A 144,179-nucleotide genomic window follows, 5' to 3' on the forward strand; every position below is an offset into this window, starting at 1 on the left:
GGGTTTTTTTAAAAAAATTCCTATCAATCCAAGGCAGCATTGTGGTGAGTCTGGCGACCAGCTGGCTCTCTGACAGTCTGGAAAGCCCTAGGCTATAAAGCAGCCGGACTTAATCTAGAGTGCAAGCGACACAGATCTTGTTCCGATGCTGACTATTGCATATAATTGTGCCTCACGTGTTACCTCACGAGTGAGCACCAAAGAAGACAACTTCGCAGATGCGTTGCATCTTCAAACAACTGACCAGTGGAGCTCTTTTGGGTGGTCCAAGGGTTGTTGACTCCCCACTGAGGGGGAAGGACTTCTGGAGCCATTCCAAGACCTGCCATGACCAACTGGCTGTGGATAAAGTTGTTTGGCTTTGGAGACACTTTGATTCCACCGCTGTTTTGCTTCTGACCCAAGTGTCTGATGCCTCAGTCTGTGATGTATTTTGGGATCACTTTCAGCCTCTGCAGACTAATGAGGTGGGTGAGATGCTCACGGCCCTGTGTTCAACCATGTCTCCTTTTGACCCCAGCCCTTCTTCCTTTATTAAATCTAGCAGAGGGGGCTTGAATGGTTGGGTTTGGAGTCTGGCTAATGCTTCGCTGCATAAGTGGGTGGTCCCTACGCCCTTTCAAGGTATGAGGTGGTAGTACAGCCACTTCTAAAGAAGCCATCTTTGAACCCATGGGTTTGGACTAACTGCTGACCCAGAAAGGTGGAGTCGTAGTGGAGCAATCTTCAGGCATTCTTGGATAATATAGATTATCTGGACTCATTTCAACCTGGGTTCATGCCTGGTCATGGAACCACATTGGCCTTAGCCACCCTGGTGAATGACTAGTGGTGCATCTCCCATGACATATCTTGAGTTCTGCTAGCATAGTGGGGCTTCCACGGTATCCTAAGGCCCCTCATCTGGCATAACTTGAGTACTGAAGTCCTCTGTATTTGAGCCCAATGCATGGCTGGTGCTTAATGAATGTGTTCAGCTCTGTGGGAAGCTGAATCAAGACAGCATTAGTGTTTCACCTGCACAAAGCAGAATGGAATAGTAGTATTCCTTTTTGTGGGCTTGGGAGCCCAAGTTTCTTCTGTAAGATCAGATTTTCTGTGGTAGTAGCAACTGATACTGCATTTATTATCATCAGTATGTAAGCCTATGTAAGCACTGTATTCATGAGTGGTTCATAGTCAGTGTTGGAAGTGGGAAGGAAAAATCACGTGTAGGTACTCTTTAGCTTAGTCTTTTAGACTCACCAGCTTATTTTATTCTTACTGTTTAGTCCCAACCTTCTAATGTTTTGCCATGTCCCAGTTTCAAGAAATGTATGTGAACATTTACCTTGTATAATGTATTCCAAAATCTGCTTTGAGAGCCACATGACAAGAAGCTAGAACAATAAATATAGAATGCTATTTTTTTTTTCTCCAGTGGTTGTGAAAAATCCTGTTTTCCATCACATCATATGCAGGAAAGATAAGTAGAAATGTGTGCATTGCTCATCATATTATTATTTTCCTGCATATGCAAAGTGACAGCCGTAAAATGTCTGCAGCAAGCTGTTGACTGTAGTCTATCATGGGTTCAGCTGAGGCAAGCTGTGTTACTTGGTGGGATCTATTTATCGTGAAGCCTGATTTACATTTGATGCTGGGAAAATGTAATTAGGCAGTAGCTCCATGTAGAAATGAGGTGAAATTGGTTCTGTTCATGTTTTAATGAAAACCTCCCTAATTTGCACTTCCCAAACCAAATGGCAGCTTTTGTTTGAATGTCACACTTTTATGAATTTGCAATATAGCTCTCCAACCAAAACAAATGTGTAGAAAAAAGCATAGGTGAAAATGTGCAAAAAGGAGTGTATATTAGTGATAATAGTGTACAACACACAAAATTTTGGGTGGAACTATTTGCAATAAATAAAATCACAAACTGATAACAAAATGGGGCAAACTGAGCAATAAGATACAAAAAATGAGTAAAACAGAATCTGAAATTAAGAGATTCACGAGTCTCTAATTCCATGCAGTCATCATCTCATTTAAATTGAGTCATGTGGCACCAGCATACCAGAGTTCCATGACCCATGTGGGAACTCTTCTGTTACACTAATGCTGAACACGTGGCACGGTTTAAATGAGACACAACCTGCATGGAATGTGACATGTTCATGTCTCTTTCCGCATGTCCAGAATCATTTAAAAATCTTTTCTGTATGTCTGTTTGATATAGGGCACTGAAACAACACACTATAGAAACAATTAACCACTGGTGATGTCTGCCCATCTTGAGTCAAAAAATGTCCAAATGAACCTGGTAATGGCATGAAATATCAGAAACCTTGGAGCCACACTACTCCCTCCCAATATATCAGCCTGAAAAGCAAGATGAGCGCCGTACCCTATAGTCGCTTTTGATTGGACTTAACTGTCCAGGGGTCCTTTACCTTTACCTTATACTCACATAAACAGTAGTGCAATCTGAACAGAACAATAATTTGACATAAATGATACACAGTCACTGTGTATCCTAAATAATGGAGACTTTATTCATGAGATCCACTGCATTTGATTTGGACTGTATTAGTTTTGTTCACCAGCACTGCCTGTTTTCCAGCTGGAGATTATTTCAGGCAGGAATTAAACTCATGGTAAAAGCCTGCTAAGAAGCTGATAGGATGCTAACCATTAAGTTTTCTGTTAGTCTGGTTGCCTTTTTATGCTTTAGCAAGTTTCTTGAAATATCTGTGCTTCCTAACCCTTCTGAGACAGATTAGTTGACATACATCATTTTCTTTTGTGGCTTCTGTACATTACAAAATTGCTGGTTTTCTACAGATTCCACCCCCACCCCCATAAAAGGCAATAAGGACTCATGTGTATTTTCCCATTTTCAAGTGGAATAAATGCTCGTTATTATTTCCAGTCCTGTCTTTCAGGTCCAGCCTCTAAGCTCCTCAAAGCAACCCTGAGTGAAGGAGGCTAAGAAGCATTGATCCAAGTCAGCCATTACAATCACGGCTCAATATACTGTGGTTTATGAAGCTGAGATTGTGGCATCTGCATCAGGTCTGTGACTTGCCTGAGGCCATTCAGTGAGCTTTACAGCAAGATGGAAGAATTAGACTCTCAGCTTCCCACAGCCAAGCCCCACTCTCTAGTCACTAAACCACCTCTAGGTTGTGGCTTCTGTTGTCTTGTTTTTACAAACAAGAGAGATAGTAAACTACTAAATCTGTCCCTGTCCCTGTTCAGATTAGGGATGGGAAGAATCTATTTCTGATCCACACGACGTCTGCTTGTGTTCACCCATCAGTAGATTTTATCCTGCTTTCGCATTATTCTGTAATAACGAAATATGCACAAAATGCCCATTTAAATACATGTCGGTACATATTTTCTTTCAAAATACACATTATTGTTTGAACTTTTGGTTTGTGCAAAAGCAACTGGATAATTAAGTTATGATCTGCACATTAGTCCAGGAGATGCACGTCAGAGTTTGTAACATCCCTGCTTCAGCCTGCTGTTGAGGCTGACAGGAGTGAATACTCCACACAAAAGAATTTCCTGCGTATAGAAAACCTGGCAGGGAAAGGGAAAGGCTTGGAGAGAACCCATTTGGCTGCCCCTGCTTTATCTGCTGAAGGTCTAGGCAGCTATGTAGTTAAAGGTGGCTGTAGAAAAACCACTATTTTAATTCAAAATTGAATAGTATACCTTTATTAAATTTAACGGATTGTCAAAATGATTCTATATCTTTGATGTGCTGTTATGGGTTTCCAAATTACACCACATTGTTGCAGGTGTCCTGGGACCTTGAAATAATTGTAAACAGTCAAGGGCCAGGATAGTCAGGGGACATTTGCTATTTATGTACGTGACATATTCAGTTTTATATCTGTATGAGGCATTTGGCATATGAGCGTTCCACACAGAACTATTTTTAAAAATGGAATGAAGAACCCCAAAGAGAATAGCCACAACTGTAACTGACAAAAGCACACTCCTAAAACTGAAATACTTCCCCATAGTAGTTTGTTTCTGAAGCTGTTATTTACAAATAGGTTTCAGCACAACCTAAGCTGAAGGGTGATCTTACTTAGGAGTCCCTAAGTTCCTCCTAAGTACCTCCTGATCTCAGTTCCAATCCCTCTATCTCAAATCCTAAGATGCAAGGGGGAGACAACAGATGGTCTCTCGGACAATTTGTTCCAATGTTATTTAAGGACTCTCATTTATTGAGTGCCGGATAGCCGGTGCAATTTGCAGTGAATGAGACAGGAGTCTTGCCATGCATTTGAGCAATAGGATAGTTCCACTTGTGAAAGCAGACTGAGTGCTTGTGAAGCCAAACAAGTACAGTAGCAAAAATGTAGACCAACATTTTATTAACTTTTTAAGCTGTTTAATTTGTTATTAAGTTTGTTGACACATAAAAGTAAATGCACTTTTATTTAATTTTTTAAAAATTGATAAATCAAAAGGGGCTGCAGCTTATTGTTAGAGGATCTGCTTTGCATGCAGAAGGTCCCAAGTTCAATCCCAGGATTCTCTAGGTAGGGCTGGGGAATGACTCCTGCCTGATATGCTGGGAAGTTGCTTCCAGTCACTGTAGACAATCTAGAGGTAGATGGACCAATGAGCTGACTCTGCATAAGGCAGCTTCCTATGTCCCCAAATATCTTAAAGAACTTGAGGCAAAATAGACAAACATTCAATGTTGTCTTCAATATCAACATTTTGAAGAACAAGAAATCCAAGAGACTATCCTGATTTCACAGTTGTTGAATTATGAGGCAGACTGTCCTTCACTGCAGGTTTTAAAGCAGAGGTTGGATGACTATCTGCCATTGCTTTAGCTGAGATTCAACCCTCAGGGTCCCTTCCAACTCTACAGTTCTATGATTCTAGGCCTCCAGAGAAAGGTAGGAACATATAGTGAAGGGAGTGACTGATGGGGGATTTGAGCAGTTGGAAAATCAGCTTTTTTAAAAAAACCCTGACTGGCAACTGATGCCTCTTGCTCCTTTGGCCGATGGATGAAATCAGAGAGGCCCTTCTTCTTGCTACTGCAGGGCAACCAGCAGTTGGGAGTATTTTTTATAAGTCCTCCTTTGGCCCACTGATAGGGCTAGTATGGTCTCCATCTTGCTGTGATGCTGTTGCTAGAATGCAGGGGGAGTGGCCTCCCAGTGCCCTTGTCCTTAGCTAATGGCAGAAGGTGCTGTCCTCAGGTTCTTATTAATAAATGTATAGAAGAGAAATTTTCAGCAGGTGGAGCATTTCCTGTCAAAGTACTGCAGCAGTAACTATAGCTTCTAAACTATTAAAAGCCCTGGAGCCAATACTATAATCCCACCAAAAGGAAATAAAAAAGGTAGTGTATAAATGGAGCAGTTCAGGCTATTTTTTCATAAACAGTTACCCATCATCATGGAGATCACAGTATACAAATGTATCATTTTCCTGACACAATCTTGCTAGTGTGGCAAAATTCCAAACTCCACTCTCACCACTTAAAGGCATCTGTTAGTACTGAAAAGGAACAAGTATTGATTTAAATGTCTATGGCTGAAAAATTGAATTCTGCTCTATGTTTGACTTCTCACTTGTTCTCATCAGTGGGAGCTGAGGTTTATCTCTACTGCACCACTCACAGAGATTACCTGCCTCGCAAACTGCTATTAATTGATTATCATATTTGAGTGAGCACATGAGTTGTCCTTTAAAGAAGGCATAAGGCATGAGAAACCATATGGAAAATTGGACTTAACCAGTAGGCTGCAGCAAATTACAGGGATACTGGTTTCAAAGGAATGGAAGGGTCAAAACAAAAAATTATTCCTAAAATTAAATGCCAGTTATGTTTAGGATTAAATAATTATTTGCTGGGTCTTCTTTTCTAAACAATTTGGGAAACACCCTTCTTTTAACAAGATGAAAATTGAGGATATGACATAAAAGAAAGCCATAGATGCAAAGCCATAGCAAGGACAGCAAAGACATGTTAAACCTTAGGGGGTTATGTCAGATTCAGCATCTCCATTAACAACTTTTGAGGAAAGGAGAGTTCTGTTGGTGGAACCTCACTGAGGTGCAGACATGACAGAAGCAAGGAATCCTGTCTCTGTTCCAAAGTTCTTAACTGATGCAGTAATCCAAGAAAGAATCTGAAGTAGCAAAGCAGACTAAAGTTGTTTGGTTGCACAAGACTGCAGGCCTGCAGCACAGCTGAACAAGTCTCTGCACAGCTTCCATAATTTGATGAGATGCTGCATACACAACACTAATGTAGGCTCTTGAAACCACGACACAAGCTTTTGAGCTGCAGGGTGTCTATGATTAGATCTTAATCACATCTCCTTGAATGGCAGAATTAGGAACGTTTCACACATTTGTTTGAAATATGGCATAGCAACTCTTTCTCTTCCATCATGCAGAGGTGCTCAGGTGTGAAGAACATCGCACACATGCATTATAAATGGTCATTTAGTAAATACACTCTCCCAGAATGTGTAAACAAGACCCATCCTGTGTGTATGTGGCTTTAAAGAGAAGCTCACAGCTGCTATTCCTAACATACCAATAATGAAGCTTCAAAAACTTGTTTTCCCCTTCTGAAACAGCTGCTATTTGCACACTTGTTTCCAGGCACTGTTACAACAACACAAACTGAACCTCTTTCCATAATTTGGACTGCTTTGCCTCTCCAGGGCTGATGCACTTTAAAAAGTTGTATTACATACTGGCTAATATTTAAGAGGTCAAGCCTTTCCCTCCTGCCAGAAGAAATGGAATGAGGGGAGAGGTGTGAAGGTCCTATTACACCTCACCCAGGGAATTTTTAAAAAGGTGTTTTTTTTCCAGAGGACTTTTTGCAAATGTTTCCATCTTAAAAACTGACATATTTTGAAGGACACTGGAAAAACCCTCTATTAAGTATGTTTTATTTTAAGATGTACAGCATTAGTGCACTGGCAAATACAACACTTCAATTCAAAATGAATTTCTGTATTATGGGTGCAGTAATCTTCGTTAGAGGAACATGCAGGGTCTCCGTCGCTTGTGAATTGCTGGCTGCGTCTCCTAGTCACCTTTGGTTTAGTCTGTAGATACTAGTAGCAATCATCCTGTTTCTGCTGCCCTTCTGACCTGTTCCCTCCTTTGTGGTCAACCTTTTCACCTTGACCCTTGAAGGACACAGACACACTGCTGCAGAATGGGAAACAAGCAGCTTCTTGCTTTGTTTCGCTGGGGATAAAAAAAGGTCAAAAGGCAGTGGGGCAGAAAATGCAAATAGGGGTGTGAGCTTTAACCAAGACCCACAGAAGGAAGTGGACTGTGTGGGTATATTGTAATCTTACTTGGTACATCTTAAATTTAATAAATATGCCAAAGGGGACAGTTTTATTCAACCCTAGCTTTGGAACAATACATTTTATGTTGCTAAAGCAGTAACATACATTTGGGAAAACAAAAAAAAAAATCCTTCCAGTAGCACCTTAAAGACCAACTAAGTTAGTTCTTGGCATGAGCTTTCGTGTGCATGCACACTTCTTACATTTGGGGTTAATAAGTATTGCACATATGTTTGTGGAATGCTCTCCCCAGGGAGACTCATCTGGTGCCTGTGTTACATATTTTTAGGTGCCAGGCAAAAACATCCCTCTTTTCCCAGACCTTTCGCTGATCCTATATCTGGCTATATCTGGCTGGGTTTTATATATATATAACACACACAGACACAATTTCTCAATTTTTGTGTTTTGTGTGCACGAAAAAGCTGTGCTGGGAGAAGGGGAAATGGGCTTTATTCCACACAGCTTTAAAATTTTCTGGAAATGTTGCATCTCCAGAGGAGCGGTGGGAAAGAGAGAAGGCAAAAGTTAGTAACTGCCTGCTTACCCAAGAGTAAGCTCTACTGGTTGAACAGGGTTTAATTGCAAGTAAAGATGAATAAGATTGGGCTGCTTAAGTTTCTTGCGGACTCCCCGCTCTCCGTCCCGCCACTAGGGACCCAAAAGCCAACAACGATGACCTTTCCCGGAAGAAAAACACAAGAAGCAGACCAACGCAACCTCACAAGCCCCGAAAACTGCCAGGTGGGATTCTTGCCCTCCTCGCGCCCCTCTGAGCTCCCACCTCAAAACAAACCAAGGAAAAAGTCCTGATCGCAACTCGTCATTGGCTGCCCGCTCGTCCCGCCTCCGCTGCCGTAGACCCAATCGCGTCCGCCGCACCACACCCCGCCCTTGACCCCCTCGCTTTGGGCAAATCCTGGTGTCACTCGCCCGGTCCCCCAGAGGTCGCGTCGCTTGGCTTCCAGCTTGTCCCGCCCAACAGAATGCAATTCGCTTTAACCACCGCCGCCACCCGCCCCGCCGCCTCTCCGATTGGCTGCTGCCCTCCTGTCAGTTACCCTCGGGCCGGCGTCCTCCAACGGCTGTTCCAACCGCCTTCCTGCTCCTGCTCCTCCACCTCCTCCCCTCCCCTCGCCGCTGGCCCCGCCCCCTCCTCCGAGTCGGAACTCGGCTGCCCTTAACAGCGCGCTCGCTCGCAGCAAGTTGCGCGCCGCTTCTCGAGTGGAAGGTTGGCCGCCTCCGCGCCCCTCCCTCCCCCGCTGTTACGTTGCGCGCGGCTACTGAGGAGAAGGAGGAAGAGGAGAAGCGGCGGCGCTGGCGTGACAAGATGTTGGCGGAAGAGGCGCCGGGGGCTCCCGACGGTGGCTGAAGAGGAGGCTGCGCGGCCCTGGCCTCCTTCCCTCCCCTTCCCGCTCCGCCGCCGTCCTTCCCTCAGGAGTCGCCGAGGAACCCCGGCTCATGACAGCCAGCGCCTGGCGGGGCGGCCCAGGCGACAGCGAGCCTGGCTGAGGCGGCGGGTGGCGGGAGAACAGCGCCTCCTTCCTCCTCACGAGACCGCGCGCCGCCAAAGTTTGCCGCTCGCGGGCGGGCGGCGAAGAGACGTCGCTGGCGAAGGGAGGAAGAATAAAAGTTTTCCTGCTCTGTTTTTCTCCTTCGGCTGATTTGGAGGACGCAGCGGGGGCGGGTCTTTGCTGCGTGTCGGTCCCCCCCCCTTTGGTTTAACCCTCATTTGGTCTCTTCCTCGGAAAAGTATCCATTATTTGGAAACCCTTCGGGGTATCGGATTAAGTGTATCCCCTCCTTTCTCAAGGGCGTCGGATTAAGAGCCTTCTTTCTTTGAGGTGTTGGATAAACAGCCTCTCCCCCTCCCCCTTTGGAAGGTGTTTGGATTCTTCCCCCTTTCTTGGGTTTTTTTTTTTTTTGGACTTGGAAGAACCGCCCCCCCCCCCGCGGCCCCTATTCCTTGGTGCACTGGATTAAGTGTCTTCCTCCTTCCTTGGCTGGTGGTGTCTCCTCGCCCGCCGCCGCCGCTTGCTCTGCCTTCCTCCCTCCCCCCGCCCCTCCGGCGTGATTATATGCTTCAAGGGAGAGGCGATCCCCCCTCGTGCCTCCTCCTTTCCCAGCCATGTCGGCGACGGCGATCTCCGCCGCGGAGAAAGTGGACGGCTTCACGCGGAGGTCGGTGCGCAAGGCTCAGAAGCAGAAGCGGTCGCAGGGGTCTTCGCAGTTCCGCACCCAAAGCAGCCCCGTGGAGCTCTTCCCGCTGCCCCAGCTCAAAGGTAGTGTATCAATTATACCGCATGTATCTCCTAGGGAGGAATCGAGCGAGCTGCAGCTCACTTAGCCCCGGGCTACAGGTGCTGCCTTCTGCGGGAAGAGACTTCCTCCCGCCTCTCGCCGCCGCCTACGTGCTGTTTGCTTCCTTGTGCCAACCCTCTAAATTTCGCGGCAGCCCGTTTCACTGTCCTCTGTTACTCCATGTTAAGGCGCAACTCTTGTTCCGAAACTTCCTCTCCGCAGCCTTGTTAAAACCCTGCCTTTTATCCCTTTCCCCTGCGAAATATAGTGCCACAGGTTCGCATTTCAACAGCTTTCAGGGGATTAGGTGCTTTCCTGTTTTGAAGACCTAACACTTTTAAGGGCCTTGTTCCCTGAGCCGCTAGAATTTCATGCTTTCCTGCCCTGCCTTAAGGAGTTGGCCATGCAAAATGTTGGCTTGATGCATTTGTGGGTAGTACCAGGGACAAAAGAGGACCCCCAGGCCAACTCCGGCTGGGAGCACCAAGGTTTATGGCATAATCTGCAGAACTTGCTCAGAAACAAGGCCTTCATAAATTTTAACCTGTCCTCCCCTTCCTCATTCTTCTCTGGGTTTTGTGTAATCTCCTCCAGGGGCTGTTAGTGCTGTTTAAATTAGTGTACAAAGTATCCTTCCCTTTAAAACTGTGGTACTGTGTTACTTTCACCCCATGGAATTAAAGAGTGCTCACATGATTAGTTAGGCTCCCAGAAGCTCATAGTGTTTAGCAAGTGTTCATTTCTGTGAATTTCTTTATCCTCTTTTCTGGACTTGTCAGGCCTATGACAATCCAAACTCCATTTTTACCAACTCTGGTGCTAATTTGAAGTACTGGAATTCTTACGTGCAACTCAACACTTTTTTTTGGCTGTCTAAAAAAGTTTTTCACATTTTTTTAAAAAGTGGGGAAAGGATAAAAAATGATAGTTTGAGCTGAAAGGGGTTAGGACTGACATAAGTGGTCCAGAATAAGACATTAAAATACAATAAAAACAGGAGCAATGAACTCAGGATAAACTAAAGGCATGTTGATAGTGATGGTAAGTAAAAGCCCCCAAAAGGTATTCCAACAATATCAAGTCCTAACATTGGGCCCAAAGTATGTGAGGTATTGTCTACTTCCATATCAACTTATCTGAGTATAGTAATCAGCCAGGGAGGTTCTGCTCATGGTGACATTGCCAAAAAAAGGTTTGAGGGCAATGGTGCACCGTAGGGCCTTTTCAGTGGTAGCCCATGCATTGTGGAGTCCTCTCACTAAGGTGTATCTTACACTGATACTGTAACTTTTTTGTCATGTCAAGGTGTACTTCTTTGCCCAGACTTTTGGTGGGGTGAGGTTTTGTTTTGTCAAATTCCTCTAATTTTGAGTAGTGCTGTTTTATTGCACAGATAGCCCCCATTTATGCAGAGTTACGTTCTGCGACACTGCACATATCAGTGAAATCTCATTTAATTGAAACCCTTTGAAAAAGCCTACAAATACCCTGTTCTGTCCCCCATGCCCTTTTAGAGACATTTTAGTGATGTTTCCGGGTTGCTTCTGCGTTCGGGGTGTATAAAAGGTCGCACACATATTCAATTCACATAAATGGGGGCTGCCTGTATTTTTTGTGGATTTAAGTATTGTATTTTTTAATTGTATGTAACCCAACTGGGGACTTTTGAGTGAAGGGTGGGTAAGAAAATGGGTGTGGAGAGAGATAGTGAGGGAAGGAAAGAGAGAAGCAAGTACCATAGCAAGAATATAGTGCCATGTAGTCCATTAAAGTTGTCTATTATGTGGCAAATACTTGGAAACATTATGTCATGATACCCCAAATAAGTGCAAGAAAGTAAAGTAGCATACATTGGAACCTCAAGTTGTGGACGTAATTTGTCCCGGAGGCACGTCCGCAACTCGAAGCGTTCGCATCCAGAAGCGCTGCTTGTGCGCATTCGCACGGCATGATTTAGCGCTTCTGCACATGTGTGAGCAGCGAAACCCGGAAGTAACTGTTCCAGTACTTCCGGGTTGCCACAGGACGCAACTTGAAAAGACGTAACCTGAAGCGGGCACAACGTGAGGTATGACTGTACTCAGTCTTCTTTATATTACTAATGGTAACTACCCTTATTTCTTTTCCACATACCCAGCACATAGATACATTTTCCTGAGTTTTCTGTGAATTGTGGGGAAGATGGGACAGTCTGTCTTCACCTTAGGTCTTGGCAACCTTTATTTCACTGTTTTCTGCAGGTCAGAGAGAAGAGGGTGTCTCCTTCATTTCCCATTAGACTTCTACCAAAGTAGCAAGGTGTCACTCACAGCTTTTCCAAAAGGCCATTGGTACGGAGATAAACCACCTTTCCTTTCTCCTTGGTTCTCTGCATGTGCCCTAAACCTCAGTAAAACAGAGAAGAGAGTAGTTGATGGTGACTTCAAGTAGTAGTTGGCAATTAAGCCTAACAAAAATTTGTAGACTACTGAGCATGCTCTACATATTGAGGAATATTTCCAGGTCTTGTGACATTGTTGTCTTCCCTTTTGTCATTCTGAAGTATGTGCTCTTTTAGGTGGTGACACTAGTTTGTGGTCTTTAAAATGCATGACAGTTAGCTGTTATTGGTTATCTTGTACAAGCTATTTGCTAAGGAGTGCCTTGCATAATCAGTTTTCATTCTCTGGAAATTGAAGGGTTGAGGGAGAATCATAGATGGATTATCTTAAATATGCTTTTTCTATACTAAGCGTTTATAAGGAATAGATTGTAAAGTAAACTGAAGGACCATGTTCAGATATGTATGGGAAAGCCACAAGCACAACAGAACTTATCCCTTATTTTGCTGATCTGTAACTTATGTGCTACATTGCAACAAGTTCTTTAACAGGACTGTGCAACATATGACCCACTTAGCTAAATCTAATCCAACAGCTTTGTATTGTGCCCAGCAGGTGCTTTGTAACTTCCCCTGCTTTTGCAGTTCTGAGCAAATGGCAAAACTACTCGCTGTTGGACTTCATCCAGGTGGTGGACAAGGGATACTAGTTATAGTCATGTGATCAGATTTGCACTATGATGTGTGGGCACTATGGACTGGTAAAATTAAGTGGGGGGACTGCTTCATGCATTTATATTACAGGGCTTACTGAATTGGGACTATTATGATTCCATTTACAGCACTTGTTAGGTTTACCCTTATAATTTAGACTTAAAATGTTACTGTTATTTCTGGTCCTTGTTTGCTACCTATAGAATATCAAATTAAGAAAGCATGTTGCTGATTGAACATAGAAGCACATGTGCACCATGCTGCAATGTGCTGACGTTATGATATGATGATGTCACGTGATGGCGTGATGATGTCACGTGATGGCGTGGTGCATGCACTCCAGCACCGCGGCGTCGACTGGACCAGGACATTGCAGTAGAGGTGCAGGTCCTGGTCCAGTCGCTGGTCCAGAGGTAAGGTGACAGTCATGGTGCCTGGCATGTGGTGCACAGAGGCAGCCATGGAAGTTATGCATGGTGGCCGTGTTGTGCGGAGGCGGCCATAGAGACAGTGGGCGGCAGGGGGTAGAGACTGGGCACCCACAGGAAAAACTGTGGGAGTCTTGGCACTCAGGGCTCCAGGAAGATGGTGCCTATGTTAGATTAAATACAATTAGGGAATTGATTTCATAAAGTACTGCACCCAGTGGTAAATCTGTAGTTAGTGGAAACATTCACATTTTCAACTCTGGAAAAGAAAAAGAACAATTTGTTTAAAACACTGAAATCAAATCTGTTTATTTTAGATTGTTTCCAAATGAGGTTGACTCCTGGTGGAAACGTATGCCCTTTATAGTGAAAGGATTGGAAGTATGCCAAAGAATTTCAAGATTTAAGAGAGGTTTTTGAGGCTCAGGTTTTTTCCAATTTAAAAACTGAGTGTCCAAATATGGATTCAAGAATTTGTGTGACAGAGGTGTTCCGTACCTCTTCTACTCTCTAGGGAGCGAATTCTGATATAATTGCAAAGCAGTTACTTTAACCATAGTTTTACAGTGGGCAAACTTTTCAAACACTCTTATCAAATGCTGTAGTTCGATAAATCCATCTGGGCTAGATTATACTTAAAATGTAACATGAGTACAGTATTATACTAAATTTCAGTGTAACCTAGTTAACCAGATAGGCGTTTAATGATTTCTTAAAATGAGACACTCAGAGAGGATCCAGTGTAGTGCTATGGAAAGCATTGCATCAACCCAAGCATATCAGCTTGCCAGATGGAACGATCCCCCCCCCCCGTGTATTGTTCTGGGGGTTCTGCTGACCACTCCAAGCCACCTTGGGGCAGAATGGAAGGAGGGAGGAGGGGAAAAAGCCCCATTGTGCTAGCAGAAGTCATTACATGGCCTTTCACTAGCAAGACTTACTCTTTGAATCTCTGCTTGTGACCTCATTTGCATAACTTGGTAAGCCAAACTGTGGCTTGTAGGGACTGCGTAAATATGCAGGCTCCCAGAGAGGAGCGCTTAGTTTCTGGTCTTTTTTCATTTCCGCACTGTGGTGAGCTAAATCAAGGTTTAGCATAGCATGTCATTTGAACCTGGGCTCCTGGCTTAGACTTGGCAGATGGCTAGGAGGCTCACTGGAGCCCCAAACCTGGCAATACAAAAGTGCCATGGGTTCATGGTTCCCTCAATTGCCTGCTTTGAATGGGGCCATACTTATCCTGAAGGACCAGGTTTGTAGTCTGGGGGTGCTGCTGGATAATCTCTGCTAGAGGCCCTCAGTAGCTAGGAGTGTGTTTTGCCAGCTTGTGCTGGTAAGATGGCTATAGACATTTCTGGACCTGGGTAGCCTGGTCAATGTGGTAACCTCCAGGTTAAACTACTGCAGTGTGCTGTGTGTGGGGACTGCTCCTGGAGTTGAGCAGAAGTGCAACTAGTGTAAAACACAGCAGCTTGACTGTTCCCTGGGCAGACTTTTGCCATCACATTACACTGCTGGTTATCTACTGGGCGAAGTGCCAAATGCTTGTACTGGTGAACAGAGTGCTATACATCTTGGTACTGGAATACCTATATAAAGCTCACTCCTTTACATATGCAACCAACCAGGGTGGTGTTCTGCAGGGAGAGTTTCTTATCAGGAGGTCCATTTGTATGATTTAGGAATTGGGCATTTGGGATGTGCTCTCCCCATGGCCTTTTCAGCATCTGTTCAAGACTTTCCTTTTTAAATGAGTCTTTTAAGCACATACTTTTATCCTAATTTTGAGTACAAAAATAGTTTTTAATGTGAAATTGTTTTGCATGTGTTTAAATATTAAATGATTTAGATATATTTCATGAGAAATAAAAAAAATGGAAGTTTGTTGATTTCAGCTGAGCTTCCCTATAAGTATGCTTAGGATTTCAACCAAAGGTAGTCTGGTTATGTAACATTCTACGCCTTCTGTCATATGTTCCATTCAGCATCTGCAGATCTATTCCACAAAATGTTTATAAGGATCAGGGTCACCTTAATTGTCGCTTTATACCTTTTACAGTTTTATAGTAAGTCCTTTTAACCACAATATTGAGTGTTTTAGATACATGGGAAATGCTTGGCATTTTAGACAAGGGTTTGAAATTGAACACAGTGTGTATTTTGCTGATTTAGTTGCTGCAGTGGAGCTATCAATCTATATGTTGCTTTTATTTTGATAGACTGTGTCCCTTTATTTGTATCCTGTTGCTTTGTTTCAGCAATGATTGGTTATTATGTTAATTGTTTTTCATGTTAGCCTCTTGATTTCTTAAGAAAAGGAAGGAACATATACATTCTTAAATTTTAGAAATGTGGATCAACAACTATTGTGTTTTTAATATGTAGGCTTTTAAGGTATTTTCAGTTTTATTAACACAGCTTTCACATAGCATTGCAAAGTTTCCATGTCTTCTAAACAAAGATACTATTCATAGCTTAAGTTCTTCAAGATGTGACCTCCTTAGAATGTCTAATTTTAAAAAAATACACTTTCATGAACAGTAATTGCTAAATATAGTGTCCATTGACAGTCTTCACATGCAGAACCTTTCTATTTTAATCTTCAGCTTCTTTGTGCCAGCATAGTATTGAATTTCTTTTTCCATGTTTATTGCATGCAAGTTGAGTCAGATTCTAGTTGTGCAGGTGTTAAATTGAATAAACTTATTTATTTGAATATGAGGGAAATATTAAATATTGCTGAAGGTTAATTGATTTTATCTGATTTGAAGTCTATTCATTTATAATATTTTAAACCTGCCTTTCATAGATAAAAACCTACTGGGGGGATCCAGTCCAACCTACTGACTGGCAGCAATAATATTTTTAAAGGTTTTTGTTTGCAAATCTGTAGTCCATTTATCAGCAGATCTTTGAAGCCTAGTTCACACAGTATTCCATGTTATAGAGGCTTCCTGCTGGCTAAAGCAATAATTGGTTCTGACATTTTCTATACATGCTATGAGTGTTCCTGTTCCATCCCTCTCCAGATGTTAATTATAAGTGGAGATCTTATCCTCTGGGCTTACATGTCATCATCTTTGGAAGTTCAGTCTTGTGCAGTATAGAAGGAATCTAAACAAAATACCTAATGATATTGGTTGCAATTCATATATTCAGCAGGGGGAAATGCTGCATGTGTGGTATTAGAATAATGTGACCTCTTCCCTTGCACAACAGAGTACAAGAGAACTTAACAGTGTTCAGCAGAATGTCAGTTTATTATTTCTAATAATTTCTAATATTTGTTACTATAATTTTCATAGCTATCACCTTGTTTATATATTTATATTTTATTTATATGCTGGGTGTTGTACAAAAGTAAAAAAAACCCAGATCTTTGCCTGCCAATTCACAATGGGGAAAAAGGCAGAGGGAGATACAAGAGGAGGGATGTTAAAAGAAGAGGGGAAACTTGAACAAGTTGGAAGTGATCTTGTTTGTTTCTGAAGCAGTGCACTGCCTAGGGATCCCTCTTCTAAGTTGCAGGTGGAGTGATGTGTTGAAAGCCCAACCTAATGAGTGCATGGGCTTAAACTCAGGGCAATACACAGCACTGTTTCCCACTCCCTTCATTGTTGGTTAATACTGTCTCTCATGAAGCAGTTCACTGTGGGGTGAGATTTTATTTTTCTTGGAACAGCTAATGTGAAGTTACTGCAAGAATAGCCAAAATGGTGTCCTCCAGATGCTTTTGGGAGTCTACAGCATCCCTGACTGTTGGCTAGGCTATGCTTGCTATCCCTGTGTTAGTGTATATAGTCACAAGCCTTAGAACCAGTTTTTCTTTCCTTTTTTGGATTTGTAGTAACTTAGTGTTCAAAAGCTATTTAGAATGTTCCCTCACTTAGAAATTAGCTAGCATCTCTTGCCTACCCCTATCCATCCTATGCTAGTTAAAATATGGACTAGGACTCAGGTACGTTTATAAAGATAAAGTGCTTTATATGTGTTATAACACTGATGGTGCGGTAGAGTCCTATCTTTCACCAATGGGATGTCCCTGTGTGAAGTTTAGAATGTGTTTAACTGAACTGCTTCTGTGATGTTTCTAGATCCAGCCTACAAAGTAATTGTCATGTTTGAATTGTCAGTATGCTTATATAAATATAGTAGGATTGTTCCAGAAGTGGGTTATTCTTCTCTTCTTGAAAGACCCTAACTATGCACTTAAAACTTACATAAGAACCTTTTTTAGCCTTGTGAAACTGGCTGGTATGGCTGTCTAATTAGTGCCACATTATTCTTTCAGTAAATATGTCATATTAAACAAATACATAAAGTATGAATTGTAGCCCAACTTATAATAATCTTTCTAGGAATATGGTGAGTTTAGAAATAATGTGTTGCATCCTTGGAACTGACTTCTAGTAGGACAGCGAGACTTTCTGTGCCTCTCTGCTGTCCTGTGTGCTCCTCAAATCTGTTCTGGAGGGTTGAATAACTCTGAGCAGATTTTGAGGATGGTGTGGGTCTGCAGGGGAAAGAGAGGAAGGGGAATCCTTAATGTACAAGTGGAAGTCTTCTCACATGAGTTTGGATTTCATGCACTGCCTGATATATTATCATTGATACTTTTATTCCCCACAGTTCCTGTTCCTCTTGGAAAGAGCACAGTGCAGCTTTCAAGAATGAAATATTAAGCAGTAAAACAGTGAAATATAATATACAAAAAACAACAACAGTATAATGCCCATTAAAAAGTTGCACATGTGTGGGCAATTCCACTATGAATTGAAGGCATGCAGAAACAAAAAAGTTCCCAATTGCTAACTGAAAACAGAGCGAGAGGGGGGAAACCAAATGTCTACAGGGAGGGCGTTTCATTAACAGGGTGCTCTGCTTTATGTAGTTGCCCTATGGACTGTAGTCACCAAAGGGTCTCCCAGGCAAGGCCTGCCTTGCAGAAATCAAGACTGTTGGCAGGTACTGGGAACCAGTAATGTAGGCTGAAATAAATTTATGGCTATATTTTGAAGTGTTTGCAATGTGTGGAAAGATGCTTGAGGAGAGTAGACAAGCCTGTTGGTGATAAATCTTGCAGCCAAGATAGTTACAAAATGTCACACTGCAGCCAGGGTGTCCTTAGACCTTGGATAGAGGCAAACTATGTACCATCAGTTGTGAGTGATAGCGTTTCTTGCACATTGTTGGTCTTAAAATATTTGCTAGGATGCAGGATGCAAAACAATCTGATCAGGAAGGCAGTTCTTATGAATATGCATAGACGGTATGGTAGAAGTGAGAAGGGCTTATATAAAAAACTCAGCAGCCCTCTTGTTTCTAAATGGTAAAAAGCTACTTTGCAAAATAGACAGGAACACTGCACAATGCCTGTGAAGGTGCTGCTGATGCCTTGTGCCAAAACCCAAAGGTTAGGTTGTCCCAACTCACAACTCGTAAATAAAAAAGAAGTAAAGGGATGGATACTAAAGATCAGTGAATCATGTTTGTCAATGTGCCTCACATTATGCTGCCATTTTTGCTATGGTTGCTCCCGTGTTTCCACAACAACAGCTAAAGCTACAGAAAGTTTATGTATAACAAACCTATTTCAGTTTTTAAAGCAGTTAACTTACGTAGAAGTTTAATGCTTGATTTAGACTTTTTCAGGTCTTTAGAATATTTGAATTTTATTTCTGTAGGCATGGATGAGAGCAACAGGCAAGAAGAAGAATTATTCCAGTGTGCCATTCCAGTGGTACCTTGGTTCCCAAACTGAATCTGTTCTGGAAGTCTGTTCCAAAACCAAAGTGCTTCCCAAAACCAAGGCACGCTTTCCCATAGAAAGTAATGCAAAATGGATTAATCTGTTCCAGACTTTTAAAAACAACCCCTAAAACAGCAATTTAAAATGAATTTTACTATCTTATAGTAAAGCCCTATACGGCCTAGGACCCTCGTACCTACGGGACCGCCTCTCCTGGTATGCCCCACAGAGAAACCTACGGTCTGCAAATAATAACATCCTCAAGGTCCCAGGCCTCAGAGAGGTTAGGCTGGCCTCAACTAGAGCCAGGGCCTTCTCGGCTGCGGCTCCAATCTGGTGGAACGCTCTGTCACAAGAGACTAGGGCCCTGCAGGACCTGACATCTTTCCGCAGGGCCTGCAAGACAGAGTTGTTCCACCAGGCCTTTGGTCAGGGCGCAGCCTGACTCCCTCCTCTGGCAACCTGCACAGAATTTTGCTTAATCGGTTTCCATCAATTTGATTTTAATTAATTTTTATAATGAAATATTTTTAGAATGTGTGATTATTTGACTGTTTGATTATTTGATTGTTGTTAGCCGCCCTGAGCCTGGCTTCGGCTGGGGAGGGCGGGATATAAATAAAAATTATTATTATTATTATTATTAATATTATTATTATTATTTAATGAGACCATTGATCCATAAAATGAAAGCAATAATCAATGTACTGTACTATAAAATAAGTAAGACAGCATTGTAGATGATAAAAATTAAAAACATTTTTTTCTTACGTGCATTGATGATAGTCATTGTTTGGATGGGGGGCTTTTATCCATTTCTGTAGTCAATCAATCAATCAGTAGCTGAACTGGGTTCCACACAGTCTCAAAAACAAGTCACAAAAATGAAGTCACAAGCCACAGTCACAGTCAAAAAACCGAAAAAGCCACAGAAACAAAATTGCAAAAAATTAGCAAAAACAAAAGCTCCAAATGTCACCTCTGTGTTGCATGGGTGCTTGGGACTCAACAGCTGACAGACTCAACAGGGAGCCTCTGATTAGCAGTAGGGGACTCAATTCACAAACAGAACACACTCAACAGGAAGCAGAACAGGTCCCGCTTCCAAGGCAAAGTTCACAAACCGGAATACCTACTTCTGGGTTTGCAACCTTTTGTTTCCAAGTTGTTCATAAACTAAGCTGTTCTAAAAGCAAGGTATCACTGTACAACAGTGTCTAAAAATGGAGAACGTCATTTAGTATTTTTCTTTCAAATAGTAAAGAGTTGACTAAAGCTCTTAAGCCTTAAAACCGTCATAACATAGGCTATGAGACTGGGACAAGTTATGTTGAGGTACAAACACTCCTGCAAGAATAGCAACAGAATGCATGATTGCTACTGCTACCTATTATTTCTTCTCCCTATCCAGCTGCTAGCTTTGCTTCTTCCAGCTTCATTGCTCAGCAGCTTAATTGCGCATGAGAAAGCACATGGCATTCATGCCAGACTGCAGTTCTCACATCTTTACCACCTTCCCAATCCCCATCCTCCAGTGCCCTGCAGATTATGCTAGCTTTCAAGTTAACATCTGTCATGTTCTCTTAGGCCTTGCACATGTCTGGAAGCTCTGAGGGAAACCAATTATATCAGTAGCATATTCACAATAAGTTGAATTGCTAAGTTGACATATGTGGATAACAGGCCATAGATTTGGTTTACCTAATGTAGCCTATATTCAGGAAATTCGGTAGGCAAAACTCAGCAGGATTTACCTTGAGCTTGTTACTGACAACATCAATGGAACAAATTGTCAGGTTGTCAAAGTGGGTATGAAATTGTAAAGCAAGCACTTCTCATTGCAGCGTGTGTTGAATAGGATAATTGTTTAGATATACAGTGGTACCTTGGGTTGCAGACGCTTCAGGTTACGCGTTTTCAGGTTGCGCACAGCGCCAAACCCAAAAGTACCGGAATGGGTTATGTCCGGGTTTCGGCGCTCACGTGTGCGCAGAGCACTAAATCACAGCCCTCGTGTGCGCAGGCAAGGCACTGTGGGTTGCAAATGTGCCTCCTGCATGGATTGCGTTCACAACCTGAGGTTCCACTGTATATCAGGTAAGGACTTTTAAACTTGCCCAACTATTCATAGACTCATTAGGTATTCAGTTTGCCTTGGCACCAGGAAACTATGGTTTTGTGTGCTATCTTTTGTACAATTGTAACTTTCAAAACTTTGGAAACTGAAATATTCAAATCTTTGTTGATCATTTTTAGTTACTTGCTTTATACCCTGCATTTTTCTGAAGAATGGTAGGGACAGCCAAGGAAAATCTTAATAATATCCTAATACACTTTTTTGAAGTAGGCTTGTGAATAGTCACTTACCTTACATTTCACACACACTATATGTATTTATGGCCTATTTGTGACTACTGAAAATAAGCTGGAGCCCTGAGAAGTAAACTTTCAGAGAGGTGAAAGGCATAAAACGGTGGTCAGCCAAATTCATTGGCAATGAATCCATAATGGTGTGAAATGGCATAACTTGGCAAAATGCCCACATCAGTGAGAATGTTCAACTTTCCTGCATCGTTTCTGCACTACTGTTGTGCTGGGTAATTAGACTGAGAACATGGCATTTTATGCAGAATAATTATTTCTGGAGGAAATCCATCCTCATGTAATTCATCTGATTTGGAAAATGTATATATTGAGAAGGTTATTCCAATTTCATTGTCCTTCCCACTTGCAGACCATTCAAATGCTTGTCCAGTGTTTCTGCTATAATTGAATTCCAGTTAGCATCACAGGTCAATTACATGCTAAGGTTAGCCTGCAGTCCTTGATACTGCACAGTCCAAATAAGAAAATAAATATAGGTACTGTATCTAAAAGTATGACTTGTGGTATAACCTCCTTCATTATAAAAGATTTCTTGCCCCAAATGCCGCCAACTATGTAGAAAAGAATTCCTACCACATTTCCAAGAGTTAGTATAATTTTTATAAGCCTTCAATTATCTAAGGGGTGTCTGATACTAATGAGTGCAATACACCAATCCCTACCTGGTTAGTAGAGGGGGGGAAATCAAAGGCAGACAAAGAACCAAATCAAAAGCCTTCCTGGCCTTGAATCAGCAGGATAAAAGGGGTGTGGCATTTTAGTTCCACCTGCTCTGCTTTCCATCAGTAGCTTTTCCCCTTCCTTCCCACTGGTTTCCATGGCTACAAAAAAAGAGGCATCCATGATTAGGCTTCCTACTCTGTGGGCAGAGATGGAGAGCTACAATCCTATGATCCCCTAGAATATTTTCACAGGGGCCATAAGGTTACACCCTAAATGAATTAATGACATAAACATACCAGATCCAGGTGTTCTGATTTTCTAGAGCATTTCAGTCAGAGGTTTGGCCTCTCTGATGTGGTCCAGAGGAAAGCAGAGCAGTATGTTTGGCACCAGCTTGGTTGCAGGAGTTGCCAGAAAGAGGCGTACAAAGTGCCATCCAGGTGTCTTCAGGAGTTTACTCTGGATTTGTGTACGGTTTACCCCTTAGCCTTTTGTTCTCCCAACGATATCCTGCGAGGCAGCAGGGGTTTAGGATCAGCGTTTCCCTTCTCCTAGATGGGCTACTTTCCCAGGTTGGCAAGCCCCATCTGCCCCTCACTTCCCTCTACAGCAAGTGCAGAAACCGCTTTCTTGACTGTTGGACCCATTCTTGGTCTCATTTGCTCAATCTGCTGGATCCTGTCTTTGCATGCAGGGGAAGACCCTAAGTCACTGAGGTTTTGAGACCCATCAGCTACCTCACCTGCTTTGGCCAGCCAGTCAAAGCAGTTTCCACAGGGTGTGGCCACTGCCACTGTTGACAGCTTCAAGGAGCCACAGGTGAGGGGTATGGCCGCTGTCACTTTTGGCAGCTTTGAGGAGTGACAGGTGAGAGCTAAGTGCAATAGACAGAGATGTGTATTGTTCCTTTAACAGAAATGTAGGAAATGATAGCCAGTGCAGCTGAATGTGTTTAGTCAAGTTGTGTATTCCTGGTAGCCCTGCTCTAGGAATCTACACTTAGCTTTTTTGTCTGAATTTACATTTTAAAATGTTCTTATGGAAGATTTGGATATCTTTAGATCTGTCTAACTGCATACCTATACAACCAGACTGTTGCAGGGATGGCAGGAGCAGACAAGACACAAAATCAATCAAAGCAGATTTTCAAATAGACATTTAGGTAAACTCAGGGCAGCACAAGATCGGTAGGGATAACTTAATGTGTTATTTAATTAAAAGTTCTTTAGAGGTGAATCAACTCCATTTCAGTGGCTTAAGAAATATGTTCTGTGCAGTTACAATCTCAAGAAATTGAATGCTCAGAAGATACATATTGAATCTGCAGAAGAGTTCAGTTATAAGAGACACACATTAATATATTAGCAGGGAGAAATCGTGCATATTTGAGCACAGAAAAGAAAAAAAGGCTTTGCTTTTAGCTAGTGATTTTTTTAAAAAAAATCTGTGCAGACTAGAGTTCAGAGATTCCTACATTTAAGTCTGTCCTAAGAACTCACATTTATTAGTATGACTTCTAAAGTAGAAAAGCTAAGTATACACTCCTAGTGCAACATTACCAGGCATATATAACAGTGTTTTCACCTGTGTTTGCGAGCATTTCCTGCTTTTCTTTTAAAGTAACAGTGCACCATACTAATGATAGTTCCCTTCACAATTTTCATCAGTAAAAGCATACATCCTCTTATGTATGCTATCACAATGTTTATCATAGTGCTTTGGTAGAAAGATGTAATAGCTTCCTATTCTTGCATGAAGTTGAAGTTGGATGAAGCCTGTGAATCTTCTTGTACCTCAGTGCTTCTCCATTTTTTCTGGCTATCCTTGGAGGATACTTTACATAGGATTTGGAAGTATGCTAATAGCTCTCCTCTGAGTGTTTTATATGTTTTTCTTGTGTTGTGCTAGTGGAAGAAAATGAGTTCCTCACATTGTACTCCTGCAGGCAATATCTGCAGTATGTCAAGGAAAATTAACTGCTTCACAAATTCTCTATCTTTTTATGTGTTGCTGGAGAGGGTTTTAGGATAGGTTGGGAGAAATATATGAACTTGCCTGGATTCTAGAGAAATTGACTTGAGAATAAAATAGAATGAAGGTTTGCTGGGGGGGCTGAAGAAAAAGGCATTGTGGTTTGAGTTCTGGACGCTGATAAATAGGGGTTGTTTTTATGTGCCTTCTTGGTAGTGGCACCCACCCTGTGGAATGCCCTTCCATCAGATGTCAGGGAGATGAGTAATTACCGTATATCACCTAAAGGTCTTCTAAAGAAGACATCTGACGGCAGCACTATATAGGGAAGTATTTTTATGTTTAATGTATTATTATGTTTTTACATATGTTGGAAGCCACCCAACGTTGTTGTTGTTGTTTGTTTGTTTGTTGTTGTTGTTAAACGTTTTTCTCTGAGCCAGTATTGACTCCTTGCTGACCACTGTTAACAACTTGGGAGCCTTATTTGGAAATGTGCTTTCCATTTCTGAAACCTTCCCCTCGTTTTGAGAGAATGGGGCAGTGTTTTCATAGGAGTGTGTAAAAGTAGTTGTTGAGTTTTTACTTGCAGCATAATGTTGGTGGGGCATGTGCTTGCATATATTGTTAAAGTTAAGCTTTTGATCACTTTGGATGTGTTGAGAACAAAATGGTGCCCTGGCTGCTGTATGAAGGCCATGCCATGTCAAGTGATCTAGGGATTTTACTTTACCATTTTATATTGCTTCCATTTTCAGTGTCCTAAAAGTAGTGTAAGATAAGGTCCCAGATCTCTGTTTTACATTTGTTATCTCATCCCATTTTTGAGGGTTTGAAATTTTAAAAAGTGTCAATGTTGGCCTTTCCAGACTACACAATAACCTTAAAAGCTCAGCCCAGAATTGGGATATTTCAAAACTAAAAATACCATTGTCTTCAGACCTTTATGGGGTTTAATATGATATGGCACATGATGGACTTTAAATTTTAAAGAAAAATTACTGCATCGTCTTTAGAACCCTTATTAAAAAAACAACACTGAAAGCTAAACAGATTGCTGCTATGTACCACATTTTTCACCCTATAGGACGCACTTTTTCCCCTCCAAAAATGAAGGGGAAATGTGTGTGCGTCCTATGGGAAGAATGCAGGCTTCAGGAAGCTATCCGCAAGCCTGGGGAGCCCGCGGGAGTTCCCGCAGGGCTCCCTAGGCTTGCGGATAGCAGCCTGTTCTGGGGGCTTGGGGGGGGAATAATTTTTTTCTTTATTTCCTCCCCCCCAAAAAACAACAACAACTAGGTGTGCCCTATGGGCCGGTGCGCCCTATAGGGCGAAAAATACAGTAAGCTAGAAGAAGAAATAAGCACAGTAGGCAATCAGATTTGGTTTGGTTACTATTTTAATGACTGAGACATTTCTCTTATTGACCTAGTTCACACAAAGCGTTAAAGCAAACCATGATTTAATGAGACTTAATGAATGTGCAGGTTTCTAGAGACAAGTTGGCACCCGCTTTTTTCTTTCTGGTCCTTTTTTACTCCTTAGGCCCAGACTTGCTGCCTGAGGTGACCACCTCACCTTACCTCATTGGAAGACTGGGCTTGAGCCAAACCTTAGCTTAGTTCAGATGACTGAAGAGAAGTAGCTGCCAGCTCCTCTCTGGGACTTGACATTTTTGCACTGTCTCACTAAGCCAATGTTTGACTTACTATGTCATGGGAATCATCTTGCTATCTCAATGCTCAGTTTGACAAATGTTAAATTTGTACTTGAATATTTGCATTGGTTTTTTGGTTTTTAATTTTATTGTAATGTTTATTTCTTTTCATTTTAGTGTTTCTGGTTCCACCCTAGGACCCTCCGATAAAGGGTGGACTATAAATCAGTTCATTAAATAAAGCAAAATGACTACATGAAACTCAGGATTTGATATTGCTTTGTCCTCTGCATCCTCTTCCTTGAGGGAAACATCTAACCTTGCAGATCTGTACTGGTAGAAAAACATTGGAAATATGAATTTAGACAGGGCTCCAGGCAGCCACTGCTGACTTTTATTACATGTCATAAGTTTTCATATATGCCTACTCAGGTTCTACTACTTTTCTAGTACGTATTATAAAAAGAACGGAAGCTTGATGAATAGAAGCCAAGGAGGGACCACACAAATGCACTGATTGGCACCCACCCTCGCTGTGCCATTGTGACTGTTCACGTTACGGCACAAATTAGAAGGAGGAGTGTAAAAAAAAGGCTTGAAATGAACTGTATACCAATTTATTTAGAATATAGAGGTCTTTGTACGTTGTGCTCCTTGAAAAGCTGCTTGTTAGTATAGTCGTACCTTGGAAGTAAAACGGAATCTGTTCTGGAAGTCCGTTTGACTTACAAAGCTCCTGCAGCCAACTGGAAGCTGTGGAAGCCCTGTCAGACATTTGGCTTCCAAAAATAGTTTGCAAACCGGAACAGTCACTTCCAGGTTTGCGGCGTTTAGGAGTCAAAACGTTCGAGCTACACCTGTATTGGTGAACTCACTGAAAATTTATATTATGTTGCTTAGGAGGGAGGAGTAGACTATAGCCAGAGATGGGAATTGGGGCCCTCCTCATAGGAATTTTTTACCCCATGGAGTGCTTTACTTGACTTGGTTCTCCTCAGCATGGTGATAAGTGTTTTAACCAGTGTTAGAATCTGAGATATGAAAGCTGGGAGCTAAATGACACCTTAAACCTAGGTTATGAGCACAACAACGGAATGTCTAGGTGCACTTATTTTATAACCAGAGTACAAAGCTGAAAATGAATGAACTGCAGCTAAAATATTATGTTCATTTTTCACATGTTCTAGTTCTTTCCTCACCCACCTTTCTAATATTCTTAAGAGGGTCTCTTCTCCAGTCTTCAGAGAGTAGCTGGAAGTGGGGAGGCAGAAAAAGGTCCTCCTTTCCTTCCACTCTGCAGTTTTATTATGAAATCTTAGTCACAGTACTGCTCCCAGAGCTCAGAAACTGCTCACACTAAAGAAATTTCCCATCGCAAAATGCACTGAGAACAATGGGAGTTTTGAACGCTGGTTCTTTATGGTGGTCCAAATTTTAACAATAAAGACTGTTGGCAGTTATTGCTCACTGTGCTACAACTTGTGATGAGCTCATGACACATTTGTACAAGTTCCCCTCTCATAATTTCCTTAAAGTGTGGTAATACAGATATGTAAACATGTTATGAGTGTTTTGGAAGATAACTGCAAAATGATTGCCTCTGTGATATTTTTTAGCAACAGTATTATACTGTATTATACTGTAAAAATGTAAATTGATAAACTGAAAGGGTACTTTCTCTGCTTAGGACAGTTTGAAGTTTTAATGGCATGTTACTAGTAAAATTAGTTGAGGACGCATAGCAGCATGTCATGCACTATGACATTTTTGATACTTTGCATCTGATACTCAGATTCAGTTTAATCTTATTTGTAGGTTAAACTGAGAGGGTGCGACTGTCCCAAATTGCCCAGTTAATTTTATGGGTAGGTGGGAATTTTGACTGGGTTTCTCCAGCCTAATTTCAATACTTTAGCCCAGTGGTTCTCAAAGGGTTTGGTGAACCACACTAATGTGACAGGAGAGGATAACAAATGTGGCCAGAAGATTCAAGGACAATCAAAGAAATATTTAAACATTTCAGCACAACATAACATAGTATAGTATAGTATAGTATAGTATAGTATAGTATAGTATAGTATCACACTAATATTTATGTTTGCAGAATATGTAGCTGCATTGTTTTATACTTTCTGAATGTCCCATGATCATAGTTGTGTTCTGTGTTATAAATAAAGCATTGCTAGGAGTTCTTTCATTTTGTTTTCCAATGTATTTCTTATCAATAAAAAATCAGTGTGGCATGAGAAAATTGTTGTTCTGCAAGTGGGGCCCAGAGAAAATAGTTTGAGAACCACTTCTCTAGCCAGTAGAATGCTGGTTCTGCATTCCTCCTCAAGAAAGAACCCTCGCTCACTAAATGCACAACGAATTTGCACTGGCTGACTTTGTAGCAAACCTAAGAGCCTTTCCTAGAGCCTGTGAATACTATTTCTCTCAGGATCATAGAAAGAGGACCATATCAGAATTAGAAAAATTTAAACATATTAATATGTTACAGCTCAGCTAGTGCAGCTGAGCACATATATTCTGCATTACCGATGGAAGAAAAAAGGGACTCCATACATAAGGTAACAATTATATGTCTGCTAATAGAACATTGGATTTGATATTTCCTGCTTGGTGTTAGTTTGTTGCTGTTGAGATGGAAGTTATATTGATTTCTATAATTTTACAGGAGTTTAAATTCTAATTCTGCAGCCTTTTTCCTTTATAGATGCCACCTCAAATGAACAGCAAGACCTCTTCTGTCAGAAGCTACAGCAGTGTTGTGTATTGTTTGATTTCATGGACTCTGTCTCTGACTTGAGAAGCAAAGAAATTAAAAGAGCAACACTGAATGAATTGGTTGAATATGTTTCAACACATCGTGGTGTGTTAGTTGAATCAGCATATTCTGATATAGTGAAAATGGTAAGTAAAACACCTGAAGTATACTCTTCTTGGACACATTTAAAAAGTGACACCCAATATTTTTTGCTAAATATAGTCTGTGTTCTGTATTAATTTTTCTATAGCAGAACAAATTTTTTGCTGACACTACCTGTTAACTTGCTGTTAAATTGTAACGGATTAAAATTGGTTACATTTAGTTGCATGACAACCATAGGTGACAAGGACGCAGGAATGGGTTCATTGTTTGTCCCTCTTTTACTGCAGAATGACGGATTAAAGCTCAAAGGTTATAGCTGGAGAGAACAATGGCTGCATTTGGATGTCACACTAAACTATGGTTAAGTGAGATACGGGTACCACACCCAGGAGGAGTAGTTTGGGAGCTTTTGCTTTACCACAGCTTCCTGTGTTAGCTAGACCTAGAACTGTGGTTAATTTTAATTGTCGCTACTTTCAGATAAGACAGCTTCAAAAACTACAGATTGAGTTCTCTTGTTTGAAGCTAACCGTATTTTACATTACTACAGTTTGTTTATGCAGTCTGTACAAAAACTTCTATTCAGCAAGCACAGAAGCAGAAACTTCTACTGCTTCTGGCCACACAGGAGTGGGAGAGGTAAAGGTGTGTGTGAGCCAGACTAGGGCTGTTCATGTCTTCCTAAGCCGTAAGAGGCCAAGAGAAAGTTGCTAAACCTCTTCCTATGTTTCCAGTTGCAGCTAAGCAGGAAAAGTTCACAGCTTGGTCAATAGATTGCTTTTGCTCCAGCTACTTTTATACCTCAATTTTCTCCCAGCAATTTCATACTCAGTCTCTTCCTATACATAGAATTGTGTCTCAGAAGAAATTGTAGCTTTCAACAGTCATTTCTCTCCCTCCAACAACAGCAATTTAGTTTGCAGCTCCTTCTCCTGACATCACATTGACTCTGCACTTGTTAGTGCAAAACAGACAGTGCAAAGGAACAAATGCTGGCGTAAAAAATGTCTGCTTGATTTTTGAATGTGCACTTGTTCCTTATTCATCATGAGGAGGAGCAAAACTGCAAGAAAGAACGGGTGAGGAAGGGAGGGAAAGAAGTGAAGAGAATTAGTTGGGTTGAAAGTGACAAAGGAGTAGAAAAAGGAAAACGGAAGCAGAAGAAGGAAAGGAGAATGGGAAGGAGGAAAACTAAGATGATGGAGAAGGTTCAGAAGCAAGATTAGAGAAAGAGCAGAGGGTGAAGAATCAAGAAAACAGCATAGGGTAGGGAAGAAATAATAGCAAGAATTAGAGTGCTAGGGTGGTTTCATATGTATAATATAAATGCATGGCTGCCCACTGAGCTCCCCAATATTGGCTTCTAACGATTTGCAAAAATGTTTGTCCCTTTTTCTACTTACTATGAGATTTTCTGTGGACTTTATAGCATGTTGGTCACACCTATAAAGTTACTTAGGCTGTGCACACATTAACAGCTTAAACCCCCTCCCAACTGCATTTTAGATTGTATTTCCACAAGTGTTCATCAGTATAGTTGGATGTGTTTCCAAGTCACCTGCTTTCTCTCCACACCAATGGCTGGAGAGGGAGCCTGGATGTCTTCTTGTGTCTTGCATTTTCATATTGGATCAAAGCTGCTTTGGGGGCAAATGCAACAAAATGCATAATTTCCCAAGAAATGACAGGACAGATGAGGAATGTGGCTAAGGTTGTGTGTACACAACTTCACAAACCAGCAGTCGGAGAGCACTGAAGGCAGAGTAAAAAGAAGTATGTACACCACAACCTTAGCCTCAGCATAGTTGAAGGGATAGAAGTGGCACACAAAAGTGCGCATATTGGTTAACTATCTTAAATTTAATATTATCGAGCAATGATCAGCTTTCATTTCTTTTTAGGGATGACTATTTAGAGTCCAACATTTTATATTAAACATGTCAATTAGGATCTGACACTTCACAGCCTTTTCTGTTAATGTTTGTAAATGTATTATTGAAATCTTGCTTGTGGTTATTGAAGTTAATGGTAAATATGCAGTTGATTTTATTGACTGTGGATTGCACCAATTGTTTATATAAATTTACAAGTTTAATCTTTGTCTTCAGTTTCCAGATGGGTAGCACAGTTAGTCTGTTGCAGGAAAAAAAGAAAGTGCTTTGGCATCTTGAACAGTAGCAAATTCACCATGGCATAAACTTTCATGGATCAGAGTCCACATCATCAGTTGCTCTATCTTTAGTAACTTTGGCATTATCATCTACAAATTCATATTTGACTGTGTTCCTGGAAAACAAATGTTCAAGCATAACAGTTGATGACAGCCATAAAATACAGTGGTAGAAAAGTGGGCAAACTGCAATGTTGCTCACTAGGAGTGTGGATGATGCTGACCAGGAATCCTGGAAAAAGCTTTGTTTACCAAGTAAAAACATAATTAAGATGATCAAAGAGAGATGTCTTGTTCCTAAACAGGAATCCAGATTTCAAAAATCTTGTAAAAATAAATGAAATCAATTTTGGTAGAAGGTTTTTCAGGATATCTTGTAAGAACATAGGATTAGCCTGCTGGATCAGCCAAGTGGCCAACCAGATAGATTCCTGTGGGAAATATGCAGAAAATGAGCACAAGCACTTTCCCCTTCCATGGTTTCCAGCAACTGTCATTCAGAAGCATTTCTGCCTCCAACATTGGAGGTAGAGCGTACCCTTAAATAGCTTGTGGACAAATGCTGGCTCCCTCAGCCTGAAAGCGAGATGAGTGCTGCACCTCATACTTGCCTTTGACTGGACTTAACTATCCAGGGGTCCTTTTTTTTAAATGGCTAGCCTTCTCAAATATAATAGCCATGTATGTTTCCTTTTCTCATGAGAATACATCAATGTAATACCAATCTGAAATGTAAAGTTGTGGACCAAAACTTTTTGTTTCATGTTCTTACTTTTTTAGAAAACGTTTTGGTAACATTTGAGTATATGCAATTTCATAGTGCATATACTAAGATTAGAATTTCATTAATTCTAGAAATGACTGAAAACCAAATTAGTTTCCCATGTGTTCAACCCTGGTCTTTGAATTAGATACCCTTGCTAGGTTAAATAAACTTAAACACCCTTGTGACACCTTGAAGGTTTAAAGCTTGTTCTATAATAAATCTTTTAGTCTTTAAGGTGCCCCAGCTGTTGTTTTTGCTTCAGCAAACTTAAAGCTTTTCCTACAGTAAATCTGTTAGTCTTTAAGGTGCCTTAAGCTATTGTGTGTGTTGCAGCAGACCGACAAAGCTACCCCTCTGGACAGGTATTCAGATTATAGCAGGACTGGTCCCAGCTCCTTGGTGGGTGGGTGGGTGTGTTTGTGTGTGTGTGTGTGTGTGTGTTCACAGCATACACAGTTAAAGATCTATAATGCAGTGCAATGTTAGATTATTAATATGTATTCAGTGAAGACCTGCAAAATATGTAAAAGACCTATTACATTTTTAGAACAAAGCAGCTCCTTCACAAATTAAAAAAACAGAACTAATCCCCTTTTGTAATTGGCGTAACAGTGGCTAGATAACTTGAGAGTTTAAAAAGTACAGTTCTTCCATCTAGTAATTGTACTTTAAAACAAAGTATTAAACTGCAGAACACTTCTAGTTATTGTTTTGTGCTTGTGGCACATTGTACTAGTCTTGATTACGGTTGATTGCTAGAATCATCTGTGGGGTCCAGGAACTACCACCTTGGGTTGGAATTTCACCACTGACTACACTTAATTGTAAATAACTATTGCAATCAATATATGGAGTTGCAGCCACAAAGCAGTTTATGATGCACAGCATTGTTCCATGCATCTTTCGTCTCACAACTCATCCATTTACACTGGGCACACCAGGGTTAGCTGTGGGGGATCAGCTTTATTCTACTTCCACGTAATTTCATTAAGTGGGAATAAAACTGCTGCTGCTGATGCTCAGTGCTTTTTGTCCATACATACATGAAAGACACAACTCATCCATAATTCATTGAATAATGCGCGAGGAATATCTTTTGGAAATACCTAACTATTTTTGTAAAGGAAATTAGAAGTCACTTTTCACAACTTTTTACAGTGGCCTGTAAACATTATGGTGGGCAGCTACCATGGTCTGATATTTGGAATGTCCGACAGCCTCATGGGTTCTCTTTGTTATTCTAGCCCCTTGGATGTTTCCCCTCCACTTAGCCATGGTTTACCATGACACCTGAACTTGTATCACCATAGCAACTGCTAAGCCGCAGTTTAACTGTGCACTTTTTCAAAATTAAGAGAGCTCAAAACAAGGATTTCCATCTTAAAATCTGGCTTGATTGCAAATTATGGTTAGTAGCATTTGTGACTACTCCAGTTCAGATATATATATTTATTAATAACACTCCTAGACCTCTCTTCATTACAAAATAATCATAGAGCAGTTTCTCAAATATTATAAACAAGATGGACAACAATTAAACAACTATATGACATCAGATGTAGTGTAGGAGTGTGTTATTTGGGGGAAACATCCTTGAAGGCCAAATTTGGAGCCTGGCCTAGCCCATGGGATGGATATTTTCCAGCCCGGACCCTGTTCTCTCTCACTGGCCTATCACAAGGTGCAAACCCTCAACTCAAATTCCTAAGCAAATACAGTATTTCTGTGGATGATGATGACTCCCCCACCACCAGCATTGACCTTCCGGCCTATGCTGATGCCAGGGGAGAGGACACCACTGAGTCAGGTCAGGCCTGCTCAGTTCGCCCACCAAGTCTTCAGTAATAATAATAATAATAATAATAATAATAATAATAATAATAAAAAATAAATTTTATTTATACCCCGCCCTCCCCAGCCGAAGCCGGGCTCAGGGCGGCTAACAACACTAAAACAGTACAACATTATAAAACATTATAAAAATGACTTAAAATCAAAATTGATGGCAACCATAAACTAAAGTTTTGTAAAGATTGCCAAAGGAGGGAGTCAGGCTGCGCCCTGACCAAAGGCCAGGTGGAACAGCTCTGTCTTGCAGGCCCTGCGGAAAGATGTCAAGTCCTGGAGGGCCCTTGTCTCTTGTGACAGAGCGTTCCACCAGGTTGGAGCCACAGCCGAAAAAGCCCTGGCTCTAGTTGAGGCCAGCCTAACCTCTCTGTGGCTTGGGACCTTCAAGGTGTTTTTATTTGAAGATCGTAAGTTCCTCTGTGGGGCATACCAGGAGAGGCAGTCCCGTTGGTACGAGGGCCCTAGGCCGTATAGGGCTTTGAAGGTTAAAACCAGCACCTTAAACCTGATCCTGTACTCCACCGGGAGCCAGTGCAGCTGGTATAGCACCGGATGAATGTGATCTCTAAGCGAAGACCGCGTAAGGAGTCTCGCTGCGGCATTCTGCACCCGCAGGAGTTTCTGGGTCAGTCTCAAGGGCAGCCCCACGTAGAGCGAGTTACAATAATCCAGTCTGGAGGTGACCGTCGCATGGATCACAGTGGCTAGGTCAGGGCGAGAGAGGTAAGGAGCCAACTGCTTAGCTTGGCGGAGATGAAAAAATGCCGCCTTTGTTATAGCTGCAATCTGCGCCTCCATGGAGAGGGAGGTATCGAAGATTACACCCAAACTCTTAACGGACGGTGCTGGCACTAATTGCACCCCCGCAAGAGATGGGAGTTGCCCCCTCAGTCCCATGTCGTCCCGTCCCAGCCAGAGGACCTCTGTCTTCGAAGGATTTAACTTCAACCGGCTCCCACGTAACCATCCAGCCACAGCCTCCAAGCATCTGATCAGTGTGTCTGGGGCTGAGTCCGGGTGGCCGTCCATCAACAGATAGAGTTGGGTGTCATCAGCATACTGATGGCAGCCCAGCCCAAAACTCCGGACAAGCTGGGCGAGGGGGCGCATAAAGATGTTAAAAAGCATCGGGGAGAGTATTGCACCCTGGGGCACACCACACACCAAGGAGTGGCGGGATGACAATTCCCCCCCAAGCGCCACCCTCTGTCCCCGACCAGAGAGAAACGAGCGCAGCCATTGAAGGACTGTGCCCTGTGCCCAGTAATACACACCATGTCAATTGCTTCATGAGACTGGTCTTATGCACTGATCTGTCATTCAGCAGCAGTACCAGGTAGGACAAGTTGCCATGGCATTATATGTATTTCTGGCTAAGTGATAGCTCAGAAAAGATCATGGCTGCCAAATGTCTTTGACCTCTTTTCCTTACCTGACAAATACTTAGAATAAGCAAAATGAGAAAAAACGGGGGGGGGGGGAGGAGAGTTTAAGGAAAATGCAAAGATGTAGATTAGGTATGCAATAAATACAATCATAGTGGTCATTAAAGGTGGACAGAGGTATAAGTGGCATGCGAATCTCTGAGGTGCTCACTCTGGTTAGTCCATGGTCTTGCATTTAATCTAGCATGATGTCTGAACTGTGCTCCTGTCCCTACCAGTGCTTTCCTTGGATGTTCCAGAGATAAAGCCAGTAATGGCCAAGTGAGACTCCTACAATGGTAGGAGCATATCCAGCAGTAAGCCAACAATAAATTTCTAGGGTAGGTGAAACCGATACTTGCATTCCTAATGCCCCCAGACAAATAACATGTAAGATTTTCTTTCTGAACAGATATTTTCCTGAAATTGTAGTTCTACATTTGACCTCTCATTCCTTATCTTCAAAGATGCTTTTCACAACAATTTCCGTGAGAGGTCTGGGAATTTATTATTGTAAATTGTAAAGCAGAGGCACGTTGTGCCTTCACAGCATCCGTGAATGTATTCCATTAAAACAATAGTTCATCATATTGTCCTTTGTTTCTCATCTGTAAATTAATCAGCTTCTTTTTAGCACCATCTGTCAAATTCACCTTGAAAGTGCTCAACCCTTATTATACATGTGAATAACATTTACATTTATTTAATATAACATGCAGCTAAACTTTATACACTTGAAACCTCTGTGAAATTTGAAAGTTGCCCACTTCAGCCATAGATTTATTAAGGTTTTGGAACAGAAACTAGAAGGTTTTTGCTCCTGGCATTGCAGTATAAGAAGAAAATGTGAAACTGGCAGCATGAGAATTCTTTATCAAATCTTGAGCAGATAAGGAAAATGAATGTGTGTAAATACCATGCCCTAAGTCAAGAGAATAATCTGATTGTCTGGTTCTGTGCCCACTGTTGAACAGAACTTGATTTGAAGTGCTGGATTCAAATCAGTAATCCATGCCAACATAACCTACCACTTTTCTTGATCACTATTTGTCTTTTCCCCTGTAGACAATATGCTAAATATCAGCCCCACAGTCTGTGAAGAGAAGCATCTCAAATAGTCTCCTTTCTAACTAATGTTTAAAGAGCATGCAGGCAGCATTTGTTTCAGGTTTCAAAACCAGGAAAAGCAGAAGTATGATCACTGGACAGAAGTGGTCACTGGGGCTTCACAGACACATGGAAGTAGCAAAATGCCATCTTTAATATCTTCTGTTCCCTGCCCTTCACTCCAGTGGCTCCTTCTTTTGTTGGCTGTTCATTATTACAAATTTCTTGACACATGCTTATTTCAAGTGTCAATTTTTGATGCTATAGTCACTCTATGTTTATCCACCACTTCCCAACTTCCAGAGGATACTTCAGTGTATAGTGGATGGGACTGTTGCTAGAGGAGCTTCAACACCCTTTTCATTACTAGCCTCCTGCCCTGGGCTTGTCCTTTATCCTGCTCTTTCCATCCCTACTTATGTTCCACCAATCTCTTGTTATAAGTTTTCCACTGGGACATTTTTGCTCCGACCTTGATTCCAGTGTCTGCTTCTTGTTCCTTTATTAATACAATGTGCAGAAAAGGGGGGCTGCATTATTTGAAAGATTTTTACAAACATGAATGACCACTTACCATCAAAGAGATGCAAATTCAGTTGGAAACTATGGAAATACCATGACTATTAAGTTACTAATTAAGGTCCTTTTTAACAAATTCCCAGGTTAAAAATGAAGCCACAAGACAATGATATATGAGAAAATAATCGTTGAAGAAAATATAATGACAAAAGGATTAATACATTTTTTCCTATAAATCTGTTATAGAGATTCAGTTTTGCCCTCAGCGAAATTTGAGAAGGTGCTGGTTATTGAATTGGAAGTTAAAAACTGAAGAAACATGGAACAGTGTGGGGAGTAAAACCGCCATCTATATTGGCAACAAGAAAAAGAACCCTTAAAATTGTACATGACTGGTACTAATCTAAAGCCAAACAGATCTCCCATGCATTGGAGAGGATGTCCTATTATAGGGACATATCAGTGCATGTGTTGGGAATGTCCAAAAACGGAAAGGTTTTGGAAAAATGTATTTACCATAAGTATTTTAATTTCAAGGCAAACAGTTTCCATGACTTCAGGACTAGCTCTACTTAATTTGCATAGTCTTGATATATTACAAATTAGAAATAAAGAATTCATAACACATCTATTAACCACTGTAGGAGCAACCATTGCCAGGATATGGAAATCATTACAATTATTGACTATGGATCAATGATATAATGTAATTTGGTAAACAGCATTATTGGAAAAACTGACACAAAAAGTATAAATAGCAAGAGGCCAGAAGAAACACAACAATGTTTATGCATTTTGTAATTTTGTTGATTATATGAATAATGGGGCCTATGGCAGAACAGAACCCATAGTTTACAGTTTGGTATGTATAAAGTATATATTTTAACTTCCCTTTTCTCCCTTACTTCCTACAAATTTCTATAAATTAATTTTTTTGGATTCAAAATCCTTTTTACTAATGGTCAACAATCCAAACATATACACTATTATACATCATTTCATATCTGTAACAATTTATATCATAACACAACTTGTTAATGTAGGCAGAAATGTTTATCTGAGCATATGCTGTTTTAAATTAATTCTCATTTTATGTAACTGTTGCATGTCATATGTCTAAATGCAATAAACAAATAATTATAAATACTTTAAAATAAATATTTGTGTCCTTCTTTGGGCACAATTAAATTAGTTTAAAATGTATCTATATTCTTCCAGATTGGTTCTAATATCTTCAGGACACTTCCACCAAGTGAAAATCCAGATTTTGATCCAGAAGAAGATGAACCTACGTTAGAAGCTTCATGGCCCCATATACAGGTATACTGTTCCTTTGTATAACTATTTGTATTCCCAATTCATGCTGTTTCTGTACAGTGGAACCTCGGTTTTTTAACGACTCGACTGCCAAACATTTTGGAAGCTGAACACCAAAACCTGGAAGTGAATGCTTCTGTTTTCAAACATGCCTTGGAAGTTCAACGGCTTCTGTGGCGCTTTTTTCCATTTTCACCATTCACTTTGCCGATAGCCCTTTGATTTTCGGTTTTTGAATGTTTCAGAAGTCGAGTGGACTTCTTTTGAAAACCAAGGTTCCACTGTATTAACATTTCATGCAGTAGTATGCTAGTAGTATGCTAGGGTAGCAGTTTTGGAAATGTAATATATACCTTTTATTCCTAAGTAACTATATAATATTGATTTCCCGTCTACCTTTCACCTCCAAACTCCTAGAACTTGAGGTTTACTCCTACTGCTTTGACTTTTCTCAGTCGCTTTCTGAACCCACAACTTCCATTCTTTAAGTTCATAGAATCATAGAATTGTAGATTTGGAAGGGAGCTCAACTGAACCTGACCCTCACAGAATTATTGATTACCTTACTGTCAAATCTATATTTGTCTCTACTCTACTCTGTTCTCATTTATCTTGATTTCTTTGCTGCCCTGGATGCACCTAACTGTCATCTCATGTTTGATTCTTCTGTGCTTTGGCTTGGATACTCCCTATATCCCTGCTGGCAGCATATGGCCCAAAACTTCTGGGCACATGTGTGCTCAGAAGCACTCCTGGTATCTTAAGAATGGTTAACAGGGATCAGGAAAACATTCCTCTGCACCAAGCCTGAGAGAGGCTACACTTGGCTGCTGAAATATCACAGTAGATCAGGAAAAGAGGTGCTGTCTCTTTAAGAGCCAACACATTTACTTTTATTTGGAACAACTTCTGCTGGCCCTTTACATAGTGGATAAGCTTTTTGCTACTTTTAAATTTGTGAATTTATTGCATTTAAAGGTATATTTTCTAAATGTGTCTGTTTTACTCTTTCCTAGCTGGTGTACGAATTTTTACTAAGGTTTTTAGAAAGTCCTGATTTCCAACCTAGCATCGCAAAACGTCACATTGACCAGAAATTTGTACAACAGGTAAATAGTCATCTGAAATATTTGTAATTTTGCTAATTTTGTATGAAGATAATTGGTTGAATCTAAAGAACCGATTCCACAAATGGAAAGGCTTCTTTAGTTTGCAGGAGAGCTTCAATCCAGTCGATGCTTCTGCTGGCAGAAATGCAAGTTGTCTTGAAGGGACCCCCAGTTATCTGGAGTAGATTTTCAGGAAGCAGAGGGAGAAAGACTTAAAGCAGGAGCAGCTGATTCTGCTTATAGGAACTCTGGATTTGAATCAATGTTGCATGTATCATTGTGTAGAGCAAGAAACAAAACTGTGGTGGAGAAAACTACTTAACATTGCCACTGAACACTTCAGCTAATTTAGCAACATGGGGCTCATTTCATGCTTAAATTGACCTAAACCTGAGTCATACTGAAATAATGTGCTTTAATTTTTTAAACTATGCTTGACTTATTTTAGCAGGATTTGCTTATGTAACCTATCTGAGTTGTGCTCATTCATGTCAGAGGCTTAGGTGGGCTTAAAGGTAAAGGGGCTCCTGACCATTAGGTCCAGTCGTGGCCGACTCTGGGGTTGCAGTGCTCATCTCGCTTTACTGGCTGAGGGAGCCAGCGTACAGCTTCCGGGTCATGTGGCCAGCATGACTAAGCCACTTCTAGCAAACCAGAGCAGCACACAGAAATGCCATTTACCTTCCCGCTGGAGCAGTACCTATTTATCTACTGGCAGGAGCAGGGACCGAGCAACGGGAGCTCACCCCATCACGGGGATTCGAACCGCTGACCTTCTGATCGGCAAGCCCTAGGCTCAGTGGTTTAGACCATAGCGCCACCCATGTCTCCTAGGTGGTCTTAGATAGGTATAATTACAACCAGTTTTAAGGAAATGTTTTATGAACTTATTACATGGCAGTAATATTGTTCCTGTTCTCTAAAATAGGGAAATACTTTTATTAGGACCAACCAAAATTTGACACAACATTGTGGTTTGGTTGGTCCCAGTTAAAGGTATTTCCTTGCTGTAGATTTTGTGTGTTCCCCTACCTGCCCGAAGGATTCATGTAGCATTTATGCTTTTGCTCTTTCTTATGTAATGCTGTTTATAAAGAATGAATTCACTGAGAGCTTCCCTGACCTGCATTTATGTGTGAAGTAATTTTTGACAACATGTCACTGAATCAATCCAGTGCTTAATTTTGGTATAGTTTAGAGGGCGGTGGGAGGAATTCGGGTCAAACTTGTTTTTCTTTCAGTTAGGATTTAGTTACTGGGTATTGAAGTAATAAGCAATGCTTTATTAATAGCTGTTGGAGCTTTTTGATAGTGAAGATCCACGAGAACGAGACTTCCTAAAAACAGTGCTTCACCGAATTTATGGCAAATTCCTTGGATTAAGAGCTTTCATCAGAAAACAAATCAACAATATTTTTCTCAGGTACAATATATGCAGTATTTGTTTGTTTGTTTATTAAACATACAAATTAATCTTGCAAATGTATTTTAATAAAAATAAAATTACTTGGCCACAGTTTTTTACTAGGGTGCTTATTCACATGTATGGGGATTAAAAAAACAACAACAAAAAAACCCCACAAAAATTCCACCCTTCTCATACACTTGAAAGCAATGGATTTTAAAAGAGCTGCTGATGGGTTAAAGGACTAGGGAAATATGGACTGTCTCCCCCTTGAGGTAACTTTCCATAACTTGAGAACATGCTTCCTATCTTCTCCATAAATCCCAAACTGACATGTTGTGCAACCTGGCTGCTATCCTATGCCTACTTAATTCCAGTTAAACTGATTGAATTCATTGACGGATGTGAATTATTCACCCACTTCTGAATAAGATATGAATAAAGTGCATCCAAAAATTGGGTTTTTGTCCATTTTCCTCCTACAGATAGGTAGCTTCAGGTGCTTTGAAAGACGGTGTTGTATTCAATGTAGCTCTAAGTAGTGCTTTGTGTGAGCAAAACAACTTCTGCTGTGCAACAGAAACTCCCACCCCCTTCTCCCTGCACACCTCATAATCTATCCTGGAAGTTTCCCCAACCCTCTGGAGGAAATTTGGGTGTGGCATGGGGGGAGGGGTTGAAGGTCCTGCTGCACAAGGAGAAGTTGTTCTGCTCACATATCCCCCCCCCCCAGTTGAAAACTGCTGTAAGAAAGAGCTCACCCTTTGCATGCCAGAGGAGGTGTGAACTGCAGATAATAAAGCTGACTCTGGCAACAAGAAAGTTTCAGGCATAAAGTATTATATACAAATAGCAGATTCAGCAACCATTGTTTGCAGATTGGAGGCTTCAAGCATGAAACCATAAGTTTGGACTGTTTAAACATCTGGGCATTGGAAGTTTATTTAGCACTTGGAAAAGTGTAAATGTCCAAGGAATTTCTTTTCCTTTTGAAGCGACAAACTTCAAAGATAAGTATACTTTCCCTTGATCAGCCGTAGCTCCTGGGGAACATTTATATTTGCCATAGGTGTCCAGTGAAGTGGTAATTCACATATAAAACAGGCAGGGCTTTAAGTTCTGTCACACTTAAGTTCTGGCCAGGAGAAAGGAGAATGATAAAGTAATGCTAGAAAAATCACCAGTTGATCAAATAACTTCTATCCATACAGGTTTATGAAGAAAAGTGTTTATATGTTTTTAAAAAGCTGAAACCAGTAGTATTTCAATGTGTAGAAAGTCTGCTACACCACTATGAGCACTTTAACTGTGCTTGCTGCTTGAAATTGCACATTATTGTTCCAGCCTTGCTGTGCTTTCTTCTATGATTTAGTACTAGACTCCCAGAGCTGGTGCAAGTGGGGCTCCCCCTTCTCCTTTTCCTCTGGCAGCAGCACAAATACCTTCTGCTACTTCAGTGTATCAGCTCTGGAGACATGTCTGTAATTTATATGCAACATGCAAGGGGTTTTTGAGGGAGTAGTATGAGAGAGTGGAGTGTCTGCCCATGTCTGTGGCATTGAATTTTCAGGGATGTAATGACATATCCATTCCTCTAGCGCAGACAAACATTTAACTTGTCTCCTTTTCTTTGTGGTTTTAAAAATCAATTTGATGGTTTTCCTCTTTCTAAAATTATAGAAATTAATCAGGGCTGGTTGCTGATATGGCAAGCTTTATGCATGAATGGATGTTTAGTGATGGTGACTTGAAACCGAATATGGCTTAGTTGCACCCCAACCTACATCTCTACCTCTAGTGCTAGAGCATTGTTGTACAATATTGCAAATGGATTCCCTTATGTCTAGACTAAAATGAAGCTGAGCTTAGCAATTTAATATTTTCATTTATTTATTAGATTTAGATTGGAAATTTAGGCAAAAAAGGAAAAGAAAAAAAAACTTTTGAAGTGTGTGTTTGTGTGTGTGTTTATTTTCTGTGTTCCATTTTGCTCATATATTGACTGACTGTAAATATATCCTGACAGGTTTATATATGAAACAGAACATTTTAATGGTGTTGCTGAGCTACTTGAGATACTAGGAAGGTAGGTTTACTCTTTCACCAGTTAGCCAATTAAGTGGTGGTATTATCATTATCATCATTATCATAATTGTTACAGTTTATTACTCACTCTTCACCCAAGGTCCCAGGGCAATTGGCAGAGCCATTTGAGCAACATTCAAAAGATTTGGTGGATTTTGTTCTTGATTTTGCTCCCTGAGTGTGGGAGCAGCAATTCCATGTGTGTTAAACACAGAAAGAGGTGGTTGGAAAATGTAACCATAAGTGGGGCTTGCTGGTGATAAATGTAGAACCAAATCCCTGGCCTCTGCCAGCCACTTTCCTCTTTGTAGCTTTTCTCGTTGAATGAAATGCCCCTCAGCCAAGCTCTCATAACAGAAGTGATCTTGGTTGGATATAAAAGGCTTGATGAAGGGACTATGGGGTAATAAATAGTGGACACAGAAAGGGTTTAGCACCCATCATCCATACTACTGCTAAACTTGGCCCTTCTCTTTGTGTTTGGAGTAAATCAGGACTGCCATAACCACTTCTAGTATGGCCCAGAATGGTGGCTATAAGTAGTAGTAGTAGTAGTAATAATAATGATGATGATGATGATGTTTCTCTTTTGTGTTAGCTTTTATGCCGCAGGTTGCATTTAGCTAATGTACTAACACATTGTTCCAACCCCGCCTCAGGAGCATCCCATAACTGCAGCACTGCCCTGGTACATTGTGAATCCTTTCCCTAGCTTCCTGTTAAATGATTTACACCATAAACTAAAATTGTAGAAACACCATGTGATGCTACAACTATGGGATGACTGCCAGGAACCAAGGTTGGCTGAATATGATGCCTGTGACAGCCTGTCTGTCTCTTCCTTTCTCCAAAGCATTAGTTTTATAGCTTAATTCTTAGCTGTGTGACTTTCACCAAAACCATTTCTGCCAGTTCAACTATCGTCCCGTCTAAACATTGTTAAAGCAGAGAACACTTTTTCAGAAGAATTCAGTAAGAGGATTCCTCATGGTGACTGGCAACTGGAACATTGCCTAATTTGGGAAGTAAGGTGCTTGAGTTGAAGCCCCTCTTCAAAGTATTAAAAAGGGGGCACTCTGAGGCTCACCCCAGTTGCTATGAATTGACTGTTTGGAGAGCTCTTATCTAAACTAACCCCCTCCCACAGATCTGTTTCAATGTTTGTACATGCAATATTCACATGCCATGGAATAGGCTTCTGTACCCTTGTCATGGAATCATCATGCAGTTTGCATGTTTTTCCCTGTACTGAAGGGTGTCCCATATGGAGAACAAAACGTCAGAAGTTCGTAGAAGCTGCACTGAGTTGATACAAACTTAGCTACATTGATTCTGCTTTGGATTGATTTTGCTTTTTGTAACATCAAAAGCACTTGCTGCTCCTGGTTGAAAGGATGGGCATCTGATTGCTGAAGAGGAAGGAGCAAGCCTGATAAACAGTTCCTGAGTTTTGCTTCCCTGTAGTCAATGTCTTCAGCAACAGGATTAATGCAATAAATCTTTACAAAGAAATTTTGGATTTAGTGCATTGATGGATTGATCTTATGCTACGTTTTTAATATTAACTGTACATCTTTACCTTTAAAACAGTACAGTAACAATCTTTCCTGTCTAATTTCTTTCCCCCTTCAGTATTATCAATGGTTTTGCATTGCCACTGAAGGCAGAACATAAGCAGTTCCTTATGAAGGTTCTCATCCCTATGCATACTGCAAAGGCTTTAGCTTTATTTCATGCACAGGTATGTCTGTCTGTAAACTGGATTTTAATCTTGATTGGAATACTCTTGGCTATGCAGATATGACCACATGCTCTGATTTTTATTTGTTATTTTTGAAAAAGTTAGCTTACTTTAGTTTAAGGTTTTGGAAATATTTCAGATTCAAGGCAACCCTCGTCACAAGCCTGGCAAATCTGAAACTATACTTGACAATCTGATAAAATTGATAATCTTTACTTGGACTTATGTGCAACTACTCACCTTATGTGTCTATTTTATAGTTGCCTTTTATTTTTTGTCTGTTACAATTGTTTTCTCTGTTTTATATACATATTTTTCTCATGTACTTGGTTGATTCTAGGAATGTACAGGATTTTTTACAGTTGACCTATAACAGTTTAGAAAAGTAAAGCATGCACCCAGGAGACATGGCTTTAAGTTGTTGTTGTTGTTGTTAAATTTATACACCACCCTTCATCCATAGGTCTCAGGGCAGTTCACAACATAAAAATACAAGATAAAAACACAAAATACATAATAAAAACAAAGATGAAATGAAAAAATAACACCCATTAAAATAGTAGTAATAATAATAAAAAATGCCACCCATCCAACTGGGTTGCCACAGCTGGATAAATGGGTCTTTACCACAAGTGTCCTCTTGTTAGGGTTTTATTCTTGTTTTAATTGGATTTGTACCTGTGCTTTTAATTTTCATATCTGTAAATTGCCTTCAGACAGTGGTTTAGAAGGCAATTAATGAATTCATTACTACAGTAGTGCCCCGCAAGACGAATGCCTCGCAAGACGAAAAACCCGCAAGACGAAAGGGTTTTTCGGTTTTTGCGACGCTTCGCTAGACGATTTTCCCTATGGGCTTGCATCGCCCATAGGGAAAATCTCGGGGACCTCTTTTAAATGCTGGCGGTGGGGAGCAAAGCCTTTTCACCCCCTCCGGACTTCAGAAGAGGTCCAGGAAGGCCGGCGGGGGCGAAAGGCTTTGCTCCCCACCGCCAGCATTTTAAAAGCGGTCCGGGATAGCAGGGAAGCGCTTCCCGCTATCCCAGATGGCTTTTGAAGGCAGGCGGGGGGGGGGGAGCAAAGACTTTTGCCCCCCGCCAGCCTTCAGAAGAGGTCCAGGACCTCTTCTGAAGGCGGGCGGGGGGCAAAAGTCTTTGCTCCCCCCTGCCTGCCTAACCGGGAGAGCGGAAAAGGCAGCGCTGCCTTCCCGCTCTCCCGGAAAGGCAGGCAGGGGGGAGCAAAGACTTTTGTCCCCCGCCCACCTTTGGAAGAGGTCCAGGACCTCTTCCGAAGGCGGGCGGGGGGCAAAAGTCTTTGTCCCCCTGCCTGCCTTTCTGGGGGCTTTTAAATCGCCCCGGGACAGCATTTTAAGATCGCCCCGGGACAGCGGAAAAGTCTCCGCTGTCCCGGGAAGGCAGGCCGGGGGGGGGAAGCAAAGACTTTCGCCCCTGCCAGCCTTCAGAAGAGGTCGGGGGACAGACTGTCCCCAGACCTGGTCTGAAGGCGGTTCGGTTTCCATAGGAACGCATTAATTGATTTTTAATGCATTCCTATGGGAAACCGTGCTTCGCAAGACGAAAAACTCGCAATACGAAAAGACTTGCGGAACGAATTAATTTCGTCTTGTGAGGCACCACTGTATTATTATTACTACTACTACTACTTACAGTGTCAGCAGTGATGCTCATATTCTTCCTCTTAGTATGTAGTTTCTTTCTCCATCCCCCTTCCCATACTTGGGTTGCATGTTCCTGGCTGTCTTTCCTTGACTAGGAGGAAAGTGGACAACCAACTTTCACTAAACCAGGAGATCCTCTACTTGAAGCTGTCCTGGACCAGTTGTTCCTCCTCCCCTCACAGCAGAGAAGAATGGAGTGCTCGAGATCTGAATTTGAGTCCAGATCTTTCAGATCATAAAGTTTAACCAGAGTTTTATATTAGTCTCATTTTCTGTAGATCTAGTAATTATCTTGTATGGGCCACATGCTTAATTGCCTTTTAAAACAGTGAAAACCTGTGCAATATTATCTTTTTCAACAAAACATTTAAACCTTTTATCTGTGTTTTAGCTGGCCTATTGTGTTGTTCAGTTCCTGGAAAAAGATATGACGTTAACAGAACCGGTAAGTGATGTATGTCCAGTTTGAAAATTTTTGGTGCATTTGGTTTAAAAAATAATAATATTGGTTCCACTATGTTTGTGCAACTCCTGAAGATTTGTAGGAAATAAAAACATGCCCGCCTCATTGTCCACATGTGCCAGAGGATTTAGAAGCAAGGAAGGGTCAGTGTGAATACAAATAATGATTTGGCTACTAAACTATGCCAAATTTTGCAAGCATGATGGCTTGTTAATAGGAATTGCCTAAGTCATAGATCTAGACTTTGCTTGAATTCTGAACAAATCAAAATAATTGAATTAGCAAGACTTTTGAAATTACTACATAGACTTTTTGCCTCTGGGAATTTTACATTAAGCAGTGTTTATGGTGGACCAGACTTGTTTAACAAAGCTGATATTGATAAACATTTGACCTACATGAAAAAGTGGAGTTTAGTACAGACATTTCAAGCATTACATGTATTTCTTGTACCACAAATTTGTATACAGACAACAAAATGGAACCTGACTAAAGGTATTGTTAAATCAATTTAAGATTGAAAATTAAGGAATGGTGTACTCCTTTGGTGTTTGTTGAAAGATCAGTGTTTGTCCAAATAATTGGGAAGTGGGAAAGACTCCTATATGCCACTACTGGTATTGTGGTTCTGACACTGAGTGAGCTAGATGGACTAATGGTTTATCTGACTCCTTGTAGTTTCTTGTGTAACATGTAAATGGTTTTTAAAGTTACCATGTACATTTTTGTACAGATAGAAAAATAAATTCAGCCTTTTAAAAGCCATGAGTTGAATTCCAAGAGAATAATAGAAGATACTATAACACTAATAAATGTATGAATTATCCTTCGAAAACACAGAGCTAAAACAGTTTGAGATATGACTGGAACAGAACTGCACTCGAAGTCAAGATGCATTTATCTAAAATTATATAATTATAGTAATCAAAATTAAGGTAGTCTTTCTGTGCATTGTGAGTGGCTAAATGTATAAATCAATCTTAACAGGTGTGTAATGACTCCTATTAAATTATTTCTACAACCTAGGTTATCAGAGGATTGCTCAAATTTTGGCCAAAAACATGCAGCCAGAAAGAGGTCAGTTCTTATTAATTTCCATATATTGAATTGCTAACAGGCCAGAATGTCTGAACACTGTTTATTCTAGCTGTAATATTGCTAATAAGTAGGATTCTACTCATATTTTAAAAATAATTGTCTTAGCACTGAAGTCCATCCCTTTGTGGTCGGTGTCTGTATATGGAGGTATCCCTCTAGTGCTCAAGAGTTCGGTTACCAAATCCCTCTAGAATAACTTGCTGTTTGTCACAGTTCTGTTGTGTAGCCACTTGTGATGTGACTAGAATCAAGCCCACATGCTTTTCTTTATAACAGGTCATGTTTTTAGGTGAAATTGAAGAAATCCTGGATGTTATAGAACCAACACAGTTCAAAAAAATACAAGAACCTCTCTTTAAACAGATAGCCAAGTGTGTGTCAAGTTCACATTTTCAGGTATAACATGGCATTTTCAATTTTTTTAACAGATTCTATGCAACCTCATAGTCCTGATAATTCCTGTATGTATATTTCAGGTTGCTGAAAGGGCTTTGTACTTCTGGAACAATGAATACATTCTGGGTCTGATTGAGGAGAACATTGATAAAATTCTGCCAATTATGTTTGGTAGTTTATACAAGATCTCCAAAGAACACTGGAATCCGTATGTATTTTTTAGCATTCAGTCTTTCAAAAGTTCCTTCAGATACTCATACATTAACTGCTGTGGTTGTGGCATAGCTTAATTGGTAGAGCATGAGACTCTTAACCCATCGGTCATGGATGCTTTCATTTAGATTCCTGCATTTCAGGGGCTTGGAGTGGATGACCTTTAGGGTCCCTTCTCACTCTACAGTTCTGTGATTCTGTGATTTCAGGGTTGTGGGAATGAGCCCCACATTGGGTGAAAGATTGCTGCATTGCAGGGGTTGGGCCCATCTAGTTCAGCATCATGTTCACACAAAGGGTAGTCAAGTCCCTATGGGAAGCACACAAGCAGGACATGAGCACAACAGCACTTTGCTGCTCCTGCTTCATAGCAGCTGGTGTTCATACTGCCCCTGATACTGTACGTAGAACAAAGGCTACTAGTTATGATAGTTTATGTTCCAGGAATTTGTTTAATCTGCTTTTAAAGCTGTCCAAGGTGGTAACCATCACTACATCTCGCAGTACCTGTCAGCCTGCAACTTGGGTTCATGTAACTTGTTTCTTCAAATGGTTTTAGATAAACTTAAGTTCTAACTGAGTCCTTGTAAATGGAAGCCATTACGAAAGTGCTTTTTTTCTTGCAATTGTGGCATTTATAACACTATTTGAACATAGGAATTTGTTGAAAATAGCGTTCCCTATTTTGATGTTACATTGTGATGCATACTAAACACTTCCAATATTTTAACTATGTAATATTACAGTGGTAAGAATAAATTCAGCTGGATTAGCTGGAACTGCTTCCCAGCATTTTGTAACTTGAAAGGCAAACATCCCCAGTGCACAAGTTGAGTCATGAAGCTGCCTTGTATTTTATACAGAAGGGAAACAAAAGTCAGACATTCAAGACAAATGTTGGAACACAACATTTCTCTCTTAATTTAACATTCTACTTTTCCTTATCTTCTAGGACCATTGTGGCATTAGTATATAATGTGCTGAAAACACTGATGGAGATGAATGGGAAACTGTTTGATGAACTCACCAGTACTTATAAAGCAGAAAGACAAAGGTATCTACTTCTTTCACCCACCTCCATTTTGACTATACAAAATGTGCCTGAAAACATCCTCTAGGTAAAGGTAAAGGGACCCCTGACCATTAGGTCCAGTCGTGACTGACTCTGGGGTTGCGGCACTCATCTCGCTTTATTGGCCGAGGGAGCCGGTGTACAGCTTCCAGGTCATGTGGCCAGCATGACTAAGCTGCTTCTGGCGAACTAGAGCAGCACACAGAAACGCCATTTACCTTCCCGCCGGAGCGGTACCTATTTATCTACTTGCACTTTGACGTGCTTTCGAACTGCTAGGTTGGCAGGAGCAGGGACTGAGCAACTGGAACTCACCCTGTTGTGGGAATTCGAACCGCCAACCTTCTGATCGGCAAGTCCTAGGCTCTGTGGTTTAAATGCTAATTTGACATTATGGTAAATTTGTAGCTAAATAAATCTCTCCCCACTAGCCTCATCAAGCAAACCCTGATGCTGATCAGGAAGGCAGCTCTGTGGCTTTGTCCTACCGTGCCAGCAGCACCCGGTAGAGACCTTGTAAAAGTGTCCTGGCACTGTCAGAAGTGCAACTAACAATGACATGACCCAGGGGCTTTTCAGTAGCAGCACCTAAGCTGTGGAATTCTTTCTACTCGGTAGATCTGTGTGACCCCTTCCACTACAGTCAATACTCTTTAAAAACCTTTTTTGTTTTGCTGGGTCTTCGGTTCCTTTTTTATCCTTTGTTTTTCCTGTCGAGACATTTCCTATATGTGGCGTTTTGCTGCTTCTGTCTTGATCAGTATATTGTTTTATTATTTGCTTTGTGATTTTGAGTTTACACTGAAAAGCTACCTTGAAGGATGTTTTGGGCAGAAATGTGGTCTAAAATATTCCTTATAAATCTATTCAAGGAACGGATAAATTTTCCATCCAAGTTGCTGGGGCACTGAGTATTCCTGGCATAACATTGCCACTCATTCTCTCCTCCCCCTTCCCAGTCCTCTCAACATTAAAGGAAAGGACATTGCTCTAGGGCATTCTCTTCTTTCAGTGAGGACAGCTTTTCTGCTGCCAGCTCCTCTATTAAACTCCTTTATCTGCAGTGGATTGGAAAGTCACCCCAGAACCCTCTGGGCATCTCTCACTACTTGTCCAGCGACCTGGGAAGAAGTGCCTCACATGATGCTGTTGGGCCAATCCAGGAGCTGTGTATGAGCTCCACTTCAGAACCAGTAGGTGCTGTGGGTCAGATGCGGCTTGTAAGCTGCCAGTTAGCCACCAACAGGCAGTGGACACCAGCTCACGCTATGATAAACAGGACTTCTGATACGCTTGCTTTATCAAACTCGTTGAGTGCACAGCGACCAAAGACTCACTTTGCTTTACTTTTCTGCAGAGAGAAGAAGAAAGAGCTGGAACGCGAAGAACTGTGGCAAAAGCTGGAAGAACTAAGGCTAAAGAACGCTGTGTCTGACCAGCCGAGCAACACGTCCTCCGTGACAAATGCACAAAATGATCAAGTGCCAAATGAGAGAGACAGCCTCTCTTTGTGAGGCATGTTTTATACACATTTTTTAAAAAACTATGTAAAAATGCAAAAGAAAAACCTCATCAGTATATTTGAAATGGCCATTTTCCCCCTCTGGCAAAATGTAAATGAAATTTTTTGAACTTAAATACAATAATTGAATGTGACATTATTTACCACAGCATATTGTAAATTTGTCTCTAATCATTGCTATATTGTCACTTCTGACATTTCATAGAAAGGAATTTTATCATCCATGATGTGTGTGATTTAATTATGGGAGTGGTGAAAATTATGACTTGAATTATTCTCTTTTTTTATTGTGTTGCACATAGGCATAGAAGTCAGCTATTTACATTTCCCTCCAGTGTGCTTTCACATTACTCCAGACTTTGGCTGAGATTCTGGAAGATACTTCTAGGTTTTCTGTATGTTCTCAGATTAATGCTGTAGTTGTATTCCTACTTATATGGGAGCTAGCCCCATTGAACTTAATAGGGCTTGCTTCTGAGTAAATGTGTCTAGGATTGAATAGCAATCTGTATCTGAATGAGATATTCATCATCTGTCCATTACAGATTTCAGAGCTATTCCTACATAAAGAGGTTCAGAGAGCAAAGCTCTATGGGGATGGAGTGTAAATGAAGCACAAGTTAAAATATGATACAGCACATGTGAGCTTTATGATTGGATAAAGAGAAACTGTCATTGGCTTCCACTCAACAGTTGCTTTGCTGTGCTTGGCTCTCATGTCTCTCTTTAGTGAGAATTCAGTCATTATTTGTCTGGTCCTGTAACTGGGGGTGGAGCCAATCAACGGAGCTCCTAACTTAGCTCAGGACTCCTTGTAGAGAGCCTAGCAGTTTTTGCTTTCAGCTTGGCTCTGCAAGATGGTCCAGTCTCTTATTAAAGGTGCAATTCCTATTCGGGTATAGAAACACCTGTGTGACAAAACAGTTCCTTGTTTTGCTTTAAGAAAAATACAGTGTGCTTATTTAAGATGGGAAGCTGACTCTAGAAGTCTTGTCTGTTTTTTACTTGATCAGGTGGTGTGTTGTTCTTTCTTTTTTTTGCAGAACTTTCTATCAGAGTACCATTCCAGTCTCTTAAATTGCAATTGTGCGGAAAATGGTTTTGTATTGAAAGATTGAGGGATTGAGCAGCATCAATAAAGTCTTTATGTTTGTAATTAGTGCTGTATATTACCATCTTTGTAGTTTTACCATGCCAGACAGAAGGATGCTTGTGGTGGTGTTTTTTTTGGGGGGAGGGAGGGCTCTCAAGAAAGGTATTCAGATTTATGTAAAATATAATGAAAGGACTGAACAAAACATGGGCTGTGAAACTGAAAAGGAGAGAAGTTGGCAAAAGAAATGTATGTACATAAGTCTCTGGTGTAGTTCTAAATGAGCCTTTGTACAGAGAACACAAGGTGGGATTCAACTGAGTCCCATCAGCGGTAGCCTTGTGCAAGGACCTTCTGCTTGTGCATTTTCCCCTCCCCCATGTGCCACCCCCTCCCCGAACTGTGGACCCCCAGAACTGTGTGGAGAGGGGAGGATCAGTCCATATGGCAAACTGAAATTGTTGTGGTGACAAAATGAGGCTACTCCTACATTATATGATCCTTAGTTTCACTTTCACTTCATTGGCTAATCTCTTTCTCAGTTTGGCATGGGATACATACACATGGAAAGCTGTGTTCTGTGATTCCCCCCCCCCCCAAGCCACTGACATGCAATTAAACCGATTTGCTGTAACATGCTCCCTCTTGACTGCCCCCTTCAGGTCTGTCCCTGCCTTCACCCAAAGCTGATTTGGATTCTCTCTTCTTATTCCATCTGCTTTTGAGCTCAGGATTTGTCCTTTGTTGCATCACAGTTTGATTTCTGTGGACTTCAAATAGCAAAACAATAAAATACAAGATATAAGAAATGAAAGGGAGGTGGAGGAACTGCTAAATCCAAAGACCTGCTGGGCTGCCACTGGTAGGTCAGGTGGTAGTATATTGGAGCAGGGGATTCTTTCCTGACTCTTCTCCCCACCACTAAAATAGTAAAACCCAGAAGTGGCTCCTTGTGTACAGTGTTTGTAAATATGCACAGATTTTCTATTAGGAATTTCTTAGGATGGTGGGCAACTGAGATAGTCAACAATGCTTCTCTAGGCATTTTCACTAACTGGCTAGGTTCTACTCATGTAGAACCAATGAAGGCAAGATGTTAGCCTAATACTGACTAGCTTTTCAGTGTGCAGTTTTGCTTCTGCAGCCGCATAACTCTCATTACTATCACATAGCATTGTGCCCTGTTCTCATGTAGGCAAGACAAGGAGTCTGAAAGTTGGAGGGCCCTGCCTGTCTAATGGACCAACAAGAATAGTTTGAACAGGTCAGTGTAGGAGACAGATGTAATTTTACTGAAAAATCTTCAGAACACGAATACATTTTAGTCCAATAGGAAAGCTTGATAAAATTCCAGTGCTTCTGTTTTGCGGAGAGAGCCCCTTTCAATGTTAACTTCAGTGAAAGCCAATCTAGTCTATCCTCCTGAAGCAACTGCAAGTTGAAATGTGGATTAGAGACAGGCACTGTGGAGTTCATACTCCTTCAGGAGGGAATGCCAGCAGCTAGAACTGCTATTAATACCATATAGTCAGCCACTGTTGACCATACTAATTTCCATCATTTGGGTGTGAGTCAGTTAAGACATTAACACTGATCCAATACACAACTAGTGCCCAGAATTTTACTAGTAATATACTTTCATCCTTTGAGGTGTGCCTCTCTGCTAGAGCAATGCTTGGGAGATTTCTCTGCCTTAAGATTCAATCACATAATCGTTCCTCTAGCACAGTACCACCCACTGACTGACAGCATATCTTAAACCAGAAGTCCAGTAGGCCCTTAAAGCCGGAGTCTTTTCCCCTGAGATATTAACTAAAGACCCAAGAGACAAAAACTGTGCCTTGGGCGTGCAACATGACTTACTAATCTTAACTCTGAGGCAGACGTCCCATTTCAACATAGGCAGAAATGTGTTTAAAAGAGGCCAGTTCTGTTCCCCCTGCAAACTAAGGGCCCTGTCAGTCTAACCTTCTTGTGAGTTCTGTTAAAATAGGGTTAAATATAGTTTTTGGAATCTTCCTAGAAGTTCAGAGCTTAGTCAAAGGAGCTCAGGTTTCTAGAAAAGAGCATGGATTTAGAAGGAGCTTCTTATACAGTTTTCTAAAACTTCCAAGTGTCCAGTGTATTGTACTCCAGTTAAGCAAGTTGTCCTTCCGCCATTGCAGCTTTTCTGTCCAAGGTACCTGAAGGCTAGTTTAGTCTCAGGCCACCCGTGTTCCCCAGTGTAACAGAAAACTCAGTAGCGCTCAGCCCTCAGCTTATGTGGTTCAAGGCTTGAGTTCTTCTCTGAAGGTGCCTCTTCCGGATTTTTATCATCCACTTCACACTGAGTTTGGCAAAATCGGCTGCTTTGAACAAAGCCAAGAAAATGCCGCATAGAATTGCAATCATGTTCCAAGCATTTGCAGTGACAATCTATTGAAAGAGAAAGTTGAGAAAGAGGTAAATTTACAATGCAGGTTTTCTTCCTCATAGCTATATATTTTTGACCTTCATTGCAGGTTTTTTAACTAATATTTTGATTTGTAGTTACTGTAAGTGAAGGCTCTTCATAGCTTCAGCCTCCCCCACCGCATCCCAGCCACCCGAGGGAGAAAAGTTGCACTCACTCAACACCATTTTCCTCCATGCACAATCCTCCATGTCCAGGGGCTGGGAATAAATTGCCCTCTTGGGAATGTAACAGCCCCGCTGATCAGATCAGATCAAAGACCTATCTGATCCAGCATCCAGTTGCCACTGTGTTTCATAGCCCTCTCTTGTTCTTGTTCCCCAGTAACTGGCATTCAGAGCCACACTGCCTCTTAATACTGGAGGCAAAACAGAAAGAGCTGTTTCTCTGAAGAACATTTTCCAAAAGCACCAAGGCTTCAAGTAGTCTTTCCAAGCCTGCTGTCGGATGTCCCTTCACCGTCAATGATTGAGGCAGGAACCTACATACAGGTCTAGTTTGCACATCAAGCTAAGCCAATGCCAAGTGTGGGCGCTTCTGGAGATGAAACAGAGCCTACTTTCTTCCTCCCGTGTGTTGATGGAACACACAAAGGGGGTCATGGAGTTGTGTGGGCTAATCCAACTCCCAATGCCAATGGTGGTCATTCTTATGCCATGTGCAGAAGATCTGTATGCTTACCACTGCTGTATGCAATTAGATATCTGCTCATTCACATTTGGGAGGGGCTGCTAATTGGTCTAGGGACCCCTGCTTGTGTGGAGAGCTACACACATACTCGGGCACATCTGTATTTATTTAATTTATACCCCGTGCAAGGAGTTCAAGGTGGCACGTTTCAGTGGTCCTTCCATATTAAAAACAGCAAATACATAACATTTAGCGTCAAGGAAAAGTTATCCTAACCTAGTTTTGGAATGTGCAGGTAGCAGTGAGTAGTGAGCATTCACATTTTGCCTCAAAATGCAATCCTCTTCCATAATGGATCCTCATACTTTTTAAGCTGAGAGTCACCAAGCTAAGATAGAGCACGATGCTCTTAATCTCAGGGTCATGAGTTTGAGCCCCCCATTGGGAAAAAGATCCCTGCAGGGCAGGGGGTTGGACTGGATGACCCTTGTGGTCCCTTCCAACTCTATAATTCTATGAACAACCCTAAGAGGTAGATTAGGCTGAGAAGCAGTGACTGGCCCGAGGTCACGCAGTGAGCTTCCTGGCTGAGTGGGGATTCAAACCCAGGTCTCCCAGAACCTAGTCTGACACTTTAACCATTACACCATGCTAGCTCTCCCACAGAGCCCCTTCCCATGCCTGTCAAGTTTTGGACAGCAGAGGAGAGAGATGGCTATGGCACACATTGTCATGGGAACGGGACTAGTCCATACAGCATCCCAATTCCCACCTTCCTGGTCACACATTCTTTAAACAACCCCAATTAAAGCCATCTACTAAATTCCCAATCGTTGTGGACATTTCTGTTTGGCTTTTTAAGAGAAACAAGCCAGAAGCCTTGCATCTAGTTTACTCACATCTTGAACTTCCTGAATAAAAGGGTCTTTCCATTCGAATACAACAAAGAAGAGTTGGTCGCCGCTTGCTTTTGCTCTTCGTTCAATGTAGTTTACCACGCTGATCTGGCAACAGGGCAAGGGGGGAAAGAGTCTTGCTGTTAGTGTGTCATATAATCTGCTCCAGAATGCATATTCCCAGTTTAAAGGGTTAAAAGTCCAAAAGCCAAACATCAAGAAGACAAAGGATATCGAACTGATGGGCCATTTTGAGGCTAGACTTGAGTGAACAAAATCACACTCTGAAGTTGCCACTGAAGAACACTGCTGGGTCAGGAAAATGGACCATCTAGCCCAGCATCCTTTTCTCACAATGGCCAACCAGATGATGAGGGTGATGGTGATTTATTAAGTTTGAATACCACCCTTCATCCGCAGAGGTCCATGGGAAGCTTGCAAGCAGAACTTGACAGAAGAGGCAGAACGTAGCCATTATGACTGATAGCCATCGATAGCTTTATCTTCTAGCATCCTCTGCCTCTTGTCATGTTCAGTGGTACCTCGGGTTACAGATGCTTCAGGTTACAGACTCTGCTAACCCAGAAATAGTGCCTCGGGTTAAGAACGTTGCTTCAGGATGAGAACTGAAATTGTGTGGCGGTGTTGCAGCAGCAGTGGGAGGCCCCATCAGCTAAAGTGGTACCTCAGGTTAAGAACGGACCTCCAGAACAAATTAAGTTCTTAACCTGAGGTACCACTGAACTTTTAAAGAAATTTAAGAACTTTTTAAGAAATTTAAGATTTTATCACGTTCTTCCAAGGGACAAGTAGCTTTTTCCAAACATGCTACAGAGTCAAGACAGAAGCATGTGGGGAATTCTAAAAAACAGATTCATTCAGCTCACAAAGGAAACCATTGCCTAACATTCATGGCTGCCTCTTGTAACTATTTACTTATGGGATTTTGTTACCCTACCTTTTCTACTCCAATACAGGAGCTTAAGGTGACCCAAGTCTTATAAAAACGATACCTGCACCACCCACCATCCCCCGCCTGGGGGAAATGCGTTCAAACCACCGAGTAAAAGAATACAGCAGCAGAGCACAAAAGATGGGGGGGGGGGGTGAAATCAAATGGAACAAAACACAAGGTCTTGCGCTGGTGCTGTAAGATCATTTATGAAAGGGAGAGGTGAATCTCTTAAGGGCAGAGTGAAGTCCACAACCTGGAGACCAAGGGCAGCCGTCCTCCCCACCCAATGAGATATCATGCACACAGTTCGCTGAGAAACAAAAGCCAAACACCGATCATTGAAGACTCTCAAGACTCCCTCCCCCTGTCATGTGCTGCTCCCTGGCTACACCCAGGATGCCTTCGACTGTGGTTTGCAAGAGAGACTCAAGAACTGCTGCATCCGTTTTTCACAGACGCATTATTTAATGTGAAGACACTGGTGGAAATGCACTGAGCGCAAAGGAGCTGAGGGGTGGCGGGTGGTGAAGGAGAGAGAGGAGTTATGCCCAGTCGCTTTGCCCTGGCTAAACTGGAAGGGTGGGCAGATGCTTAAGAAGAGAGACTAACCTTCCCTAAAGGCTGAGAATCTCTTTCTGATCTTTGTGAAACATCATAGCCTTCAGCAAGCAGAGGGAGCAAAGAGGGAACAGTTGCAGGTTGAATTTAAAGAGAAAGAGAGTCAATATATTTAAACAAGAGTTCTTGTTTAACAACATTTGCTCTTAGTATCTGACAGGTGTGCTTCTTGTGTTCAGTACCTGCTTGCTTCCAATCTGTTCTATTTATATTCAACCCATCTGCAATGCAGAGCTCGTGGCTACAGCACTCAGCCTGGCTTTTTGTCTCTCCTTCCATTGCCATTCCCTGTCTCCCTGCTTTGGGTTAACATCCTTCCTGAGGAAAAGTTTTAGGTGAAGCTTGCTTGCTATTTTCTGATCACTTGGTCAGTCCTCATCCTTGCCTGGCTGTGGATTTTGGATTTCTTACAAAAGCACCAGGAATCTCCGGAGCTCACGATAATCCAAAAGGAAAATCTGCTCTCTCAAGTGCTGCCCATGAACTTCTTGACACTCTGGGAAGTGGGAAGTGCACGAGAAGGACAGAGAACGTGCAGGATGAAGAGTCACTAAAGCACAAATGCTGAGCTGCATCCTCTGTCACTCTGATTAGTCTCTGGCACCGTGTCCCTTATGGGAACAGAAGGAGAACAAGGTGGCACTACATCTTGCAGAAAGCGTTTGCGGAATTGAGAGCCTGCATGGTGTGAACACCCCACCCCCAGAAATAAAAGCTGTGTTTTGCTGCCTCCTTACCTCCTGCCTGAATTCAACCGTCTCCCGGCCATCTTCTTCTTTTGTTTTCACCAGAGACATTTTGACCCAGGTTCGGAAACCACTGGAAAACTTCCAGCTGGAGTAGGAACTCTCACAGGCCTTCATAAAGTCTGGCTTGTTTGGACTGCGGTAGAAGGAGGTAGTGTTAGTTTGGGAAACAAAAAGAAGCTGACAAGTTCTGTTGTAAGGACTTGTTACCTTGGTGGTGAGGAAATTTAGCAAGCGGTAGTGTTGGCTTTATAGGCCTTGGTTATCGGTTTTGCTACAAGACCCCCTAATTAACTATACAGTGGTACCTCGGGTTACATACGCTTCAGGTTACATATGCTTCAGGTTACAGACTCCACTAATCCAGAAATAGTGCTTCAGGTTAAGAACTTTGCTTCAGGATGAGAACAGAAATCGTGCTCCGGCAGCGCGGCAGCAGCAGGAGGCCCCATTAGCTAAAGTGGTGCTTCAGGTTAAGAACAGTTTCAGGTTAAGTACGGACCTCCGGAATGAATTAAGTACTTAACCCGAGGTACCACTGTACTTAACATTTATTAAGCCCTTTTGTGCGTTGGGGTGCATATTATCTAGGTAAAAAAGGTGAAGGACCCCTGGATGGTTAAGTCCAGTCAAAGGTGACTATGGGGTTGCAGAGCTCATCTTGCTTTTAGGCCGGTGTTTGTCCACAGACAGCTTTCCGGGTCATGTGGTCAGCATGGCTAAACTGCTTCTGGCACAATGGAACACCGTAATGGAAACCAGAGTGCACGGAAACGGTATTTACCTTCCCGCTTGTGCTGGTATGCTTTTGAACTGCTAGGTTGACAAGAGCTGGGATAGAGCAACGGGAGCTCAGCCCTTCATGAGGATTTGAACCACTGACCTTCTGATCGGCAAGCCCAAGAGGCTCAGTGGTTTAGACCACAGCGCCACCTGCATCCCCAACAGCCCTCCTAAGGTAGGGCAGTGCTATTATCCCAATACTGCAGATGTGGGAATGAGAAACTGAGTCTGCCTAAGGCGGTGAGTTCACGCAGAAGGCAGATCTGGATACGTCATGACTTGTAGCTTAGTCTTTTAGCTAACACGCTCTTTGAGTCTTGAATTCACTTAAGTGGAATTCTACAGTGACCATGTTCTTGTCAGATAAAAGTGAAAAGGCACATTTTGAAGGCTTGTCTCTAGCAGCTGTGAGATGTGATTTCACAATGAGAATGCCTTGAAACACGTGCAGAGTGGCCTAAAGCACCTGAAATTTGGAAGCGCATAGGTACAAAACATGAAAAAGATGGAGATGTTGGGCTCTCCTTCAGTGGAGGTACTATAGCAGAGGCTGGACAACCATCTGTCAGGGATGCTGCACTGAACAGAGGGTTGTCCCAGATGACCTTCAGCATCCCTCCCCTCTACCAATGAGGCGTGAGTTCCCTCTAGATTCCAGGCCCTGTATGGAAAGTCAACTACAACAGCCTCTGGAAATACATTTGCAGACAAATGTAATGGGCACACCAACAGCAGAGAGTTGAACAGCATTCAACTCTTCCATGACATCTGAAATCAATTTTCCATTCTGTGTTCTTCCAAGGCATTTAGCCTAACTCGCATGAAGAGCCATTCTGACAGATACATATATATATTTTCCACAGCTTGGTAATAATCCACTGCATAGTCACCGACAGCATGAGGCTCATATTTCATAAATAGCAACGGCAGCAAAGTCCTTGCTGCCTTTGCTGCCACACGAATCTCCTTGGGCTGGATGCTGTAGGGAAGGGGTTGGCAACCTAAGGCCCATGGGCCAGAAGCAGCCCACGGAGGCTGTTTAACCGACCCACAAGCCGCCCCCAAACTGAGCCACCCGCTCGGCGAGTCCCCGCGCGCTGCGCTAAACCGGCTCAGCGCGGTGCGGGGACTCTCTTCTGTGGCTCCAGAAATTGCTTCTGCGCATGCCCAGACACTGGAAATCGCGTCTGCGCATGCCCAGATACCGAAAAACGCTTCTGTGCAGGTGCAAATTTTGGCATCTGTGCATGCACAGAAGCGATTTCCGGCACCACAGCATGCACAGACACGATTTCTGGTGTTGTTCTGCACTAGTCCAGCCCACGGAGGATCTCTGCGGGAGTGATCCGGGCCCATGTCCGGTAAGCCTTGATGACTCCTGCTGTAGGGAGCCCTAACTATAAGCTGTAGTAACCTCCTCCTTAACAGCACCTTGTGCACAGACCCAGCATCAGCCCCTGCAAAGGTGCCCAGGAAGGAACACAATGGCAGATCCTCTTGTCTGGGCACGGAGGTTTGGAGGGACACACTAATCTCTTCTCCCAAGGCCTGTAGGAACCTGGAGTCAGCAGTTTTTTAACAGGATGTTTTTTTAAAAGGAAGGAAACTTGATGCACCCCGGGGAATTGCACTGGCAAAGGCGAGTTGCAATACAGCAGAGACCATTACCAGAAGACTATAAATTCAACGGGATTTCTTATGCAGCTTATGTGAGCATGAAATCATGCCGGCTGTTTCAGAAGAATTTAACATAATAATATTTAATTTAACACAGTTTTATACGAGAGGCAGTGTGGTGTGGTGGTTAGAGGACTGGACTAGGACCTGGGGGACCACTGAATCTCACTGGATGACCTTGAGCTAGTCACCTTTCTCTCGGCATAAAACCTACCTCACAGGGTTGTTGTGAGGATAAAGTGGGCAGGAGAAAGGACGCACGGCCACTTCGTGCTCCTTGGAGAAGAGAGACGGAATATAAATGAAATACAGTGGTACCTCGGGTTAAGAACTTAATTTGTTCTTAACCTGAAACTGTTCTTAACCTGAAGCACCACTTTAGCTAATGGGGCTTCCTGCTGCTGCTGCGCAGCCAGAACCCGATTTCTGTTCTTATCCTGAAGCAAAGTTCTTAACCCGAGGTACTATTTCTGGGTTAGCGGAGTCTGAAACCTGAAGTGTATTTAACCCGAGGTACCACTGTACCGAAATCATTAAACTATTTCTGCTTTAAGTTGGCATAAGCAGCAGGCTAATGATGCAAGGGAGGGAACACATACTTGCAAAGCCCATAAGTTGTTGTGAATCCAAGAGAATTCAGCATCCTGAGGAATCTCCACCTTCATTTAAGAATAAAGCACGTTTCTAGTCCTTATGGCTTGAGAGTGTTGGCAGTCAATATTCAGCTGCCTCCCAAGGCAGAAGAATGACCAAAAAATTAGAGCCAGAAGGGAAATGGCTAGCTGAATCTAGCACTAAAGGTCCAACAAAAATTGTGTGTATTCTTTGGAGACTTAATGCATTGTTAATATAGATGAATGCCTGTTCTGGGCCAAAATAATTCATTTTTCCTTTCTTTTCAATCCTGCCTCTACCCCCGCTCCCCTCTGAATGTCTTCAGCCTTCTCCCTCACTCTGTCAGGAGACTCACTCAAGATGGAGGTGTATGGCCCTCATGTGGATTTTAATTTTTTCCCTTGAGGACAGGCTTTCAAACCCTTGCAGACAACAGAAGAAGGTTTGTGCTATAGGGTGTGTGAGGGGTGGGGGTTGGCACTAAGCAGAATTAAAGAATCGCAGCCAGGAAATGGCTTTTATTAATATCACTGCTAGATGGTTCCTTTCCTCTCCCACTTAAGTTTCCATGGAAGTTATTGACTCAAGGAGGCTTCCGATGGAAATATAAATGCTTCCCCTCGACTGTCTTGCAGAGCTTCGTTTGCTCCATTACCAGGCTCCTAATTATTCAATCTTACCCACTACAGTTTCTGAAGCCTTCACATTCTCCGGCTAATTGTGGGTTACCAAGGCAGCCGAATACGCTGTGTGGGGAACCCAAAAGAGGAAGTGCAGGATTCTCAAGTATGATTCACGCTCAGCTTAATTTACATGGAACATTTCTAAGCAGGCAATTACACAGAGTGCAGGGCCTCAAAGAGAGACTCTCAAAGTCTAGTTTAAGGCCTGTCTATACGGATCGCGTGCTACTCCGTTGCCTAGAGGCATGAATTTATCTTTGCATGCAACCCAGCAGAGAGGACAAATCCTGCTTGACTTCAGCCAGGCATGGCCAAACTTGGCCCTCCAGCTGTTCTGGGACTACAACTCCCATCATCCCTAGCTAACAGGACCAGTGGCCAGGGATGATGGGAATTGTAGTCCCAAAACAGCTGGAGGGCCAAGTTTGGCCATGCCTGTTTTAAGCGCTGTACAGACATGAGGAGGGGTCAGCAGGGATAAGCATACTTGCTCCATCCCATTCATTGCCTTCCATCTGCATGGACAGCAGTCTTCAGAAGCAGAGAGCCTCTGGTATTCATGAGGCAAGTGGAAGAAACTGATTGCTCACCTGTGGACCACTTAAGTCTTAATTACTGGACTCCATCCTCTTCCTACTTGGTGGCCTCAAGACTTACCTGTGCACTGTATACCCACCAGAGTTGTTCCTTTTGTTTCCTTCCCTCTCCCTTTTACTCAATAAATCCTAGCTCTTGTTTTTAATCTATTCTGTAAAGTTGCCCATTGGTTTCTTCCCTTCTTTCATTCAGGAAATGTAGGGGCTTGGTGGTCTTTAGGTACCACAGGGGACCCCCCTGAAATTCATCCCATGACTGTGTGAAGCCAGCTCCCATAGTTCCTTCCAAAGCAAGCAGTGGATGGGATGAGTCACTGAGAGGGAATATGGGCTCACACATGTTGCTCTCTGCTTTTCTCCACTCACGTGAGGCAGGTGAGGCTGAGAGGCAGAAATTGGCCTAATGTCACCCGGTGAACTTCACAGGCAAACAGGGATCTGAACCTGGGATGCCTTAGTCCAACACTTGAACCACGCTGCTCTTTACTGAACAGAAATTATGAGGAGAGCAGCTGTACCTCTCGAGGAAATCCTGGAATGAAGAAAAGAGAAGGTAGTCTATTGCGCTGAAATCCTGGTCCGTTTCATTGAGGTAGAACTGCATGAACACCAGTTCCTGCTGCTTCACATCACGAGGTCCTTCGACAATCACTGCAAATTTCTACGAGCAGAAAGATCAGTCAGAGGAGACACGTGGGAAGTGGAGTTAGACGAACAAAGGGGAACCTTTGCATCCTGTGTCAATATGAGTATCTCTGGATTGATCAGGATATTTTCTGGTGTTGGGACAGGGGTCAGGGATGATGGGAGTTGGAGTCCCATTTTCTGGAAGGCACCAAGTAAGCCACTCCATCATCCAACCTCACTTTTCTATGTCAGCTACAGGAGTAAAAAACAAACAAACTTCAAAACAAAACCTAAATGAAACATCAACACCTCCACCATGCCTCTTGACTAGATGACAACAGAACTAAGAGCCAGTGTGGTGTAGTGGTTAAGAGCGGTAGTCTTGTAATCTGGGGAACCGGGTTCGCGTCTCTGCTCCTCCACATGCAGCTGCTGGGTGACCTTGGGCCAGTCACACTTCTCTGAAGTCTCTCAGCCCCACTCACCTCACAGAGTGTTTGTTGTGGGGGAGGAAGGGAAAGGAGAATGTTAGCCGCTTTGAGACTCCTTAAAGGGAGTGAAAGGCGGGATATCAAATCCAAACTCTTCTTCTTCTCTTCTTCTTCTAACCCTAAGAAAGTGAAGGATCCCTGCAGCGGATCACTTCCAATACATGTGCTATCGTTTTCTGTTAAATATCATGCATAAAGAAGTCGCTCCCAAGACCTGCCCCAACATCAGGAAGGGCTCCTCTATAATTAAAAGGCACTTGATTAGGTCTTCAAGCAGAGACTGGACACAGCCATCTGCTGGGGAAGCCATAGCTCTGGACTGCCTGCATCAAGGAGGAGTTTGGAACAGGTGGCCTACAAAGCTCCCTCCAACTCTGCGAACTACAACTCCCATCAGCCCCAGCCAGCAAGACCAATGGCCAGGGATGATGGGAGTTAGGGCCCAGTGATATCTGGAGGACCACAGATGGTCCCCATCCCTTCTCTAGCAGCAGCTATGATGACAGCTGTCTCAAACAGAATCATAGAGTTGAGTCTATGACTAGGGTCATCTAGTCCAACCAACTGCAATGCAGGAATCTCAGCTAAAGCATAAACTGGAGCCAGCCAGTTTCCCCGCTCTGTTACGCAGTGGCATTCCAAGATAAGTGACATTGTCTGATGGTGTGGGATTGCAACCACTCAAGGGTTTCCCAGGGGACGCAGGTGGCGCTGTGGGTTAAAGCCTCAGCGCCTAGGACTTGCCGATTGAAAGGTCGGCGGTTTGAATCCCCGCCGCGGGGTGCGCTCCCGCTGCTCGGTCCCAGCGCCTGCCAACCTAGCAGTTCGAAAGCACCTCCAGGTGCAAGTAGATAAATAGGGACCGCTTACCAGCGGGAAGGTAAACGGCGTTTCCGTGTGCGGCTCTGGCTCGCCAGAGCAGCGATGTCACGCTGGCCACGTGACCCGGAAGTGTCTCCGGACAGCGCTGGCCCCTGGCCTCTTAAGTGAGATGGGCGCACAACCCCAGAGTCTGGCAAGACTGGCCCGTACGGGCAGGGGTACCTTTACCTTTACCTAAGGGTTTCCCAACTGCCTTGAGTCCTTCCTCTGAGTGATTACCTTTGTTCCATTAGCAAAAGGATCTGTGTAGTTGATTCTCTGAGTAGTGCATTCAATTTCTCCTGGCTGGCCAGGGTTTACCAGAGGTGGGATGTAATTGTGCAAGTGATGCTTGCAGGTCAGCAGCTCAGCTTTGCCTGGGTAGAGGGCAATACCTGTTTGGAAGAGCAACGTTACATTTCTAATGAACGGGAACCATCACAGACACAGCATTCCTTAGACATCACACAGAATGTGGTGTGAGAATGAGTCAGGATGGGTACAATGTTGGGCCAGACTGACCACAAAAGCCACAACTTTTGGAAGCAGCCTTATAGCGCATTGGCAGAAAGTCCAAAGTTTGCATGCAGACAAAATTCAATCCCTAGCTTCTTCAGACAAAGGATCATAGGGGCGAGAAAAATCTCTCCCCAGCATCCAGAGTCCCTCGACAGTGGAAAGACAATTAAATCTAGGCTGAGATTCTTCCCTTCCTTCTACACTTTTGCAGCACCGTGCATCCCCTGTCCTCAGCACCCTCAACAGCATTCGTGCGACAGAATGCCCCATGGCAACAACACTGTGTCATGACTTGGTGTCGTTCCCAAAGGCCTCCTGGGGGCAGGGAAAGATGGCTGATTGCACCATCCACTAAGACTGAAGTCTGCATAGCCGCAACTTGTGTTCCATTACTTGGTCATGTTAGAGATTGTTGGGGGGAAAGCGGACTGGCTTTTACAGAGGGAGAAAAAGACCCAAAACATCCGGAGTTAACTTGTGGGCATCAATAGCTTCCACAAGCAACCCCCCTGATTTTGTTGGCTGCTGAGAAAAGGATGCCACAGCACCACCTTCTAGACCCGGCAGGTGAGAAAGGAAATGCCATAAAACAGTTTCTTCCACACACATTCCTATTCCATGCAGGCAACTCAGAGAGACATTGTGGCCAAGGGGATCAAAAGCCACTGAAATCAGTATGCTAGTTCCCCCAGTCTTTCTCCTGATACACATCATCCACCAGGGCAATCAAGGCAGCACTGATATGAATTTAGATAATTTAGTTCAACCCCAAACTCCTGAAGTTGGTAAGTCACTGGTTGCTTGATGGCCTTAGCTAAAGGCCAAAACAGGTCTCAAACTGCCTGGCACAGGAAGCTCAGTGGACGGTCTCTCATGTGACAGTCTTGAAATAGCTTCTCTTAAAACATATGGACCCACTCCTCCCCTCAGTGATTTGTGAACCATTAGCACTAATCAACTTAAGAGCCTCCCTCCGCAAACCTTCACCCTGATCCAGCAGGATTCTTCTTAGATGCTTAGGAGAACGAAGAATTACAAGAAACATTTGCCAGCCAAATTCATGGAGGGAAAGTCTGTCCATGGCTACCCAAAGCCGCAGCTCCCACGCCCAGTTCTTCCTCTTCTCTGCAATGCTTATTGCAATCTACCATGCGTCTGGTCCTCACTGCACACTCCCATCCTCACAAGAAGCAGCCAATAATGGCGAGGACAGCACACAGTGCCATGATGTCAGGCCACGGGGAAAGCTATGCTGGAAATGAACTGCTGACTCAAACTATGGACAGCCACTGCTGGCAAGAGTAGACCTTAGTGAGCTAGATGGACCAAGATCATAACTCAGTGAAAAAGCAGCTTCTAATCTCCTACTAAGTATTAACAGGACAAGAAGTGGGGAACCCTGCATGGGGCTGCTGTTTCTAAGGTAGTCCTGAATCTTGTGCAACACTTAAGAGCTCTGAATAAAAGGGGATGTTTTCACAGAATAGGTAAAACCCCGCTTATTGTTGTGGCTTCAACAAGTGGCACCTGCAACCTCCAGCGTCTGCAGAGCCACAAAATGAGGGTTCCTTGTGTTCCTCAGAAGCAGCTTCTGCTGGCTTAACTGCATAAGGCTTAAGCATCTACAAAGTCAGCCTAGGTCCCACAACCCAACAATGCGCAAGCCCGAGAGCCGGTAAGCAAAAGGGCAGCCAGCTGCAGATTTGTGGAAGCCTGAAATGCAACTTCAAACTCTGCCCGATTACCCCAGAAAACTCAGTTTCCAATCTTACCAGGTGCATCGTAAGAGGGCACCTCCTTGTAAGAGACCGACATCACGGGGTGCTTGAGTTTATCCCTGAAGTCGGCAATGGTTTGGTAGACCAGGAAGACAGCTACAGCCATGAGCAGCAGGTATATGAAGAGGAGAATGACTGAGAAGACGTTTTTCAGGCAGGACTTGCTGAAACGCACCGAAGGGCTGTTGCTGTCTAGGACTGGAGAAAACATTAATCTGAGACTTTTAACTCACACTGGAACATATGGTGTCAGAATTTAAATATGCCCCATGTTAAGGAGGAAAGAACCAAAGACTGATTTCTCCCCATGTAAGGAGAGGAGGCTGCAAAGGGACCTGCTGGTGGCAAGTGATGGTTGGTCAATGGAGGCAATGATGGCTGCTTGACGAAGGCAAGTGTTGGCTGCCTCATGGAGGTGCTTCACTTTTTCATAATACAGTCGTACTGTGGAAGTCGACCGAAATCCGTTCCGGAAGTCCGTTCGACTTCCAAAATGTTTGGAAACCAAGGCACAACTTCCAATTGGCTGCAGGAAGCTCCTGCAGCCAATCGGAAGCCGCAGAAAACGTTCAGGTTCCAAAAGAACGTTCGCAAACCGGAACACTTACTTCCAGGTTTGCGGTATTCGGGAGCCAAAACATTCAACTTGCAAGGCGTTCGACTTCCGAGGTACAACTGTACCAGGCATTGCTGCTCTCAGCACATGTTCTATCACAGAGAACTCCCTTCAAGAGAGGCTTTGCTGCACCTGTTACAGGAAATGTCCCTATCCCGTGACATGCATCACTGCAATATCTCTTGTCAGCAGAAAACAATATGGGCTGGGACCCCAAGATTCTCATGCAAGCACATGTAATATCCAGCTACACAGGATCAGTAGATCTCACTTGGAAGGATAGTTGAGCTGGCATCATCCAGATCCTCTTTCTCTACTTGTTCCTCTGCGGGTTCCAAGTTTGCATCTGCGTGCTCCACATCTTCACTCAGCTACAAATATAAAATACGGAAACAATCAGATCTGTGTAGTGGGTACAGCCCTGAGCTTCTACAGCGGCTCAAATTCCATGCCAAGTTCTACCCTGAAGATGTATCTGAGGAGCTGATCCAGAACATCGCAAAGAAGCTGTTCTTCCTGCAGGTGAAATTCAACCACAAGCCGCACACTCAGTGGGCTACACTTGCTCATGCTACAGTCTCCATGCTGCATCTGCTCTGCACAATGTTAATCACACAACCCTGCCTACCTGTGAAATTTGGCCCACCAGGGGTCAGGGGAATCATTATCGGTACTGCCAGCCAGAAAGAGGTTTGCCAACCCGGCTCTAAATTGCCTCTCCATGAATGCTCATGGCTGCTAATGGACTGGGAAGAATGATTGAGCACTCCCTCCAATAGCAACCTCAGGCGGTGAATGAGAACAGAAATTGAGCCAAAATGGAGCCACTGAGAAACCGAAAGGGAGCTCTCAGCAATGCTAGGGGAGCCCCCTGAATTTTCAGAGGTACAAATTAAAACGAAACAGTGGAGGCAAAAGACCAACAGCCCAATGAGTACTGAGCATGTTCAGTAGTCATAGAATATTAAGTACAGGGGGTGGGGGAACACTTCTGGCAAACCATAGTGTCCGAGTATAGGTTTGTGCATGCGCCTGTAAAAGAGTGGAAGGAACATAGGAAACTGCCTTACACTGAGTCAGACCATTAGTGCATATAGCTCAGTACTGTCTGCATTGACTGGAAGCTGCTCTCTCAAATGACTGCCTAGAACCCTGAACAAGAGCACTCCTGTTGAAGAGGACAAACCAGAACATTTCTTGCAGATCCAACTTCTAATGCTGGATCTAGAGGCTGCTATATAAAGCTGAGAAACGGTGATGTTGTTTTTTTTTAAAAAAAGAACAAGCCAATTTCTGGTGTTCACTGTTGTGGAAGAAAATGAGAAAATGGAGTAGGAAGTTTCTGATAAAACTTTAAAACGGCATTGGTTACTGCTCCAGTTTGGGCTGCAAAGTCTTCAATGGAGCGTCTACATCTCTCCCAGACTCTCCATTCTAATGCACCTTCTATCTTGCATTCACGACCAAAAAGACTGGATTTATCCCTCTGTATGTAAATCCCGAAATTGCTGGTGGAGGGATTTCCCAGGCATGTAAGGAGGAATCTGACTGCTTCCAGCACGTGTGTGAATGCAGCACAAGCACCTTTCCTCCCATCACCACCAAAAGGAACAGCAACCTAATCCTCAGGCCGCTGCTACGTTATCCTTTGGCTCAGCGGACCAGAACAACAGGCAACTGAACACCTTTCAAAGCAGCGAAACAGACCAGATGCTTTCTTAAGCCATCACTCAAAGCGCAAGGCCCAAACTGCCAGGACATTTTTGTCAATGTCACAGGCTTGTCACATCTGATAGACGTGATCCCTGCAGGCCGTGCAGCATCTAATCCCATAACTGAAAGGAAAATAACTGAAGGCAAAGCACAAAGGATTCTGCTTCCTTTTGTTCCTTCCCTCTATCTACAATTTTCTTTTTGTCTCCTGGCGTTCTGAAGCAACCTTGCAGATCGCAGCTGGCGCGTTCCACTTCTTCCCTTTCCCAAACAAAATTGGTTGTTGTTTTTATTTATTTATTTATTTAAGTCATTGTTTTTGCAAATGAAAACATAGAAGAGGAGGAGGAGGAGTTTGGACTTGATATCCTGCCTTTCACTCCCCTTAAGCAGTCTCAAAGTGGCTAACAATCTCCTTTCCCTTCCTCCTGCACAACAAACACTCTGGGAGCTAAGTGAGGCTGAGAGACTTCAAATAAGTGTGACTAGCCCAAGGTCACCCAGCAGCTGCATGTGGAGGAGCAGGGAAGCGAACCCGGTTCACCAGATTATGAGTCCACCGCTCTTAACCACTACACCACGCTGGCTCTCAGTTCAGTTCAGTTGACTACCACAGCCCCAGAAATATAACTGGGCACCAACCAAACCTTCAACCTGAGAAAGGGTCGCTCGTCCAGTCAGAGGTGGGGTCAAGGCTTTTCAGAAGCCGCTGAAGCCTCTGTCAAGATCTGCCTCTATCAAAGGGGGAAACCCACAGAGTGGGTCAACTCCCATCATCCCCAGCCAGCATGGCCAATGGTCGGGGACAGCAGGAGTTGTAGGCCAGCAGCATCTTGGGGACACCACAGAATAATAGAATTGTAGAGTTGGAAGGGAACCTGAGCATCATCTAGTCCAACACACACACACACACACACACATTGCAGGAATATGCAGCTGCCTGCAACCTTGATGTTATCAGCAACACGCTCTAACCAACTGAGCTACCCAGGCACCATGCTGGCTACATCTACTGTATTCTTTAAACAGATAAGGCTATTACTGCAAGACTTCAACACCCCTGCAAGCGGATAAACAGCACTCAAAACTAAAGCAAGCAACAGTGAAGTTATCAGCTTTTCTTGGGAAAACCCCAAAGGTTTGCAGAAGTACAAACGAAAAGGTTGGGGAATAAAGGAGCGAAGCCAAAAGTAGCCGCATGAGAACTGAGCCTGCTCAGTGGCCGCAGAATGCTAACTGGTGGGGACTGAATAGAAAACAGAAGAGGAGGAATGGAATGCTTAGCTGACTAGAGCCCTAATTAGAAGCTCTCCATGCTGCAACACTTTGTTGCAGGTCCCATTAGTAAAGACATAGCACTGCTTTCCACACCCTTGAGAAGACAAAGCATGCAACAGGCTTCTCGGCTGTTACGTGTGTACATGAGTGCATGGCTGCAGTCCACAATGAATACAGATCACCCTGGCACAGAAGGCTTGGCACACTGTTAGGAGCAGGTGAGCTGAAGCGATCAGGTGGCTTTCAGGTGTGTCCTATTTCGGTATTTACTCAGATGTCAGACAAGGCGGCGACAGCGGGGAAGCTATGATCTACAAGCCACTTAAGCTGTTTACTCACATTGGCTTCAATGGGGCTATGTCTAAAATCCCGGGGAATTCACACATGCAAGTACATTGGAACTGGAGAACTCTGGGTCTTTCCGCATGGCCCTTGGGACTCTCCTCAGCCTGAACCCCTTCTCCTCAAGACATACCAGCTCAAGAGTCCTGCTCCACACCCTCCTGGAGCGCTTTGGCGCAGCTGAAATGCAACCTACTGTACAAAGATAAGTCATATCTGTTGTTCCGCTTTTGCCCACCACTAGCATGTCTGTTAGGGGTCTGTTTTGTCTGTTAAGGGTGTGGAGCTACAATATTGAGAATTCGCTGGGAAGCACTGATTGTTAACCCCCCAACCCCTGAGAATAATAGCTCTGAGTGGGGAATAGGTGTCTCACCCTTAACAAATTAAAATTCCCAGAAGAGGCCAAAGACCGGACAGAATGTTTAGGGAAGCAGGGAAATCTTTTATACATTAGTTAGTTCTTCAACACATATTAACCTCCTTCAGGGAACTTTTGCTCTTTTTTTATTTCATTTCTTTCGAAGTCCATTTAAAGAACAAAATGGCAACCGCACTAACACTTGAGGTCACTTAACCCAGAAGGTTTAAAATCACAAAAGCAGCTGAACATGTGATTGTAAGGACGTTTCAAAATATTTTGAAAAAATGAATAAAACCCGTAGTTTCCAAAACAGAGGAGCATCTTGAGAATATATTAGAATGGCAGGGAGCCTCGGGCCTGGGAGCCAAAAGTGCCCCCTAAACCTCTCTACTTGGCCCTCGGGAGTCTCATCAGAATCCCAGGCCACAAACACTGGCTGGCTGGCATCCTGCAGAGAAGCATTCCCATGTTATAACATTTTGTTGCAGTGCCCGTGTAGAAAGGATATTATTGTTATTCATCTGTACTACCTAATTCAAGGGCAGAAACCAGTGGCCCTTGATATGTCATGGGACTACATCTGCGATCATACCTGACCATTGGCTATACTGGCTGTGGCTGATGACTGCCTAACACCATCTTGGAGGACCGCAGGTCGCTTGGCACTGAGCAAATACAAGAATTATTTTTCATCTGCATTAGTGAATGCAAAAACCAGAGTCTTGTATCACCTTAAAAGGCAACACATTTTATTTCTGGCATCACTTAGTCCATGGGTAGGCAAACTACGGCCCAGGGGCCGGATCCGGCCCAATCGCCTTCTAGATCCGGCCCACGGACAGTCCAGGAATCAGCGTGTTTTTACATGAGTTGAACGAGTCCTTTTATTTAAAATGCATCTCTGGGTTATTTGTGGGGCCTGCCTGGAGTTTTTACACGAGTAGAATGTGTCCTTTTATTTAAAATGAATCTCTGGGTTATTTGTGGGGCATAGAAATTCATTCATTATTATTTTTCAAAATATAGTCCGGCCCCCCACAAGGTCTGAGGGACAGTGGAGCGGCCCCCTGCTGAAAAAGTTTGCTGACCCCTGACTTAGCCCATATAAACTTCTGTCACAGTAAATGCTTCTAGGTGGGTGTTTATTGTGCCCCCCCAATCCACACATCAAAATGCCAGCCCACATTCCTAGCCCCCCCCTTTCACCTGGATTTCTGGGAAGAATCTGTTAAATTATGACTCGTGTATAACATCAAACTCCTGTCTCAAAGCATCAATCTTTACTTGATTTCACTATGACAACCCCTGTGGAATCTGGGAATTTGGGAGAGAACCTGAGAATGGTACTATTATTGTTAAAAGTATTATTATTATGGGCTGCATCACAGCTCTCCTGCTAATGCCCCCCCAAGTAAGGCATGCTATAATTGCATTTGAATGAGCTGAGCTCTCTCAACATCTGCAGTTTTGAAGGGGAAGCAAAGGCAACTGCCATGAGACCAGAGTTACAGTTGCACCAGCTGGTACATTGATATGCAAAGCAGGCGAAACCTTCAAGGCCTGGCAGCAGAACAGCGGGGGAGTTTCACTGCATGGCTAAGACCAGTTTAATAGCACCATACCAGAGCACATTCAAACAGATAACCAATTTTCTGGATTTGCTATAAATGCTTTTTTAAAAGTGAGATCTGGGAGGGTTTGTTTACACCAACAGCCATCCCCTCCCTTTCCTGCCAGATTAACTGCATGAACACAAGAGATCTGAGTTCAGAAGAAAAGAAAAATGATTAAATGATTCAAGGGCAGAACTTGTGAGAGAGTCTGCAGGATATCCTTTTATGAGAGAGAGAGAGAAAGAGAGAGAGAGAGAGAGAGAGAGAGAGAGAGAGAGAAGTTTGATCAGGGGAATAAAAACAGGCCATTGTTGACACTACAAAATGGACTTAACTTGGTGGCATTAAACAGAATTCTGAGAATCAGAATTAACGGAGGGAGGTTATACATTTAAATATAAGAATAAAGGCTGGAGTTGATGTAGAGACCCTGCTACGTTGCAAACTGGGAAGAGAATTAAGGCAAGAGTCCTGTCAACACTACTAAAAATAATAATAAATTATTATTAAGCCCCACTGAACTCAGCAGGCATTACATTTGAGCATATAATAAGATCACTTACAACAACAATTAAGAGCTCATTATTACCAACTGCCTTCTAGGATAGCACTCAGCTCATCAGGACGATTATTATAATATTATTACCGTCATTATGAATCAATTGCCAGTGACAGGAGAATCAGCTAGAGTCCTGCAGTTTTAAGCAGAGCTCCCACTTCTGATTCTTGCCATCTGGACTAGAAAAAGTGCTGTCGGTGGGGGGGGGGGAGCGGGGATGAGGAAATACTGTGCACAGCAAAGAAAAAACTTGTGCCTGGGTTTTGTGCAGAATCACGTGTTTGTTTCCTACTCAGAACAGGAGGCTAGTCTCACTGAGCTCAATGTAAGTGCACGATTGTGCATGCTTTACTCAGAAGCAAGTCTCACTAGTTCAATTAGTCTTACTCCTGACTTCGGGGAACCAACAGAAATTTTCATCTATAAACTGCTGCTTGCACAGAGCAATCCCATGCACAGAGAAGTAAACCCTTCTTTCCTCAATGGGATACGTTATACTGAATGCATGCACAGAGGATGGCAGCCTGTAGTAGATTTGCAGCCCTATTGCAAGCGGAGTGGCAAGCTCTAGTGGTAAAGCGCCCGCCTTACACGCAGAAGGGCTCAGGTTCAAATCCCGGCATCTCCGGGTGCAGAGCTGAGTGCTACTCCTGCCCAGAGCTGCTGCCAATCAGGGTAGGCTATACTGAGCTAGATAGGGCAACGGTCTGACTCGGTATGAAGCAGTTGCCTCTGTACGGAGCAGTAAGCATGCATCGGATCCGGGTGTTAAGTCTGCCCATACTCGGGCTGCAAGTTTTCCTGTTTGTTTGCCACAGCAGCAGAAACTGCAAAGGCTCTTTCCGGAGCGCGCAACGCTCAGGTCGGCCAAGAAACGAAAGCGGCGCGTCGATCGCGCTTCGCGAAGACGAATTCGGAGCAAGATCGCCGCCACACTGCTCCGACCCCCGACCCCAATACCTCTTGGTAGGACGACGAAGTCTCTAGTCTACTCATGGCACCAGCGAAGAGAAAAGGCAGCGGAGAGACTCGATCAACAGGCAGCTGCAAAAGAAGCCGGGATCTGGCGAGGCAGCTGCGGAAGCGACAAGTGGATCAAAGAGCATCGGGCGTAACGGGACACACATTCTCCGGCCGGGAGGCGCACGGCGCAAGCGCGCGAGACCCCACCGTTTCCTCCAGAAACTTACTTGCGCGCTCCCCGTACCTTGGGTCTGCACGGTTTGTTGCTTACACCGAGGGGGGGGGCTGTAGAGAAAGGGATGCTGGGAAATGTAGTTTGTGACCTGGAAGCATTGGGCTGGACTGGGGCTTTTGGGGAAGCGCCAGGTTCGAAATGTGCCGAGCAAGGTGGCGATCTTCCGAGATGCTCGTTGCACGGGGAACTGACTGCGACTTGCATCGTAGTCGACGCTACACCGTGCAATCCTCGTGAGCCCCCCCTCCCCCCCAAAACCCGTTTCCCTCGGTAGGAGGGCAGATGTGTGTGCGCCTTGTAGTTTATTGTGGAGCTGTGGGTTAAACCACAGAGCCTAGGACTTGCCGATCAGAAGGTCGGCGGTTCGAATCCCCACAACGGGGTGAGTTCCCGTTGCTCAGTCCCTCCTCCTGCCCACCTAGCAGTTCGAAAGCACGTCAAAGTGCAAGTAGATCAATAGGTACCACTCTGGTGGGAAGGTAAAACGGCGCTGCTCTGGTTTGCCAGAAGCAGTTTAGTCATGCTTCCTCGGCCAATAAAGCGAGATGAGTGCTGCAACCCCAGAGTTGGCCACGACTGGACCTAATGGTCAGGGGTCCCTTTACCTTTACCTTTAAGCTGAGTCATCTCTGCGTTAAGACATTATTTTTTGTATTAAATTAATTTTTATTTATTTAAAAATGTTGTTGATTTACAAAAGTGTGCAATGTCTCTCTCTCATGCCCCCCCCCATGTAACATTTTTACAAATCAATTTCATTTGTTGAGACATTAGGAAGAAAAGGGGGAAAGCGGTGGGGGGGGAGATGAGTGTGGGGGTCGGGTGGCGATGTTTCTATTTTACTTACTATATGTAGGGTTTGGTGTCAGCGTTGCTTGTGCAGGTTCTTTGCTGTTCGCTTGTGTTCCTTTGGTGGTGAGAGGTTGGGGCTAGCCTAGGGGGTGGTTATTCATTGTAGTTTGCTATGGTGGTCTTTGTTTTCATGTGTGAGTGGGGTGGGTGAGTGTTTTGGATCAGGTCAGCCATATTGATTTGTATGCTGTTGGTAGATTACAGTATTGTCATTGTCTTGTTGGGCTGTGTATGTGATAAAGGGGAGCCATACCGGGCTGAAGGCATCTTCTTCTATATGTCCCCGTGTCAGTTTCAGTTTATTGGTTAATTTTTCTAGTAGGGCTGTTTCCTGCGTTAAGACATTTAAAACGGCATAATACCACTTAGTATCACATAACAGCTGTAGCTTCCCCCAAGGTATTCTGGAAACTCTAGTTTGTAAGGGTGCTGAAAGAGGCTAGGTTCGTAGAATTGTAGAGTTGGGTGTTGGACCACGGGGGTCAACTAGTTCAACTGCCTGCAATGCATGAATCTTATTGCTCAGTGTGGGACTTGAACCCAGGACACTGAAATTAAGAGCCGTGCTCCACTGACTGAACTAAGAAACTCCTTTGTTCTTGCAAAATTACAGTTCTCCGTAGTTTAGCCATCAATCTCTTTTCTCAGGGAGCTCTGGGAATTGTAGCTCTCTGAGGGGTATCGGGGGTTGCCTAACAACTCTTGGCATCCATACAAGCTACAGTTCCCAGGATTATGGGGCCTTTGCCTGCATAGGAACGCAGTGTCTGTTGATGGGTTGGATAAACAACTACAGTACAAAACATGCAAATGTTTAAATAGTTTCCCTTGATTAATTGGGCAGATTATTTTTTAAAATGAATGCATTTAAGCACATGTTCTTATAAATATTGTGCGCTCACACAGGAGGTAACGTGCCTTTCCAGGGTGGTAACATGTTTGCAGCATTGAAAAGCAAAGTTACACGCATGTCTTCTGTGGTGCAAGGTTTCATTTTAAAACGTAGGGGTGATGTTAAAGGCTCGTGAACGCCATGCATCTAAAGCGTATTTCTGTTTCAGGGCGCTGGGAACTGTAGCTTTGTAAGGAATATAAACTACAGTTCCCAGGAGTCTTCGCGTGCGTGCTTCGGATGTATGGGGCGCAGGCAGTCTAGTCGCAGCGTGGAAAGGAAGGCGTGGAGAAAAGCAAGCGGGAGAAGTTTGCTTTCGAGAAACCCGATCCCTGCGGCTCCTTTCCCCCGCCCCTCGAAGTCTTGGCCGCCATCGGGCGCAGGAGGAGCGCCATGGCCGGCGGCTTCGCGGCGGCGCTGGTCCTGCTCGCCTCGGCCCTCCTGGGCTTCCGCGAGGGGCGGACCGAGCAGGAGCTGCGCTTCAAGCCCGCGCCCCGCCAGAGACCCGTGCGCCTCTTCACCGAGTCCGAGCTGGCGAGATACGGCGGGCAGCAGGTACGGCGGGCGGAGGGAGGCCGGGAGGCCGCTTTCCCGGGAGAAGGCGGCGGGCCGGGGCCCAGCTGAGGCTGCGAGGAGCGGCTGCTGGCCGCGGATTTAGGGCGCAAGGGCGGGTTTGCTGGCTTTGAGCGATCCGGCGCGGGAAGCCAGCCGAGACCGGGTTTGCCTTGGGATATTTGGTTTGCAGACGCTGCTAGCAACCAAAATGTGCGCGCAAGAGTACGGACGGAAGAGTTTTGCACCTCTTGGTAGGATCCGGATTAGAACTCTAAACAGCGACGGGTGTCGTTTTGGTTCCCGTTGCTATGAATGGAAGGGCGTCGAGTGCGAACTCATTGAATGAACGCGGTGGGTTTTCTGAGTAAACAAGCCCCCACAGAAGCAGGCTGTTCAGGCGCACACTTACCATAGCTGCCAACTTTTCCCTTTTCTTGCGAGGAATCCTATTCGGAATAAGGGAATTTCCCTTTTTTAAAAAGGGAAACGTTGACAGCTATGACACTTATAGTGCTTGGGTTAAAGTCTCAGCAGGATATGTTTCCTCCTTCTCCCAAGCAAGCATGCTGTAAGGAATTCACATTTCTTCCTTTCTTCTCTCTCACAGTGTGTGAGCTGCAAGTTCATAGCCATCCCCATGCAGCCCACCTGCAGTTTTCTAAAGGAGACAAGCCTGACTCCTCCCAGGTTTAGCAACTGGAAGCAAAGCTGCCAGCCTTCCCCAAGACTTGTGCTCTGTAGATGCTTTATCCTAAAGCTCCCATACTCCTTTAGTGATTTTAACTGGTTTTGTCAGACAAGGCTCTCTTAACTTGATTCACGCCATTTTTGGATTGTCTGGGGAAAAGAAGCTTACAAAATTATATTGGATGATTTTAAAAAATATATATCTTAAAAATGTCTTCTCAGGAGGATCAGCCTATTTACATAGCTGTGAAGGGCGTGGTGTTTGATGTCACCTCTGGAAAAGGTGAGTTAACTTTCTAACAAGAGGGTCCCCCCCTCCCTTCCCATCTCTGGCTCAGGTTCGGAGGCAGAAATCTCAGCACTGCAGCCTCAGCATTCTTAAGAAAGCTCCATATTTCCTAACCTGGTGTCCGCCAGATGTTCAGGACCACAGCTCCCATCAGCCCCAGCTAGCATTGTGCTGGGATATTCTTGAAAGGGAGAGGAGAACAAAAGATAATATATAGTAATATATAATCACAATTGGGAAATATATAATCACAGTTGGAAAGATGGAGGGCACAAGGAGAAGGGGACGACAGAGGACGAGATGGTTGGACAGTGTTCTTGAAGCTACGAAGATGAGTCTGACCAAACTGCGGGAAACAGTGGAAGACAGAAGTGCCTGGCGTGCTCTGGTCCATGGGGTCACGAAGAGTCGGACACGACTAAACGACTAAAGAACAACAAATCACAATTGACATATCTTCCAGTACCTTCCCTCTCCTGCCTCCAAACTTATTTCCACTCCATCAAAAAGTGCTCAAAGGATTATTCACAACTCTGAATTCCTTCTTACCTGACCAGACCTAGTAAGGTTCCCAGCTTTGCTGTCTGTGGCTAAACTTGCCTCCAGAAGGAAGGCGTGTTTCCCTTCCCGCCCCCCCCCCCTGCCCCAAAGCCTCAAGGTCCTGTAAACTGCTTTGAGCGTTGTTGTTTTTGGTGAAAAAGCGGCATACAAATGAAATGACTATCTTCTCAGCAGCCATCTGCACAGCTCTTCCCCTTTCACCTCAGTTCTTTCAATAGCTGTCAACTTTTCCCTTTTTTGCGAGGAATCCTATTTGGAATAAGGGAGTTTCCCTTTAAAAAAGGAAAACTTTGACAGCTATGGTTCTTTCATGGTGCCGGCTATTTCTTCTCACACATTAACCAGGCAACGAGCTGTAGCAATGGACTTTATTTATATATATAAAAAAATTTACAACCTGCTGCTAGTCAGAGAAGGGCCAAGCCAGGTGGCTGCAGTTGCCGCTGATTTCATTTACCCACAATGCCTCTCAGGTCTGATTTAAGGTTGCTGTGTTTGGGGGGAAATGAGGAGGAATCGGGGGAAATAAAGGTGCTTCTTAAAGTGCTGGGCCTTAAAAATAAATAAAATGTAAGCCAACACACACAAACACAAAGGATTCTGGAGCAGCCTTGTTGGCACCTGCTGGGGTTTGTAGGCTCTGACATTTGCCCAACCATGCTGGATGCCGACGCTGGGCCTGGTTACCTCAGCCAAAAAGGCAGTGGATCGCCCTCTCTCAGTGGATCACCATTTAAATCCACTTAGCTGCCTCCTAGGTGATTAGTTAGTTGCCACCTGCCATCTTCTGTGCACTGAGCACAGAATTTATTTCATTATTTAAAATACTGGATGCCCTCAGATCATTTGCAGGTCTTCCATTAGTGCTGTGTTAGTAATATAATTTACTTGTCACTTTCATGGCCAGGGAGGCTGATAAGTGCATTAAGTGGACGACTTCTCATCTTGTACAATGGAAGCTAAAGTTCTTCTGTGTTGGAATCTAATTTTTTTTTAGGTTCTGGCACTGTACAAGGAGGATAAAACAGACAAACCTCCAGATGTTGTCCAGAGACCAGATATTTGATGCGCTCAGCTCCTGAGCCATCAGATGTTTGTGGGATTTTTCTACCCTCATGGTTTTCTAACTTGTTCCTTGTTCTAAAAGGAAATAGGCTTTTTTTCTGAAATACCACGGACATAATTAAATATTAGAAGTACCATGAGAGGTTCTTTTTTTAAAAAAAGGTAATGAATTTTAGCTTAATTTCACTGAGACTTTATTTTTTCCTCCTTGGACAGAGTTTTATGCGAAAGGAGCACCGTACAATGCGCTAGCTGGCAAAGATTCCACACGAGGGATTGCAAAGATGTCGCTTGATCCGGTGGATCTCACGCATGATACAGTAAGAAAAAGAGAGATGTGTTCTTTGTGGCATGAGCTGAAGCCACAATTCTGCACATCACTTTACTTGCATCTGGGCCTAAATTGTTCTTGGCAGCTAGCTGTTGCCTCAGGCACATGCAGGATCAAGACATCTGGTGGGTGGAAGCGATCTCTGCATATCTCCCTCTCCCTTTTGAATAGTCATATACGGCACAGTGAATATATTTGCTCTCTCTTCCTTCCCTCCCCTTGCACAGACCTTAACTCATTTTCATCTTTCATTTAGGTGGGCCTTACGGAAGAGGAGCTGCAGTCTCTGGAGGAAACCTTCCAAAACGTCTACAAAGCCAAATATCCCATTGTCGGCTATACTGCCCAAAGAATTCTCAATGAAGATGGCAGCCCTAATCCAAACTTCAAACCTGAAGATCAGCCACACTTCACCATTAAGGATGAGTTTTGACCCAGTGGCGTTGCGGTTCTAAGAAGCCGGGGGAACTCTCCTGCATTACAACAGAAAATAGACAAAAGCAGGATGTATGGCTGATAGCAGGATGAACCCTCGGAAAAATGAATGGCATAGCATGCCTGTGACAGGATGTCTTTTTTGACATCTTTATGTTGGAGGGGGATTTCCAGCCGGTGGCAGAGGACAGAGTGACTCCAGGAGACATAGGTGTAAAAACCCAAACTAAAACGAAGACTTTATTACTAAGCAAATAAACACAAACTCTGGTGGATGTTATTCCTGCAGGCAAGCAACAAAACTCAGCTTTTTTCCTTTATAGCAACGGTCACCTGCAGCCAATTAATCCCAGAAACTTCTTAAAGGTATACACACATGTTTCTGTGCCGAATGTCCTCTAACACTTTAAGGGTCAAACTAGGTACCAGATGCTTACTATTCTATCTTGGCTCTGCAGCTGATGAGCCAGTAACATCATGGTAAATGTGGAATTTATTTTAGTCCAATTCTCTCCTCCCCAGTGAAATTTTCCATGCCTTTCTATCTACCTGTCACTTGGCTAACTAAATACGAGTCTTTATGAGAAGGGCGGTGCTTGCAACAAAAGGCTGCAGCGTGGAGCGTTCCTGGTTCAGGGTGCCAGCCAGCCATGCCAGCTTGAAGGATATTCCATTCCATTCCATCCACCCACTGTTCTGTTCTTTCTCACACACACACACCCCGGCAACAGTACTGTAAACTGGCATTCTGCACCCACTGAGCATGCTCCATCTCAGTGGGCTGTGTTTGTGGTTCTTTTCTTTCTACAAACTTTGCAGTAAACCAAGGCTGCTCATGGCCTCCCTCTCTCATTTTATATTCATTTTATTTATGAATAAAACTAAACTGCATAATAGCCAAAGCTTTTTGGGTGGGCTCCAGATTTTCTTGGGTTGTGGACAGGACACAGAACATGCCTGCAGATATGAACCTTGCACTGCGTACTTTTTATGGTTGTTTCATAACTTCAATATTTCCAGTTTCTTTATCCTGAGATTAACTGCATCTGTGTTTTGTCATCTTAGATATAAATTGGGTCCCCTGTAAAAAAAAAATTAACTGTCTCACTGCGGCTTGGTCATATTTATTTACTTCAGTCCTCTGGAGAGAAGGTTGCGCTGTGGTTTTTTTGTTCCCCTCCCCTCCTAGTTAACCTAATTTACATCATCTCCAGTTTCTACCAGGGAAAGACATGCCCTTATCCATCTGTCAGAGTCCTATTAGGAAATCTCTGGGGCTTTAATTTGCATAGCTCCTGGAGAACATGCATGTTTATGCTAGACAAATTGATGCTAACCACAGAGCTGCAGTAGCCTAAGGAGATTGTGTCGTGTTATGTTGATTTACCTGAGAGGCTGAATTAGTAAGATGACACTGAGCAGCCACTCGGGATTCTTCAAAGATAATTTGTTCTGTTGCACTAAGCTCCCCACTGTTTGATTTCAAAGAGCAGACGATTACACATCCCTCTCATGGGTGGTTGTGTGTCATACACACTAATAAATAAATGAAAATAAACCAGAAATAGTTGCCTTACATGCAGACGGTTCAGAGTTCAGTCCCGAATTTCTTTTGGTTAGGGCTGGAAGAGATCCCTGCCTGTCTCTTCCAATCACTGCAGACATTACTGAGCTAGTTGAAGCCAATGGTCTGACTCACTATAAGGCAACTTCCTGCATTAAAACTGGGTTTTGATTCAGGAAGTCCCTGCCCTCAGGTACCACTTTGGCCATGGGAAGCTGTTTTATACCAGGCCAGACTGCTTGGTAGAAACTCAAATATATAAGCGAATTGCCAAATGGAAACTTAATTCTAGGTTGTGGTGGTCACAACGGAATGTCTAGGCACTTTTTTTTTCCTTTTTGCAATGAAACCTATTCATTTCATTTCTATGTTGCTTTATATTTTAAAGGAAAAAATCTCAAAGTGGTTTACAACACATTAAAATATCAGATAAAGCAAGCCAGAATAAAATTAATTCAAGCTTCAAGGAAAAAAATTCAGATCCTTCTCTAAGTGACATTTTGCTTTCTCCAGTTGTCAACCTGGCGTCCAGAAATCTCCATGTGGTTGCAATTGGACCTGCGCCAGTCACATTAATTAGTAGTGGGAGAGAACGTAACCTCAATTGTGGTCAGCATCCGTCAGCAGAAGAAATTTTCTTCCAGGGTTCTGTCGTCATATTGTGGAAGCGAAACTCAGCAGAAGCCCTTTCAGTTTGCGGTTTGCAGAAACGGGAGATAGTCCAGAAAACTCTGCACTTCGCTCCCATTTCGAAGAATAATAGCTGTGGAAGCATTATGAGCAGCTATGCCTTGGCAAATCTGAGAAATAGTTCCTTATAACCCATTCCCACATTTCTCTGAATTTAAATTTCTGTTCTTTTACCAATAACTACTCAAAGCAGCTTATGAGCAAAAACAAACCACCCATTAAATATTAGTTTATAATAATAATGAAAATTTAGACAAGCAATCAATAAAGGCAATTCATTACTAGAAAGGGCAGTGAAACTAAATAAGAGCCTCTGGGTGTGCACACCTGAATTCATGTCGACACAGAAAGCTTTGGGACATCTTTGTCATAATCTGTGTCCTTACAAAGGTACAAAACGAATGGGTATTGTAGTGCAGAAGTAAAACACAAAGGCTGTGCCAGGTGTGTGTTTAGCCGAGAATAGCCTATTCATGGGGCATTCCATGGGACAAGTACGAAGATTCATTTCGGCGGCCACAGATGCAAAGGGTTCCCATTTGTCTACAACCCATTCCAACCAACCTGGAAATCCTGTTGTTTCATTTCAGGCTGTGGCTTCTCATGCAAAGAAAAGGCCTTCCGCATGCTCTAGAGCTGAAAACTAGGACAAGAACAAAAAGGGAAGGCATTTAACGGTGCAATGTCATTGTCCCCCTCCAGCTCCAAAGGCCTGTCAGTGCATTGCAAGATGTTGATTCAGGTGTGTGCGCTCTAGTCAAAAAATCTGTAGTGGAATTTGTATTCAGTAACAGACGTTCAGGTTTTTATGCTCCTTCTCTATGAGTTTCATTCATAGGTAAAAACACTGTTGCCTTAAGGAGCAAAACTGTTGTTTTATTATTATCTTGCCCAGGGCAACCCAAAGGGACTTAACAAGCAGACAGTAAACATTACATAGATACATTAAAACCCAGAGGAAAGAGAACTACGTTAAAAACATCCCAACCATGTCTAAAAGGCCACAGATAGTTACAAGGTCAAAGGCCTGGTTATAGAGGAAAATGTTTTGCCTGCCACCTAAAAATACATATTTATGGCCTGGGAAGCCTGTTGTATGTTGGGTACCAATCTGCATCAGAAGGACCATGTCACAAAATGCAGGTGTTACATCAGTGTTACAGGAAGATATGTTGGTGCAGATGTTTTAAGCAGGGTAGCGAAGAAGGTAAGGTGTTCTGCTTGAAGAAGGTTATCTGAACCATCTTCCTCGTCTTTTGCTGGGAGCTATGTGCATGCATGTTTTTGCCACCAGAGGGCAGTGTGGTTCAAACAATAAGCGGACAGCTACCCAGGGTTGGCAAAAGTGGGCATTGTGGCACTTGGTGGTATGGAGAGGTGCAAGTTTCAACACATGAAAGTATAAAATATGAAAACCCATTAATTGAAATAGATATTTCTCAGGAGTATGCAAAGCCTCAATGCAAATGAGATGTGGTTTGGTTTGCTGTAACACATCATTTCAGAAGCCCAGTAGATGGGAGAGCTGATATTCTACTGTACCTCCCTATGCCATTTCTAATAATTGCATTGGGCCAGAAGACAGTCTGTACATGCTTTACTCAGTTTTGCAGCTGGTGCTAAGCAGGTCTGGGCCCATAAGTTGCCTCATGGGGAGACTGAGAAGGCAGCAGGAGCTGCTTTGAACTCTTCTAAGGAAGGAGGTGGTATTTGTGTGACAGATAAATGTATCGAGGAAGGACAGGTGAACTTGAGTTAAATGGGTTAGGAGCACTGGAAGATGCCTCAGGCTCAATCAGGCTATGGTTCTCATTCCGCTCTCTTGTCTACACCAGGGGTATACCTACCGCCCACTAATGCATCTTGATGGTAAAATTTCCTTACCACCAACCAGTGCTCAATGGAAGGAGGATTCAGCTTGTGTCGTAGAACCGCCTACCGCCCACCTAGAATCCTGAAACGCCCACTAGTGGGCAGTAAGGACCAGGTCTATACTGCAGTCATCTCCTATGCAGGGATATGTTCCCGGGTACTGCGCGTATACGTGAACTCACGTATAGTTGGGAACACCATCTAAAAAGCTTGTGAACCCCCTCTAAGCTTCTGGAAATCAAATCCACAAAAATCTGCCCAACTCCACCACAATTACTCCCTGAAAACCTTCTTTCTCAAACTCCAACTCTCCACAGGTCTCGAAGGTCGGTCCAAAAGCTCCTGGGATTGTTAGCCGTTTTTCTGCACTCTTTGCACAGTTTTCCCAATTTTCCTGCTCTTTTTTGGGTCATTTTGGCCCTTTCCTCACCTTTAAAAAAATGTTTTATTTATTTGCTGGCGCTGCACATATACGGGGTCGCATGTAAGTCGAATGTTTGTAAGAACGGGAAGACCTGTGTTTTGACTGCCAGCAACTGATTTCAGGTTTTCAGATAGCGGGCATTTCTGACTGTACCTGTACCTGCTGGGGACTGAGCCTGAGGCCTTCTGCATGAATGCATGTGTTCTCCCACTGATCTATAGGCCTTTGGTTACCTTCCAAAAGATGCGGCCCCTTGTTGGGGATAGGATTGCACCACCCAGGACTGAAAAGCAGCTCACTTGAATGGGAATTGTATGACAAAGGTGTAGTCCCTCTTCCCGCTGGTCCTCCAGATGTTGGACTACAACTCCCATAATCCCTGACTGCTGGCTATGTCCGCTGGGGCTGATGGGAGCTGAGATTCCAACAACATTTGGGCCACAGGTTCCCCATCCCTGCCTTAAAGCAACCTGATGACAGATGTCACTATACCAGGCTTCCAACTGTCTTAGACCACAGTGAGGCAAGGCTCCATTTTGGCCAGATTGAGGCAGCCCCATAAACAAAGGGAAAGGGCCTCTGTGGCTCCTGGGCACGTTTCACCCAGTTTGAAGTTATGTAAGAGGCTTTCTAGATAAAAAGAAAATGAGGAAATAAAACATTCCTTCATTACCGCATGTTGTTCCCCACAGAGTCAAATGATCCATCACATTGTGCTGAATCATGCCAGCCCGCCTTGTATTGGAACATGTCAAGGGGAGATATGATGGAGAAAGAGGAAGAGGAATTCAAAATCATATTTGGTTTCTGGGCAATGCAAAGCCTCATATTTAAATGCACACTATTGCCACTTTTCATTTCAGTTGTGTTCCTTGTTGTGCTAATATCAGTACATTTTCTTTATGTTCCTTCCAGAATTGCAAACTTCTTTTCAAACTACACCCGCACAAATGCTGCAAATTGCTCCGTATGTGATGGTTTTGTGCGGTCCTCCCTCTTTCGATGGCAGTGTATATGTAATGAAACTGGGGTTAGATGACTTAGGTTTCTGGGGTCCCTTCTAATCCTGTCATTTTTACCTCTGCAAAATAGGAATCTGCAGAAAAAGGGGACTGCTTACATAGTCGGACCCAGCTCTTTTGTTAAGTAAACAGGCTGCACAGTTCAGTGAAGTATCTGCTTTGTTAAAGGTAAAGGGACCCCTGACTGTTAAGTCCAGTCGTGAACAAGACTGGGGTTGCAGCACTCATCTTGCTTTATTGGCCGAGGGAGCCGGTGTACAGCTTCTGGGTCATGTGGCCAGCATGACTAAGCCGCTTCTGGCGAACCAGAGCAGCGCACAGAAACACCATTTACCTTCCTGCCGGGAAGGCAATAGTGTGCATTTACCTATTTATCTACTTTCACTTTGACGTGCTTTCAAACTGCTAGGTTGGCAGGAGCTGGGACCGAGCAACGGGAGCTCACCCTGTCATGGGGATTCGAACCGTCGACCTTCTGATCAGCAAGCCCTAGGCTCTGTGGTTTAGACCACAACGCCACCCGTGTCCCACATCTGCTTTGTATGTAAGCTTAAATCAAAGTGTAGCCATACAGGAAATAAATTGCTGAAGACACTTGCCCAAGGTGATCTGAAGGGGTTGTTGCCAGGATGAAATCAGGGGGAGAACTGTGTACATCACTCTTTGGAGGAATGGTGGGATACAAATGCAATACATATTTTTTAAAAAGGTATTCTCTTTCTCCTTGAATTCTGCTTGGAAATGGACCTGGTAGCCTTTCCGTCACTGCCGTCACCACATGCTAACCAACTGAGCTATAATGAGCATGACAGTGTTGCCATGTAGATGTGTGCTATAGTGCTGTTATGCCACTAATATTTTTGTTTGCTTATTAAAATACTACAGCTGAAAAAGTTGTAGTTAATTAATTAAAAGACTAGCATAAACAAACAACCAAACAGTTTGATAAAGTGGTGTCCACCTCAAAGGTTATCATGAAGGTGTGCTTAGCTTGAAATGGCTGCGTCGGTGAACTAGACCTTCCTCACATACAGCTATTTATTTACAGTGGAACCTCGCAAGACGAAAAACTCGCAAGACGAAAGAGTTTTTCGTTTTTTGAGTTGCTTCGCAAGACGAATTTCCCTATGGGCTTGCTTCGCAAGACAAAAACGTTCAATGCATTCCTATGGGAATGATTTTCAATGCATTCCTATGTGAATCCGTGCTTCACAAGACGAAAAATTCGCAAGATGAAAAAGCTTGCAGAACGAATTAATTTTGTCTTGCGAAGTACCACTGTATTATAATTTCTTACCCGACTTTCCTCATGAGGTTGTAGGGCTGGTTACAGTGGCACAGCATACATACCAATGGTTTCCAAAGTGGGTGGTACTGCCCCCTGGGGGCCAGTGGGGTTACCCAGGAGGGTGCTGGAAGTATAAAGGACTATCCAACTTTGAAAAGCTGGTATCGCTGGATCAAGTTCACCAGCTTTGTTGAATTAATGAAACTAAATGGTTTTCACTGGATTTTTGCACTTAATTCTTCCTGTTATGAATTTTATTGTGTTATTATCTTTAGTGGGTTGGGCAAACAGCTATTGTGAATCATGTTTTTTATAGGTTAGGGGGGACTGAGGATGCGTTTATGGAACCAAGGGAACCCACACATTTCCAAATGGAGCAGAACAGTATAGATTCAGGGGGTCACATAAAACAAAACTGTCCTGCCCCTTGGTGTGGACTGAATGTAGCGAGATGAATATACCCTCTACATCATGGGTAGGCAAACGAAGGTCCCGGGGCCAGATCCAGCCCAATCGCCTTCTAAATCCAGCCTGTGGAGGGTCTGGGAATCAGCGTGTTCTTACATGAGTAGAATGTGTCCTTTTATTTAAAATGCATCTCTGGGTTATTTGTGGGGCATAGGAATTGGTTCATTCCCTCCTTCCCCCCAAAAAATATAGTCCGGCCCCCCACAAGGTCTGAGGGACAGTGGACCAGGCCCCTGCTGAAAAGGTTTGTTGACCCCTGCTCAACATTGTGGGAAAGCAATTCTACTTACAGCTAAAGAGCACCATTAGTAGTAGTCCCCCATCTGGAAACAGCCTATTTAGTTTTTTTTTTTTTAATCATGTTTTTCCCCCTTGCAATTTGTTGTTGCAGAGAGGGTGTGTTTGCGCCCTGTGTTTTCAACTACCTCTTTACTGCCCTTGGGGCGAGATTCTTTTGTGAGCGCTGACAGCTTCTTGCAAGCCTCACCTTTCAAGTCAACCTTCCTTGCTGCTTAAACATTAATGAACAGGAGCAGGTGAAACCTTAAGAGACGCATCATCTATGATGCAAATTCTGAAACACCAGGGATGAGTGGCCAAGTTTCCTTTCTTCTGAAATGCTGCAATGTGTGTGAAACGTGCTACAGTGAAATACTCAGGCTGAAGCAAAAGGCGGGCAATAGGAATATTGTGCTGAGTCATTCGATGGGGATTTCCCAGGTGTTGTGTGTGTGTGTGAAAGAGAGAGAGTGAGAGTGAGTGTGAGAGAGAAATACACCCTGCAAAGTGCACAAAGGATAAAACAGTTTACATCAATTTCATCATCTATAATCACGCAAATGATATCCTTTTATTCTTCCCTATGACTGAAAATTAACAAAGATTTGAAGAATGCCTAGCCCTACAAATATCAGTTTGCACAGAAAGCTCATACAGTGGTACCTCGGGTTAAGTACTTAATTCGTTCTGGAGGTCCGTTCTTAACTGGAAACTGTTCTGAACCTGAAGCACCACTTTAGCTAATGGGGCCTCCTGCTGCTGCCGCGCCACCGGAGCCCGATTTCTGTTCTTATCCTGAAGCAAAATTCTTAACCCGAGGTACTATTTCTGGGTTAGTGGAGTCTGTAACCTGAAGCGTATGTAACCTGAAGCATATGTAACCTGAGGTACCACTGTATTCCCAGGAATGGCAACATTATGGATGGAAGAATCTTGTCAGTTTTGCTTCTCTCCATATCCCATTTTTTCAGTCTTTTAAGTTCAGTTCTCCACATTTCCTTCGGTGATTTTCATTTAAAACAAACAAACAAAACTGTATAGGCTTGGAGGGCAGTCCCACAATGCCTGCCCATTGCCCTTTTCTTGTCACCCTAAAGCAGAGCTTTCCAAATTGTGTGCCACAACACCTTAGTGTGTCGCACAAACGCTCCCCGCATCCCTCCTGGAGCTGGAAAGGGATTAGCTTAAGCTGCGGTTTGCTAGTGAAACCAAATTACTGGGACGCAAAATGGTGCATGTTTAAGAGGTGTGTCACCAACATGAAAAGCTTGGAAAGCTCTGCCCTAAACAGTCTGCTGTTGCAAAGATAGCTTTTGGGAAGGGTTGGAGCTTTGCAGAGTGGAAATGGCTCTTTGCCCAGAGATAACCCAACTCTCCAGTTCCACTTCCCTAGACTATGTTTGCTGTTATCAAGGCTTCTGAATAATTGGTACTTCCACTTAATGCCTGTGATGCAAAGCACATTCCAGTCACCCTTACAAAACACTTCTGTAGCAATAACGCTTATGGAAGGAGCAGGATTCCTATGAATCATTGGCCGTGGAGGCACCACACATTTAAAGCACATTTCCTCCCCCACCTCCCAAAAGAGAATCGTGGGTACTGAGAACTGTGAGGGATAAACTACAGTTCCTATCAATCTGTGTTTGCTTTAGATGTTTTAAATGTATGGTGTATACACAGCCCCCTTTTAAACTCCCTTTCCCCCTTTATTAAAGAAAGATGTATTTTAAATGTGCTTATGGAGAGGTTATTGTTTTGCTTTTTTCCGTTTTAACTATTTATTTGTGCATTTGTCTCGTGTTTTCATGTTGTGATCCGCCCTGCGATCTTTTGATGAAAGGCGGTATATAAATCCAGTGCTTTTTCCCCCTAAACATTTTGTGAATCTAACGGGGAGAAGAAACTAAAAATATTTTTAAAATTAGCAGTGAATTGTCAGTTCTGCCGCTGCCTCCCCCCCCCCCCCCGATGGCGGCCTCATTTTCTGTCACGGTGTTTCCTGAGTCTCAGACGGAAGCGAGCATTTAATGTGTGAAGTAGGAGTTGGAATCTAGCACGGTGATTGGTCAGTTTTGTTGTTACCACCTTCATTTCCTTTCCCGGTGTAATGCATGTTCTTTGTACGTTTGTCCATTTACTGTAGTTCTTTTTTCCGATTTGAACTATAAAATGGTGATTTTCTTGAGTCAAAATGAGAGTACCCCAAAACATTTTTTAAAGAACAAAAAAGCACTGTATAAATCTAATAAATAACAACAACATTTATGCAGGAAGAAACCCCACATGGAACTCAGTGGGGCTTGCTTCAAAAGAGATACACATGCAATTGCATTTTTACAAGAGCTGAACTTTGATTGAAAATGCCCTCTGTGTAATTATTGTAGCTGTTTATTAGGAAAAGAGAAGAGGAAAGGGCAAAGGAAGAGGGAACAGACTATTCTTTTAACTTCTGAACATTTCAGGCCCTGCCTTCCTGTAGAACAACTGTGTGGGTTGTCTTCTTTAAGTTCACAATTTCTTAAGGGCTGTGTTGACAGTTTTTGTGCCTATGACATGCAGTGTGCTGTAACAATGACAGCCATCCTTGCCTGAAATAGCTGCATCACACGGTCCCTTCTTCCTCGTTTTAAATCTATTCGTGGGCACTAAGAAGACCAAATAAAGCCTTCTTCCATAATTCCTTCATTCATAGTGGCTTTCTTCTGACATATTTATAGACTGACCACTATAGTGATTTTTCCCCCCATGTTGCACAGAATAGATGCACATAACTATATTTAACATCATCACACACAGTGGTGCTGTTAGGTAATTTTAGATTTAATGGTCTTATAGAGCAGGCGGTAATGGGTAGTTCTCCCAAATATGGTAAGTCAGCTTTCCTGCATTTGAGGGTCCATCTGCACATTTTGCTGAACAGGGCCCTGGTCTCCTGCCCCAAAGTCTTGCCTGGATCTCAGACTCACACACACAGGAACCTGTCCACTTTATTACAATGTCTAGCGTGATGTTCCGGGCTCTGTCAGGGGATTCACATGAAGAATATCTGGCCAAACCCCTATCCTAAAGTCTGATTGCATGTGGACTGAAACGCAGGGGATCTGTTACTCCCCTTTGCTCTACCTATATGACATTCTGCAAAGACAAACAAGACATATGCCATGTTTATGATGCCCTGCCTTGTTGTTGCTGTTTAGTCAGTCGTGTCCGACTCTTCGTGACCCCATGGACCAGAGCACGCCAGGCACTCCTGTCTTCCACTGCCTCCCGCAGTTTGGTCAAACTCATGCTGGTAGCTTCGAGAACACTGTCCAACCATCTCGTCCTCTGTTGTCCCCTTCTCCTTGTGCCCTCCATCTTTCCCAACATCAGGGTCTTTTCCAGGGAGTCTTCTCTTCTCATGAGGTGGCCAAAGTATTGGAGCCTCAGCTTCAGGATCTGTCCTTCCAGTGAGCACTCAGCCTTGAATGATGGTCAGGGGTGCCGCAGGCAACACTGGCCCCTGTCCCTCTTTCCTTCCCTCCCTCCTCTGATGCCCTCTCACATTTCTGCCTCCCAGAGGCCTGCACAGCTGTTTGTTGCAGCAGCTCTGGCTACAAGCTTCCTAAGCGAATGGTGCCTCTGGGGCTGGCCAGGGGGTGCTTCCAGGCTCCTGTGGGACAGTATGAGGAGGAACCTCTCTTTAGGCCAGGAGTGGGGTAGCTCAGAGACCAGGGGCAGCAGCTGCGGCCACCCAGAGGACTTGCAAGGAGAGGGGAGAGGAGAGGAGGCTGAGGGAACACTCCCCAAGGGAGGGTGTTTGAAAAGGGGTAAGGCGCTGTTGGCTCTGCAGGCAAGGGCTGACATAACTGGGCTCCTGAGCCCCACAGAAAGAATGTAGTTGGATCAAGGGAGCCGCGGACTCAAAATAAAAAAAGGTTGAAAACCTCTGCCTTAGAACATGCCCCCAGAATCCTTTGCAAGACACACGGGTTCCCTGGGTATCTTCAGCAGGCAAGGTAGTGCAGAGAAGAATTCCCCCAAGGCAGGAAATGTGAAAACTACATCCGTTTTCAATGAAGCCCCCCCCCCCCATGAGACATTGCACCGGGTATTCTCAGTGCTTATGTAAGAATGAAAGCACCTGAGCATTCCTGTGGATGAATGGCGGCTTTGTGTGGGGCAACCACTGGAGAAACAACCACAATGACTAATAATCTGTGTGCCGAAGGAGGTAAAAGAACACTTTTGCAGCAGAAACTCACCATGATACCTGGATGGAGAGTCATTCATATGTGGGGAGGATCTGCGCAGGCATGCCTCCTTTGCTTTGAGCATATGGGGAGGGGGGGAAGAGAGCGAGCCAAATGTTACCACACACCTAGTGATTTGCTGCTGTCGACTGAAAGCTGGCGATGCTGACAGAAGAAGGAATCCCCCTGCATTTCCTAGTAGCGATTTGGTGCGTTTCAGCACCTCCCCTTGCCCCTTGCAAAGTGGCCCCTTTCAGAAGAGAGCGGATAGGGAGCTTCAGCTAAAAGGGCAAATCTCCCCCTCTCCCCCTTCTCTTCCATTGGTAGAGGCATCTGCCATATCAAAAACCAGCCTTCAGGTTACTTTTGAAAACATTTTTAAAAGGTAACCTCCAATATTTCCTTCAGGCAGTGCTTTTATGGGTGGTGGTGGTTGTTTTTTAAAATGAATTGCCAGTATTCATATATTGATAAACGTGCCGTGAGCGCCAGCACAAAATGGCTGCCATGGACAGCAAAAATGGAGGTGCTGATACTCCATAGCAGTGCGTTGTTATTGGCAACTGTTTGTGTCAAAAGACAACTGAATGTGCCTCCTGGGATGAAGTCAAACCACTTCATTAGCAGCACCGAAGTGTCTTCCCTGGGGTGCAAGCCTGGGCAGTGTGTATGGGGGTCCTGGGCTGCCCCAATGACAAAATCCCCCCTCCAATCTCAGCCTTGCTAATTTCCAAAGGAAAGCAGAGCAATATGTTTGGCACCAACTTGGCTGCAGGAGTTGAGGGAAGGAGGCGTACAAGGCGCCATCCAAGCATCTTAAGGACTCCACTCCAGATTTGTGTAGGGTTTACTCCTCTGACATTCTCAGAGCAGCTAACAATACACTGATACACTAGCACCCCCCTTAATTTCTCTATCAGTATACACACTTACAGAGTCCTCTCCTCATTCTGTATGTAAAAAGGTAAAAGGTAAAGGTAAAGGACCCCTGGACGGTTAAGTCCAGTCAAAGGCGACTATGGGGTTGCGGCACTCATCTCGCTTTCAGGCCGAGGGAGCCAGCTTTCATCCACAGACAGGTTTCCAGGTCATGTGGACAACATGACTAAACTGCTTATGGCACAGCAGAACACCGTGACAGAAACCAGAGTGCATGGAAATGCTGTTTAACTTCCTGCTGCAGCGCTTTCTATTTATCTACTTGCATTGGTATGCTTTTGAACTGCTAGCTTGGCAGGAGTTGGGACAGAGCAACGGGAGCTCAGCCCATCTCAGGGATTCGAACCGCTGACCTTCTGATCAGCAAGCCCAAGAGGCTCAGTGGTTTAGACCACAGCGCCACCCGTGTCCCCTCATTCTGTGTGTACATGTATCCTGTTTGGGCTGCCTCAAAGCGCTTCCTCCCTTTTATTCAAAACAAAACCCTACGAGGCTCAACCAACCACAAAGGTTCTCCTTGACACTCCTGACACAAGCAAAGCTGCTGTATCCAGAGCCAAGCAGCTAAAGAGAGCAGGTGCCACATACATATACCCCTGCTCTATTTAAGCATAAGTAGTTTGCGCTATGACATCATGCCTGCATCATACTTTCATTTTGCCGTTTTAACGTTCAGGCTGTGATTTCTGTGCCCTGGGTTCCACAAAAACAGCATCAGCAAGAAGGGAGTGGCTTATGTCACAAAGAAGCAACTTCAGTTTGTCACACTGCCGTGGCGCCATTAGCGCATCAGAGGTGGTGGTAAAAGAAAACACCTCCACACACACCCCAAACAGAACATTTCTTGTATGAAAAGTTTTGGTATACAGTCATATCGTGGAAGTCAAATGGGATCTGTTCCAGAAGTCTGTTTGGCTTCCAAAATGGTTGAAAACCAAAGTGAAATTCCTGCAGCCAATCAGAAGCCGGGAAGCCTTGTCAGACGTTCGGCTTCCAACAGAATGTTCAAAAACCAGAACAGTCACTTCCAGGTTTTGATCATTTGGGAGCCAAAACATTCAAGAACTAGACTGTTTGACTTCCAAGGTACGACTGTATTTTCTGGAAGCTACAGACCATGCACAGATGGCTGTTTATGCCTTGTCTCAGGAGGGTACAAACCAATTTCAATGCAGGAGCCCATGTGACCACCCTGAGAGCATCAAGAGTGCAAATCAGCTAGACAACACATGAGAGAGGCTGCCTGGAGGGGCCCAAAGACTACATCAGTTCTCTGCAGCATTCCCCAGTCTTAGGGAGGAACCAGACTTGTATAAGATGGCAATTGTGCTTGGGGCTTTGAAATACCTTGAGGGATGACTTCTCTCCTCAGGGCAGCTTCTTTCCAAATGAGGAATAAGAAAGGGAAGGGGAAGGAAAGGTATGCATGTGTATTAACGTAGGCTAAGGGAAGGGCAAAGATTGCAGAAGGAAGGGACTGTTACGCACACATCTTGCAAGTTCCTCTGTTCTCTACGCTTCCGATCCTCGCCTGAAGGGACAAGTGAAGGTCATGGGTGGCTATAACGTAACAGGAGCCTGCCTCCTGTTGAATCAGACCCCTGGTCTATCTGGACCATCTCCTCTGATAACCAGACCCCTGGTCCACCTCGCTCTGCATTTTCAACAGAGTCTCCAGTTTCAGGAAGAAGAGGGGAGCTTTCCCAGTGCTACAGAGAGATGGCCAGGAACTGAACCTGGGAGCTTTTGCAGGCAAATTTCCTGCTCTAGCCCTGAAGGACCAGCCCTTCCCCTCTTTCCTCACTGATTTCACACAAGCCGTTTTCCCCAGACGCCATTCATTCATTCTCTCTCTCACTGATTGCAGAGTATCCCAGTGATGCAACTTCCAAAATCACGGCACCGCTTTCGCCTTCCTTTTTAAATACTTGGTTTGCTCTGATTTTCTCTGACTTCAAATGTAATTGCAGCTGCCAGCCTGCCCAGTGCAGACTTGCAAAGCACTTTCAGTGCAGCGCACAATTCTAGGACGTTGGTCGTGTAATAGGTGAAGTCCTGCTTTTTTCTGTGCAGAGCTTCCTGGGTTCATTACCATGTAACACTACGCAACCCAGAGCTCCATTTTGCCTTCTGCTCCTCCATTGTGATCTCATCTCCTTTTAAAAGTGTGTGTGCGATTATTACTTTTTACATTCATTTCCCCTACACCCCCAAGCACAAGTGTGCTAATGAAAATTAAACTTCTTAAAATGGATGAATGAACAGCGGAGGGTTCTACGGCTGCAGAGAAGAAACAACGGAATAATTTGAGGTCTGTTTTGGCAACAGCTGTGGATGAGAAAGAAAGGAAATTGTGAATTAAACAGCAGGTTTCCGGAAGGCCAGGGAGTCTGGAAGGGTAAACTACAATTCCCAGGATCCTTTGGGGGAAACAATGTCCTTTAAATGTATGGTGTATACTCAGCCAAGTTATCATGTGGAAGCACAATTTCATTTATACTAACAGCAAAGAGAGGAATGGCAGTGCCTCAGAAATGCTATAGGGCTGCAGGGCCCTTCTAGACTGCAACTGTATTGAATCACTTATATACCAGCAAAATTGGTTTGCACACTTAAAATGAATTTGGCACTCTTGCACAACAAGCCTACTTCCAACGTAGCACACACAACTGCCCACACAGAAATTTTGTGCTAAGAAAAGCGATGGGAAAATGCAAAGGGAAGTATGTGATCACGGGATGCTATTCATTCATTTCCACCCGCGAACCCCGTTACTTTATAAAAACATATTGAAAGGATTTAACAATAAAAACACCAGCAACAAAATAAATCCATAAATTAAAAAAAGTTTCAGATCAAATACAGATACAGAGGTTAAAATAAAAATATCCAAAACAAAATTATCTTCAAAAAAACCAAACAGTGACCTCATATCAATCTCCATGCATTTTTGATTATTATTATTATTATTGCAAACAGATTGGGACAAATGCTTAATAAACAGATTCTCTGCAACAGCCCAGACAGTCTGGGAGTGAACCAAAGCCTCAGGCAGAAGTTTTCCCCAGCCTCTTTATCTTAACAATAACAATTGTACTGTGCTTTCAAGGGTTCAGAGCTCTTCATACGCACCCTGTTTGTAATCCTGACAACACGCCTAGAAGGTAAATCAACATTATTAACCCCCATCTGTAATAGGGCCGAGACAGTTTAGATTGCCTAAGGCCAGCTAGTGAGACAAGGACAGGAGTGAGATTCAAAGTGGAGACTTCCTGATACATAGCTCAGTCTCTTAACCAAGATTTATGACCCATCTTTGCATAACAAAGGTTTCCCCAAGGCGAGTAACAAGAATGCAAGGCAGAATATTGTGGATGTGGCCAGATGCTGTCTTCAATAAGATATCATTCTCAGGAATTCTCAGGCTGATATGGTATGTATGCAACGTTCATTTAAAGCAACCTCCCCAACAAGAATCCTGGGAGCTGTAATTTGCGAAGGGTGCTGGGAACTGTAGTTCTGTGAGGGGTTAAACTACAGCTCCCAGGATACTTTTCAGGGGAAAGGAATGTGCAGCACCTGTAACAGTGCCAGTTCCTCAGATCGAAGAGGTCTAGTGCGGATATATTGGCCAAGGCAATCTTGAGAATCCAATTAATATTGATTTGAAAAAACAAGTGTTCTGATCGCAATGAGGTTGGAAGCCCTGTCAAAGTTTTATTAGGCTATTCATCTGATTACACTGTAAACATAATAAGATAGTGATTATACTGTGTATTGCCATAATACCTGCAGAAAGTATCAAAACCTATCACCAGGAGCAGTGTAAATGTGATCATAGGTGACATAAAAATTGACTATGAACTGTCATGTTGTTGGTCCTCTAGTTAATATCAGATGGATTTAGATGCACCTGGTAAGTCAATAACCAGTACCCAAACCTCAAGAGAGCTTGTATGTTTTTCTTCCCTCCTGAGATTTGTTTTATACTTCCTGCGTATGCATCAAACTTTCATCCGCTTCCCCTTGGATTGCAGCAAAGTGTATCTGGGCGATAGGCTGCTACCCTTGAGGAAACACTTACCGTAGTTCAGAGTGCAGCCCAGATACACCCCCAGATTCGTTGCATGATCCAAGTATCTTTCATTTTAATTTGAGGCACACCTTCTGCATGCCAGCCCTCAGAGTAGCATTGTTGGCATGATAAATCATGCTTTCACTAGTTTGTTAGACAGCAGGTAGGGGGAAAGGCGACATGAACCTGCCTGTCCTTTACATTAATGATTAGATGCCTTGCTCCACCTGATGCCACCAGTAGAAGCATAGCAGAGGAGGATGTGGTGCAGAGCCTTTTTGGTGGTGGCACCCCAACTCTGGAACATCTTCCCTTTTAATGAAGGATTTCAGGCAGGGACATACAACTTTCTTATTCTGCCTGAATTTTGAAAGGCTTCAATACCCATTCCTGTGCACTGCATCACTATTTATTTCTTTTAAAAAATAAAGCAATACAAAATGATAAAAACCAAAACAATCCCATCTTCTTTCTTTAAGAACATGGCAAACTCACACAAAACCAGAGTGACTGTCCATTTCATCCTGTATTGCACATCTCCGAGGTTGGGGACCTTAGTGTCATGGACTGGCTAAATGCTGAGGAGTGGTGGGAGGTATCAGTCGGGGAACCCCCAAGAGAAGGAGGCTCAGAGCCTGGGGATTGGTGGTGGGATGATGGCGAGCAGTCAGAGGGAGAAGAAGGAGCAGACTAGGAGAAGGAGATGTCGGAAGCTGGAGAGGCAACAGAGTTTAGTGAGCAGAAAGAGGCTGTGGCAGAGGGCAGTCCAGAATCAGAGGCTGGAGAGAAGGTCAAGAGGCAGAGATGAGATGGGCTCCTTGAGAAGCCAGGGAGTCTCTCCCTCCTGTTGTGAGCAGCTCCCCTCCCTCTGGTCTCCCAGAACCCACAGAAGTATGAAGAGGATGGAGCAGAGGCAGACAAGGCAAAGAAGTCTCAGGTTGCTTAGGAAGGACCTGGGGGCGTGGGGAGTCTTAGTCCTTGCGACCACCTCATTTTGGCAAGATCCACTGGGAAGATGTGCTGTGCTCACTAGGCCTGAGTTGTTTTGGTATCTCTGAATACAGTGGTACCTCGGGGTACATACGCTTGAGGTTACATATGCTTCAGGTTACAGACTCCGCTAACCCAAAAATATTACCTCGGGTTAAGAACTTTGCTTCAGAATGAGAACAGAAATCGTGCTCTGGCGGTGTGGTGGCAGCAGGAGGCCCCATTAGCTAAAGTGGTGCTTCAGGTTAAGAACAGTTTCAGGTTAAGAAGGGACCTCTGGAACGAATTAAGTACCGTACTTAACCCAAGGTACCACTGTAGTTAACTTCCCTGACCCCTTGTGAGTTGTTACTGACCTGTTCCCAACTCCTACAGCCCTTCCACACCTCTCTATCAGGCCCTTCACAAGCTCCTCCTCTCAATGGCCCTGCTCTCCACCCTCCTGGATGGCTTTTACCAGACTGGAACCTGTCCTTGAACTGTGATAATCCCTCTCGCTTGCCTGCATAGGAGACGGAGAGCTGCGTGGGCTGTATGTCTGCATGCAGAAACCTCAAACTGTTACTGTTCAAAGTCAAGAGTTGCACCTGCTCCTCTGTGCACTTTAGCCCCTGCCTGCTGCTGACAAGTGCCCCTTACTGAAAGGTTCCCCATAATGCAAACCTTGAGCTAAACAATGATCCCCCCTCCCCCGGGCTGTGTACAAACACTATACTTTTAATGCACTTTCAAAGTACATGCTCTCCTTCCCAGAATTCTGGGCACTGCTGTCTGTTAAGTGTTGCTGGGAATTGTGACTCTTGAGGGTAAACGACAGTGCCCAGAATTATTTGTGGCAGATCAGCTCCCTTGCATATACAGAGATCTTCCCTATCTTCTGATACCTGGTACCTTTAATTAGAAACCTGGTATGTGGCAACTGACCCCAAGACTTCTTGCAGGTAAACCATGTGCTTTACTGCTGAGCCACATCCCCATCCCTTCTGTGGTCCTGCCCTCTTCCAGGCCACAGAGTACAGGTGGCATTTCATTCAAACCTTCCTGCGTATAACCAATCAGAGCTCCAGAGCCCTGCTTTCTACTGCACGAGTTTCAGTTTCTCCAGATGCAGAGAGATGGTTTTGCAATCTAAACAGGTTCCTCCCTCTCTCTGAGCTGTTATCTCAGAGAACACTTCAGCCAGTGCTGCCACAAAGGCAGATAAGAATGTTTTATGGCCCTTTAGCCTTACAAGAAATCATAAGCGAAAACAAGACTGATGGGCAGCGCAGAGGGGTGATCAAGCGCTGTGTCATTGTGCAAAGTGGGGAAGCCGGAGCAATTACGAGCCCCTGTTACCAGAACTAGGAATGCTGCTTTCGATCTCCAAGCAAAAGGAAAAGAAGGCTGCTTCCCTTTGCTCGGCGCTAGCCTTGCCAACTGTAAATGTAAAATCACCAGCAGGAACAGGACCATACAAATATTAATTCGTTTCCTTATGCAAACCTCAAGGGGACTCAATGTACAGATTGCCCTCGATGGATCGCCCTTTCCAGAATGGCCAAGGACAAAAAGCCCTTGCAATCTGAGCAAAAGGTTTCTGCTCCCCTCCCCAAAAGAATTCCGGGAACTATAGTTTTTAAAGGCTACTGGGAACCGTAGCTCTATTGCTACACTGTACCTGTAAAGGGCATTCAAACCACTTTCTTGCCCTCAAAAGAATTCTGGGCATTGTAGTTTTCCCCCTCACAGAGTTACAGTTTCCAGTAACCCTTAATGAACTACAGGGCCCAGAATTCTTTGGGGTGGGGAATATGCTTTAAAGGTAAGAGTGGGTTGCACAGCCTGTGATGGGTAAATGACAATTTCCAAGCATGTATTACAAGAACATCTGACTCCTAACCATACCAACTCAGAATAACAACAACAACAACAACAACAACAACAACAACAACAACAACAATAATTTTTATTTATATCCCGCCCTCCCCAGCCAAGGCCGGGTTCAGGGCGGCTAACAAGCAATAATAAAAACAAGTTGAATGAATACAACTTAAAAAACAAGATTAAAATACAACATTAAAACATTGAAACATTAAAATACAGCCTCATCACAGAATTAAGTCCCATTGAGTTTAATGAGACTTCCAGGTAAATGCACACAAGATTGCAACCTGATTACTGCAGTACTGAAGACCCACAAATCCAATCAGGGAGGGGCACTTAATCCTTTCACTCACGTTATTTTTCCACTGCATCTCTCCACCACCTCCCAAGTTGCTATTTGCCTTGTAAGGGGAAATATTCACTTGTGGGGCAAATAGCAGCTTCACAGGGGAGGTTTTACTGGGAAGTTGGCTGACCTAGCAGCTAGATTCCAACTGAGATCCACCCCCACTGCGTTTACCACTAAATATGGCAAGAGATCCAACCACAAATCTCTACCTATTACTGGTTCACTTTAAAGCCATGAAGCCTGGTATGTGGCAATTGACCCCAAGACTTTGGGATAACTTTGGGCCAGTCACTGACTCTCAGCCTAGCCTTACTTCACTCTGGCCTTGCCAACAGGTGACCTTTGGACGGTTGCCCAGAAACACAGGCTCCGAGTTGCATCCGACATTTGGGGTGATGGTGGCAGATGTCATGTGTCATGAGTATCATGAATGACAACTGTCACATTGGGATAGGCCGACCAGGCCTCCTCCCGATGCTACATTCTCCTGCCAGGTGTGCTGGTCTGCATGAGATGCTGTGCAGTCTGGGACAACATCCCACCAGGCCTCCTGTGCCCCTTCAAGATTGGGGGGGAGGCTTAAATTTTTTGGGGGAAATTATATCTAATGAGTTGAAGAAAATTTTCAAATTAACATTTGTAAAAAAGCCTGAAGCATTTTCGTTAGGGATTGTAGGAAAAGACCTGCCAAGGAAAATGAAGAACGTATTTATGTATGTGACAATGGAGGAAAGAGTCTTAATAGCACAAGGATGGAAGAATGAAGAAACCCCGACAAAAGAACAGTGTCAAGAGAAATTGATGGACTATGCGGAACTGGCAAAATTGACGCATAAACTTCGTGATAAGGACAACTGTGACTTTAAAAAAGAATGGTAACCTTTTACAAAGTATTTAAAGAAACAACAAAATGAGTTGGACTCCTTGGCAGGTTAAACATACACAAATTTGTTAACATAACAGTTAACATAACATAACTTAGAGATTTTTACGTTTTTATAATATGCAGAGAACAATTTGTGCTAATAAATCAGAAAGAGGAACTGAGGGAAGTCGTAGGGGGGAGGGAGGGGGGTATGTGGGGGTGGGAGGGGGGAAATGGGGGAAAATACAATTGTTGGAATAATTTTTTATGTGAAAATAGTCAATAAAATAATTTTTTAAAAAATAATATTGGGGGGAGGCTGAGCCCCAACCCAGCAGACTTGGTGGTGGTGGTGGGGCTGTAGAGGCCTCAGCCCCATGGAGTTGGCGTGCCTACCCAGAAAGCAATGTGGCTTTCAGGCTGGAAAGGTTTTCCTGCCCTCTGCAATCTGAAAGAAAAACCTTCAGGCCGTCTTCTTGGTGAAGGTGTTGCTAGGACTAGGTCAAGGTGCAGGCCTCTAACACAGGTTTACCTATATGTATATGTAGGTGCCTCTGGGAAATCAAGATGTTTTAGCTGAGATCTCAACAGCACTGCACTTCACAGGGTGCTGAGCTATCCGTTGCAAACAGCTGCTCTCTCGCTTTCAGTTTTACACACATAGACAGACGCCTGCCAATCATTCTGGACTAGGAGAAAGAGCTCTTCTCACCCAAAAAAGGAAGGCTGTGTCCAGTTACTGTAACCATGTGTTGATGTGGCATGATACTGCAAATTCTCCCCCGTTTTCCCATCGACCAGCCCCAAAACCCACTGCTAAAGCAACTCAGGGAATTGCTCCCCCCTCTCTCTCTGGCAAACAATATTTGTTTTATTTAGACAAGATTTTTATTTAGTTAAAGTGGTTTTAGGACACTCTTCTGGGCAAATGCTCATCCAAAGCTGTATACGTTACAAAAGAAAAAGCAAAACCCAGCAACACAAAAATACAGGACAAGAAAGAGGTATTGCAAGAGCTGAAGTACACCTTGCAGCTGCAGCCAGGTAAGTACCTTCAGAGTTTGGCCTGAGGAGAGTAAAGGAGGCTGGATTTTGGTCTCTGAACCTGAGATTTCCCAGGCCTGTTGTGGAGCATTTCTCCTCTCATAAACACGCTCCCATTAGCACCTTTCGGGAGGGCGAGTTATATCGATTGGCTCACATCACACTTCTGACTCTTCGGCAATATGAGAGATTGGCTTATAAAACACCATCTCCTCATGAATCTTTCATTGGCTAGCGTGATCCGAGAAGCCGGCAGCAGCCATCACTCCACACTGGCTCTCTGCGATGATGCCACTGCAGAGACCTCCTTTATTGGATCAGAGCTATTAATCTGCTTACAACAATACACACCCGGAGAGCCTTATCAAATTCCCTCCTCCCAGGTACAGCTAGCTTACACAAGAGTCATGTGCTCCTTTGGTGAGGACATTGCGGCATTACTCTCCAGTGTAGTAAACTGAAATCATTTCCAATTAGGCACATGACTTGCAATTCCAAGATGAAACACTGTCATCCCCGCTTACGGCATGCTAACCCTTTTACAGAAAGGCTAGGCACAGAAAAACAAGGAGGTTCTAAGAATTAACATTTCCAGTTAATTCCCAAGTAAAATATAAAGTAGGATTTATCAGAAGTGGGAAGGGGGAAGAGAATACCAAGGTAAAAATCCAGAGAGCTGGATTGCAAACAATGCTGCAGTGTTTTCCTTATGAAACTCAATTTATATGGTCTTTCACCCTGGGACTGGCTTCGACTGGCTGGCTAAACCAGGTGTGGGTAGCCAACGGGTCTCAAACCCTCGGTGAGTGACGGACTTCCCCTGAATGTGAAGATAGGCTCCGGTGGATGAGACCATCAGTGGTCAAAGAAGGTGTTTTCTGCACATGCTGTAGAGGGACTTGAGGGGCAGATGGGGCTCATCAACCTGGGAAGACAACCCATCTAGGAGAAGGAAAACTCTGATCCTAACCTTCTGCTGTCTTGAGAGATCTCTCCGGGAAAAGAAAACACTAAGGAGTAAACCCTACACAAATCCAGAGGGGAGTCCCTAAGATGGTTGGATGGTGCCCTGTTCAGCTCCTTCCAGCAATTTCTACAGTGAAGCTAGTGCCAAACATATTGATCTGCTTTCCTTTGGACCACATCAGTGGGGCCAAGAGAAAGGCACAGCCCAGGACCTTTATACACACTGCCCAGACTTGCGCCCCAGAGAGGTCACTTTGATGCTGCTAATGCAATGGCTTTACTTCATGCCTGTCATGCGAAACACGAATGGGAGAGTGCTTCTGTGCCCATCTGCCTGCTTGCAGTCTGGTTGGCCGCTGTGAGAACAGGATGCCAGACTGGACGACTTTCTGCCCTAATATTTCTAAACCACATTTTCATTAAAATAACGGTTGGGAAAATGAAGTTCACGTTTCAAAGGCTTGCCTGAGTAACACATTTTTCAGGAGTCATCTAAAAAGCCAGCAGGGATGATTACTTCCAAGCTTCCAGTGGCAGGGAGTTCCACAGGGCAGGGCTTGGCTACACTAAAAGCTCAGCCCCTCGTAAAGGCTTGGTAAAAGCTTATTGCCTGTGGGGCAGTGCTTTATAACTGCCTTAAAAGTTAAGGTCAGCATTCCTGTCCCATGAGGCCTGCAAAGCAACTGTGGTTTTCTGTCACTCCTGAGTTTCTATTGCCGGTCATTGTCGGCTGATTGGAGCCTGATTACCTACAGCACAGCAGGGCATTGTGGGACAAGGGCGACGGAAAGGTGTTATAAAAGGCCTTTGTTGAAACCAGTGGTTTCACTTCCACTGGTTTATTAATAAGTTAATCACTGGTGTGTGGGTGGCGTGAGAAAGGGGAATTGGTTTTTGTTTAAGAAAGAAGGAATAACACGGTGCTGCTTTCAGTTTACAAAGTGATTGACTTGCTATCTCCCAATCCAGGTCAAAATATTACAAACACTGGCTTTAGGGCAGCCTGGTGGATGAAACACAGCCTGTTAGGCCTAATGGGCCTTCTCATCTTTCCACAGCAAATAGCTGGAGGGTGTTAAACCCTGTTTATGGGCTGGTGGTGTCAATGAGTTTCCAGCAAGGATCAAATTACCACCCTGCATTTCTCAAATTTTCTTATGCCTTGTTTGAAACACCAGATATTATATCCCTAGGCAGGAAACAGCCCTTATCACAAGATGTTTAGGAAACAACAGAGGCATTTAACAGATTGCCATACATATCTTACACCTGTTGATGCAGACTTTGCTAACCTGGTGCCCTCCATAAATTTTGGACTACAATTCCCATCATCCCCAGCTGGCACAGCTGCTGGTCAGGGACGATGGGCGTGTGGAGTCCAGCAACCCTAATTACCGTAATATATCTATTAAGATCATGGTACTAAGTATTAGGATATGGCTGTTTCAAGATGGAACAATGATAAGAAATCATGTTTACTTACTCAAGGGGGATCTAGGCTCCTTACTATACAGACATATCTGTTGTCATCAAGCAGGCCTGAATGTTTTCCTCCACCTGCTGCCTTTATCGTGGGGGGGGGGGGAAATCACAAGAGGAGGAGGATAGGTTTGGGGAGAAATCCCATGCCAGTGGGGTGAGACAGGCATTGTGTGAAGGGCGGTTTGTTTGGAAAGACGGGTGCAAAAGAAATAGGATATGGGGAGTTTGCTTTATCTGCAGAAGATACAAGCTCAACCCCCAACACCTCTAATTGTAGATAAAAGGATTAAAGCATAGGAGATGGGAAAGACCTCTACCAGAGACCCTGTTTCTGCTGGTCTTAGAAGACAATGTTGAGACAGATAGTGTCAAGCGGCGATGTTCAGCTGAGAGCAGAAGTCAAGCTGTTAAGCCAAAGGCTGCATGGGAAAGTTGGCTGTCCAACCTCAACAGCCTTCTGCCTCCAGATAGCAGGAACAAGAGAGCTCCAAATATGGTGGCGGCTCCATTCATGCCTTGTTGCCAGAATTTGGCTTGCACCCTAAGTTACGAGTCAAACTTATACTGTTTGCAATTTCTTTTCTTTTTTTAAGGCAACCCATGAAATTCAAGTTTGTATTGGCTTCCTCACCACCATCAAGAGGGAGTTTTTCAGGGTTCTCGATTTCTTTAAAGGGATGGGACCAAGAGGGAGAAGGGGGTAGATCTGAGGTGGAAAAGGAAGGGACAGGACAAGGGATCCACAGATACCCTATACCCAAGGTTCCCCAGGAAAATATTCCCTGCCTGAAAGCCTGGAGAGCGGCTGCCAGCCAGTGTGGACATTCCTGCGCTGGATTGACCAGTGGTCTGTCTCAGTAGATTAGCAAACACATTAGAACCAGTCATTTGCATCCCTGGCTGGAAACTGGTTGTTCAGCAAATCATATATGCTTTTACTAAGCCAGGGAATTTATGCGGGACAGACTCCCTCGGGAGGTTGTGGACTCTCCTTCATTGGAGGTTTTTAAGCAGAGGTTGAATAGCCATCTGTCGCGGATGTTTTGGCCGAGATTCCTGCAACACAAGGGGTCGGAATAGATGACTCTTGGGATTCCCTTCCAATTCTACAATTCTATTATGCTGATTCCTAGGAAACTGATTATATACTTCCTGAGAACGTCAGTCCATGAGTACGTGAGTCCAAATCTTAATAGAACTTGTCTGGCATGTCATAAAGTGTCCTTCTCGCCCCCCCCCCCAAAATATAAAACATAAAGGAAGTTGTAAATGGGGGGAATGCTTAAAAACCAGCTTTTATTTGCCTTGGTCAGGAAAGGGCAAATTGCCAAGAGGCCATGTCAGATTTTATAAAGGTCAAATACTTGCTCTGTTTTACATGGAAACTTGGTTGCCTCACCTCAAAAGGAGCTGGAAAAGGTTCAGAAATTGGCAACCAAAATGATGAAAGAGCTGGAGCAACACTCCTATGAATAATGGTTATACTGTTTGGGGCTTTTTAGTTTAGAAAAATGACTAATAAGGGAGGGTATAGATGGAGAAATTTGGTAGGAAGGTTTTCTCCATCTCCCATAATACAACTGGGAGTTATCCCACTAAGCTGAACACTGGGAGATGGAGGGAGGACCAAGGAGGAACCATACTTCTTTACACAACAGTTAAAACTATGGAATTTGCTGCCACAAGACCAACTTGGATGGCTTTAAAGGGTTCGACAAATTCACAGAGGACAAGGCAACCCCTGCTGTTTTAATAGGATGATAAACCCTTTTAAGGACAACTTTGTGGGGAAAGCAGCATAGAAAATGAAATGAATTAATGAATACCTATATAACTTTACCTGAGTACGAGTTGCTGGAGATCACAGGTGGGAGAGTGCTGTTACATTCATGTTCTACTTCTGGGTTTCCCATAACCATCTGCCTGGCTACTGTGAGAACAGACTTGGGCTAGTTAGGTCTTTGGCCTGATACGACAAAGCCCTTCTTATGTTCTGCTATAGAAATTACATTTTATAATTAACATTCAGTGTATCAGGTTTCTGTTTTCATTGCTAATAATTAGCTGCCTAATGGTATCTTCCAAAAAAGATGTACGTATGGGCACACGTATGAAACTGCCCTGTACTTAGACATGTTATTGGTCTACCTAGCTCAGCACTGTGTATTCTGACTTCCAGTGTCTCACTTTCTTCACAACAGGGCTTAAGACCAACTCTACAAGTCTATGATATGACCTTTTGCTCCACAGGTGGCAGCTCTCTCTGTTGAAGAAGCAAGCCAGTGTTCAGCTAATACCTCTTTGGTGGTCAGTCAATAATGCAATGATAAATGCAATACCAAATAGTTTATTTAGCTTCCATCTTCTCCAATGAACCCACACAGCTGTTGGTGCTTCCCCAGGAAGCCACATCATATTCTGCAAAGCATCATTCCAGTATGTTTGCTCCACATTTACTTTGAATATGTATTCATAGCCCGAGCAGACAAAAATACAAAATTCATATGATGCATGCAATTTACAGAGAAAAGAGTATTTTCTATGACTCACTATTTTTAGCAAGTTCCCATAAAGGGTCCAGTGTTAATGCTTGTTAATTATAGTTTCGGTTGTTGATAACCAAGAGGGAGCAGAACAAAAATAATGGAGTGTTTCTTTTTACACAAATGCTTAGTCACTGCTTCTTTTCGCTATGTCACACACTGCTCTTTGTGTTTCCCTACCTACAGAAGCAGGAAACTTCAGAAGTAACATGTCAAGAGTCATGCTCAAAAGACAGACAATTTGATGACCTCAGCATCTCTCTTGTACCACGAGTCACATGGATTCGTGGTCATGATTGGAGGGAAAGTTCTAAGTGTGGAAAACATTGTTTCTACCAATCATCTTGGGCTATAATAAAGGCTTTCTTCTTTTCTGTAAAAGAGACATGAATGTTTCTTTGGAAGGGGCAAAATTAGAGAAGATTTGTTGGAAGCTGACTAATAGTGGCAAAAAATGAGTAACCATGCTTTTTTGTGTATGGTTCACAGGGGGTAACCTGATGGGTGCAATGTAATAAACAAAAGCCAAATTCAATCAACTTAAAATTCAAGTCATAGCCTTGGATTTTATAATATGTTGAAGTTTGTAGCACAGAGGGCTACTGAGGAATGGGAGGGGAGTTATCAAAATCAGAAAGCCTCTTCATGATTTTCTACACTTCCCTCACCTCCACCCATTTCATAGAGATCCTTTCCAGGGGTTTTCATTATTACCAGATAATGGAGGCATATAATTTGGACAAAAAAATTGGCTTCCAGGTGGAAAAATCAAAATTGGAAACAGAACTGCTAGATCCCAAAATTAAGAACTTGTCAAGAATGTATAACTTGCTGTTGAAATGGAACACTCAGGATGAAACGGTGAAATCTGCTATGATTAAATGGGCACAAGATGTTGGACATAACATTATGATGGCTGACTGGGAACAGTTATGGACCACAGGTATGAAGTTCACGGCATGTAATGCCTTAAGAGAGAATATAATGAAAATGATCTACAGGTGGTACATGACACCAGTCAAGCTTGCAAAAATTTATCATTTGCCCGATAATAAATGTTGGAAATGCAAAGAGACTGAAGGTACATTCTTTCACCTTTGGTGGACATAGGTAAAGGTAAAGGTACCCCTGCCCGTACGGGCCAGTCTTGACAGACTCTGGGGTTGTGCGCCCATCTCACTTAAGAGGCCAGGGGCCAGCGCTGTCTGGAGACACTTCCGGGTCACGTGGCCAGCGTGACATCGCTGCTCTGGCAAGCCAGAGCCGCACACGGAAACGCCGTTTACCTTCCCGCTGGTAAGCGGTCCCTATTTATCTACTTGCACCCGGAGGTGCTTTCGAACTGCTAGGTTGGCAGGCGCTGGGACCGAGCAGCAGGAGCGCACCCCGCCGCAGGGATTCGAACCGCCGACCTTTCAATCGGCAAGTCCTAGGCGCTGAGGCTTTAACCCACAGCGCCACCTGCGTCCCTAAGTTGGTGGACATACCCAAGGATTAAGACTTTCTGGGAGATGATCTATAATGAAATGAAAAAGGTATTTAAATATACCTTTCTGAAGAAACCAGAGGCCTTTCTCCTGGGCATGGTCGGCCAATTGGTGCCAAAGAAGGATAGAATTTTCTTTATGTATGCTACAACAGCAGCAAGAATACGTACTTATTGCAAAGTACTGGAAGACACAAGATCTACCCACCCGGGAAGAATGGCAGATGAAGGTGATGGACTACATGGAACTGGCGGAAATGACTGGCAGAATCCGAGACCAGGGAGAAGAGTCGGTGGAGGAAGATTGGAAGAAATTTAAAGACTATCTACAGAAACATTGTAAAATTAATGAATGTTAGAAGGATGTTGGAATGAAGTTATGTGGTTTTAGCAGAAATGTTATAAAGGATTAGGAAAAAAACAGACTGTTTATTGGTGAAAGGAGGGAAAGTAAAGTTATATTATATTAAGATAAATTACAGGACAAAAATTGGAAAAGATGGAAAGGATTTGCTGAAATAGTTAACCGAACTAGAATACAAAAAAGGGAGGTGTGAGGAGGTCAAGGAAATAAGCAAATGAAAGATAAGTTATGGGAAGATTTGCTGTGTTTTTTAATGGATTTTATTTTTCTGTTTTCTTCTTTTTCTTTTTCTTTCCTTTTTTTCCTTATTGTGATGTGTTGTTTTGTTTTTGTTTAATATGGTGTTTTTACTTTTTCTTTTTGTAACCTTTAAAACTTTAATAAATATTATTAAATTTTAAAAAAAGAGATCCTTTCCAGGGGTTTTTCAAGGGGTGCAGGTAATAGCAGGAGGAACTGGGAAACTTTCCTTCCATGCACTTATCTTTGGATCCAACCCACAGAGCCTTTAGCACATTACTGCAGTGCACACTGTGTGTCCCTAAAAATATTAATGGCCTGCATTCCCAAACACTCATAAAACCTTTCTTAAAGTGATTTGCATTCTTCTCACTGATGGTTGATGGAAAAGCTGATAGCCACTTCCTCAATCTGAAGCAGAGATGGAAAACCTGTGGCTTTCCAGATATTGTTGGACTACAGTTCCCATCATCCCTGAGCATTGGCCATGTTGACTAGGGTAGACTGGGGGTGGAATCCTGAATCACCCAGAAGACCACAGAATCTTCTTCCCTGGTGTAAAGATTTGAGTTCAGCAATGGATGCAAGCAGAACCTTAAGACTGTGGACCAGAATGACCAGGAGACATCAAACCCACCCACCCCCTCTCAAAGTCTAGTTTCTCCACTCTCTCAAAGGCCAGCCTGTATTAACCTGTCGCTGGCTTGTTCTTGCCTGGGGCTGACTTTAACCAGCCCATTAACATCAGATCCAAAGGGCTTGTCCAGATGGGTGTTTTTCACTTCATCTTACACCAAGTACAGCATGAGAATGTACACTGCACACCACGTGCCTAGTTACAACTCAGTTTCCCAGCATGTGAGTTTGTACATTTATCCACAATTGCTCCACACATAACTTTTAAATATCTTTGACCTTTGGCCATTGTCCAGCATCTCCTCTATTATTAGGGCCAGTCCCATTTTATTTAATTGTAAATCGTTTTAAGATAGGTAAAGATAGTTATCTCTGCGGTTAGAAAATTTCTTGTGCAGAAGAAGTCACCATGTACAATTCTGAACACATCCTAATATCTTGTCATATTGCCTATTGGGCAAGCCTTACCAAATGTGCATGAGTATCGAGCAATGGAAACTGTTTTGGTTTTTTGTTTTTAAAAAGTAAAACTTAATATAAGAGTTTAGAGGAAGAAGCACGGACTGTAAAACAAATGCACCAAGATTAGCAGTAGATAAAAGAGAGGCAAACTAGTGCATACAGTGTTTTATAGCAAGGTGGTGAACCTGTGGCTCTCCAGATATTAGACTTCAACTCCCACCAGCCCGGTCAGTATGTCCAATGATCAGGGATGGTGGGAATTGTGGTCCAGCAATATCTGGAGGGTGACAGGTTCCCCATCCGTTTTACAGCATTGCCTTCAATGATACGTGATCATTTCCTGATGCATTTGTGCTGTGGCTTATGCAAATTTAAAGCGCAATTCTATTCACACACACACAAGAGTAAGTCCCATTGAAGTCAATGGGGCTTACATTGAAGTAGATATTATAAACTGTAATCCTAAATGAGCCTACTTAATGCTCAAAGGAAACAGCCTGGAGCACAGGGTGACTGGCAGTAGGTAGCTGGATGCATGAAACAAGGAGGAGGAATCCAATACAGAAGCTTTCTGAATAAGCAGGCTAGCGTAGAGTTCTGAAGGAGTTGGGAGAACTCAGAAGGATTGGCAGCACTCCTCTGCCAAAGTGCAAAGCTCAACTAAACCCTTATATTCCCAGTCAGATTCAATAGCAGCCATTGTCTGGCCCTTAGGTGAAGTTGCAATGAGTTAAAGAGGCAGTACTGTAGTTTAAACTGAAATCACACGTACATTTTGAAGTACTTTGATGATTGTTGGGGAATCTTTCCTCACTTCAGTTCATGTGGCCTTTAAAAACTTCAGCTTTCCCCTCTTTAAAGGTCATGGCACTCCTCCAGCTGCTGCAGAAGCCATTGTCCTCCCCTGCCCTCATTGCCTACACTGGATGTTTGCCCATGCTGCCCTATGAGTGTACTTGGATATAGTCCCATCATGACATGGCTGGTTACATTAATGCCTTTCTGTACTGATGGTCAGCCCCTCCCATTTCCCTTTGGGAAAACCGGGAAACCTTGTTAATTTCACCAATTCAATTATTCCTTCTTTTCGCTGCTTAGATTGTGGTGAAGCATCAATTTTAGCAGTGTTTCCTTTTCTTCTTTTTAACAGCTCCAGTGCAGATACAAATGCATGCCCTTTTAAAGTTAGAGGAAAACTCATACTGGTGAAATTGAGAAGAATGATTTTATGAAAGTACAACAATACATTCAGATTTTTTTTAAAAAAGAAAACTGCTAATAAGACCCCAAGATTTCTACATTCTGAGTGGTTGCAGTTTAGTTTCGGCCACTGTTGCACTGTCCTTCACCTTCTGTCACGTGAAAAGCTACTGGAATAAAAACATTCTCAGTAGCTTTCAGCAGACTCACATTTTGTCTGGAGTGGAAAAGAGCTGGCCTGCAAGATTCAAGTTAATATTCAACTTCAGCTCCTGATATGAGCATGTGGATCTCCAGTTTTCTGCTTTTGGAAACTAAGAAATGAGAGACCCACGTGAAAACTCTCAGAGATCTTATCAGCACTGTCTTTTGTCACAAAATTGAGAAATAAGGACTAAAATTAGAAGAATCACGGGTGATCCAAATGTCCATTCTATTTATGTAGCCAGGAACAGGAAGGAGGCAATTACATCAACATAATAGCTCCTAGGACTTGGCAATCCCAGAATATTACATGTGGAAAAATGAAGCTTTTCCTTCTCCTCTTCCAAGCCCCTGCCCACAGGCACATAAATAAAGGAGCCAAAAGAAAATGTACCCAAAACATTATTTCTTCATGGATGACCAAACCCTACTGCAGCTCTTGACAACAGAAAAGAATGAAGGTTGAACAGGTGTCTTAAGAGGGATTTGCTACACAGTATCATAGGGGCTGAATAGTGTCACACACTTTGTAGGGGCTTCATCACTAATTTGGTAACACTGGCAGTGCAATTCTATGCACTTCTTACTTAGTATTAAGTCCAATGGTACTCACGCCCTAAGACATACATTAAGGAGTGCAGCCTTAATTCTTTGCCTACATGAATCAACAGTCTGTCTGGGTATAAAGCAGCCTCTGTTGGATGAAATCCAAGGCTGCTGTCCCAATCACAGAACAACTTTTGATCTAACAGAGCCATTCACTAATGTTAAGCAGGAAGGCAATTTTCTCCATTTCCCCCTTCCCACTGCAGACCCTCTACAAAACCTGTTCCAGACAGTTGGGGGATCCTCCAGATGATGTAGATAGCTGAAATCCAGGAGAATCACCTCCTCTCCTTTTCTGTTACCAGACACTTCTATTGGGTCAAAAGCCATTCCATTAGTGGAACTACCACACTGGAATTCATCCTATGTCCTTAATATGGGGCACTTCTCTTTTATTATTACTGAATTACAAATCTCTATTTTACATGTTATTACATAGCATTAGCGGTTTTTATTTACAAATAAAGGCCCCCACAAAGTGTCAGAAGCAAAATGAACAGCCCTTGACCAAGAAACTTTGCTGTTCTGATGCAGTTTTCAATTCATCTGAGGTTAATATGTATTATTTAAAGATATGGCGACAAACATAGATTTATAGAGCTCAATATATCAAGCAAAATTAACAATCACATCCAAAGAAAGCAATTGGAAAAACTGGCAGCACTATTTCCCCCCTTACTTCTAATTCTTAAAAAAATCAATCTTTTCAATCTGGTTAGAAATAATTTGTTACTTTTATAGTCTATCCTGGGAATAAAAGTAAGACATCGGAGCTCCATGTTTTGCACAATTGATTAACCAACCTCATACTGAAGGATCTAACTGGCTCTAAGACATCAACAGAGCAGGACACAGCCATAAAAAACGTACCGTAAATCTAGGAACCTTTATTATTACTCCTTTCTTGTCTTTTACGCAATCAGACCTGCATGATCCCAAACACTTACATACAAATCCCATGTCCTATCCATTCCTTGAGGGCGTGGCAAGGCTGCCCAGATTCACTTGTCTCAAGTCACTACAGGTGTAACATCAAATACACAAAAAATCCTCCCTGTGAATTCAACTGCAAGGCTCACCACCAAGGCACCAACAAAGCTGAAAATGCTTGAGGGCTGAGCATGAGCAGAACACTGGGGAAGCTGACAGTGAAAAATAACAGACAAATTGAATTTGTTTATTTATATAGTCCATGCCTTCAGTATCTATAAATAGCTCCATTTCTCTCTTGAATTTCACACATCTGTGTGAGCCACAGGCCACTTGTATTTTACAGCTGCTTTTCTGATTGACAGAGATAGTAAAGGAACTAAGATTCACTCTCATCAGATTCATCTTAGCTCTTTCCTCTATCAACTTTTCTTCCACTCTTCCTTTCCTAGAACCACTGCTCTTTCCCTTTTCCTGCAGTTTCATCATCCCTCTTTCCTAATCTTGCTTCATCTGACCCCAGGTCCCACGTTCCTCAGGTTTCATTTTGTTTCCTGCCTTCCTAAAGGTCCATTTCTCATGTCTTTTTACAGATGTATACTGATTTAAAATGTTGTAATAAATAACAAATTTTAATATTCTACTGGGATTCCATCTTAAACATTCATCACGTGGTACAACCAAACCTATTACAGTGGTACCTCAGGTTACATACGCTTCAGGTTACAGACTCCGCTAACCCAGAAATAGTGCTTCAGGTTAAGAACTTTTATTCAGGATGAGAACAGAAATCGTGCTCCGGCGGCGTGGCAGCAGCAGGAGGCCCCATTAGCTAAAGTGGTGCTTCAGGTTAAGAACAGTTTCAGGTTAAGAACGGACCTCCGGAACGAATTAAGTACTTAACCCGAGGTACCACTGTATAATTTTTGTGTGTGTGCCACAATGACCATGTTTTTCCACCCACAGAGAATGCTGCTAGGTCTTAATTCAAGGCAAATCAGTCATAAGAACTTAAGAGGAACCTGCTGGATCAGGCCAATGGTCCAACTAGTCCAGCATCCTGCTCTCTGTGGCCATCCAGCTGCCTGTAGAAAACCCAAAAGCAGCATCCAAATATGTGGTTTCCAGCAACTGGTATTCAGAAGCATTGCTGTCTCTAACCATGGAGGCTGATCATAGCCACCATGATGGCTAATAGAGTCACTCCATTCCCTTGATTATTTTGATTACCCTTCTCTGAACCCTTTCTATTTCTACCTTATCCTTTGGAAGGTGAGGCAACCAGAATTATACAGAGTCTTTCAAATGCGGTCACACCATAGATATGTTTAAAGGCATGATATCGGCCCAGAACTTTTTGATTTTTGTATTGGTTTTTAACCACACATAATCACCCATTACAAATAAACCCAACACATAATACCAAAATTCATTCATATTAACATTTCTTTAGAAACATAGTATACTAAAAAAACACATTAATCCAACATTCCACTGTATTTTAGGCAAAAAGATTCAAAACTCTTTGGCCCAGCATAAATAACTTCGCTTTATACCTTTCAATAAATTAGAACGCAGGGCCTCATCCCAACCCAACTATATGAACCTGCTTTACTATTCCTCCCTGGGACTGTTTAAAAAGAAACTTTAAAGTTGTCATGGAGAATACACCTAGCTATATATGTGTTATATAATATGCATGATGATGCTTAGTATTGACATATGTAAGCCACCCTGGGACTTTTTATGGGCTGAAAAGCAGGACAAAAAACCCCTCTAAATAAAACCAACAACATGAGGGAAGTGTTCCTGGGCATGAGCAGAAGCCCTAAAGGGTTTTAAGGGCCTATTTCTTTTCGTCCCCCTCTTGAGCGGCCTTTGATTAAGGGGTGTCCCCCCCCTCCACAGCCCTCCCGCTCTCATGCGGCCTGGCGCGGTTGCCAGGCAACCTGCGGCCCCCAGCAGAGTAAACACCGCTAGGGCGCTAGGCAACAGGCGGGGCGAGACCGAATCTCGGTCGCTGCCCAACTGCCGCCTGCATGACATCACTCACCCTCCTTGGGCCGGTTTATAAATAGACGGCCCTGCTGCGCGTGCGCAGGGGGCTTCCGCGGTCAACGATGAGTCATAGCACGAGAGAAGGAAACAGGGCTTTGCAGCCACGCCCCCTCGTGAGTCATCACCCGGCGGCGGGCCTGCCAGTTCTGAGGAGTGCGGATGGGCAAGGGGGCTCGTCGCTTGCCGTAGCGCTCAGAAAGCGCTCGGGCGCAAGCGACGGTGCGGAGACGGCGCTCTGAATCCTCTTTCCTCCTGTTCCGCGACGCGAATATTTCTTTGTTTCGAGTCGCCGCCCGCGCCTCTTGTCAAGGACGGAGAGGGGCCGACGCCGACCTCTTCCCGGAATGCCGGTGACGCGCTAAAGAGGGACGGGGAAAGCTTGGAATGTTCGCTGGCGTGCGGCGCCCTTAAAGGGACAGTGACCTTTTCCCTTCCGCTCTGGGTTCCGAATGCAGAAGGAAGCGGCCGTCAGGAGCCTTTAAAGGAGACGACCTGCCCAATGAAGAGTTTCTTTTTTAGAGCGAAAAACGAAAGCAGCCTTGTTAAAATTTGTTAAAAACAGCAACAGGATATGACTACAGGTCTTGGGTCTGTTCAGTGCCTGGATGAGAGACCTCCTGGGAGACAGTGTGGTGTAGTGGTTAGAGTGGTGGCCTAGGAGCTGAGAGAGAGCAGAGTTCAAATTCTTACTAAGCCGTGAAACCCGGCGGTTGACCTTGGGTCGGCCACTGCCCCTCATTTCTAACCCACATCACAGGGGTGTTATGAGGATGAAAAGGGGAGTGGGGATAATACTGGGCACCACCTTGAGTTCCTTGGGGAAACGGTGGGATAGAAATGTAATCATACAATAAAGCCTTAATCTACAGCAGATTATTGGCCTAATCTGAGCCTGGTTAAAATGGACATAAGTGGCTTGTGCATCTGACCAAAGGCCCCAGTTTAAGTGCACATTCTCTTTCCAATGGTTGCAGCCATATGCTTCTAGGAAATATACAAGCCTGAGGTGAACAGCCTTCCTCTTTTATCTGCCCCCATTGTTTGGTAGTTGGATAAAAAAATACAGGGATACGCTGTCCTTGTGTGGGAACCTGTGGCCCTCCAGATGTTCCTAGGCTACAGTTCCCTGACCATTGGGCATGCAGAGAGAGTTGTGGAGTCCAAAAACTTCTGGAAGTCCACAGATCCCCACCCTCCCAGGCCTGTGCTCTACTTAGAAGCTCTTAAGCACCACCCCACCATAAGGTTGCAAATGCAGCAATCAAACTAGGATCTGAAACCATGGTTTGAAACTGTTTTGTACTCCCACTCTACCCTTTGGGCATACTATGGTTTGATGTGAAACCCAAACCAACAAACCGTGGCTTGGGGTGTTGCCTTGCCACCCTCAGAGGGGAAGGACTGTAGCTCAGTGGCCCAACATCTGTCTAGCATACAGAAGGTCTCAGATTCAGTCCTTGGTGTCTTCAGGTAGGACCTGGAAAAGCTTGTACCTGAAACCTTGGAGAGCTGCTGCCAAAGTAGATAGTACTGAACCAGATTCAGCAATAGTCTGACACCATATAAAATAGTTGTTAAAGTGATAGTATATGGGAGTTCTCGGGGAAGGCAGAAGAAAGGAGAAATGATAGGAACAATAGTTTGTCTGGAACACAAATTGTTGTTTGTAGTCTATGGCTAGAATTCTATATCCACTTACTTGGGAGTTAGGTCCATTGAATTCCTTGGGACTTACTTCTGAGTAGACTTGTATAGGATTGTGCTGTAAACTACATTGGTTAGTGTTAACTTCTAAAAAGCCTGTTACATTTTCTGATAACAGTGTTCTTCATACCAGTTGGAGGTAGCTGAACAGCCAGCCTAAGATCCATATTATGTGAAATAAACATCCCTTCCCTTCTCATTTTATGAGGGCCATTTGAATTAAAAAGGAATTTGTGTGCCTATCCCACACTGTAATACTGTGGTGTGTGAGAGGAAAGCAATATTGTCCAACATAGAAGAAGTTGTAACCGTCATTCCGTAATAACTCAAAAACTCCACTGACTTTGGGAGTGATGCCAAGAATACATTGGTCATGCTGGATTGTGTATGTAACCACTCAAGGGCTTGCTTATATAATCAAATCAAATGTGTCACAGATGTTTGCAGTAGAGAACCCCAATGGGCACCTAAGTCCAGTGTTACTCTTGTGCAGCGGTTAGTGTGGTGGACATGGACCAGGAAGACACGGGATCAACTCTCTATTCAGCCATGAAGCTTACTGGACAGCCTTGGGCCAGCCACTCCATATTGCTCAGCCTAATCTACCTCATAGGGTGGTTGTTATGAGGACTGAGCCTGAGGGAAAATACTCCCTAAAATCATTGGAATAAGTTAGGATGTAACCATAATAAATAAGCATGCCATGGCTTTGTCGCATATTAGTAGAAAACCCAAAGGCCTCTTGACCAGGCCAAACTGATGCTTTTCTGTTTATATGCTGCTGTTTAAAAAGGAGAAAACTTTGTTTCGCACAGCATATAATTAATTAACTGTGACCTTCCAGATGTTTTTGAGCTAGAGCTTTCATAATCCCTGACCATTGGTCATGCTGGCTGGGGATGATGGGAACTGGAATCCGACATCTCGAGAGCCACAGGTTTCCCATCCCTGTTTTATGGGATTGGCTGCCACATTAAGAATAAGAATAATAAGTCACTGTTTTGCCATGGCAACTCAAAGTGACTTACAATATTTTAAGCAAAAAAACCCAAACACATTCATTAAAACCAGGCACACACATACACACAAAATAGGTTGAAACACCCCACTGGGGCAAAAATGTCATAGGTAGTTAAAAGCCAAAGGCCTGATTAACAAAGAATGCTTTTGCCTGGTGCCTGAAGGTGTGCAATTCCTATTCCACTGCCAGATGAGCCTCCCCTCTTGTACTTGTCATAAGCTTAGAGGACTTTTCAAACTGGCTAGACAAATTCAGGGACAATTCTAGTTGTGATGACTCTCTGCAACATGTTCAGACAGTGGGTCACTGAATACCAGATGCTGATGAGCAACAGAAGAAGTGAACAACCACATGTAATATTGACATTCCTGATTCTGGAAACTTAAGTGTTAAAAATACAATCAGAATTGTGTGCGTTGCATCCATCTGTCAGAGATGCTTTAGCTGAGATTGCTGCACTGCAGGGGGTTGGACTAGATGACCCTCGGGTCCCTTCCAACTCTAGGATTCCATGATTCTATGATTTATTACTGTTTCTATCCCATCCTTGCTTCAGGGAGTTCAGAGAGACATACAGTGGTACCTCAGGTTAAGTACTTAATTCGTTCTGGAGGTCCGTACTTAACCTGAATCTGTTCTTAACCTGAAGCACCACTTTAGCTAATGGGGCCTCCTGCTGCTGCCGCGCCGCCGGAGCCCAATTTCTGTTCTCATCCTGAAGCAAAGTTCTTAACCGGAGGTAATATTTCTGGGTTAGCGGAGTCTGTAACCTGAAGCGTATGTAACCTGAAGCGTATGTAATCCGAGGTACCACTGTATATGGTTCTTCCTCCCATCGTCACAACAACAACCCTGAGAGGTAGGTTAGGCAGAGTAAGTTGGGCCTGTCCAAAATCACATAGAGAACCTCATGATTCTTGAACTCATGTCTTCCTGTTCCTAAGGATTCAACATTCTAACCACTACACCACACTGCCTCTTTCATAACTAACTTATTTAAGAATAACTTCCTTATCACTAGTTTTGTAATTGAACATGACTTTTTCTTTTCTAAACATTGTGATTCTTCCCCCCCCCTTTTTTTTTTAAAATGCTGTTTTTGACATGTCTTTGTATTTTAAAGGAAGAGCCACTGGCTGTAAATTTCCACACACTAAAAATCAGAAAATGACTTAAGTAGTTAGAGGAGCAGGGGATCACACAAAAATATTTAGAACTCATGTCAGTCTCGCCGGTTTCGAACGACAGATGTTGTCCCTAGTAGGTTATCTTTTGAGCAAAGGGCATTGCTGTGAAATACAGCCCCTCACGCACTCTAAGGTCGAGATGATGCGGTTGCTTCATATTTAGATCATGGGTGGTGGAGAATTATAGGGCGCATATTAGTCACCTATGCTATGATTTCATATTCCCACCTAATTTAGTAACAACAGTTGGTTACTTGGGGGCTGCCTGGGGGGGCAAAGGAGATTTAGGTCATTAACTGAGGTTCTGGCTAAGGGAGCAGATGGAGAGGTTTGAAAGAGAGATGAGGAGTCAGGCTAAAAGAGAGAAGCTCAGCTTTCCCAGAGACCGAGGGCTGCCTCAGGTCTGGAACTGGCTCACCTCACAACTTTCCCAGGTAATACTATATACATCCATGTAAACGTGTGTGTGTGTGTGTGAACAGTGCTTGGGACTGTTAACGGTGAACACTGAATGTTGACCATCGCAGATTAGTTTTGCAAATGCCTGAAAATAGACATTTCCCCCTGCCCCCCTTTCCTGAAATTAGCAAATGAACACTGATGGTCAGATTGTAAAGCTATATTCACTAGGGTTAAATCTCGTGAGTTTTGGAGAGGTATTCACAAGATTCAGCTGGGGGTGTCACCCAGGACCTGTGAAGGTCAACAGTTTCCACATATCTGTTTGAAGTGGCTTAATTTGCTTTTGTTCAATGTTTCTTTTTGTCAGGGCATCAATCATTTTGCTGTGGGTGGGTGGGAATTTATGCTCTGGAGGGAGTTTCCAAATCAATAAGCTTTTTGGGGGTAACTAAATATCACTGAACATATGCATGCCGCTATTTCACCAATACCAAATAGACATATTCTGTATTTGAGCTGTGTCACAGCTGAGAAATGAGATTTCTAGTTTGCAGTCTTATGCCTAATGGAACTTAGACTGTGTACACACCATTCATTTGATGCACATGGCTTCCCCAGAGAAACCTGGAAACTGTAGCGTACGCTTCACAGAGCTACAATTCCAAGCACCCTTGGCAAACTACAGTTCCCTGGATTCTTTGGAGCTAGTCCTGTGCTTCAAATGTATGGTGTGTACCCTCCAATAAGTGTGTATAGGATTGCAGCCTAAGGAAATTTGTGAAAAGGACCACTGATTTTGGTGGCAGCGAGTGAAGCACATTCTTAAATCTCTGTATGGGTATGCTCACCTTTCCAATTACTCCACATCCAGTGTGCTCCCACTGCTAATTTTCAACGCGGTCACTGCACAACAGCCACAATCCATATTGATCCTATGGTTCCGTAACAAATACTGCTGCTGGACGTGTTCCTTCCTCAAACCAGCCTCAATCTGATTAGAAAACAATGTGGAAGAATCAGCAGGACTGTGGACAGAGGCAGTGTGGTACAGTGGTAAAGTGCCAGGCAAGGACGTAGAAGGTACAGGTAAAGGGACCCCTGACCATTAGGTCCAGTCGTGACCGACTCTGGGGTTGCGGCACTCATCTCGCTTTATTGGCCGAGGGAGCCGGCGTACAGTTTCCGGGTCATGTGGCCAGCATGACTAAGCCACTTCTGCTGAATCAGAGCAGCGCACGGAAATGCCATTTACCTTCCTGCTGGAGCGGTACCTATTTATCTACTTGCGCTTTGACGTGCTTTCAAACTGCTAGGTTGGCAGGAGCAGGGACTGAGCAACGGAAGCTCACCCCGTCGCGGTGATTTGAACCACCGACTTCTGATCGGCAAGTCCTAGGCTCTGTGGTTTAACCCACAGTGCCACCCGCATCCCAGGATGTAGAAGACTAGGGTTCAAATCCCCACTTGGCCAAGAAGCTCACTGGGTGATCTTGGACCAATCACTGCCTCTCAGCCTAACCTTCTTCGCAGGGTTGTTGTGGGGATTAAACGAGGAGGGAGAGAGCCATATACAACATGTTGCGCTCTTGGAGAAAGGTGGGATAAAAATAAATGAGAAAACTGTAATGGCCATCACATAGGTACAGATGAGCATGCAAGTCAGGTGGCAGCTTAACGAATAAGTGTTTGGGGTTTGCGTGTTGCAGGGGCAAGGAAACCCAAAATGTCCCTATCTTTCAGTGAATGCATCCTCGCCCTCTCTGCAGCGTTGAAAATTCCCGGGGCTCCAGGTGCGTTTTGTGACTTGGCATGGTCTAATTGTGACCAGTTTGAGATGTGTGGCCATGATCTATGGCAGGGGTCAGCAAACTTTTACAGCAGGGGGCTGGTCCACTGTCCCTCAGACCTTGTAGGGGGCCGGACTATATTTTGAAGGGGGGGAATGAATGAGTTCCTATGCCCCACAAATAACCCAGAGATGCATTTTAAATAAAAGGGCACATTCTACTCATGTAAAAACATGCTGATTCCAGGAACATCCGTGGGCCAGATTTAGAAGGCGATTGGGCCGGATTTGGCCCCTGGGCCACTAATAATGAACATACCTTAAGTCTTTTACGTTTGGCAGACATGAGTATTCTTCTGCATTTGTCAATAAGGGAGAATGCTACTCATTCAACATGTTACAGTCTGTTGTTTTAGATCTGACGTATATGGACAAGTGAAATTGAAGCACAGCTGAGTGTGTGCAAAGGGGGAGTTTAGCTCTTTCCTTCCCAATGCCCTATTTAAAATCCCTCCCCCCCCCAACTGCTGTTTGCATAGGGAAGGACACGCCCATTGGTGCCAATGGAGGACACCTTCCTGATGTGCAAACAGTAGATTGGGAGGGGAAGAGATTTTTAGTTTGGATCAGAGTGGTAGGGCCAGGTAGAAATCTGATTCTGCTGCTTTGATCCTGCCTGGCAACCCTCATGGCTATTACATTTAGAGAGGAACTTTTTTTTCAGCTGAAGGGCCACATTCCTTTCTTGTCAGCCTTCTGGGGGCCAAATGCCAGTAGTGATTAGGGCTGGAAACAAAAGTAGGCGGAGCAGTGAATGTAAATCCTACTTTTGTACAGGAGGCTAGTTCCTACATGTACAGTGGTACCTCTGGTTAAGAACTTAATTTTTTCCATAGGTCCATTCTTAACCTGAAACTGTTTTTAACCTGAGGTACCACTTTAGCTAATTGGGCCTCCCGCTGCCGCAGCACAATTTCTGTTCTCATCCTGAAGCAAAGTTCTTAACCTGAGGTTAGTTTCTGGGTTAGCGGAGTCTGTAACCTGAAGTGCCTGTAACCCGAGGTACCACTGTACTCACACACCCATCTCTGTATGTAGAAAATATGAACTTGCTTACCAACAACTTGCCGCCAACAAGAACAACAACAACAACAACAACAACATGACATGTTTATCTGTGTGTTTGTGAAGGGAACTATTGGTCTGAAAAGGTCTTTGCCTTAAAAGTATGGACACTGCATTTCTGTTCGGTATTGCCATGGATATTGGGGGGAAAGAGAGGGGAGAGAGAGAGGAAGGGAAAGGGTTGCAGGAGATGGGATAATGATCTTTTCATTCTGTTGCATAGTGTCTGTGCAGGGGTTTTGTGTCAGCGTCTCACTCGTAGGTCCTTTATTTATATAGTTATTTATTTTTATTGTCATAGTGAGAGGGTTGCTGTATTTAAAAAAGTGAAAATCCAGACACCAAAGTTGTTGAGTGTTTTCCCCAAAATCTCATAAAAGGAAATTTAAGGAAATTCACCAAAATCTACATGCCTGGATTTTCCTGGACATTTTAGCGATTTTCGCCCGGACACTGTTTCTGACATATGGCAGCCCTATATTGTGAGGGATTTGAGGGTCCAGAGCTTTGTTGCAGTATGCTTTATTTGTATGACTCTAGGAACTGAAAGTGGAGACGCTGTATGCAATTTTCCTTGTTTTCTTTGTGTCACAGAAAATCTTTAATAAAAACCAATTTAAAAGAAAAAGAAAGTACTGACACCGTGTGACTCAGAAATAGGTCAATTTATTGAAGCAACCTATTCCACAGGATACTGTAGTTTAAATAATGGGGTTTCATACGCACCACTTCTCCAGACACACCAACCCTTACATGTTCATTTTCCTTCTGAGGAGAACGTGCAGTAAGCCCACAACTTGTGCCCCTGTAATGGATGAATTCAGCTTTCCACACTTGCCCAAAATAAAAAAACCAAAAATGGAAAAGGGGTTGGGTGTCCAGGAAAAAAAGAATTTGACAATTCCACCCACCACTGCACCCAGTGTGTGTTTACTTTAGGCGGTTTTGCCTTCAGGCACGATCCCCAGAACCCTGCGTAAGTTGCAAGCTTACTGTACTAGAGAACCAAAAAACGTATCAGTCTAGCACATTTCAGAGATCTTCCAAAGCCAGCTACTTGACATTAATAGGTTTAGTTTAAATTAATACATTGCTATGCAGTGAAATCCTACACATGTCTACTCAGAAATAAGCTCCATTATTTGGGACTTCCTCCCAGGTAAGTGTGCCTAGGATTGAAATGTGTTGCTCAGCACCAATAGCTGATTATGAAGAATAGTCCTGCCTGTGTAGCCACATTGCAGTCTAGAGTTGGACAGGCTTCTGCTTGTTGAAATCCGTGGTCTTAAGCATACAGTACCTATCTTTGCCAGTTTGTGAACCCTATTCTGCAAATATTGCTTGGCAAGAAGGTGGAGGCGTCCCAACTTTCCCTGCTGTTTAATCGATCTACCTCCAATGGGAAAAAGTTGCTTGAGCTTCCTTTCAAAATGGTAATTGCAGTGAACCTGAATTAAAATTAACCTTCCTTCTGAGCCGCGGCTTGTAATTTAGCATGACTTTCACAATCCGGCAATTTTGTCCCCTCCTCCTGTGTACAGGAGTGCACTGTATTCAGAAACCGACACCAAGTCTTGATATACAGAGCTTTCTGTTTCTGTGTGACTCAGTTGACATTAACATAATTACGTTACAGGAGTCAAAAGTGATTTTCAAACTATGAGTAATGTGCAAACTAAGAGAGAGAGAGAGAGAGAGAGTATGTGTATGTATCAGAGACAAGTACATATCAGCTGCCCGAAGTAAACACCAGCTGCTGGTTTAGCAGCTGGAGAATGGAAGCCTTGATGTACAGTAAAACTATCTGTGTTCAAAACTTATGGACAGAATTGAAATCTAGAGGGCAAGAACCAGAATCCTGGTGTAGTCATAGTAATTATAGCCTTGAGCCTCATATTTTTCTGCTCTCCTAATCCACAAGATATTGGGGTGAGGAAGTACTTTTGTAACCCTCTCTCACGCATATGAGAACAGCTACAGGTAGGTAGCTGTGTTGGTCTGCCGTAGTCAAAACAAAATAATTTTCCCCTTCCAGTAGCACCTTAGAGACTAACTGAGTTTGTTATTAGTATGAGATTTCGTGTGCAATTTTTTATTTTGTTTCACATATGAGAAAAGTCACCCATGTGAAGCGGGAAGGCTACGAGAACATGCTTACACTCTTCCTTGTGCAGCTGTTGCACAACTGGCCTGCAAAGTAGGCCAGCTGCATCCCCCTAAATTATCCACTTATTGCTGCCACCGCTGCTCTCCAGCCCTCAGATGGGAGACAATTCTGGGGCACTCGAGGAAGTACTAAAATGTGGGATCCTGAAAACAACACATCCTGCTTTGCATAGCTATGGAAAATTATACGCTGAAGCCAGCACATATGCAGATGCATTTTAATATCCTTTACTCCAGTTTCATCTTTGTGTTAATAATAGTAGTAATACAGTAATATATTATTTATACCCCACCCATCTGGCTGGGTTTCCCCAGCCACTCTGGGTGGCTTCCAACAGGATATTAAGATCAAACATTAAAAACTTCCCTAAACAGGGCTGTCTTCAGATGTCTTCTAAAAGTCAGATAATTGTTTATTTCTTTGACAACTGGTGGGCGGTCATTCCACAGGGCGGGCGCCACTAACTAGAAGACCCTCTGCCTGGTTCCTTGGTTTAAACTAAAAGAAGCAAGACTGGGTATCATCTTTCAAATACGTACCAGTGCTTGGTGACCATTCTGCTTATTATGCTATCATAAACTGGAAAACATTTGTCATGCTTTTAATTTGCAAATAATTTTATGGCATTTCTTTACCTTGTTCATTTTGGTTTAATTGCTCCCACACGAAGCAAAAACACCACATACAATAATGTGCAGCTACAATTAAACCAAGCCGAAGATAAGAAAGGTCGAAAGGCTCCCTGCAAATTACAGGTGCTAGAAAAATCGCTATTATTCATAATGAATGATGATGATGATGACAGCAGCTGAGAAATATATAAAAGACGGCAGTAAGCAGGAGGGCAACCAAGCTGCCTTTTAAAATATATGGGTCAAAGTGATGCGGATTAATACTGCAACCCTAAATGCACCCCCAGGAGGGAGCAAGCCCTATTGTACATAGTGGAGCTGACTTTGTAGTAAAACATGCGTAGGATTGCGCTGCTAGTAGAGTCAAAAGGAGAATTCGTTTGTGCCAAGTGGGGTTTCAATACTATTTTCTCTTAAACAAAGGATGCTCCCCCTCAATGCCATGATCACAACACAAACTGCTTTCAAAATTCCTTTCAATTTCAAAGCCCGTTTTCGAAGCAAGGGGGGAGACAACTGTCTGAGTAACAGGAGCCTTAAACCCCCTTGAGAACAAAGAACCAGCTTCTTTAGACCCTGGCAGAGAACTTTTAAAAGAAACAAGAGCGCTGCTTCTGTCATTCAGACATTTGCATGAGACAAGGAAAACATGTCACAAAATTCGGGGAAGTGCAAGCTTCGAAGGATGGCAGGTTGTGGTTTGGTTCTCGGGTTGGTTCGGAAAGTTTAGATTTAATATTTGCCTTTAAATGCAAACCAAACTGAATTTCTCCCCCCATCCTTAGTTAAGATCATGGTGCTATGAGAAGGAGGTTCAGCTTATCCCTTTTCCAACACAATTTCCCTGATTAAAATCATCCCCAGCTTTTGCTCTTTGGAGGCACCCCCATGGTTTCAAGGCTGTTAATGACACAAGATGTTGGATGTGGGATGGCACAAGATGTTGCGCTTGCGGAAGGACAAAATCCCTTCCCTCACACAAAAAATTCAGCGTATTGAAGTGGACCAGGTGGCTTTAAGGTTGGTAATGGGACAATGTCCTCCCATGGGGTGCTCAGAGCAGACCACATGGCGGTCCTCTGACAGAAGGGAATGGGTGGGGTCACTCAGGAGGATGACTATCAAGTCTCCACCCCCATCCTCAACATGCTCTACCTGAGGCAGATGCCTCACTCTGCCTGATGAGAAGGCCGGCCCAACCCATGGCACAGAAGCTCTAAGGCAGTTGAGGATTTATAGATATGCACAAAAGTAGCGTCCCTTGTGGTGGATGATCCCCTGCCCCCAGTCATTAACATAATTAACTGAGAGAAGATCTTTGAAACATGACAATGAATTGCCCTTGATGAATTCTCGTGTTTAAATTTATTACGTTGTGTCCGCTGTCAAATGTCTCCTACTCCCCGATTAAACTGTAGAAGCTGTGATGCCATGCAGGCCAACATGTCATGCGCCGACTGCTGACACATTCCCTTCTTTCTACCTCTCTCTATATGTGTCTCATCACAAGCAAAAGGAACTGTTTAATAATCTAATGGGGGGGGGGGATAATCTGTGTTATTACCTCATTCTTAAGTGTTTAGCTCTGTTGTATTTTTTGGATGGAAGTCACATTTATTTAAATGAAGGAATAGCCCTACCCACGTCCCTCAAAAGAAGGGCTGTGTAGAAAACACGGGGGGGGGGGAGAGGAGAAAAGAGCTTGCAATTCAATCTTTGATCTTCAGATGTAGAACCCAACTCGTGTTTGCTTTATTTTCCACACACACTTCTTTCATTCCTATCTGGACATGTTCATGGCAAAGCTATAAAAAACACCCAGGAAACTGAAAGTTAAGGCAGTCCATTTCCCTCTCCCAGCCTTTGAAACTGGAGGAAAAGGCAAGAGTCTTAGCTAAGTGAAATTTCAGGACACTCCTGATCCTCAGTTTCCTACTATCTTTTATGTTCTGTGTCAGATTATCACGTAATCACTATTGAAAGACACCCCCACTGTGTTGATAATATTGCTATAGTTATTTATGAAGGATATGGTGAAAGAAAATAATCGTAACAAATGCTCTTAAACCCTGCTCTTCTTTAGCAAATTATCTTTGAATTCTCCAAGAGCTAACTAGAACTGTCCTGCAGAATCTTTTTGCATCCTGCAAACTGGGCAAGTTGCACCCTCTCCTAGGACAGGAATACCCTTTATCGAAAGCATCTATGGCAGAGATGTCAAACTGATGTATATTTATACCTATACAAGATACTTATGCATATTTATTAGGGCTGTCAACTGCCTGAACTGATCACCTTCCATTAAACCAATTAATTTTTCAACTAGCTTTTCAAATAAATCTGCATATTACCAAAATATAGCAGATTTTCTGAGATCCTGATCAATGTAGATCAGGCATGGCCAAACTTGGCCCTCCAGCTGTTTTGGGACTACAATTCCCATCATCCCTAACCACTGGTCCTGTTAGTTAGGGATGATGGGAGTTGTAGTCCCAAAACAGCTGGAGGGCCATGTTTGGCCATGCCTGATGTAGATGATAACTCACAATTTCATAAGCGGTAGTCATTCTCAGAAGCAAAAGTGATTTTTAGTATTTTGTTTCACATCCTGTTATAATCACATACCAGAATCAAACTAGCCTTAGACGTTCCCCACCCAAAAAGTGTCCTCAATCTGCATTTGCAATTTGATTCATCATTTAAAGCTGTGCTTAGCATTTACATTTCCCAACAGGTTCAATGCTATTTACTTCTTGGATAGGCTTCTTTGCTGGATCTCTTTAGCAGGTATAATTAATATCAGTATAATCTGCGTTACACAAATATATGACTCCTCCTCTTTCACAAGCCCATTAATATTTTTTTCTCCAGATACTTAAGGATAGCATCTTTTATGTTCATTCATAATGTTTCTTTTTAAAAAACAAAACAAAACAGTTTGCTTCCCTTATAGTGCAATCCTATGCATGCCTACTCAGAAGAAAGTCCCACTCAGCTCAGCAGGGTTTACTCCCAGATAAATGTGTTGAATTTCAGAATATTACCTTCTTACATATCACACCCTGAAACTCCTGATTGCATTAGTACTTTTTAGCCAATTGCTGACTGGATCACCCAATAGCGTACAACTGCTCTGAAGTTGTAATCGCAGTCCATTTTACTAATCCCACTGCTATGTAGATATCCAAAGTCCATGTGATAAAAAGTCTCTGGAAAGTTTCAGGGAAAGAACAAGCCTGTTCAGTTTGCCGCCTTCCTCTTGAAAACCAGAAAACCTCTTCCACAAACCCAGAGGATAATAACAGTTCAAACATTTCCATATAAATTTCAGGTTTCTGTAATAATTTCTTGGTTAACAACAATCCTACGTGCCCAGACACATAAAAGTAAATCCCACTGTGTCCGATGGGCCTTGCTTGCTATTAGGAAAGTGTGCCAGGGACAGAAATTTATTGTAACACAGAAGATGACCAAACAAGAAAGTTACTTCCCATTCAATCACTTTTGTTTGTATGAAAAAATAAACAAATGCACATTTGTTTCCCATTAAATACACTTTGGTCCAAATGTCATTCTGCAAGGTTTTATTGCAGGGTTATTGCACTAAAACTGAATGATCTTGTAGGTGGGGAAATGTGATGATTCCCACAGAAAACACATTAATGGTAATGATTATTATAATGCTAACATTTTGTACAAAGTGCACAGGAAGATGCCTTTGACTGAGTCACAACACTGATCCCACCTAGCCCAGCTCATAGTGTCTCAAGGCAAGAAATTTCCCCAACCCTTGATCCTTTAATCCAAGATGCCAGTGATGATACCTAGTGCCCCAACCCTGCAAAGCTTCTCATGCTCTACTCCAAAACTTTGGGCGTACGAAGGTGCCTTGTAATACCAAGACTGAGTTCACACATTCACTGTGCACTCATTGCATTTCCAGTGCTGGATTTTTAATCTGAATTCACGCACGCGCACATTATCCTAAACACATGATATCCTGTACTTTCTTTTTTTAAAAACTTCTTTTTATTCATTTTCTATAACCAAACCACAAAAAAAACACACACACCAAAGAAAAAAGAAAACATCAACCAAAACAAAACACATGAGCAAATCAGAAGACAAACATTAATTAACAACAAATAATGGTTGACTTCCCTCCATCTCAGTTTTGGGTTATGTAAATATTAAATCCATTCTGCAGTTTTTCATTTTATATCATCTACACATCGCAAGGGTTGTATTAAACCTACTGTGATTTTTCTATCTCTAGAATTTGTTTCCATATATGTTATGAATTTGGTCCAATCGTCAATAAACTTTGTACCTTTTTGCTGTCTGATGTTCTGCGTCATTTTTGCCAAATCCATATATTCAAATAATTTAATTTGCCAATCTTTAACGGTCGGGATATTTGGGGTTTTCCAGTTTTGTGCTAACAGAATCCTGGCAGCTACAGTTGCGTATTGAAACATTATATGATCTTCTTTCTTAATCTCATCTCCGATCATTCCCAGAAGGAAGGCTTCGGGCTTTTAAACGAAAGTGTATTTAAGTATTTTTTTTTCAGTTCGTTGTATATGGATTCCCAATTTTTTTTAACTTCTTCACATTTCCACCACATGTGGTAGAAACTTCCCTCTTTAGATTTACACTTCCAACACCTTTTATCACCAGTCTTATACATTTTTTTGCAATTTCACAGGGGTGAGATATCCTGTACTTTCTTATAAAATACTACCGTCTAATGTGTTGTTTCTCAAACCTGCTTCACACTGATTGAAGTCCTTAAGCTGCTCCATATTCGTCTCTAGCCACAGTGTGAATAAGACATCCCTGGCCTGTCAGCACACCTGGGGAGGATACAAAAACATAACTGAATCTAACACTGATGAAGCTGTGCTGATGTGAACAGCTAGTGGAGAAAGAGATGTAAAATTCACTGAGAAACATCAGCTTCACTGCATCCTAAGGTGGTAATGTGAACACACATTGGCCTATCCAGTCCAGCACTGTCTGCTGTGATTGACAGGTCAGGGTCTCAGGCTTAACTCTTTCCCATTGGCTGCTACCTGATCCTTTTAATGCGAGATGCCAGGAATTGAACATGGACATAAATTGTGACACAGAGCTATATAGTACCTAGTTAATGACAAACTACACCACTTCCCATTATGTCCTTAAGTTTTGCAATAACCTTTAAACTGCTTTTGAAAATAACAAACCTTAGATCAGGGTGACGAACCAGTTTGGCCCTCCAGTTGTTGCTGAACTACAACTCCCATGCTGGGTGGGGTTCATGGGAGTGTAGTTTGGCAACATCTGGAGGGCCGCAAATTAGCCTGCCCTCCTTCAGATGTAAGTTCACTGCGCCTGAGAGCAAATCTAACATACTTTTTTAAAGCAGTGATTAGATATTAATGGGATCTGCACCATATTGTATTATCCCAGAAGAAGAGGCAGCAACAGCTCAGTGAAACAGTATAACCTTTACATGAGAGGTTCCCACTCCATGGACTGCTTGAAAATTGCTGAGGGTCTCAGTGAATCACTGAATAAACTTCCTTTGTTCTACAAAATAAAGCACCTAAATCGTTGCTGGCATCTGTCTGTCTCAGGAGACAAATAACTCTAATTTTAATAACTATAGTGTTGCATTTCGAATACAGTGGACGTGCTCTTGGATTAAATACAAATACAAATAGAATATTTTCCCCCTTCTGTTTTGGCATAATTCTCAAAACCACTGCAGTATTATGAAAATCATGGAGGCCGAAGCTTTCTTAGCTTGTTTCATCATCTAGCCCTGGTTTAAAATGGCCTCGATTTCCATGGTGGGTAGGGAACCGCAATCAAGTACAGGCCCAACTACAGCTATTCTAGAATGTTCTACAACCTTGTTATAGATTACCTGAATGCGGCTCACGGACCAGAGTTTGAGAGCCTCTGCTTCACATGTATAATAAGATTGAAGATTTCCAGTTAAAAGAACTGAAGGTAGCAGGGCTGGATCTAGACATGTCAAAGAAGCGATTCAGTTAGACGTGTTGTAAACCCATACAGGGAAATCCGGTAGGGAAAGATGGGACTCCATAGCGCCATCTGGTGTCACAATGTTATCTTCCTCGTCTTTGGTGATCACTCGTAGCCGAGTAAGATTGTCTTCCATAAATATGGTCTTAACAGTGAGTCTGTAAGTGACTGTGGAGGCCAAATCTGGATCCACAAGTCCTTCCACAGTGAGGACATAGGTTTCCGGGCGGGAGTTGATCACAGTGTGGATTTGCCAAGCGTGCCTTCCTCTTAGCACGTTTCTCCCTTTCGTCCTGAGTTTGAGCATCTTCAAAGTCGATGACACCTTTGGTAAAGGCTGTTCTTCAATTGGAGCGGTCGCAGACCAGTGTTTCCCAGTTGTCTGTCTTTATGGCACATCTTTTTAGATTTGCCTTGAGAGGGTCTTTGAACCTCTTTTGTTGACCACCAGCATTACGCTTCCCATTTTAAAGTTTGGAATAGAGTAGTTGCTTTGGAAGACGATAATCGGGCATCTGCACAACATGACCAATCCAACAAAGTTGACATTAAAGAATCATTGCTTCAACACTGGTGATCTTTGCTTCTTTCAGTACACTGGCATTAGTTCGCCTGTCTTCCCAAGTCATGTGTTAATTTTTTCGGAGACACTGTTGATGGAATCTTTTGAGGAGTTGGAAATGGTGTTTAGAAGTGGTCCATGTTTCACAAGCATACAGTAAGGTTGGTAGTACAATAGCTCACTCACTGGATCATCACCTTGTTGTGGTGAGTGGGCTTGCACGTTCCTATGACCCTTGTGAGAAAAGCCGTCAGGAGTCTCGTACCCAGTGTTATTTCACATATGCAACACATATAAAACACTTTTTCTTTACCAAGTCCCAGATCTCCACTTGAGGTTATGGGAAGCTGTTACCAAAGCAGAGAATACTGGGCTGTACTCAATATAAGGCAGGGGCATATGTGAATGAAAGGTGAAGGTCAAAGGATACAGTAGAACCCCAGTGAAATCAATGGAGAGCGTTCAACAGCAGTACTTGGCCAAAGTCTCCCAATCTCAACAACTAGATTAAGAACGTAAGAAAATGTGTGCTGGATCAAACCAAAGGTCCAGCATTCTCTAGTGGCCAACCTATGGGAGGTCCACAAGCAAGACTTGGGTGCAACGGCACTTGCCCCACGTGTGATTCCCAGTAGCTAGTATTCAGGAGTACACCAACGGTGGTGGTAGAACATAGCTATTGTAGCTAGTAGGCACTAATAGCTTCATCCTCCACAAATCTGTTTGAGTGCTTCATGCGAAAGTGGTTTCAACATTTCAAGAACAACCCCAGCTTCTATTGTCTACAGGAACTGCATTCCTGAATATGTCACAATGGCCTTATCTTAAAACAGTTGACATTTTTTAAAGGAAAAAAATTCACATTATTGTATAAATTATAGATAAATCTTACAACAGTATTTTGGGAAATAATTGTGGTTACGAATAAATCATTACGGTTTCAACAAAGGCATGTGCCTGGACATTATCTTGTACTTTGCTGTTCCCATGCACCACAAATAAAACCTGTTTCCTTGAAAACAATGGCTAATTAGTCTTCCTTCTTTGCTATGTATTATGGAAGTCAAAGTTGTATCTACCAGACCCCATGCAACTATTTCACTGTAGATGGTGAGTTCTTTTTGCCACAAACCAACAGTCTTATGCCACCTTAAATACACATTTATTACGGTCATAAACTTTCACAGACTAGATTCCACTTCTGATGGGGCACAACAGTTTATGCCAAAATAAATGTGATAGGCTGCAATCCTAACCCATTACCTGGGATTAAGCCACACTGAATTCAACAGGACCTACTGTTGAATAGACATGGTTAGGATTTCAGCCTAAGTATTTAAGAATCCAGAAAACTCTTTGTTTTTGCTGCAGAAGACTAACACATCTAGCTCTCTGGATAGTTCTCCCTACTTCTGTGCAACTGCTGTTTCTGTAGCTATAAAAACACAACAATAATTTCTAGGTCTTTTGGTTCTACCACATCTTTTTTCAAAAAACCTAAACAAAACTAGGATATTCTAGTGGGATCCTATATTGGATCGTCCTATCAATGATCCAATGACGCCTGCTTCTTGGGAGAAGGGCAATGACAGGCCTAGACAGCATCTTGAGAAGTAGAGACATCACCTTGCCAACAAAGGTTCGCATAGTTAAAGCTATGGTTTTCCCAGTAGTGATGTATGGAAGTGAGAGCTGGACCATCAAGAAGGCTGATCGCCGAAGAATTGATGCTTTTGAATTATGGTGCTGGAGGAGACTCTTGAGAGTCCCATGGACTGCAAGAAGATCAAACCTCTCCATACTGAAGGAAATCAACCCTGAGTGCTCACTGGAAGGACAGATTGTGAAGCTGAGGCTCCAGTACTTTGGCCACCTCTGAGAAGAGAAGACTCCCTGGAGAAGACCCTGATGTTGGGAAAGATGGAGGGCACAAGGAGAAGGGGGCGACAGAGGATGAGATGGTTGGATAGTGTTTTCGAGGTTACCAGCATGACTTTGTCCAAACTGCGGAAGGCAGTGGAGGACAGAGATGCCTGGCGTTCTCTGGTCCATGGGGTCACGAAGAGTCGGACACGACTAAATGACTAAACAACAACAACATCAATGATCCAATCATAATTTCCAGTATTTTGACATTTTTGAACATTTCCCTGGAATCAACAAGGGGAAGGTCGTACCTTTGGTTCCTGTACCACCAGCAATTGTCCCAGGACTGATTAAATGTATTTTATTGAAGCCTTTACAGAATAATACGCCAATGGTGCTGACTCTCATCAAGCAAAACTATAAAGGTAAAGGTACCCCTGCCCATACGGGCCAGTCTTGACAGACTCTGGGGTTGTGCGCCCATCTCACTTAAGAGGCCAGGGGCCAGCGCTGTCCGGAGACACTTCCGGGTCACGTGGCCAGCGTGACATCGCTGCTCTGGCGAGCCAGAGCCGCACACGGAAACGCCGTTTACCTTCCCGCTGGTAAGCGGTCCCTATTTATCTACTTGCACCCGGAGGTGCTTTCGAACTGCTAGGTTGGCAGGCGCTGGGACCGAGCAACGGGAGCGCACCCCGCCGCAGGGATTCGAACCGCCGACCTTTCGATCGGCAAGTCCTAGGCGCTGAGGCTTTAACCCACAGCGCCACCTGCGTCCCAAGCAAAACTATACTTTTGGGCAACTCCAGAGCCCATCTGAGAGACTATTGTTCAAATACATTACCCATTTACCTTGATAGGCATGTTAGTTTTAAGACCCATAGCCACTCCAAGAAGTTGACTAGAAATATTACTTCTGGGTTAGTTCTAAACCCAGTTTTCATTTATGGGCTAATTCTAATCTTAAGGGGAGGAACTAGATTGTTTGTGCTCAACACATCTGTTTCAATTTCAGCTTCTGTTTTCTTGTTACTCATTTAGGCAACAATATTTAAAGGAGAGAGGATGTCATGAGGTTTACCCGTATGATTAAACGGTGGCATTTCGTAGCATGTAGTTGCTGATCATTTGGGTGTAATTGTCATTATTTATTCAATTTATTCATGCCTTGCCACATGAAAAGTCTCTGGACGATTTAAGAAGCTTCAAAAACACAAAGCACAAAATCAAAAAGGGGAAATAGAAGAAAACAGAACAATATAATGAGAACCACAGCAGAATCCCTAGAACAGCATTCTGTGGTTATACATTTATAATGCAAACTGATGCATATAATGCAGCTCCCCAGACTAAACTATACTGGGCCCTGTGATTAGCAGAGGAGACCCTATTAGTGGTCCCACACGTGGCTGTTGTCTGCTTGGTGTTGACTTTCCTGGTGGATCCCCATCTATCAAATGCCCACCTGGTGAGATCTGTCTCCCACACTACTGATTTTCAGGAGAAATTTAGAGACATTCCTTATTACCCAGACATTTGATGGCTGATAGATATTGGTCATGGCAACCTTGAAATTAACAACCATGAGGTTTTTTTTATATTATTATTAAAAAAATATGTTTAGATAGTTTTTGTTTTTAAATGTTCTAGATGGTTTTACTTGTTTTAAATATGTTTTTCTTCAAGCTCTATTGTTTTGACATTTTCATGTTTGCTACCCTTTGGGCTCCTTTGGGAGTAAAGGAAGGATACATCTAATAATAATATTAATGTAATGTATGATGTAGTCAGCGAGACTTGTTCCCCAATAAGTAGTTTTAGGAGTGCTGTCTTAAGAGTTCTTTTGATATAATTTTAGGAAACTTTGGTGAAACATCCCGACAGTATGTTCATTACTAATTAACTTGAAAAATGGATGGGCAATTTTCATTTAATAAATAAAATAATAAAATAAATTGTCAGTGTTCTCGTGGTACGTTTCTGTTCTATCACGTTTCTTTTTGCAGTGTACAGTATTTCCAATTTTTTTATAGAAACTATGGATAGTTGTATAGCTGCTAGTGTCACACTCTATTGCCCCAATCTATCACTGTAGTATTGTAAACTTCAACCAAATGTTCCCACACTAAATTCAGGTTTTACTGGCATGATGCAGCAGGGCTGTTCTTACGTTTGGAGTGCTGCATTTTCATATGCTTCGTATCTATTTACCTCTAGGTAGGTACCTGTTATATATGTTTTCTTTTCATTTAATCTACAGCAGGAATGGCCAATTTCCTGCAGTCCAAGAGTCCAGAAGTGCGGCAATCAGATCTCCTTATGGATAGTTAGGGTCTGCCTAATAAGATTGGTGTCAAGAATTTCACAGGTATGGAGCAAATGAACTCATTTGAAGGGAGGCAATGGAATAAATCTGCTTCTTCAAAGGTCCCTTGAAGCAGCAGATTTGCAGTGGAATACTGGGACTGTGTCAGTACAAAGGGGAAAAGTGAAGCACAGAAAGCAAAGCCTTTGTTCATATTTTTGGAACCACCTTCATTTTGGGTAAAACAACCATAGCTCAGTGGAAGAGGATACCATCTGCATACACAAAACCCCTAGCATTTTCCAGCTGGAAAAGACTCCTGCTTGGAATTCCAGAGAGACTAGCAGTTCCCTATTTTCCCCATGGACTGCTTGAAAACTGCTGGGGGGTCTTGGTAGAAATCATTAAGTGATTTCCCTGCCTGCCGTAGGAATTGTAATATGCTGTGCTTAGATGCAGCATGGGTTTTTAATTGCCTTTTTATTGCTGATTTTGTTCCTTAAATATTGTATTGCAATTTGGATTCTGTAGAATCCGAATTGTAACACAGCTAAACACAGTACAAGAAGTGAAAGCAATAAAAATGCAATTAAAAATCAATACGAGTATGTAATGTGATGGATGTTCCATATCCTGTCTTCCATCACAAAACAACAGATGTGCCACAGACCGCCTGAATGAAGCTTGTGGATCACCAGTGATCCACAAACCAACCTCTGCTGTAGGCACTACTATAAAACAGCTTGGATGTTCCTACATAGAGCTCTTCAAGGAAAGTAATACTTTGGTGGAAAGTTTACATACGTTAATCAACAGAAGGAAGTGGAATAAAAAGTATCATATCAACATACAGAACTGTTTTATATCAATATTCATGATGTCTAGCCCAGTATGGAGAATCTACTACTTTGACTGGCAACAGCTCTTCAAGATGGAAGGCATTGAGGTCTCCGTAAGTTCTGCTGTCCTTCTATGTTCTCTCTACCCATGATATACCATACTTGATTCCCTCCAGCGGTTTGGGTTTGTGGTCTGAGAAATAGGTGTTGTTCTTGTTTAGTCGTTTAGTCGTGTCCGACTCTTCGTGACCCCATGGACCAGAGCACGCCAGGCACTTCTGTCTTCCACTGCCTCCCACAGTTTGGTCAGACTCATGTTTGTAGCTTCGAGAACACTGCCCAACCATCTCGTCCTCTGTCGTCCCCTTCTCCTTGTGCCCTCCATCTTTCCCAACATCAGGGTCTTTTCCAGGGAGTCTTCTCTTCTCATGAGGTGGCCAAAGTATTGGAGCCTCAGCTTCAGGATCTGTCCTTCCAGTGAGCACTCAGGGCTAATTTCATTAAGAATGGATGGTATCTACTGTTTATTGTTTAAGCAGATCTTTGTTATACATAATATTTGTTTAGGGTTTTTTTAAATCATACTGGCTCAAGAGGAACGACAGAAGCTTTGTGCAACTCAGCTTCTGGCACCATCATACTTTTTGCAGGCTGACCACAAATGGGTTTATTCTGAAATGAAGTCTCACAGAAGTTTGTAGGAAATAGGTTTTAGATAAGCTATGCACAGAGCTGCAGCCTTGGGCAGCACAATTACTTGCATACAAGTTCTGTGAAAATCAATGGGAAACTTCCAACTAGATCCAGCTTAAAACTGTGAGTATTTTTCCACGGCTGAAATATATTCTTCAAGTGTGGAGTTAAGGTTCCATTTGGGATATTAGAAAAGGGAATTGGCACACAAATCTTGGTTATCTTCCATTGGCTAATTTACTGTTAATAGATGAGTGTGCAGATTGTTTATTTCCCCAGATCACACAGAATTGAAAGACAACTTCTCAGCTTTATTTAATGCAAAAGGTAGGGGTAAAGGGTAAAGGGACCCCTGACCATTAGGTCCAGGCATGGACGACTCTGGGGTTGCGGCGCTCATCTCGCTTTATTAGTCGAGGGAGCCGGCGTACAGCTTCCGGGTCATGTGGCCAGCATGACTAAGCCGCTTCTGGCGAACCAGAGCAGTGCACGGAAACACTGTTTACCTTCCTGCCGGAGTGGTACCTATTTATCTACTTGCACTTTGACGTGCTTTTGAACTGCTGGTGGGCAGGAGCAGGGACCAAGGAATGGGAGCTCACTCCGATGCGGGGATTCGAACCGCTGATCTTCTGATTTTTAAAAAACACTTCCGATAGTAGCTAAGACCCCTGCTGGTAAATATACTAAACGTGTGAGAAGTGCAGCAACAACAACAAAATATGTTTCTGTCTTACCTGCCTGACAAAGAAAGTTCTAGTTGTCTGATGTCAGTACAAAATTTGACACATACAATATGCCATCTTTCCTGTTTACTATTTATTTTCTAGAAGGAACTTTGCAACAAGCAGTTATTCCATGCCACTTTTAAGCTTCTTGATAGGCAGAACTGTTCCAAAGTAAAAATTGATCATGTAAAAAATAAAACCAAAATTCTCAAACCCTCTTATTAGATTTATGGGAGCTGTAACCAGCCATAAAGCTAAAAAAAACACTAGCAGCTCATGTAAATAAATAAAATTCTGGTGCTTATTTTCCTCCCTTGCCCCCTTCAGTTCTAGCTAACATGCATTCCACAGCATATTTTAAAAATAAAATACGGAAAATGCAAAACTGATTTAAGTGCTATTTGTAAAAATGGCCTTAGATTTGAGGATTAGGCTGTATGTGGCACAGCCACACCAGACAGTTCTAGAATCACTTGTCAAAACATATCTGAGATTTCAGTAGGGTTTTCTACTCCATATATGTGATACTACAGGCTCCTTTGAGTCTCGCTCTCTGTGTATGCACCTGTAAATGCTGCTAGTGGAGTGTTTACTGTTTTAAATTCCATGTAGATTTTAAGTCATGCAGATTTCAAATTCTCCTAACAAAGGTTCTCTGTCCCCAAGTGCTCTCTGGGTCAGGTGCAAAAACCTATATAAGCAAGCAAACCCCAGGGGGTTCTCATAAAACCACAGAATTGATTTTCCAATCCCCACAATGCAGAAATCTACTAGATATAGAATTTACTTGCACATGGTGAGTTGGGTCCAGATTTAGCCATGCTTAGAGAAGGCCCGTGAATTCAGTGGGAGTAAGGTTAGTTAAGTCTCACTGATTTTATCTGCTTGAAGCATTTTACATTAAGTTTTAAGGGGTATAGTGTTATGCTCTTAAAGCTGGGAATATTTGTGTGCTCCGTCTAACATGAGTTTTTCCAACCTCTCATAAATAGAAAATAGCCATCATCTTCTGTTTCGAGAGATCCTAAGCAGGCTTACTCGGAAGTTGCGCTGAAGTCGACAGATCAGGCTTGCCAGTCAGTGCCTAGAGACTGGAGCATGTCTCCCTCGCAATACTCAGCCACGCAGCGCCCACAGTCCTTTCCGGAGTGGACATCGTGGGTTTATTTCATTTGGCACAAGTCACGTTAGACCTCTGCACGTGCGCGCGCCTTTTTCTTTTGCATCCTGACGGAAATACGTCAAAGCAGGAGCCTCCCGGTAGTCTACATCCTTTTTATTCTCCTTATTCACGGGGAAGCGTGGGGGACACGCAAGAAACCTCGACGGAAGGGGGGTGCAAGAGCAGCCCTTCTTCTTTCGCCCTCGATTGCATCGCCATTTGCCTAGAAATTCGAGTGGGGAGCTATTTGCGATGGGGCGAGGGGATCACCACATCGCCTGCATTCAGACGAATCTGCCCCGAGTCGAGAGACCCCCCCCCCCAGCTCAAAGAATAGCAAAGCGTCATTTTAAACAGTCCCAGAGGAGTGGAGTTCGAGGAGGAGGAACTTTTATTTTATTATTCTTCTCCCATCACAAGCGTGGAAAAATGGTTTCCCCTTTGCAAAATAATTGAGCTTCCTGCATTGCAGGGGGTTGCACTATAACCCTCGGGATCCTAGGATTCCAAGGGATCCTGAGCACACGCGCTTAGAACTTCTTCGGAGCGAATAAGGATAGGATCAGGCTGCGTGATTGTCCTTCACCGCGTCCCCAAAGACAAGTTTATTGGAATTCGGAACAGAAATCCAGTGGATCGCGACAGAACCTTCCAAAGTGGAATCGCAAATAAGATAGGATCAGAACATTACCATTTATAAAATAAAATGAGGGGGGATGACGGATGTCTACAATATGCTAAGATAAGCACAAACAACTGTAGTAGAAAATTTAGGGCGGCAATAGTGTGTGTGCGGGGGCGGCGAGGAAGGAGAGATGTTCTTCGACTTTACAGTATTTATTTATTTTTTGCTGTAAAGTGGGCAGACGGTAATTTGTATATGTGATACGTTCGATTCAGTTATCCCACTGACCCCAATTTCTCGGGGGTCTATTCCCGTGCGGTTTCGGTCCATTTCAGAGAGGGGGAGGAACGCTCTTTTTTAAGAGCGGCCGGGTCGCCCAAATGTTTTCAACGATCCCTGGGGATTCTGGATTTAAGGTTTTCACGCTCTCCCGAGAGATATATTGCGCGGGCGCGAAATCGGGGGATTGGGACGCCACAGGACACACGCGGCTGTTCATTAAAGAAAGAAAACCGAAAAATCAAAGAAATGGGGGGTTGGGGACGTTGTCGGCGGATCTCGCGAGGTAGGCGCGGATACACCCGATCCCACACAAAAAAACCCTACACACAGTCTAGACACAAATCTCAAAGGAGGGGACAGATCCCCCCCGTCCTTTAACTCCTTTAGCTACACAAAATGGCAAGGCATCGTCCGCAAAGTTCCAATCAGATCCTCATTAGAAAGAGAAGGGAATAATAATAATAATAATAATAATAATAATAATAATAATAATAATAATAATAATTTATTTATACTCCGCCCATCTGGCTGAGTTTCCCCAGCCACTCTGGGCGGCTCCCAATCAAGTGTTAAAAACAATACAGCATTAAAATTTAAAAACTTCCCTAAACAGGAAAGTGGGGAAAACAAAAAACAAAAAAACACGCCCCCCCATCGCACCCTCCAGTCCCTCCTTCCTAATCGCCTCTCCTTTGCCCGGCCCCGCTTTGCTGCGGGATGCCAGCGATCTGGAGTCATGCGCTGGCTTGGGCACCATTGGCTCATGGAAGGATCATGCCGCCGCCGCTGCCTCCGCGAAGGGTGTTCCCACCTGGCCCGCCGCCCGGGCAAGGCGCGCGCTCCGCCTGCCTCTTAAGGAACGCGCCCGGGCAAGCGTCGCCCCGCGCCCCGCCTCCTCCTCCTCCCTCCTGGTGTGTGTGGGGGGGGGGGGAGTCCTTGCATCACCGGGGAGCCCCGCCCCCTCGCCAGCCTGGGCCCCGCCCCCTGCCTCCTCCAGATCTTGCTGAAGGATCTATTAATAGCATGACATCAGCGCGCGAGCGGCGGCCAGAGTAAATACCAGCGCTGCCCGCCGGGCTATATAAAGGGGGTGATGCAACCTCGCGGGGAGCCAGAGACGCGGAGAGGCGCTTGGAGCGAAGGAGCCGCGGCTGCCACCACTACTACTACTACCACCGCTCCTGCTGTCCAGCGCCACCCGTCCCGCCTCGAAGGACAACCCCACTCCACGCACCCCGCCCGAGATTTTTATTTTATTCCTTAAACTCTCACCTGAGAGTCTTCCCTCTCTTCTCTTCCCCCCTCCGATTCTTCGAAACTGGGAAGGAAAAGACGACTCGAAGGAGGAGAGGTGAGGAACAGGTAAGGGAGCGAGACACCGGAGGAAGGGGAAGGCAATCGCGGAGAGAAACCGGGACGGGGAGATCTGGGATCTCTCACCCGCTCACTCAGGTGTTGTCTTAACTGTGGGGTTTTTTTGGGGGGGGGGGTTGGTCTGTGGTAGGGAAATAGGCTCGAGGGGAACGCGCGTCTTTCGGTACGTGCGTATCCGTCCCGTTTCAGGTCTCGGAACTTTTTCAATCAAATCGAGTGTTGAGTAGGTGACATTTCTTCTTCTTCCGTGGAGTTAGTGAGGTGAGGGAGTCAGAAGTGAAATCGTTCACGTTTCTTTTTCTTTCTTTTTAAAAGTGAGGCTAACTGAAAGTAAAAGTTCATTCATCCGAACAAAGTGTTTGACCGATCTCTCTCGAGCGCTCTCTTTCGCGTAAGCAACAGAAACTTGCCTGTTTCCTCCTCGGGCGCTCCAATCTTAAAAGTTTGGGCGACCGCACAGTGGTTTTCATTGATGCTGCTGCTATTTGTTTCTTTTGACGGAAAGAAACGGCAAGGGAAAGTGGGGGGGCAGTTCTGTTTAATCCCAAGATCGTATATTTCCAACTGCGTAAAAACTACGCGTGGAGAGGTTTTTGCGGCGGTTTTTCCAGGTCATCGCCAGCTTTTTAATTTCCCAGAAGACTTTCGGGAGAAAAACAGCAACTTATAAGTGATAATAATCAAATGATGATCACTTACGGTAAGTTGTGGGATGGCGAGGGTTGGCGGAAAAGATTCGAAAGTTTAACTTTTTTTACGATGTGGCAATGCCTCCAGCCGCCAGTCGGTGGCGCACGGCGTGGTAGCGAGAGCGCTCCGCCGCTTTGTATAGGATGCTTCCTGCTCGATCTGTCAGATTTGGTTTTTTACTCGCCGGCGTTGAGTTATCAGAGGAACCTGTAAAAATAGGAATGCAGGCGGTTTTATGCAGATCAGGCTTGCAGGGATCGATAGGACTGTTTCAAAACTTCAGTATGTTTGGGACTTTGGAGTGTTAAACGTTTGTTTAGTGGAACTGCTAATTCCAGAATCCATAGGAGGGAACTATCTTTATTAGGCCAAACAAAATGCCACAAAATAATGTGCAAGCTTTCGAGTCCACCAGAACTCTTCACTGGGCTAGATTAAGCAAAGCAGGGATGGTTCTGCCATCTAGCCTGATGAGGAGTTCTGGAGAACTTAAAAGTTTGCACAGTGTTTTGTGACATTTTTGATTGGCGTAATGTAATAAATGGTCCTAATACAGATTTTTTCCCTTATAAGCCAATACGGCTACCTTTCCTTTAAGTGTAGATGAATATGGCTGGTTCCAGATGAAGTAATCTTCATGCAGATAGAGGCAGAACGTTAACATTTCCGTGGTTTATTTGCATGAAGCTGGGTGAATTCAGGACTTGCTGCAGCCTGTGCATGTTTACTTGGAAGTAAGTCTCAGCAAGTTATATGGAGTTTACTCCCAAAGGAGGTCTGTAGCATTGGCACCATGAAGCCCAGTCCCACTTCTGCTTAATTTGGAAGCCTCCAGTGTTAGAGGATTGACCAGCCTCGGCTAGAAGTCAGGCATTTAGCTTCGCTGGTCTTGTGCTGTGGAATACACTCTTGGTAGAGATTTGACAGGCACCCACCCTCACTTTTGACTTTCATGCATCTCTTGAAGACACTTTTTGTGTGCCAACAAGAGCCTTTGCAGCTGCTAAATTTTTATTTTTGATTAGCCAGTCACCTTAAGGAATTTCTGAATTTTTATTCTTTAAATAGTGCTTTCTGTTTTCATGTACACTGCCCCGATACGGCAATACAGAAATTATTTAATGAACAAATAAATGGAGAAAGTCCCACTGAGTTCAGCTTAACTTACTCAGAAGAAAGCTTGCACAGGTGCACCCTTCGAAGTGCAACAGAACTCCACTGCGTTCAATGTGACTTACTCCCTCATGTGCATTTCCTAGTTAAGTGTACCTAGGTTTCTAGGCTTTCTTTTACTTCCCACAGCATAAATTTGCTGTGCTATAGCCTCCTAAGCACTTTTACTCGGAAGCAAGTCCCATTGGATTCAAGTGGGCTACTCTTAAGTAAGCTTGCAGCTAGGATTATTCAAAGCATTTAGGAGTTTATCTGTGATAAAGATATAGGGCAGCCTTTGCCAGCCTGGTCCCCTTGAGCTATTCGGAACTACTATTCCCACCAGCTCCAGCTTGCTCAACTAGGGCTGCTAAGAGTTGTAGTTCAAGGCAAAGGCTTCCAAATTGCAGTCTGTGGACCACCAGTGGCCCATAAGCTTCATTCTGGTGGTCCGTGGCGTGTCTGTGGATTAGTGGCTAAAGCACATCCTATTAAACATTCATCTTGATTTTTAACTGATTTTCTATGGCTTTCATTCTGCGAAACTCAAATTGCAATACAATACAATGTGTGGGAGACCTGTGGGTATAGTGCGGTATACAAATTTAATAATAAGAAATAATGGAAGCAATAAAAATACAATTAAAAACTGTCCAGCGTTTACCACAGCACATTACAAATGCTACCAGAGATAGAGAGAGAAAAATCCAGAAGATTTCAGTCATTCCTTTGTGGGAAAAGTTAGGGAACCACTGATCCAAAACAACTGAAAAGTGAAATGTTGATGATGGCTGAGAAACCACACAAAGGGATTATGAGTGCTGAGTATCAATGTGAATTTCTGAAACACTTTTTGCATTGAATAAGGTTGATGGTGAGCAAAAACGGCAAATACTTTTGTCCAACTTGCCATCTAAGCTGGGGCTTAGTGAGGACACCACACACAAAAAGTGGTGACTGCAAGCGGTTTCTGGTGCCTTAT

The 144,179-nt window shown here is 43.4% G+C and overlaps 4 protein-coding genes and 1 long non-coding RNA gene across 10 annotated transcripts in view; 3 read left to right on the forward strand and 2 right to left on the reverse strand.

Moving 5' to 3' along the window:
* Positions 1-6,922: 6,922 nt before the first annotated feature.
* LOC309366000 lies at positions 6,923-8,385 on the reverse strand. Its single transcript, XR_014166377.1, has 2 exons — positions 7,897-8,385; positions 6,923-7,242 (listed from the first exon to the last, which is right to left on the reverse strand). It is a non-coding gene; the product is annotated as an uncharacterized lncRNA (long non-coding RNA).
* A 283-nt stretch (positions 8,386-8,668) lies between these two features.
* PPP2R5A (protein phosphatase 2 regulatory subunit B'alpha) lies at positions 8,669-51,498 on the forward strand. The gene is made up of 13 exons (XM_081904177.1): positions 8,669-9,631; positions 28,254-28,450; positions 37,462-37,563; positions 38,577-38,669; positions 39,962-40,092; positions 42,101-42,160; positions 43,792-43,900; positions 45,970-46,023; positions 47,068-47,118; positions 47,416-47,535; positions 47,616-47,743; positions 48,701-48,802; positions 50,178-51,498. Exons 1-13 carry the CDS (start codon positions 9,478-9,480, stop codon positions 50,332-50,334), a joined length of 1,458 nt encoding a protein of 485 aa, XP_081760303.1. The 5' UTR covers positions 8,669-9,477; the 3' UTR covers positions 50,335-51,498.
* Positions 51,499-52,704: 1,206 nt separating this feature from the next.
* PACC1 (proton activated chloride channel 1) lies at positions 52,705-77,501 on the reverse strand. Of its 2 annotated transcripts, none has more exons than XM_081904308.1 (8): positions 77,435-77,501; positions 67,250-67,349; positions 66,357-66,560; positions 64,306-64,460; positions 62,605-62,747; positions 57,724-57,868; positions 55,417-55,521; positions 52,705-53,850 (listed from the first exon to the last, which is right to left on the reverse strand). In XM_081904308.1, the coding sequence occupies exons 3-8, from the start codon at positions 66,466-66,468 to the stop codon at positions 53,689-53,691; spliced, it is 822 nt and encodes a 273-aa protein (XP_081760434.1). In that variant the 5' UTR covers positions 66,469-66,560; positions 67,250-67,349; positions 77,435-77,501; the 3' UTR covers positions 52,705-53,688. The 2 variants fall into 2 exon arrangements, with proteins under 2 accessions (XP_081760434.1, XP_081760433.1); XM_081904307.1 differs by lacking the exon at positions 77,435-77,501 and adding an exon at positions 73,808-74,104.
* On the forward strand, positions 73,550-80,126 carry NENF (neudesin neurotrophic factor). 2 transcript variants are annotated; one of them, XM_081904491.1, is made up of 4 exons: positions 73,550-73,813; positions 77,254-77,314; positions 79,163-79,266; positions 79,534-80,126. In XM_081904491.1, the coding sequence occupies exons 1-4, from the start codon at positions 73,565-73,567 to the stop codon at positions 79,708-79,710; spliced, it is 591 nt and encodes a 196-aa protein (XP_081760617.1). In that variant the 5' UTR covers positions 73,550-73,564; the 3' UTR covers positions 79,711-80,126. The 2 variants fall into 2 exon arrangements, with proteins under 2 accessions (XP_081760617.1, XP_081760618.1); XM_081904492.1 differs by lacking the exon at positions 73,550-73,813 and adding an exon at positions 76,141-76,344.
* Positions 80,127-118,924: 38,798 nt separating this feature from the next.
* ATF3 (activating transcription factor 3) overlaps positions 118,925-144,179 on the forward strand; it is a 33,754-nt gene continuing 8,499 nt past the window's right edge. For 2 of the 4 annotated variants that reach the window (XR_014166273.1, XM_081904506.1), the window contains exon 1: positions 141,193-141,343. The gene's annotated coding sequence lies outside the window, so the exon portion shown is untranslated. Of the gene's footprint in view, positions 119,206-141,105; positions 141,344-144,179 lie in introns of those variants that run through there. The other 2 variants (XM_081904507.1, XM_081904508.1) reach the window with 2 other exon arrangements.

The sequence above is a fragment of the Podarcis melisellensis genome, assembly GCF_964234715.1.
Source record: "Podarcis melisellensis genome assembly, chromosome: 3".
Lineage (NCBI taxonomy): Eukaryota > Metazoa > Chordata > Lepidosauria > Squamata > Lacertidae > Podarcis > Podarcis melisellensis.

Bases quoted from the DNA above. Each gene is read 5' to 3' on its own strand.
- PPP2R5A (XM_081904177.1), top strand. From the start codon at position 9,478: ATGTCGGCGACGGCGATCTCCGCCGCGGAGAAAGTGGACGGCTTCACG. The intron at 46,024-47,067 runs GTAAGTGATGTA...TCTACAACCTAG, and splicing joins ATATGACGTTAACAGAACCG to GTTATCAGAGGATTGCTCAA. The intron at 47,119-47,415 runs GTCAGTTCTTAT...TCTTTATAACAG, and splicing joins AAACATGCAGCCAGAAAGAG to GTCATGTTTTTAGGTGAAAT.
- NENF (XM_081904491.1), top strand. From the start codon at position 73,565: ATGAAGCAGTTGCCTCTGTACGGAGCAGTAAGCATGCATCGGATCCGG. The intron at 73,814-77,253 runs GTAGGACGACGA...ATGTCTTCTCAG, and splicing joins CCCGACCCCAATACCTCTTG to GAGGATCAGCCTATTTACAT. The intron at 79,267-79,533 runs GTAAGAAAAAGA...TCTTTCATTTAG, and splicing joins TGGATCTCACGCATGATACA to GTGGGCCTTACGGAAGAGGA.
- PACC1 (XM_081904307.1), bottom strand. From the start codon at position 73,843: ATGAGTAGACTAGAGACTTCGTCGTCCTACCAAGAG. The intron at 67,350-73,807 runs GTATTGGGGTCG...TTATATTTGTAG, and splicing joins CTTCGTCGTCCTACCAAGAG to CTGAGTGAAGATGTGGAGCA. The intron at 66,561-67,249 runs GTGAGATCTACT...TGTTTTCTCCAG, and splicing joins CAGCTCAACTATCCTTCCAA to TCCTAGACAGCAACAGCCCT.